Source organism: Boleophthalmus pectinirostris, unplaced genomic scaffold (assembly GCF_026225935.1).
Source record: "Boleophthalmus pectinirostris isolate CB_2022bp ecotype Guang Dong unplaced genomic scaffold, ASM2622593v1 HiC_scaffold_20, whole genome shotgun sequence".
Classification (NCBI taxonomy): Eukaryota; Metazoa; Chordata; class Actinopteri; order Gobiiformes; family Gobiidae; genus Boleophthalmus; species Boleophthalmus pectinirostris.
Genome location: NW_026571153.1, coordinates 19,633,971 through 19,778,149, shown reverse-complemented (window position 1 = coordinate 19,778,149; position 144,179 = coordinate 19,633,971). Strand labels below are relative to the sequence as shown.

Below are 144,179 nucleotides of genomic sequence, written 5' to 3'. Positions count from 1 at the left end.
GTAGCTCTATAGTGTTTATGGTTTATATGTTGTAAAGTTGAGTTTATTTATGCAGAAGATTTTAATGAAGAATCTGCGCAGTGTATTGTGGGATATCTCGTAGCTCCTTAGCTTCTTATGCTAAAGGAGCTCACGGTTTGTATTTTTCCTGGTTTATGAAATTGATTTAAGTTAATTTTTGCGCCTGCGCATTTGTAAGATTATGTCAAGAAACCGGGATACATTTGATCATGTATACGCGGATATGAGTATCCCGGTTTCTCAGTGCGCATGTATACGCAGTAACCCGAATACTGACATAACCGGGATATGGCTAATAACCGGGTTATTGATGTGCATGTATACGCACTCAGTAACCCGGTTTCTAATAACCGGGATACTGCCATAACCGGGTTACTGAAACCGGGTTACTGCGTATACATGCACCATCAAGAAACCGGGATACTCAAAAAACCCGATCATAACCGGGTTACTGATGTGCATGTATACGCACTCATTTAATTTCATTTAAAGGTGCACTGTGTAACTTTTCTGGTGGAGGGTCTGTCACCTGCTTTTCTTCATGGAGATGTTGATGCTTTGTCTGGAATGTTCCACAGTATGATATTAAACAGCTCTAATTTTTCAAAATTAGAACCAAATTCATTTAACAAACGCATTCTTGAGCTAAAAGTGCACTTGAGAATGTGAAGTTTGTTGTGAAAACAAGATTTGAAGCTGAGATGAATCTGTACGGCTGAGCGCTTAACACTGTTCAGTGTATTTTCATGTTGTTGTTCATGTCAAACTACCAACACAAATAAAGATAAAGTGAGAAAGAATGTAAGTTCTCAAGGGAATATGATGGAAAAAGGCCATGGATTACAACAGAAATGAAAAAAAAACAAACAAACAAACAAAAAAAAAAACCCAGCTTGAGTTTGTGCATGTTTATATAAACATGTTTTCTGTAATGTTCCATTTACGAGCAAAATAACATTAAAAAATCAATGTCTTACCACACACACACACAAAAGAAGCTAGCTAGCCATCTTCTAGACACTTCCGAGGATGGCTCGCAGCCAAAACATGTCAACAAGATAAATACATCTCCTCAGTTAATGTACATAAAAAGACAAAATTAATGTTTTTGGATTAAAAAGGTGAAAGGTAGCTGGTAACTTGAAAACTAGCACTACATGACGTGTTTTTAATGAGGAAACAACATTTTAGCATTTCTTAAAGCCCACAAGTATTAGTTTTGCGTAATATTGGACCTTTAGGGGGTTCAAGAATTTAATGTTACATGAACATAACCTACTGAGAGTTTAGATTTTAAAAAATCAAGTGGAGTCTGCAATATTCTAATCACAACCATTCAAATAGCTATTCCTGCCTTAGAAAGTAGGAGGGGCTAATGATATATTCCACAAACTTTAAAGATGCACTATGTAACTTTACTGAGGTGGGTATGTAATTTACTAGTGTCCATGGAGATGTTAATACTTTGTTTAGAATAATCCACAGTTTGGCAGTTCACTTCTTGCATTTATTCTACATGTACCATTCAACAGAGACAAAGCGGCAATGGCATCACTGTGGAGAGAAGTAGGTGGCAAACCCTTCACCAGGAAAGTTACAAAGTACACCTTTAAATAAATGTAACGAGGAAGCATCCCACCACAGACTATGTGACTGTTTGTTTTTCACAGGTTTCACGGGTCTCTCCACCATGACTTCATCTAACATTGCCTCTAATCCGCTTTTGACGGGTCTGTTCGTGGTGGGCCCCCTGGTGGTTGGTGTGCTTCTTTACATCTATGCCTTCTGTTCTCAGTGCCAAAAACTGGGCGTCTTCGGACAGTCCCTGCTTTTGTCCATCAAGCAAAAAGAAAGAGATTTACGTGGAGTCCAAAACACACCTCTCCTTGTTTGCCCTCCTTCTTTTGGATGCCTTTACAGCGATATTTGGGATCACGGCAATGATTTTACTCCTGACCCAGAATTCTGACCAGGAACTAACTTTGCTCATTATAGAAAACATTTGGTTAGCTTTTCGATGGCTTAGCTTGTCACAACATTTGATAACATCTCTCGTTTCAATTCTCTTCCTTAGTCATCCAAACTGGGGCTTTTCCTTACGCACAATTGGGAAATCCCTCGATGCAGTACCTTTCATTTTAGTCATGGTTGCTTTCCGAATTAGTCGTAGTGTTTTGATTGGGGTGGACATTTTTAACTTTTTAATGATCGTTGCTATTGTAGTGAGCTGGATGCTAAACGTGCCAACAGAAGTGGCTAAGCAGAGGAAGCATTTTGGGTTACTGGCTGTGTCCCTGTACCTTTTAGTCTGTTTGCCCAACACAGTTTTGAATTGTTTAGTGCTTCAATCAGGCGAGTATCTTCCACTTACTCTTGATGTTTTGTATGCAACCAATTTTTATTTCATCATGAACTCTGGGCTGTTTTACCTTGGGCTTAAAATAAAGGAAGAGGAGCAAGAATACGAAGGAGCCATCAGGTGTGCTTAGGGAAGAGCTTTGAAAAATGTGCCAAGACACTAGCTCGAGCTCGTAATAGTGAAATGGTCCTTATTTTGCTATTTTTTGATCTATGTTATAACGCTGTTTCCATATTACAAACATACCCGGAGTTGTGTTTTATTTCATTCACACATGTTTAACACACAAACCTTGCATATTTAGACTGAGTTTTTCTCTCAAACTAAAAACACTGCTTCACCTTGTGAAGTCATATGGTAATACAGAAAGTGCACTACTGTTGTTTTTAAGTCCATGCACCTTCACTAGAATCATTTGGATGATTTCAGCTTTAGAACTGTCAGTCTCTAGTGAAATAAACGTAAACGGTAGCTGTTAACTTGAAAACTACCACTTGAACACTATATCAAGTAATACAGTATCATGAGTGTACCACATGCATATATCAAAAACTGAAATTATATATTTATTTGACTAATACACGTTGAGTTGCTTAACCACTGAAATCTTATGTATGTTTAAAGGTACCACTATATGAAACATGTATGCTTTTAATGTAGTCTTTGTGCAGGGTTGTGTCCTTTTAAGGAAAACCATTGTAGAGCAGCAGCAGTGGAGATGGGTGGGCCTAGTGCGAAACCAAACCAACTGGCTGTGATTTACATTTAGCTGCTGTCATGCCCCCTGACCCTGAAAGGAATGCAGAGATACTCCAAGGAAGATTCAAGTCGTTACTTGTTCAACATATAATTTGCATATTAATATGGATGGTTGATAACTCTGGGTGAGGGATGGACAGGCAGGGATGGACAGTCCTGTGTATCTGTAGGCCATTAGGGACAACGATCTGACCCAGTGCTCTGTATTAGAATTGTATTGAATAGGGAATAAATTCTTTTTGCTTTTAATTGATCGATTCCAGTTGTCATTTTTGGGAGAACACGCTTAATGGTTTTTTGAAGATGCCTAACACACTTCATGACATCACAAGGTGAAACAAAGCATTTTGCACTTTGGAGATGTAGACAGACTAATAAACCAGGGTTACTAAAATGTGTGAATGAAACAAAACACAACTCTGGGTATGTTTTTGATGAGGTAACAACATGCCTTAAAGCTCACAAGAGCCCATTTTCCATAATATAGGACCTTTAACATATAATGCTCAGACCTTAACATTAAAGGTGCACTGCTCAACTTTTCTGGTGTAGGGTCCGCTGCCTGCTTGTTTCCAGGGAGATGTTATTGCTTATGTCCAAATTCTTACTGTGAGTGGGGTTGCCTCTCCACAGATCTGACCTAAAACTTGTAGTGTCCCCTGGTCCTCTGTTAGAAAAGAAGCATAGTGCACCTTTAATTCATTTTTGATTGGATGAACACTTATTTGTGTAAGTCTGTGATGAAAAATGCCTTTTGCATCATTTTACACTGCTGTATTGTATTTTCACACTTTTATGCTTTATACCCTTGTTTTTGACTTGTAACAAATGCATTTTTCCATCTCTTGTATGTACGGTGCACTGTTATTCTTATCTGGTAAATCCTGAATATCTCTCAGTGATTTTTATCCAGAGTGATATGAGTCTGGTCACCACGGTCTCTGTCTCATCTCGAGTCAGAACCACACATGTCCGGGCAACATAGACTGTATAAAGAAGTGGACTAAGGATTGTGATGTCACCCATACCGTTCAGATCCAGTCAAATGAAGCTCATGATGCTAACGGTTATAGGAGCGAATTTGAAGCAGAGTTCCACATTAGAAGTAACGATCTATTTACAGACAAAATAGTGAAATTAAAACACCAGGATCATGTAGAGCGGGTTTATACGAACATTTTAAGACCAAAATGACGATGCTCACTGCAGAGACAATTTTTCAGTATAAAGTTAATTGGAGCGAGAGTCAAAAGAAGCCAGAAGTGAACCATGAACACTTCATGCAGTCAGATTATTTTTTCATTATGAGGAAAAAATAATTTATATATACAGTCTATATATACATATATAGTCATGCAATCAGATAATTTTTTCCTCATAAGCAGCCATATTGGCTTTTGATATGAATTGACCATGCATGTCCCTGATTGGCTAATCCACCTGTCAATCATGGCCATCGGAACTCAGAGAGATTCTCAAATGACCAAACTCACATCTTCTTAAAGCATTGGAGAGTGAATTCTAGATGCCAATATTATTCCTATATGAAATATATTTTGTACTTATGTCCTGCCAAAAAAATTTTCAGATCAAAAATATTTGATCTTACACTTACATGTTTTTCTTAAAATAAAGCTTTTTACTAACTTTTTCAATGTATTGTAAATGTAATCATTCAGGCCGAAATAAACATTTTATTTCCGGAAACTCCTTAGTTTTTCTTACAGACTATTATCTTATAAAACTGATGGGATATTAAACAGATGAAAAAGACATGTTTGGATTAATGTACTCTTGAGGAGGTCTGCTTTACTGGAAATGGGCTTGTTTACACAGAGTTCACTTCTGGGATACTTCAGCTGTGGGACATGATGGGAAATGAGTCTGTAACCCAACGCTCAACAGCAGAGGCATACTGAAAATGTGTACACAAGTAAAATGACAGGGTTAAAAATGTATTTCATAAAAGGTCCAACTACCTCTGCCAAAACTATATAGTGAAACGTACACAAAAAATATGACTCCATACCAGCTTAAGGAACTCTATGTAGGATTTATAGAAAGGAGACACAGCGAGGAGAGAGAGAAGAGGAGGAAAGGAGAAAAGTAGAAGAAGCAGAAGAGCAATGGAGATAGGAGCAGAAGAGAGAGGAGAGGAGCAGAGGAGAAGAGGAGAGAGGAAAGGAGCAGAGGAAAGAGGAGAGGAGCAGAGGAGAAGAGGAGAGAGCTGCAGAGAGAGGGGAGAGGAGCAGAGGAGAAGAGCAGAGGAGAAAAGGAGAGAGATGCAGTGAGAGCAGAGGAGAGAGGTGTAGAGGAGAGAGGAGGAGAGGAGAGAGGTGTAGAGAGAGGAGAAGAGGAGAGAGGAGGAGATGAGGCGAGGAGAGAGGAGAAGAGCAGAGGAGAGAGGAGAAGACCAGTGGAGAGAGGAGAAGAGGAGAGAGAGAGGAGCAGAGGAGAAGAGGAGAAGAGGAGAGAGGAAAGGAGCAGAAGAGAGAGGAGAGGAGCAGAGGAGAAGAGGAGAGAGCTGCAGAGAGAGGGGAGAGGAGCAGAGGAGAAGAGCAGAGGAGAAAAGGAGAGAGATGCAGTGAGAGCAGAGGAGAGAGGAGGAGAGGAGAGAGGTGTAGAGGAGAGAGGAGGAGAGGAGAGAGGTGTAGAGAGAGGAGAAGAGGAGAGAGGAGGAGATGAGGCGAGGAGAGAGGAGAAGAGCAGAGGAGAGAGGAGAAGACCAGTGGAGAGAGGAGAAGAGGAGAGAGGAAATGAGCAGAGGAAAGAGGAAGAGAGGAGAAGAGGAGAGAGCTGCAGAGAGAGGGGAGAGGAGCAGAGGAGAAGAGCAGAGGTGAAAAGGAGAGAGATGCAGTGAGAGCAGAGGAGAGGTGAGAGGTGTAGAGGAGAGAGGAGGAGAGGAGAGAGGTGTAGAGAGAGGAGGAGATGAGGCGAGGAGAGAGGAGAAGAGCAGAGGAGAGAGGAGAAGAGCAGAGGAGAGAGGAGAAGACCAGTGGAGAGAGGAGAAGAGGAGAGAGAGAGGAGAAGAAGAGAGAGGACATGAGCAGAGGAAAGAGGAAGAGAGGAGCAGAGGAGAAGAGGAGAGAGCTGCAGAGAGAGGGGAGAGGAGCAGAGGAGAAGAGCAGAGGAGAAAAGGAGAGAGATGCAGTGAGAGCAGAGGAGAGAGGAGGAGAGGAGAGAGGTGTAGAGAGAAGAGAAGAGGAGAGAGGAGGAGATGAGGCGAGGAGAGAGGAGAAGACCAGTGGAGAGAGGAGAAGAGGAGAGAGAGAGGAGGAGAGGAGAAGACCAGAGGAGAGAGGAGAGGAGGAGAGAGGTGTAGAGAGAGGAGGAGAGGAGAGAGGTGTAGAGAGAGGAGAAGAGGAGCAAAGGAACAAAAGAGAGTAGTAGAGGAGAGAGGAGGAGAGAAGCAGAGGAGAAAAGGAGAGAGGTGCAAAGAGAAAGGAGGAGATGAGAGAGGAGAGGAGCAGATGAGAGATGAGGAGAGGAGGGAGAAGCAGAGGAGAGAGGAGAGAGGAGAAGAGCAGAGGGGAGAGGAGAAGAGCAGAGGGGAGAGGAGAAGAGAGGAGGGGAGGAGAGAGGAGAAGAGCAAAGGCGACAGGAGAAGAGGAGAGAGGTGTAGAGAGAGAAGGCGACGACAGAGGAGAAGAGCAGAGGAGAGAGGAGAAGAGGGGAGAGGAGCAGAGGAACAAAAGAGAGTAGTAGAGGAGAGAGGAGGAGAGGAGAAGAGAGAAGTGCAGAGAGACAGGAGGAGAAGAGAGAGGAGCGGAGGAGAGGAGAGTGGAGAAGAGAAAAGGACCAGAGCAGAGAGGAGCAAAGGAGAGAGGCAGGAAGATACCAAAATGACCCTTTAGAGGGGACTATACTAAGGCTTATTTTATATTATCATTTCAGGTCTTTTGAGTCAAAGTCAGACCTACATCATTACATGTGTCAAAACCATAGAACATATAAAGTGCAGTCTATGGTTTGAACATATAATATTAATTAATATTCTAATTAATGTTAATATTAGTTTTGATGTCAAATTCAGGATTATGCACCATGTCAACATCTTTTACTGCTGCCCCTGTACTTGTACTTGCAACAATACAGCTTTATTTTTATATGATGTCTGGCTCCTGAATAATGAATTTTCTTTGTGGTTTTATCCCCTCTTGGAGACATGAAGAAAATAGTTGTTATTTTGTTTTCTTATTTTTGGTTTTATTTTGAAAAACAAATAAACAAATGATACAAGGACTGAGGTCGATCTGGGCGGAGATTCTGCTCGGTCCTCATTTAAATTTTAGCTTGCACACACACACATTCGTTTGCACATACAACATTTTTCGAACACATATCACATCACAGTTTTGAATGGTAGTGCACTATGTGTAAGAGAAAAGTGGTATATCGTCCTGAGACCTGGCCCATTCATTTGTGTCCTTTTAGGGGGACACTGAGTTAACCAGTCTGTCTTTTAAGTGTTTTGAAATAGACTCTTAATAGGGGGACTAGGTGCCTCTGCCTAAATGGGGCCGGGGGATTTTAGGGTACTATCATGTCCAGGATAAAAGATGAAGTCAATAGGAGCTAGTTTGTGGCTGCACTATGATTTAAAAAATAATAAGAAGAAATTAAAAGGGAATTTAAAAACTTTTTGAGGCGACTGTAGAAGCTTGTCAGAGATTCAGAGATGGTTGGTCATCAAAAAAGTAGTTTTTGTTAGGTTGTTAACGTCACAAGGATTGAACACCAAAATGTCCCCGGCATACATTACAAAGGACATGTTGCAAAATTATAAATAAAAATAAAATTTACAAAATCTGAATGCTAAGGTGTTCATTTACCTCCAAATAGAGAGAAAATAACAAAAAAAATATACATTGCAATACAATTTTTCTTTGGGTCCCAGGACAAGATGTGCGTGGTTTTTGTGCATGTGCAAGACAAAAGTGATGCATGCATTTGATGAGGACACAACATTAAATAGAAATAGTGCAATAGGCTATAGGACTCTCTTTAATATGGCACATTTGATTGACAGCTGGAAAATGGTGGAAAAATGGAGGAGAAGACAGCAGGAAAGTGGATGGTCTGTTGCTTGTATGTAAATTTTCTTTTTCAGACTTCACATATGAGCGAGTATAGGGGACAACCAAATGAACTAAGGACCAACTTTTTTTTTTTTTTTTTTTTGCATAAAACGTCACAATTTTTCCATCACCTTCAAACAAAGAGGTGCCTTGAAAAGGTAGAATATAGACAAACTATAAGCACACATTATATAGGGACACCCAGAGACATGGAGTGGGCCCGTGTTTACATCCAAATCATTGGTAAGTGTTTTTAATTTCCCATCTTGTTCAATAATTGTGAACATTGTTTCTAAGTTTTGTCTTTTTTAGGTGTGGTGGTTCTAAAGGCAAGCTCTGAGAATAGTAAGTTTCACATTAAACATTTTTACATATAGTTCTGTGCAAATAATATTAGGGTTAGAACAATAAATAAGAAATTTATGATTGCATAATTTCTTTATCTTGCCATTCTTTAAATGGACTATCTCTCACAAGACAATGTATTTAGACATAGTGGCTTGCAGTATTGTAGCAGTTCACTATATTCTATATTATTGGTAGGTTATATTAAAGGTCCTATATTACTCAAAATGAACTCTCGTGAGCTTTAAGCCATGTTATTATGTTGTTACCTCATCAAAAAAGCAGGTATTGTGTTTTGTTTCATTCACACATGTTTGAGTAACCCTGCATTATTAGTTTGTCTACATCTGCAAAAACCTAAATGCTCTCTTCCAGGTATATTTTTGATGAGGAAATGTTACACAAAAGCAACATTCAGTTTGAGTATTTTTCAAGTTACCAGCTACCTTTTACTTTTTGTTCAGTATGTCAATTCCAGAGAGCTGAAATTAAAAAACAACACACACACACACACACACACACACACACACACACACACACACACACACACACACACACACACACACACACACACACACACACACACACACACACACACACACACACACACACACACAGACACAGACACACACACACACAGACACAGTGGAGCACTTCCTGTTTTACCATACCAACTACCTACTTTTTTGCAGTATCTTTGGAGTACCATTTCATAAACCAGCCCATGTCGTGGGTGGATGGTCAAAGTTACTGTCGGCTGAAGTATTCGGACCTGGCCACAGTTCAGGATGTGAAGGAGCAGGGGCACATGCTGGACCTGCTCAAGCCCAACTCACCTCACCTCTCTGGATCGGGCTGAGGAGAGGCACCACCCGTCGCTGGAGGTGGTCTGACGGCACCGGGACATTGCAATCTGCTGTGTGTAGAGTTGCAACAGTATTGATACTTTGCAGTGACACATGCTGGGGGTGTTGTACATGTATGCCAGTGATGAAATGTTTATCAGTTACCATGGTGACACAATGTACACATTAGCAGACACTACCACAAAGTTTTAAGACTGGCTGAAAACTCAAGAAATATACAAAATGGATTTAATCAACACATTTTCAGGAGCCTGTGACCAATATGAGCGTTCATTGTCATGTTTAGGTGTTTGATTTTCAACAAAAAGGTGAAAGTGACTAACTGAAAAACTCTTGGTTAATGTCAGCTAGTTCTTTATTTGAGAGAGACTTGTTTAACAGCAAAAATGAGGTCACCTGTTGTGTTTCCAACTAAGTCAGTTTTTATGGTCAGATTGTGTGAAATAAAACCTTGATTAAAGTCTAACAAACCCTCAGACAGAGCATGCCTAGAGTTAGCATCACACCCCCAGGGAATGTTGATCAGCTGCAAAGTATCAATACACTAAAATTTCATTCAAGTAAAAGTATGAGAATGAATACATTTAGTAGGTAAAGTAGAAAAAGTTAATAGTGTAACTTTATTGGTGGAGGATTTGCCCGGTGCTTGGAATGAAACTTCACTATGAAGAATTTATTAAATTTCTGATGGTTTTTTTTTGTAAGAAGAAAACTTAAAAATCACGGATCCCACTGTAACCAGGCCAGCCTCTCCACAAGTCTGACCTGTAACAAAAGCTTGGAGGCGTTACCTTCTTGTTTCTATGGAGATATACATATGTTTGAGGTATTCTAGGCAAAGCAATAAGTGTAGCTTATATAGTTACTCGTATACACATACTGGAAAAATATTGATAGCAAACTGTATAAAAGTAGTAGTTCTAAAAATGTAACTCCTAAACAACTTCTGGATGCAGCACTGGGGAGAGGGACAGCCCAGTAATGATGAGGGGGACGAGTGGTGTGTGGAGCTGCATCCAAATGGAGAGTGGAATAATGCCAACTGCAGTGATTTCAAAGGAGTTTTGTGCTATAAGTGTGAGTGTGTTTTTGGCTATTTCCTTTTTAGTTATTAATAAATTAGTTTAAAGGTCCTAGATTATGCAAAACTGACTTGTGAGTTTTAGGCCATATTTTTATAATAATCTTTCTTGTTGTAACTTCATCTCCAAGAAATGTGTAGAGAAGATTTTTACAAAGTCAAAATACTAATACTAATTTATTTTCAAATGTTTTTGTCTCTCAAGTGAAAGAGGAAAACATGGTGACATTTGTGTACTACAGCTCAATGAAAACGTGGAGAACTGCTCAGGACCTGTGCCGACAATTTCACATAGACTTGGTCACCGTGGCTTCAACTGAAATAAACTCAGCGCTGCAGGATATGCTTTCAGGGAGAAATACTATTCTGCCGGTATGGATCGGCCTTTTCAGTGATGCCTGGGAGTGGTCTGATGGCAATGACACTTCGTACAGATCCTGGGTCAAGAATGGCCATCACGGTGGAGACTGTGCAGCGGTATCAATGCAAAATGAAGGATTCTGGATGGCGAGGGACTGTGCAGAAGAACTGCCATTTGTCTGTGAAGGAGGTGGGTGAAGACAAGCAGATAATGTAAAACCAATAGTTCTTAGTTCTGGCACAATAGTTTGTTTTGTTTTCTTTTTTTTTTTTTCAAGAAGTTATTTTCTTTCCAGTGAACATAAAAGTATGTCATATTATTATTATTATTATTATTATTATTATTATTATTATTATTATTATTATTATTCACATAATAATCACATTGGCAGTGTTTGTTAGTAATGAAGATATGATGATAGATTTTCCTAAATTTTGTAAAGTTAAAGGTAGTAATTATAATTATTTGGGCCAACAAAAAATTTCTGAGGACACTCGTCTACCATCAGAACTATATAAAAATAACAGACATTTACTTTTACATTATTTCTTTGTGTAATATTCCACAAAGTCACAAATTTAGATTTTGAATTTATTCTTGGCCACGGAATTCTTCTATTCTGTCAACACGTCTAAACATAAGGCCCTGGCGCCCCCTTTTGGATTGGTTAAATATGCTCTGAGCCCATGCAGTATCCGGGCATGTACATGTGTTATTGTTGTTGCAGGTTTGAAGACTCGAAAGACTTTGGTGAAAATAACGATGTCCGCAATGGTGAATCTCAATTTCGAGCTCAACTCCTTGATCATTACTCATGTATGTTTATTTAACAATTATTTTCTTCTTATAGTTTGGGACAGTAACATTAGGAGACACGTGGATTAATGGATAATACTAATGGAACATAGTATATTTAAAGGCTGCAAAAAATAAAAAATAAAAAATAAATAAATAAATAAATAAACAAATTGTCATTGCACTTTTTCAAATAGGGGTATAATGTGCCTGCACTTGTGTAGTTAAGTTTGGAGAACTAGATTAATTACAAAGGATTACTTAAACATGTGAATATTTGAATGTGAACACAACTCCAGGTATGTTTTGAGGAGGTAACAGCATTATTACATGACTTTAACCTCACTTGAGTACATTTTGCATTTTGAATCAAAACAAATCTCAAATAGTCCTTAATATTTTCACACATAGATTAGTTTCTTGTGTTTTACCAATGTCCTCATTAGAAGACAGAGGACTGAGCCAGGATGGAAGCTCTATCAGCTCTACATAGCGTTAGATGGCTACAGTTTGAGGACCTTCCCCCATTAAAAAGGCATAGCATTTTGATCTAAATTGCTTATGGGAATTGAGATATATATAAATGTATATTTAAACATATTACTTATGATTTTAACTGAGGTTTCTGACTTTTCCTTTTTTTCAGCTCTACAATCATTTCCAAAATAACCATGTGTCAGATGTGAAACTGAGCTGGAGAGGAGTCAAAGCAAAGCAACGGTCACCTGCCCTCAAAGGAAAAAGTGTGTGTTGTGACATAAAGTAGTAAAATTTTACTTTGAAATAGATGCATTTTCTTGCAAAACATCAGTAAAAAGAGGCCAGGTTATGATAGAAATTATATCAGGACTAATAGCTGCATGCATCAAGGAGTATGTTTATGGTTTAGTCATGTTAGTGGCTTGCATTTTGCTTGTTTTCGGTTTGCTTATTTGTTATTTTTTGGAATAGTAGAATCTTTGATGTTTTTTGTCTTTCTTTTCTCTTTTGTGGCCTTGTTGTGTTATGATATGTTATAATATAACTCCCATTAAAGTTATAATCATCTTGAACTGGAAATTAAAACAATAACATTTTTAACATTATGGAATCTACATTCATTTGATTTGATACTTTGCAGTGACATCGGGCTGATCTGAATATCCTAAGTCATATCCTAGTAAAGATTACACTGTAAATTAACATGATTTTTGTTTACAGTGTGTCTTGGTAAAAGTCCTTATACACATTGTTTCCATACTCCATGAGCAGGAAAATGACATGGAAATTGTGTCAGGGGCCATTGTGAGGGCTTCATATATTTCATTCAAATCTAAAGAAATCCATCCTCAAGATTCAGCGTTTGTGTGTTCAGTCACATATTTCACCAAAAGAAAGTGACAACATGAAAACTGCAGTGTCAGGTCCAGGTATGTGTATAATATTTTTATAGGTTTGATTTTTGTTGTCAAATGGAGGTTCACATAACAGTGGACAGGTACAGAGTCTAAGGAGGAGTGAGAAGTTCTGTTGTTTTAGTGATGTTCATATTGACTTGTAGTGAATCAGAGTTTTGTCACTGTATAGAAATGATACAAATGGAATACTAATACTAAATAAATACATACTAAGGTGTCATATGTATCATGCATGTATTTAATTATCAGAATCAAATTAAGAATATGTTTTATTGCTATTTTATTATAGGTGTTTCCCCTCCAAATACAGGCATTCTTACTGTGAACCTCTCCACAGATCTGACCTGTAACTATTATCATGGAGACCAAACCAGACAGAGATACGGGTCAGATCTGTGGAGCGGCAACTCTGCTTCTGTTTTTCTAGGTATTTTTGAGCTATAAAATTATGAAATTTGATAAATGTACGGTAGAGTTATGGTTTAATGTAATACTGTGGAACATTCTAAGCAGAGTAATCCAGAGCTATCCATAGAAATGAGCTGGTGATGGAACCCAAACAAAAAAGTTACATAGTGCACCATTAATGCCAGACTTTGGAAAATTCCAGGTAAAGAAATCCATAAAATCTCCATGGACACTGACAAGTTTTCTCTATTGATTACATTGTACTTTGCCTTGAAAAACCTAAAAGGTAAATGCTAAAAAAAAAGAAGCTAAACCTGATAATTTCTATTAGTGATTATACCCAAGAAGCCAACATATACACAATACTTAATTTGTCACATATATTTTCAAATGCTAGTACCTTTGCATTTCAGTTTATAAAAGTTCTTTCCTTTAGAGTAATGCACACACTGGTAAACTAAACATTTTCAGATGTAAACACTTCGTATCCATATTTAAAATAGACCTAGATGTAAATTGTTCATTTTGTGGTAATAATCCTGAAACTGTACCTCATTTAATTTGGAAAGATTTGATTGACTTTGTTTATTGCGACCCATTAATGCAAAAAATATAAAATGTATTATTAGCATATCATATTTGGACTTTCTACAAATGGATTAAGGAGCAAAGATAAACTGTATATCTTCAACCTTGTAACTATTATGGCAAAGTACTTTATACATAAATGTAAATCAAGAAAAATGCATTCAATGTATTTTACAAAGAAATGGAACTGTACATTAAAATTATCCAACCTTGTAACAACCCAAAGGTGACTGTAGAATGATGTCACTGTATGTATATTAAGTTAGTATGTATATGAATTTATCCCCCCTGGGTTTAACAATTTAGCAATTACTTGATGTCTTTGCACTATTTGTTGTACAAAATGCAAATGTGTGTGTGTGTGTGTGTGTGTGTGTATCTATCTATATATATATATATATATATATATATATATATATATATACATACACACACACACACACACACACACATATATATATATATATATATATGTGTGTGTCTGTGTGTCTGTGTGTGTTTCTCACCTTCCACAGTGGTAGGTCTCTCTCACCCTCATCCAGCTCAGGTCCTCTACCAGAGGCCTGGGAGCTTGAGAGTTCTGCGCAGTATCTTTGCTGTTCCCAGTACTGCACTTTTCTGGACTGAGATGTCCGTTGTTTTTCCCGGTATCTGTTGTAGCCACTCTTCCAGTTTGGGGGTTACAGCCCCGAGTGCTCCGATCACCACAGGCACCACTGATGCCTTTACTTTCCAGGCTCTCTCCAGCTCCTCCTTGAGCCCCTGGTATTTCTCTAGTTTCTCGTGTTCCTTTTTCCTGATATTACCATCTCTTGCTATTGAAATGTCCACCACCATGACTCTGCTGTTTCTTATCCACTATCACTATGTCTGGTTGGTTCGCCATCACCATCCTGTCAGTCTGTATCTGGAAGTCCCACAGGATCTTGGCTCGATCATTCTCCACAACCTTTGGAGGTGTTTCCCACTTTGATCCTGGGGTCTCCAGCCCGTATTCTGCACAGATGTTTCTGTACACTATGCCCGCCACTTGGTTATGTCGCTCCATGTATGCTTTCCCTGCCAGCCTCTTCCCTGCAGTTATGTGCTGGACTGTCTCAGGAGCCTCTTTGCACAGTCTACACCGTGGGTCTTGTCTGGTGTGGTAGATCTGGGCCTCTATTGCTCGAGTGCCCAGGGCCTGCTCCTGAGCAGCCAGGATCAGTGCCTCTGTGCTGTCCTTCAGACCAGCCCTCTCAAGCCATTGGTAGGATTTCTTGATATCAGCCACTTCAGTTATGCTCCGGTGGTACGCCCCATGTAGGGGGTTTGTCCTGCCATGATGGTCCCTCCAGCACCTCTTCCTCTGGACCCCACTGTCTGAGACATTTTCTGAGCACCTTATCTGTCGGGGCCTTGTCCTTGATGTACTCAAGGAGCTTGGATGTTTCATCCTGGACAGTGGTTCCCACACTCACTAGTCCTCGGCCTCCTTCCTTCTGGCCTGCGTACAGTCTCAGGGTGCTGGATTTAGGATGGAACCCTGCATGCATGGTCAGCTTTTGTGTCTTAACATCTGTGGTCTGTATCTCCTACTTTGGCCAGCTTATGATTCCTGCAGGGTATCTGATCACTGGCAGGGCGTAGCTGTTGATTGCCTACATCTTGTTCTTGCCATTGAGCTGGCTTCTTAGGACTTGCCTCACTCTTTGCAGGTATTTAGCCATAGCTGCTTTCCTTGTTGCCTCTTCGAGGTTGCCATTTGCTTGTGGGATACCAAGGTATTTGTAACTGTCCTCAACGTCTGCTATTGTTCCTTCTGGGAGTGCGACCCGCTCTGTGTGGACTACCTTCCCTCTCTTTGTCACCATCCTGCTACATTTCTCAAGCCCGAATGAGATCCCAATGTCTGTGCTGTAGATCCTTGTGGTGTGGATTGGTATCCATAGCCAGTGCAGTCAGTGATTTGGCTGAACTATAGACCTATGCAGAACAGTAGTGGGGACAGTGAGTCTCCTTGGTATATGCCACATTTGATGGACACTTGTGCAAGTGGCTTGCCATTGGCTTCAAGGGTGGCTTTCCACAACCGCATCGAGTTTGCAATGAACGCCCTTAGAGTCCTGTTGATATTGTACAGCTCCAAGCACTCAGTGATCCATGTGTGTGGCATTGAGTCATAGGCTTTCTTGTAATCAATCCAGGCTGTGCACAGGTTGGTCTTACGGGTTCTGCAGTCGCGGGTGACTGTTTGGTCAACCAGGAGTTGTTGCTTGGCTCCCCTGGTGTTTTTACCAATACCCCTTTGTGCTGCGGTCATGTATTGATCCATGTGCCAGCTTATCTTAGCCGCGATGAGACATCGCAATACCAAGCGATGGTAATATCAGGAAAAAGGAACACGAGAAACTAGAGAAATACCAGGAGCTCAAAGAGGAGCTGGAGAGAGCCTGGAAAGTAAAGGCATCAGTGGTGCCTGTGGTGATCGGAGCACTCGGGGCTGTAACCCCCAAACTAAAAAAGTGGCTACAACAGATACTGGGAAAAACAACGGACATCTCAGTCCAGAAAAGTGCAGTACTGGGGACAGCAAAGATTCTGCGCAGAACTCTCAGGCTCTCAGAGAGTGAGAGAGACCAACCACCGTGGAAGGTGAGAAACAAATATATTTATATTTATATATATATATATATATATATATATATATATATATATATATATATATATATATATATATATATTATATATATATAATATATATAATATATTATTATATTATATTTTTTGATTGTGCCGCAGGTATTTTTCTACTTTTCATCTTGGTCAGTGGGACAATGAGCCGGATTCTGACAGTTCCAGGTAATGACAAGCACCAGCTGTAACTAAACATACATTACATTTAAACATATTTCCACTATTATTTCTTTTATTAAAGAAAAACATGCTTGTACTGGAACATCTGGGATGGTGTAAAACTTTTTCCTGAACTACATGGAAAAAGTTAGATACAGGGTTGATAGAAACGCTAAGAAATAAATACTTTGAAATACAAACAAAAAAACAAAGGTAATATTAGGGCCCCATGTATTTAGCAGCAGTATAAAGCAGCTCTACTTGTGTACAAGTCTCTCCATGGCCGAGCACCAAAGTACATCTGTGACATGTTAGTGTCATATGAACCATCTCGCACTCTGAGGACCTCAGGGACCGGCCTCCTGCTGGTGCCCAGAGTCAGAACTAAACAAGGGGAGTCAGCGTTTCAGGTTCATGCAGCTAAAACCTGGAACAGTCTTCCTGAACATGTGAGACAGGCCTCTTCTTTGATGCTTTTTAAATCCAGGCTCAAAACATTTCTGTTAGACTGTGCATATAACTGAAAGGTTTTCATTCCGCACTCTTGTCTCCAATTTATGTCTCTCTTTTTTCATTCAGTCTTGACCAGAACTAATGCTTGTGTTTTGTTTCATTCACACATGTTTGCATAATCCTTTCTTATTAGAATATCTACATCTCCAAAGCTCAAAATGCTCTGTTCCACCTTATGATGTCATGTAGTGGTAGTCTTAAAGTTAACAGCTACCTTTTACCTTTAATGCAGTAGAGATGGGTAATTCCAGAACTGAAATTATTTTTATGATTCAAGTGAAGGAGTATGGAGGTTAAAAATACAGTGGAGCACTTCCTGTATTTTTCTTTTTGAGAGAAGCACCTAAATATGCAGGGTATGTGTGTTAAACGTGTGTGAATGAAACAAAACAAAACTCCAGGTATGTTTTTGATGAGGAAGCATTATAAAACTGATCAGAAAATAATGTAATATGGGCCCTTTAATTTATTCCACACTTCTTTTTTCTTTGCCCAGTGCACCACAAGTATCACCTAGTGCGGAAGTCTCTGAGCTGGACTGAAGCTCAGACTTACTGCAGGACTCACTATGTGGACCTGGCCACAGTGAGCAACATGGAGGAGCACCGGGAAGTCCTCCAGCTCTTTGGCCCCGAGGAAAATTGGTTTGTGGTTTGGGTGGGTCTGAGGAAGTCCCCCCTAAAGTCCCCCTGGGGCTGGTCTGACGGGGCATGGGCTGAGGACTGGGCTCTGGACCTTGTGGATCAGGTGTGTGTTTGGATGATACTTACAAAAATGAATCTAGTAACATTATATAACTACAGTATTTACAGTATGAATAAAGCAGTTCATAATGCATTGTACAGAAGTGAGTGGGATGTGAAATTAAACAGAAACGTGCACCCTAATATTTCCATTTTGCCTTTCTCCAAACAGCAGTTAATCAATTAACTGAATTTATATTACACTTTTCAAGACACCCACAGTGCTTTATTCATTCACTCCACACTCAGTGGTGGCAAACTATTATTGTACCCACAGCCGCCCTGGGACAGACTGACAGAAGCGAGGCTACCAATCTGCGCCACCACCAACACTCACACACCACATTCATACTAGGTTATGCAGGTGAGGTGTCTTGCCTGAGGACATAACAGCAGTTTTTGCCACTGGCGTCCCACTGTGACAGTGTTACAATATCAAAGCAAATGTCATGATTTGACAATTATTCATGTTTATCGTATAAATGCTGGCATTTTCACCTCACAGCCAGAGTCCTGGGCACAAGGGGCTTTTCTGTGTAGATTTGACATGTTTCTTTCATGGTCTCTGGTTTCATGAGGCTCCCCTCCAGAGTCTGAACTCTTCTGGATATGAGAGCGGAATTATCCTGGTTAAATAAAAAATACATAGTTCATGAGTATTGATCTCATGATCAAACAACATGAAATCCTTAAGTTTCTTAAGTTTCATTCATTCATTCCTCTAGTCTGTGACCAGCTTTATCAAGTCACACTTGAATGAGTACGTTTATTTTTATTTGACCAGCCATGACCCTTTAGGTTTACTTTGTCAGAATATTGATTCAAATAAAACTCTTCCACTTTGTTTCTAAAATTCTCACAGTTACTTTTGCTTAGTTCTTACAATTATATTCCATTATATCTTAGCCCTTCTCCAAAAATAAATAAATAAATAAATAAATAAATAAATAAATAAATAAATAAATAAATCAGTCCCATATTATGATTGATTTTTCATTCTCTAGGGCCAGAGTTCTGCAGGAGACTGTGTGTGGATGGGCCCTCAGGGAGAGTGGACCTCTGCAAACTGTAATGAACTGAGGGCATCCCTGTGCTACTACAGTGAGTAAACATATAGACTCAGAAGACACTGTTTAGACCTGGTTTAGACCTGGACTAACTGGTTTAGATACATTTCTAAAGTATTTCTTTCTTTTTAAAACAAATCTCACCTTATTTATCCACAGTCATCTCTATGGTGGTTTTGAATAAAGACGTTTCTCATTTGCCTAATCTGTATGTAAAGTATTTCTGCTGGCTTGATTTGTTTAGTACTGAGAAAAAACAAATGTATAATGTTTATGAAATTATTAGATTTAAATTTTAAACTCAAAATTCAGTTTAAAATGCACTTTTTTAACCTCATGGGCATTAAGATTTGAACATCTTGTGGCTATACCAGCTCGTGTGGCTATACCAGCTTGTCAAAGCCTGAAGCTCAGCAAGGCCGGGCCTGGTTAGTAGTTGGATGCGAGACTGCTGGGAAAATCAGGTGCCACAGTGGGGCGCCACTTGCAAAACTATTGTTGTGTCCTTAGGCAAGGCAATTGCACATTGCCTAGCATGAAAATGGTGCGTGCGTGAGTGATGATTATGATGGTCGGAGGGTCTGATGGCGCAGATTAGCAGCCTTGCTAAAGTGTAAACTACAGGGTTCACATTTTTGGCGCTATATTTTGTTGTTTGCAGGAGATATTGTGGCTCAATACTGTATCTCACACCACATCAAAATTAAGATTAAACTGAGACTAAACCCAGACTGGAATAGGACCAAACCAACCCGATTAAAACCAGGCTAGTTTTACTCCTACTTGAGTAATATATCTGACAGTATAACAGTTCTCACTTTTGGTTAATCTTCACTCAACTTTACAAGTGACTGTTGTTGATATTAACCATAAACCAGGTCAACAAATCAGTCAAACAGCAAACTCCACTAGAAACTTCTAGTCTGTCCAGCTCAGAGTTTACAATGTTGTGATGCCATGTGAATCCAACCCAATTACACTTTCAATGTGATGATTCACACAGCACTATCCCTATAGTGGTGTCATAATACTGAAATCTCATACTTGATTTCGATACTAAGGAATAAGCACACTACTCAGTATCGATTCCAATTACTACTACGGCAAAACGACATAGGTGCTGCTGACCACTGATGACACGGCTGAGGGAACAGGTGAGTGCACAGTCCCAGGTTGGACGTCTGGGAATCCCCCAGCTCACTTTCTGGAGTCTGGGATAACTAGGAGTTGCTTGCGTCATCCTTGGCACAATGACAGTTTTTCCTATTGCTGAAGGTGTAACACTGTGCGTAGGGGCTTGGTACGGCGAGTGCAGCCGAGCAGCTGTCACTGTGCACGGCAACGCACACTTGGCTCAAAGCAACATGATTCATCCAAGCAGAGAAACTGGTACCAAAGACGAGGGTAATACTTTTCATATGATGCACACTGCAAAAACCAAACAGCACATCTTTATAAGAAAGGGTCAAATGGGATAAGAAGTTGTGTATATGTTTTATGAATTCTTTCCAAAAACACACAGAGTCTGGGCAGGTCCAAAATAACTGAGAAGGGGTTTCATTTTTCAGTTTGCAAAATGTACAGTTTGTTTCCATTTACCGGATAACAGCGGTGTAGAAGTTTGTAGCAGACTTCCCTTTGCTTGTTGGTGATGAGATATTTGTGATCCATACATTTTTCCGTGGGATATTGTCAGTAGAGTCGCGCTGCTCACAGTGTACGAGTATGGCTCCATTAGGGGAGTGCACATGTACTGATAGTCGCTCTTTTTCTGCGACAACTCATTATAAGGCAAGTTTAATTGAAGATGAAGCCAAGTAAGTTCCTTTGAAAAGTTTTTCAAAGTTTGGTCTGCAGTGTCTTCACTCACGTCTGCTCAAGCTGCCATCTTCAGGTGCTGGCCCTATCCTGCTGCTTCCCCAGTTTAGGCTCCTGGCTCCACTAATGACATCACTCTGTTGCAACCAGTGAAAGAGCGACAGGGGTAACCCCTATCAGAGAATACATCTCAGAACATCTAATAAACAAAATGTAAACTAAAATGTGTTCAATTAATACTATACACTTTATTATACCCTCCATTTTTGCTTCTCCTTTCAGTTGAAAATGGCATTGAGAGCTACTTCCTCAACACCTTCCTTCACACGTGGAGGGAGGCCCAGTCTTTCTGTCGGCAGTACCACACAGACCTGGTTTCAGTGAAAACCCAGGGCCACATCCCAGATCTGCTCGCCACTTTGAAGGGAGGCAGTGCATGGATCGGCCTGTTCCGGGATGAGTGGACCTGGTCCGACCAAACCAAAGGACTGTTCAGGATTTGGGATGTAAATAACCCTGATAACTATGGAGGGCCCCAAGACTGCACCAGTCTACAACTCTCCAACGCACAGTGGGATACGTTAAAGTGCACTGCAATTCGCTACTTTATCTGCCACAGTAAGACCACACTGGGACCAAAACAGGACTAACCAGTGCTAAACCAGGACTAATCAGGATTAAACCAGGACTAAACCAGGACTAAACCAAGACTAAAGCAGGACTGAAGCACGACTAAACCAGGACTAAACAAGGACTAAACCAGGACTAAACAAGAACTAAACCAGGACTAAATCAGGACTGAAAAAGGGCTAAAGCAGGATTGAACCAGGACTAAACCAGGGCTAAAACAGGGCTAAACCAGGACTAAACCAGGACTAAAGTCTGAACAAGTCTGCCACTATCAATAAGAGAAACTTCAACTCTTTACACCTTCAAGTCCTACTTAAAAGAGTGGCTAAAGAAAAACCAGACTTGTGGACACTTTTAGTATAGATTTGTTACTTGTTTTTGCTTTGTTTAAATTTGTGGTGTTACCTGCCGAGGGACTACAGATGGAAATTAACAGTCTTGCTATAATCTGGCATATTTACACTGCAATGTTGTAGATGTTCATTAATATGCACTGTCCCTATTAAATAAATAAATAAATAAATAAATAAATAAATAAAAATAAAGTAGGACTAAAGCAGGACTAAACAGGACTGAACCTGGACTGAACCAAGACTAAACCAGGAATAAACCAGGACTAAACCAAGACTAAAGCAGGGCTGAACCAGGACTGAACCAGAACTAAAGTAGGACTAAACAGGACTGAACCAGAACTAAAGCAGGACTAAACAGGACTGAACCAGGACTGAACCAAGACTAAACCAGGAATAAACAAGGATTTAACCAAGACTAAAGCAGGCCTGAACCAGGACTAAACCAGAACTAAACCTAAACTTTAAACTTGCTATTTTAAATTTAAAGTGAGACTGAACCAGGACTAAGGACCAACTACGCCTAAACCAGAACTAATCCAGGATTAACTGGGACATAGGTTGTAAGGAGCATGATGCATCTGCTGTAGCTATTCTGCATCTATACAAATAAACCAGGTCTAAACTAGGATTGTATTCAAATTAAGACTAAGACTAAAATAGAAGTAAACCAGGACTAAAACGATAACTAAACCAGATGCACACTAAACCAGGATGGAAGGCCTAAACATTTTCTTGTGAATTTTAGCTTCAGCTTGGAAAACTATGTTCCTCATCACATTGGCTTCACCTGTTCCTCTTTCTGACGTGGAAACCTCCCTTCAACAAGAGGTAAAACTACTGTAGTAATGTATTGTATTTGTGAATGAAAATAAATATTTCAAAATAACACATAAATGACACTTGATTTTGATTGCTTAGATTCAGACGCTATTGAAAAACTACAACATCAAGCTCAGGTGGACTGCTACTAAATTATAAGAAGCTGGTGAAACCCAAAGAGGTGCAGTTTTACTCTTCATTGACATTATTTTGTTAATTATTTTAAAGCTCTATTTCTTTTACTTGTGCTTTACAGTTTGTTTAAGCAAAGTGGATGTATGTTTTGTTTGTTTTTTGCTAAAGTTTTGAGTTAAACTAGGAAAGCTGTCTTTGTGGCAGGCTCTTCTAGGTCAAATGGAATTCTAGCCTCATTCACTATAATGGTAGATTTTATCTTTTTATTTCATAATTTTGACTTGGTTGGTGGGATCTATTAAATCAAATTTTGATTGCTGAAGTAAATATAATAATAATAATATTGAAACCATAAAACAGATGTCAAATGTGAAATATTGTTAAAAATATGAGCTACAATAAAACAGAATTGTGTCTATAATGAGTCATAAAAGTTCATAATTCTACCCTCTACAGTAAGTAAGTAAGTCTTTATTTATATAGCGCTTTTCACAGACATGTCACAAAGACGCTTTACAGAGCATTTTTTATAGATTCATTATTCTTTTTATCCACACCCGGTGATGGTAAGCTACTACTGGAGCTACAGCTGCAATGGGGCATACTGACGCAAGCACGGCTCCCATGCTAATCAGCGCCATCGGCCCCTCTGACCACCACCATCACTCACACACACCATTTTCATACTAGGCAATGTGGGTGAATTGTCTTGCCTAAGGACACAACGACAGTTTTTTTTTACAACTGACGCTCCACTGTGGCACCTGATTTTTGGTCTTGCATCCAAATACTAACCAGGCCCGACCTTGCTGAGCTTCTGAGATCTGATGGGATCAGGCTTTGACAAGCCAGTATGGCCACTCTACAGCTCAGATCTCAGTGTAGTAAGACAAAGATATAGTATTTATTGTGACAGCCCTACTTGTGGTAAATAATTATCACAGTTTTACATCAGTTAAGTGGCAGTTTGTTTAAAAAAGTTGAGATGAAAAGTGCCTCTCTATCATCAACATGAAAATTTCCACCCAAAATGCAGTAGAATGCAAAGACAGTTTCAGTGGCGGAAGGTAACGATGTACAAAAGTGAAAGTCTGTACGTAACTTAAGTAGAGATATTGAGGCTTATATGTTTATACCAAGACTGAGGTCACATAGTGAAATTTAAACAGTAACATATGAGAGGAGAACAAAGAATTGCAAAATTATTACAAATAATACCATGTAATTTAGAACATGTTTATAAAGGTGGATGTTTTTTGTTTGAAAACATTTAATGAAATGACTTTAATGTGGTGACAGAGTAGTGAGCAGATGAATCATCTGTTATCATTTGTTGCAACAACGCCACTCCAGTCTCAGCTGGAGAAAAGACCCCATAAGGCACACAGGTAAATAATGTATATCAAAAGACAGAACAAGTGAACAAAAATGCAGAGAGACCACCATCGACACCTGGAAAATGAATTTGGGGAGTTCATATACAGTTGTTGGAGACAACAGGGCTCAGTCTCAGGCTAGATCAAAGACAGGACAGCTTCACACAGCTCACAGCTGCTTTATGGAAGATATGGGTCGAGCGTGAGGCGAGAGGTGTGCACCAGCACCAGCATGTTTGTGCAGTGACAGCCGTGTAGCAACACTACAAACAGACAGATGTTTAGGGAGGCTGGTTTAAAGAAGGAGTATTCTATTTGGTGAAATATGTAAAAAAAAAATAACGAATTTTATATTCAAAGTTCGTTCAACAGTTCACTTTGTTGTTCTCCTTTTTCTTCAGCTGGACAACCATCTCAGAGAAAACCAGCTGTCGAACGTCAGACTGAGCTGGAAAAGAGCCAAAGACAAAGCCATGTTCACAAGACAAGAAGCTCCTGGGGCCCAGAGAGACTTGTGTGATGATGATTAGATAAATACATTAAGCCTGATAATACCCCACACAACCATTCTGTTAAAAAAAAAGTAAGCCAAAATTAATCAATACAGTATATGTTTTTCTTCCTAAATAGACAACTAAATGGCATTGTGTGGCTGTTACTTTGTGTAATTGAATAGTAGATTATACACATAAGGTTTGATTTAGGCTAGACGGCTGGTTAAACATGTTTTAAACTTACACATGAAGGCCTAATTCTTCAATGAAAAACTATTTGTTGTTTTAGTTTTCCCCAATGTTATTCGAGCTAAAGTCAACATGTCACCACTAGATGTCAGCAGAGGATTATAGACAGGGGACATGTTTCAGTAGGTGAATACTATCCATCCATCCATTTTCTTCCGCTTATCCGGGGCCGGGTCGCTGGGGCAGCAGCCTAAGCAGGGACTCCCAGACTTCCTTCACCCCAGACACATCCTCCAGCTCCTCCGGGGGGACCCCGAGACGTTCCCAGGCCAGCCGAGAGACATAGTCCCTCCAGCGTGTCCTGGGTCTTCCCCGGGGCCTCCTTCTGGTGGGACATGCCCGGAACACCTCCCGAGGGAGGCGCCCAGGAGGCATCCGGAACAGATGCCCGAGCCACCTGAGCTGTCTCCTCTCGATGTGGAGGAGCAGTGACTCTACTCCAAGCTCCTCCCGTGTGACTGAGCTCCTCACCCTATCTCTAAGGGAGCGCCCAGCCACCCTGCGGAGGAAACTCATTTCGAGCACTTGTATCCGCGATCTCATCCTTTCAGGTCATTACCCAGAGCTCCTGACCATAGGTGAGAGTAGGAACGAAGACTGACCGGTAAATCGAGAGATTCGCCTTTTGGCTCAGCTCCCTCTTCACCACAATGGTCCGATACAGCAACCGCATCACTGCAGATGCTGCTAGGTAAATACTAGATTGATCATAAAATCCTCTTCTTTGTTGCTGTGATTAAAGTAATTTATAATATTGATAACTCAGAGTGAGATTTAGAGCATTTGTTTGAGATTTACTGTATATAGTTATGATTTATTCCATCCATCCATCCATTTTCGTCCGCTTATCCGGGGCCGGGTCGCGGGGGCAGCAGCCTAAGCAGGGACTCCCAGACTTCCTTCACCCCAGACACGTCCTCCAGCTCCTCCGGGGGGACCCCGAGACGTTCCCAGGCCAGCCGAGAGACATAGTCCCTCCAGCGTGTCCTGGGTCTTCCCCGGGGCCTCCTCCCGGTGGGACATGCCCGGAACACCTCCCGAGGGAGGCGCCCAGGAGGCATCCGGAACAGATGCCCGAGCCACCTCAACTGGCTCCTCTCGACGTGGAGGAGCAGCGGCTCTACTCCGAGCTCCTCCCGTATGACTGAGCTCCTCACCCTATCTCTAAGGGAGCGCCCAGCCACCCTGCGGAGGAAACCCATTTCAAGCGCTTGTATCCGCGATCTCGTCCTTTCGGTCACTACCCAGAGCTCATGACCATAGGTGAGAGTAGGAATGAAGACTAACCGGTAAATCGAGAGCTTCGCCTTTCGGCTCAGCTCCCGCTTCACCACAACGGTCCGATACAGCGACCGCATCACTGCCGAAGCTGCACCGATCCGCTTGTCAATCTCCCGTTCCGTCCAAGTATCTCGGGGTCTATGATTTATTTACATTAAAAAATATGTTTTAAATGTTCTGATTTTATTATTTTTTACAATAATTACCCAGGCTGAATCCTTTTTTTTAAAAATTATTTTTATCTTTAAAGAGCTCATATTCTGCTATTTTCTCATCTATGTTAAAATATTCTTTCCTCATCAAAAACATACCTGGAGTTGTGTTTTGTTTAACACACAAACCCTTACCTGAGAGTTCTTTTCTCAAACAGAAAACACTCTATTCTACCTTGTGATGTCACGTGGTAATACATAAAGTTCTCCACTGTGTTTTTAAACTTCATACATGGTCACTACAGTCCATTTGGAAGTTTTCAACCCTGGAATAGCCAATCTCTACTGAAGTAAAGGTAAAAGATAGCTGTAACTTGCAAAATATGACATCACATCATTGATGAGGTAACAACCATTATAACATGACTTAAAGATCACAATAATCAGTTTTACCAGAGGGAGTTCAGTTTCCATAAGCAGTCTTGAATCCCTCTTATCTTCTTCAAGTCCTCCAGCATCCTCAGGTCTGGTTAGTAGATTTTTTTCTGATATAATTGCACTGATTTTCCATGCAGTCTATGGTCTATGGTGTCCTCTATGCAGGTTTAGGCATCGGTTACAAAGCTTCAGTTATGATTGTAGATCCTTTTTCAAACCAGCAAGAGTGCAGGCCATATACAGCACATTTAACTGTAAAAAACAACAACAACTTAAAACCAGAGACTAGACCAATCACTCTCTCGCACAATGGATATTGCATTTGCCAATATTGTAAATATAATGTATAATAATTGATTTTGTGTTTATTTTTGTAGACGTATAAATGTGCACTTGTCCAAATAGCAACCATGTTGTGGAGGTGGGCTTCTCAGACCATGCCTGTATATTTTTTAATCTAACTATTGAGCAACCCCCCATATGAGAATGCATTGTCAGAAAACGCTGTATTACTGCTGAAGTTATGACAAACTTTACAGAAATATTAAACAACACTCCATACACCATACACTCCACTTATAAAGCTCTTAATGGTCTTAGTCCTATTTATTTATCTGATCTGTTTTTATCATATAAGCCCTCTCGGACTCTTAGGTCCTCAGATAGTCTTCTTTTAACTCTCCCAAGAGTCCAAACTAAAACTCACGGTGAGGCGTCTTTTAGCTTTTACGGCCCCTGTTTGTGGAACAGTCTACCTGAGGATCTGAGGTCCGCTTCATATTTTTAAAAGTAAACTCAAAACATATCTTTTTAATTTTGCTTTTAATTGAAACTTTTACCTGTTTTAACTTAAATTATCATTATTATTGTTATTATTATAGTGGTTTTAAATGTAATTATTATTACTATTTTACTTAGTCTCCATCTGATCTTAGCTCTCCATTTTCTTTTTTTTCTTTTTTTACTTTTAAGAGCTTTATGTTTATGTTTTATGTTTCTGTTTAAATTGTTGTATATATTGTATTGTAATTTTTCTGTTGCATGTGAAGCACTTTGTGCTACATTTCAAATGTATGAAATGTGCTATACAAATAAAGTTTGATTGATTGATTGATTTATGTACTCTTCTTAGAATAATACATAAACATAAAGAAAACATAAGCCGTATATCCATTTTTTACCTTTGTTTTTATTGAGAGAAGAATCACAACGTATCTTAAATACTGCATTCTCTGCCCAGTGCAGTGATACTTTTATTTCTGTGAATTATCTGAGTTTGGTTTGTGAGTTCATAAAACGTCACCAGGCTCCACATTAATTTAGGTTCAAGCCAAGTATGATGGTTTTTCATCAAGAACTTGTACCCTAAAATACAACACATACTGCCAAACATTTACAAAAGCAGCAAAACACGTAGAACAGTGCACTGTTTGACTCTCCCAACTTTTATTCAGTGATACATACATGAGTTATTGATATAATTATATCATGTATTGTATGTACTAGTGTGTGCTGATCTTAATTCTTTAAGCCGCTAAACATTATTTTTTCCATGGGAGATATGCCAGGATTTAAGACTGTCCAGTGGGGTTTGGGTTTAAGTGTTTCTTCTCTTTTTCAAGTAAAAAACATGACATTTAAACATGAATATCATTATAGGAAAATGTCGGTAGAAAGGGTGTGTATCAAACTGTTTGTTAAATTAGTGCGATTATCTGATAACTCACACCTGTTTTATAAACCCGCTCTTCAGAGGGTCAATCCTTGTCTTTAAAAAAACTTACCGGCAGGATCATTGAATCATGCCAGAGTTACCGTTCTGGTTTCACAGGAAACCACACAAAAGCAAACTAAATGGTTTGCTACACAATATTTAAAGTGATAGTTTGTGATTGTCAAATTAGTTCAGTTTTAGTAAATGCCTGTTATTCCAGTTGAAGTAGTAAGATAGTATAAGGTAGTTTCAGCTACCAGATACAGCTTTAGATTTCAAACTATCACATTAAATGATTTAATCACATTAAAAAAATAAAACTTATTCATCGTCGTCATCATCATCGTCATCATCATCATCATCGTCATCATCATCGTCATCATCATCGTCGTCATCATCATCGTCATCGTCATCATCATCGTCATCATCATCATCATCGTCATCATCGTCATCATCATCGTCATCATCGTCGTCATCATCATCGTCATCATCGTCGTCATCGTCATCGTCATCATCGTCATCATCATCATCATCATCATCATCATCATCATCATCATCATCTGGGTCAATCTTGCCTGAAAGAACATCCTCGATCCACTGCTCCAGTTCGTCAGCGGTGGGCATTTCATCATCATCATCCATTTCCATCCACACACTGTCAGCCTGGGAAAAAACAAAACAAAACTCTGAAACAAACTTATAATTTTTAAAATAACTGATTAAAATTCAATTTACCGAGCGATTTATTACAACATCTCAAATGTATAGAACATAAAAATATGTTACTATGTTGACTAACCATACGTAATCTAGTTCTAGGGCTACTTTTGTGGCTACCTGGCTCACACACTGAGCAATTTTGAACTTTGGAACTGTTGGATTGTGTGAAATTAGTTGTTTTTTCCTCTATCCATGGAGACTATGCTAGAGGCTCACTAAGGACCTAGCTATGGAGATTTGAGATGCTTAACTCCGAGACCTTCCAGAGGAAATACTTTGAAGGACTGAACACAAGGGACTGTTGGATTGTGTGAAATCTGTTTGTTTTTTCTGTATCCATGAAGACCATGCAAGGGGCTATCTAAGGAGTTAACTAAAGAGCTTGCTATGGATTTTTTGAGATGCTACAGGCTTTTTCCATCATATTTGGCAGCAAATGTGGCAGAAGACTTTCCAGAGGAAAGACTCTGAGGGAATGAACCATTTCATCACCAGCCAAAATATCAGACTAGTGTTTACCTGGCTCCCAGGTATAAAGAGTCTTGCTAGTAAAATGAAAGTCATCAGAGTGTCCTAGAATGAAATACTAATACTCAGGGGTTGACCTTATTGGTAGTCCTTCTAAACTAAGAAGGCACTTAAGTGACTTCCAGAATAGAACCATTTTCCTTCAGTATCACACTGACACTATGAATCCTGCAGGAAGTTTTGTTAAATAATTTTCTTACATCTTCAACATCAACAACGCCAATCTGAGGAGAGGCAAGGTCAATGCCAAAGGTCTTCTCCCAGTAAGGAACCAGCTGTAAAATAAGACAACAGTGAGTCAGTTTATGTATTTTTTCATGTAATTATTAAATCTAATACCATCTTATTCATCATCATGTGAGTCATGTATTATGTAGTTTGGCATGAATCATTGTTCATACCAGAGGGAACAAGTCTGGGTCAATCCAGATGATGCTGAGGTTAGGGTTGTCTGTGTTCTCACGAGCGACCTCCTTCAAGATTTCCAGGAATTCAAAACCATCTTTGAAAACAAGGAGTAACTGCATTATTATTGATAATATTTTATTTTTGAGAAGAGCGTTTTTTGTAGGATATTTGAGATACTACATTACCTGGGTCATCTTCCTCTGCAAAAGCCACAATGTGCTCTCCATCGATATCATCCTCCTATTAATGCAATGGTAATTATAATAACTTTATTTTCCACCATTGAACAGAAATTGTGAGCTTCTTACCCAGATCTCGTACATGCTGTGAGGTTCAAGCTTCCTCAACGTAGGCCTGCACATTTGGAAGTAAAATTAATTTGAAATACATCTGAAAAACGTATTGTGGTGTTTTGCAGCCACCTTAGACTAAGACAAACTTTATTGATTCACATGGGAAATTACTTGGAAACAGTAGCTCACACATCGCAATATATTATAATAACAAAGAACAAAAATGTAAATGGTGACCTGTCATGCTGCTCAATGTATTCCACCAGCTCGTCTTCGATGTATGGTTTTCCAGGGATTGTCACAGGCTCCTCCATGAACGGCTCATAAAAATCCACTTCATTTATTTTCAGCTTCAATTTTTTGGCAATCTGAAATTTTTAAAGAAGTTTCTGGGGTGAGTTTGGCTATAATATTGTCTGATGAGGTGAGAAGTCATATAGTGTGAGCGACAGAAAATTAGATAGAATAGATAATAAAGGTGTGTCTTTTTGATTCGGTTATTCCTAAGGATGCATCAATCTGATACTGAAAATTTTGCTGGATCAAATATTGCTGCCAAATATTTATTTCATTTGATATCCAGGTTAGACATATAAATGGAAGGAGTGACACGATGTCCAAGTCTATAAGTCGATATCGTCATGGTATGAACCTCAGGGTACGATATTTATTGCGTTATCGTGGTAAAGCTCACGATATGTTGGGGAGGCTCACGATTAGGGATGTAACAATATCCAAATCTCTCTGTATGATATTTTCATGATATACATCTCACGGTACGATATTTGTTGAGATATTTTGTGGAGGCTAACAGAACTGTTAATCTGCTACTTTTTCCTCTTAAAATGCCTTGACAAGACTTAATCCAAAGAACTAAAACTTAAAAGTGCTTAGAACTGTTATTTCTTCTTGCAGTCTACACTGAAATGGAGCAAAGGATCATGGTCTATGTAGTTCTCTCTGTCTTTTTTTTTTTTTAGCTATTGCTGCACCATAACTCTTCATTTAAGCAAAGAGACTTGTAATTCGATATATTGCAATGGTCCACGATATTATTGTGAGAACTTTGACGATACAATATCACGATATTTTGGTTATTGTTACATCTCTAAAAAATGGATGTGATATTTGAATTTGTATTTATTTTTATTTATACAAGGCAGTTCTGCAGTTATTTGAGAGACAATTAACAGCTCCATTACACATTTGAATCAGTTTTGTTTGTTAGTTTTAAGGCAATAAACACAATTTTTGTTCTCTGCACTGGTATTGGTTAATATTGTGTATCAACAGGTCTTTAAAGCTTTAGTATCAGAACTGAAAAAGCTGGCTTGGTGCATTCCTAGTTGTTTTATTTTTATTAAATTTAATGAGACAGGGACAGTGCACAATTTTTACATTAATCTTAACAGGAGAGATGCTTGTACCAGGTTGTAGCACCAGTGCTAATTTCCACCTGTATGTTCCATAACATATTGTTGCTGGGGAGAAGCCCTATGACTACTTAAGTTAATTAGTAGTGTTTTATTACTTACTAACTATTACAAACCTTGGCGTCAAATGTGGCAAAGAATTTGACAAAAGGATGAAACTCCTCTGCGGCATCGTCATACTCAATGAAGTCTAGCCAATGAAAGAAATCAAATATTATTTAATGTTTTATCCAGAGTTTGAATGACACTGTTGTGATCACTTACGGGAGGATTTTTCGCTCTTGAAGTAGCCGACCAGTTTGATGACCTCGTCCATGTTGTAGAAGCCCTTGAGCTCACGTTCATTGTCAATGATCTCAACCGGGTCCTCAATCACCTATAAGACAATGACTCCTTCAGTGTACTCAACCCCAGTCAGCTGATCAGTGTTTTACTGAAGCTTCAGAAGTTACCATGGTGACACAGTGCACATATTAGCAATAACTACCAAAAAGTTTTAAGATGGTCTGAAGACTCAAGAATAAATACAAAATGGATTTAAACAACACATTTTCAGGAGCCTGCAATCAAAATGCGTGTTCATGGTTTAGGGGTTTGATTTTCAGTTTTTTCCTGTAAAAGGTGACTACTATATTATTAGACTGTACATGAATCAAGCACAAGTCATAATTACACAAACTTACATCATACAGGAACTCCACCAGAGTGTCTGCTGCCAATTCTCCGTCGTACTCAATGATCTCATTATCAGCAAACACATAGATGCTCTCCACCTCATCCAGACCTGAAAAGATAGATGGACATTTTTATTAGGTGTCTTTACTAGTTTTTAAGATTTTCTTTGAACCCTTTAAAGGGCCAATATGATGCTATTTTCTGATCTATGTTATAATGCAGGGGTTTTCAAATGGGTGAATGTGAGCGTTCCCTTAGAGTAGGTAAAGACAGCTGAGCCCCCCCAATCTCCCTTTCACCTGCCCTTAATATTGTATTTTCATCTTTTTTTCTAAAGTGGATTCATAAATGATTTTCGCAACAGCAAATAATGTCCAACTTCATGCAGGCCTAATTGAGGCTACTTTTAACATCACTGAACATCATTAGGACACCAGGACTAAACCAGGACTAAACCAGGACTAAACCAGGACTAAAATAATGTAGTTTCCTCAACACAAACAGACCTTGAGTTGTGTTTTGTTTCATTCATATACGTTCAACACAAGTGCTGCATTTAGGCTGAGTTCTTCTCTCAAATTGAAAATACTCTGTTCCACCTTGTGATTTCATGTGATAATACAAGAAGTGCTCCACTGCATTTTTGAACTCCATACACCTTCACTAGAAACATTTGGATTATTTCAGATCAGGGATTGCCAATCTCTACTGAGCTAAAGGTAAATGGTAGCTGTTCATTTGAAAACTATGACTTTATTACAACACATGGTGCATTATAAGCTTTGGAGATGTAGAAAGACTAATAACAAAGGGTTACTCAAACATGTGTGAATGAAACAAAACACAACTCTGGGTATGTTTTTGAAAAGGTAACAACATTGTAACTTAAAATTTAGTAGATTTAAAATGTTTAATATCATGTGTATTTGTAAGTACATTACATTGTTGTATGATCTTAATATTGTCTTTGTTTTCAAGGACATGTAAAGCCTTACCTAGCTTCTTGGCAACAGCAGCACCTTTCTTTTCATCAACAAGAGCAAATCCAATATCTTCGTCCTCCAAGTCATCCAGGACCTGAGCTGCAAGCTGAGCACACAGACAAAGCAGAGGTGGGAGTAAGGGCTTAGGTAGAAAGGCGGCATTAAATAAGCTCATTTAACAAGCACACTGTAAATAACAACACAAGTAAATGTTCTTTGTTTCCACAGATTCACAGTTTTCATTTTCATTTCAATTCCTCAAATGCAGAAGCTGTGGATTGCTGCCTTGCTTTTTCTAAATCCAGCGAAACCAAAGCCAACAATTGACAACGCTCCTGATCGGTGTGACAGGAGCATGGGCTGCGCCTGCACCAGAACAAGAGGGGCACAACTTGAGCCAGCTATGTCGAGGGGAAGAGTCACTGTGACAGGTGCAATGGAAGAGAAACCACTACAAACATGCATCCACATATTTACACTGACTGTAAATATCTCTGATGTGTTCAGGTCCCTCTTTCTCTCGACACCCTTAAAGCACTTTCTATAAAAGTCTCCTTTAGCCTTGCGTTTAGATTTGAAACGCCCTTTTAGAATCCAGTGCTTATAAATGTCAACTGACTCTGCAACAAGGTTAAGAGGCAAAAGCAGTCTGTAGAGACAGCAAAGCAGCAGGTTCAGTTACAAGGTCTTGCAAACGGATTGCATTCAATTGCGTCCAAAAGCCCAGCAAAGACTTTCATGTTGTGGTTTCTATTGCTTTTACAGCCAGAAAAGCTCTCAGTTAGTACTGTCTAGTGAAGAGGTGACAAAAATCATGACTGATCATTTAAATTCTAAAATTGTAAAATAAATTTTGATATTTTTGTAGTTGATATCACTCTTGTGGGACATTACAGAGCTTATAATATTATATATGCGTCATATTTAATCTTAAGAATGAAGAATTTAGAACAATGTCTTTATAGTAGGTTAGGGCAGAAAAGCATAACGGCCAACTCTTCTCATGCTGCTTTCAGTGAATAAATGTCCATAGCATATTAGAATACATGTTAAACACATGTGTGGTGCTGTACACAGATTCAGACATAATCCATTTCAAACAGGCTAATGCAGCCAAAGCTGATGCTGCTTGACTTTGAAAGCAGTTCAGTCTCTTATGGTGGGTCTGTGGCGCCTGTGAATTTTTACCTTTTGCAATTCCCTCTTTGAAAACTAAACTGCAATCAAGGAGTAGAAGGGAACAGTCAGCGGGCGAGGAGTGGACCACAGCCCAGCCTAAAACACATGAGGCAGACCTCAACATACCTGAAAGACATGCGCGGCTTGACTCGTGATCAACTGAAACAAGAGGTAACGCTTTAGGAGCTGTGGCCTTCACAGGAACAGAGAAGGTCCACATTTCAATAATAACAACAAAAACATCAACAATATCTCTTCTGTTTACTCCAGCCCATCTCTTTTCACTGTTTGCTTGTTCCATTCACTCCACAAGAAGGATCCCTCTCATACAGACTCATCGTCTGAATGACTCAAGCCTCGGCCTTGTGGAAGCTGTATCATACATTATTGTTTTGCTTCCACTGTATGTGGTTGTTTCTTGGACACTTATGCCAATTTGAAAATACTGGACATTTTATTGAAAGTAAGTCAAAATAGAATATATTTTGTGTATATTATATTATATTATACATTCTATTTAAGTTTTTTATGAATTTGAAAAAGTGTTATTCATGGCCATTCAATAGATAGAAGAGGATGTAAGGTTAGATGTTTTTGTGATTGTGCTTACAAAACATGTTTTAATACATGTGAGCCTCTGTACTGAATTATTTTAAGGAATTTCAATTATAAAATTGGATTTGCTTTTTTGTGACATTTTTAGTTTGAAGAGCTCTGACATTCACATTTTTGGCCATTCACAAGATTGTCTAGTCCAGGGAGATGCAAGAAACTTGACAATTGAAAATAATTGATAATAAAATCATAGCACCAGAGAGCATACTTTGAACTTTATTTAACCTGCGTTTGAACTTTCACATTCCTAAAAATACAGAATCTTAAATGAGTTTTGCTGTATACATTACTCTAAAGCTTTAACGCTATTCCTTCTCTCCCATTGACCACACTACATGTCCATATGGGTCAGCGTGGTGTATTTATATGAGTAGTGGAGTGGTAGGAGACTCAGTGGGCAGTTTTTCATCTATATAAGGTCTTGAGAAGGCATGTGAAGAAGCTGCACAGACTCTTGGAGGAGGCAGGCACATGTTACATACAGAGAGGGCGTGAGGTGATGAATGGGAGGGACACCTGACATGGTCTGACACACACATCCATCTCTGTCCACCACACATGCCACAGTGTTTCTGCCTCAAACAGATCTGCCTCTCAGAACCACTGACCATTAGGTAATAACAGTCATTTCTTTAAAGTGGAACTAAACAGGAAATACAATTTTCACTGGTACTAAACTGTGTCTGTGGTGTTGTAATAACCTTGACCACTGTTCTTAGTCTTTTTTGGTAGTTTTAGTTCAGACTAGGTCAATTTTCCAGCTTTATGGCCAATAACAGTCAAAAAGTGAATGTATGCTGCCTCCAAAGGCCACTGTGATTTCAAGCACTTGGTGACATCACACTATACTGCCCTGATTAAACCTGTGTGTTCCTGATTACAGAGACGTGTGGGAGGAGTTGAGGTATTGAGTCCCACTCTAAACAGTCTGATGTAGACTTGGGATGTCACAGGATCACATTTTAGTGTTACTTTCATATTGTGTGATAGATCCCTATTCCTCCAGAGTGTAGTTAGCTGTCGATGAGACATAAATAATAATATAAAAAAAAAAAACTTATTTTTGCTTCTAAAATTGTCACAGTTTTTTTTTTTTTGTTCTTATGAATATGTTGTTGTCTGATTACAAAATAATCTTGGCATCCATGTGTGGACTGCTTATTGTTAAAGTGAAGTATTAGCATTAGTATGTTAAGAATAAAGTAGATCAGACATGTTTAAAACCATAGCATTTGGTCATACAAATATTCAGCATAATTTTAATAACAGCACATCTTTTACAGGGGTCCCTAGCATCCTCTGAGAAGGAACTGTTTTATAAGGAAAAAATATAATTTATTGGTAAATAAATATGTTATAGAACAGTAATGATTATGAAATATTTGATAGAAACATTAAACATGCAATCCCTTCACACAAATGCACACAGTCTGAACCGCTTTTCTATGAACCTCTGGGTATTTGATATGAAGAACATTAAAATCATCATAAGGCAGTGAGACATTTCCCTCATAGACCAAGTGTGATCCTGGTCTGTGATCCTGACTCTTTGTGTATGTAAATGTCCCTTGGCTCTGGTCTAAACTGTGAGCTCAGAGGAGGTGCAGCTCAGATCATGTAGCCGCTGACATGTTACAGCTAAAGCTGCATTTAGAGCTACAGGCTCAAGTTACTTCCGCTGGCTATCCCACAATAACCACACAAACCTTGTTTTCTTTTAACTAAAGAGTCCTCTAAATGACCATCCCAAAATCTAACTTGTACCACCAAACTTGAAAATCGAGCTGTATTTATTAGTTTTGAGTGGTTTCCCTAATAATCATTTCATTCAGACATCCAAAAATGAAATTGAACAGTTAATCTTTCATTAGAAATGGGTGATATTGTATACTCTGCAAGATACTGTTGAAGCTTGAAACCCTAGAAAAACTGTTGATAAAAATAAAATAAAATAAAATAAAATAGAAAACTTAGTGGACTGTAAGCTGATGGTGCAGGGTCCACCACAAGAGACAAGTAACTGACAAAACCAGGCTAAGTTACATGTCAGATCTGTGGAGAGGTAACCCACTCACACTTAGAATACATATTTTTCTCAGAATTTTTGGCAATAAAACCTGTAATCAAAACATGTATGATAGACAGTTGAACATTTCAGGTGATGTAATATTATCTCCATGGAGACAGCTGGTGAACCCTAGACCAGAAAAGTTACACGGTGCACCTTTAACCTTAACCAAGACATCTACAGTACAGTACTTTTCAAATCTAATGCAAAAATATCAACACAATCAGGAGGAGAAAAACACATCAGCAGCTCCCACTCCTACTTTACATTTACAGTCATGTGTTTGGGTACTTGGGTAAGAAAACAGAGGCTATTTTGACAAATCCCTGATCCAAAATAACCAAACACCTGTGTTGTGGTGCATTATTGTGGCACTGAAATGAGAGGCTATTTAACATGTACAAAAAAGTCTGTAGAAATCTCAGAGCCACGTAAGTGTCAGCGACCATCTGTGTATGACTCACTACAGCAAGAGGAGCAAACAAGCTGCTCTGATTCTGATGGAAAACAAGTCTCCTGATTTCACAAACCAGCGTCTGAAGGTGGTCTTAATAATTTAAAGGTGCATTGTGTAACTTTTCTGGTGGAGGGTCCATCAAATGCTTTTCTCCATGGAGATGTTATTGCTTTGTTTGGAATGTTTCACAGTTTGGTATTGAGCCTTTCTATATTCTGTTGTTTAATGTCATACTATGGAACATTAAAGGTAGAGCTATGAAATATCGATTGAAACAAGCAGGTGATGGACTCCCAGCCAGAAAGTTGCATAGTGCATCTTTAAAAATAAACAGATTATAACTGCCTTCATAATTATATGGACAATTCACAGATTTTGAAATGAGAAAATAAGAATGTAAGAAGAAAAAAGAAAAGAAAAATAGGAAGACAAATATTCTAACACAGGGCATGAGCAGACGATAAAGGGACTACTCCTTACAACTGTACAACAACTCACCCACTGCACCAGACTATAGAGGGACAGATAATACTCCCTACAACTCTACAACAACTCACTCACTGCACCAGACGATAAAGGGACAGATAATACTCCCTACAACTGTACAACAACTCACCCACTGCACCAGACTATAGAGGGACAGATAATACTCCCTACAACTCTACAACAACTCACTCACTGCACCAGACGATAAAGGGACAGATAATACTCCCTACAACTCTACAACAACTCACCCACTGCACCAGACTATAGAGGGACAGATAATACTCCCTACAACTCTACAACAACTCACTCACTGCACCAGACGATAAAGGGACAGATAATACTCCCTACAACTCTACAACAACTCAACCACTGCACCAGACTATAGAGGGACAGAGGAGCTCATTCTCCAACAGGCTCCAACAGCTCTACTCAAACAGTCAGAGACACAGGACCACATTCAATGATACTTTGCAGTCACTCTGGGGGTGTACTTCATGTATGTCTATGGCGTAATGTTCCTTAATTACAATGGTGATACAATGTACACATTATGGCAAACACAGCGCATTTTTGTGATCAATACAGGAGTTCATGGTCCTGTTTAGGTGCTTGATTTTCAACAAAAAGGTGAGAGTGATTGACTAAAAAACTGTTGGCTAATGGAGACTTGTTTAACAGCACAAATCAGCTCACCTGTTATAGTTCCAACCAACTCAGCTCTTTCTGGTCAGATTGTGGTAAAATAAAGCTCAGAATAGAGCTTCTGTAGTACCTTTAATTAGTATCACACCCACACTATCAATACCACACAGTTCACCCTTCTGTAATAGATAACCCTATGTCACATCAAATCACTACTTCATCTTTGCACAGTTTCTCCTTATCCCCATCTCACTTTGAATGTATTATTACCATTTATATTTTTGCTCTTTGTTATTAGTCCAAATTTTATTGCAATGTGTGATTTGCTACTGCGTCCAAATAATTTCCCTTTTGGATCAATAAAGTTTGAAGTCTAAGATTTGTTGAACCTCTATGTTTTTGTGAGGGATACATTGAGTTCTCAATAAATAGTGCTACCATATAAACAAATTTAACTACTGCTATTACAGTATTCTCTCTTCCTTTTAGTTCATTTGGACCTTTTAGAAACGTATAATGTCACGTGAACTGAATCTACTGCACTCTGTGGTGTGGTAAAAATATGCACTTGTAAAAAGATGTACTTTTCTGTTGTATTTAGAAGGCATGTCTGCAGTTCAATATTGATTTGATTCAGTGAAATACTTTGAAAAAACTCATAGCTAACTCCACATCTGTGCTCAGTCAGTACCATCGGTCTTTGGGTGGCACAAATGTCTGGGTTTGACGTCACGCTGTGAATTTTTTATGTCTCACCATGATTCTCCTTTTTCTCAGATGAATTAGTGATACTTACTTTTCCTCCAAAGTCCAATGTAGATTTTTCATTTATTTAAAGGTCTTATATTACACAAAATTTACTCTTGACTCATGAGCTTTAAGCCATATTAGAATATTATTACCTCATCAAAAACATACCCGAAATTGTGTTTTGTTTCATTCACACATGTTTGAGTAATCCTTATTATTAGTCTGTCTACATCTCTAAACCTCAAAATGCTCTGTTCCACACTGTGATGTCACAAAACGGAAGTTTTCAAGTTAACAGATACTTTTTATCTTATGTTCAGTAGAGATTGGCAATTCCAGGGCTGAAATTATCCAAATGATTCCAGTGAAGGTGTATGGAGTTAAAAAACACAGAGGAGCACTTCCTGTATTACCACATGACATCACAAGGTGGAATAGAGATTTTTGCTTTTAACAGAAGAACTCAGACTAAATATGCAGGTGTGAATGAAAAAAAACACAACTCCAGGTATGTTTGCGATGAGGAAACAACATTAAAACAGATCAGAAAATAGGACATTTCGTTAATATATAAAACTAAAGAATAACTTATGAAGAAGTCAAACACCTTTTCTCTTTTCTCCATGGAGATGTTGTCTTGAATGTTCTGCAGTATGGCATTACATTTATCTCTACGGCGACAAGTAAGGCCATAGGACCAAGTTACATGTCAGATCTGTGGAGAGGCAAACCCACCCACAGAAAGAAATTAAGTTTTTAAGTCTATTTACAAAAAAAAAAAAAAAAAAAAAAAAGGTAGTTGAGTAAATGCAAGATGGATACCGGAACATTTGAGACAAGCAACAACATCTCCATGGAGACAAGCAGCTGGAGGAGCCTTAGACAGTGCGTCTTTAAATTTCAACATTACATCATTTATTTGTTTACATTTTTGTAGATTGTGTTGTTATGGTGATGGTGACGTGCAGTCTACATACAGTTTATACCTCCCTTACTTCCCCATGTATATTTTGAGCTTGTAATACTAGCTTCTAAATCACTGGCTGGATTTCACACAATTTTGATGGTATTTTGAGTGCTCTTTCTTCCCAGTGGACAGAGATGGGTTTTCAAGAGCGTGAGGCTGTTGCTAAGAGACGCACCATTCAAGCTTTATTGTTCACAGCTGTTTGAAGAAGCTCTAGTACTTCAAGTGTCTCTCCCTAATACACGACGCACACAGCGGCTATCATATAACTATTCATTTACAAAGTGAGTACGGGGCTAATTTTAAAACAGGCACAATGGTTTTCCTAATGTGATGAGTGTGAGTTTCTCTTGACTCTAAAGAAATTCTCTGCCTATTGCTTGTGAAAAATATATTTTATTAATTATTTATTTTAGGTACATGGCATATTAAAGGTCCTCTGTTACCAAAACTGATTCTTCGGAGTGTTAAGGCATGTTAGAATGTTACCTCCTTAAAAATATACCTGGAGTTGTGTTTTGTTTCATTCACACATGTTTGAGTAAGCCTCAAGTAAGCTCAAAATGCTCTGTTCTACCTTGTGATGTCATTTAGTAGTAGTTTAGTGGTAGTTTTCAAGTTAACAGGTATACTTTTTACCTTTTGTTGAGTAGAGGTTAGCAACTCCAGGATTGAAATTATCCAAATGATTCTAGTGAAAGTGTATGGAGTTTATAAACACAGTGGAGCACTTCCTGTGGTACTGCTGTGGTACATTGTAGAGTGTTTTCTTACCGAGGACTAAATATGCCAAGTTTTTGTGTTAAACATGTGTGAATGAAACAAAACACACACATAGGCCCTCATGCATGTCATGTAATACAGGAAGAGCTCCATTGTGTTTTTAAACTCCATACACCTTCACTAGAATCATTTTCAGTCCTGGATTTGCCAATCTCTACTGAATAAGAGGTAAGTTTTTAAATTGAAAACTACCGCTTCATGACATCACAAGGTGAAACAGAGCATTTTGAGCTTTGAAGATATAGACAGACTAATAATAAAGGATTACTCAAAACTGTGTGAATGAAACAAAACATAACTCTAGGTATGTTTCGGATGAGGTAACAATATTCTAACATGGCCTAAAGCTCAAAAGACCCAATTTTGCATAGTTTGACCCCTTTGAGAGTCATTGTTTCTAGTGCTGTTTGATGTGTCGTGTGGTCGTCCATACATCATGGTTTTAAAGTTTTTTAATTATATGTCTTAATTGTTGTTTGTATGGTGTCCTTGAGTGCCCAGAAAGGTGCCTTAGAATAAAATATAACAGTATATCTTTCCATTTCCTGAAAAACTCCTTATCACTGTATCATATTGTACTCTCTCACATCTGTATCTGATTCATTACTTGTGCCAGGAACGCAGAGTCATGTTTTTGACAAATGGGAAATCACTCTTGTGAGCGGGTCAGGCCCGGAGCTGTCTGTTCAGGTCATTTACAGCTATCAAGTGTTTAGAGGCAATTTCACCAAAGCCATTTAGAGCCCTGACACGCAGACAGCAGAGAGCACAGAGCAGAGAGCAGACTTGTTTTTAGTCCGAATATCAGGTCAACCTCAAATTTCAACAATGTTACAGAACGGGACATTATCACACTATGCACTATGTAACTTTTTGCTTCTTTCTATGGATATGTCATTGCTCTCCTTTAATGTTCCACAGTATGACATTAAACAGCTCTACATTACATTTATTAAATTGGTGGTTTTATAGCTCAAAACTACCAAGAAAAAAAAAGGGATTCTGACTGTGAGCAGGGTCGCCTCTCCACAGATCTGACCTATACTTGGTGTGGTTTGGTTTCCATGAAGATTGAAATGTTTAATGCCGTACTGTGAAACATTCCAGACCATGGAGAAAAGCCTTTGGTTGGAGCCTCCACCAGAAAAGTTACACAATGCACCTTTAAGCCAAACTAGCCAGTTATAATGGCTGTGCTGTACTATGAGGATCTCTGAACTCAATCTGGACTAAAAGTAATTCACACGCATATTCATTAGGAGCTATATATTTCTCTTTTTTGCTATTTATTATTATATTGTAATTTGTGAGCAACAGTCATTTCCCTTGCAGACCAAAAGTCTTTAAAATCTTAATAAATCTTCTATAAGTACAAAAATGTCAATGTAAAATGTCAAGATTTTGTCATAATTTTCTTTATTTACTACCAAAGTAAAGTAGCATTTTTGCTCAAGGTTACATTATCACAATATTAATTAACAGTTGTGGTTTTCCCACATATTAAGCAGCCCATCTTAAAGGTGCATTGTGTAACTGCTCTGGTGGAGGGTCCACTCAGTCTTTGTCTCCATGGAGATGGAGATGCTTTACCTGGACTGTGCTACAGTCAAGAATGTGATGCCACCAAGCTAAGTTACAGGCCAGGTCTAAGGAGAGGTGACCACGCTCACCGTAAGAATGCATATATTTCAAGGTCTTAAACAATAAAAACATCTTTAATTAAATAAATGCAAGATGATTAAGCTTAATGACATACTGTGGAATATTCCAGACAAAGCAATAACATCATTACAGAGACAAGCAGATGGCAAAGAAATTCAGTTCTGTCACCTGGACAAAAGTCTATTTGATCGAATACATTTCACAGCTCATCCAAGCTGCTCCTTCAGATCTGGTCAGACGCTGGTGGACACTTCCTGTTATCTTCCTGCAGGGAGGAGCTAACTACACTGAAACTACTCTGAAACTAACACACCTACTTGTTTACAGCTTCTGTTTGTTGGCTACAGGCTGTCACTATATCACAACTGTTTTGTTTGTTTTGATTTAGGTCTGAGGATGCAGGTAAATGGGAGACAGATGATGTCTGAGCCCTCCATTTCTGATCAAAGATGGATTGTTTTCCTAACAAAAATATTCTCTTTAACTCCCCTCTCAAACCAGTTCTTTTCTCTGGCTAAGATCTGTACCTCACTAACCTCAAAGGAGTGGTTGGTGGCTTTGAGATGGAGAAAACATAGATGATAAACTATAAAATATTTTAAAACCAACAACAAAAAGAATAACATGAGCTGAAAAAATAAATACCAGAATGAAGCACTTTAGCACTCGCACTGCATCTGTAATGAATCATAGAAGTTATTAATTCAACCTTTCAAGTAAAAAAATAAAATAATAATAAAATAAATAAATAAAATATCCCCAGTAATGCATAGAAAATGTGCACATGATAAATACTGACCACAAAAAAGATAGTTCCATCTGTCATGTATTAAAAGTCAGAGCAGTAATTATTATCGTGATAGGCCTTGTCTCGAACACCACTGCGCTGTAAATAAAACAGTTAAGTGAATCTGTTGATAATCCCACTGACAACAGGTGGGTCTGAGGTTTGAGAATTTAGACTTTGCAGTTGATGTCAACAACATTCTCTGGGGTGTGATGCTAACTGAAGGCACTGCTCTGTTAAAAGCTCTGTTACTCAGAAACTTTAATCTGAGCTTTATTTTAACACAGTCTGACCAGAAAGAGCTGGTTTAGTTAGAACTACAACAGGTGAGCTGATGTGTGCTGTTAAAGTCTCTCACACATAAAATTACAGTCACAAGTTTGCTAGGATTAGCCAACAGTTTTTAGTTAGTCATTCTCACATTTTTTGTTGAAACAGAACCATGACCGCTCGTATTAATCAAAGCCTCCTGAAAATGTGCTGTTTAAATCTATTTTGTGCTATTGAATCTATCTTGAATTTTCAGAGTATTTAAAAAAATGTATGTTGGTGTTGACCAATGTGTGCATTGTGTCACCATGGTAACTGCTATATGTATTTCTAATGGTGAAATGTTTAGAGCATCCCCAGCACGATGTCACTGCCTGAGCCATTAGTGACCATGGACACTTACTGAACATAACTCCTGTCACTTCTCATGACCACAGCTCTGACAAATGAGCTCTTAATTTAGTGCCTCGTTCACACTGTTATAGGCTCTGTGCACACTGACACGATAGCATGCTCACTGTGTCTCAAAGCTCTTTATTGAAACCATAAACCATAAAATAAACAATCTATTAAAATTCAGGGTTAAGATCCTTGACCAAGGACACAATAACAGCATTCATCTGTGGGAGCTGGAAACACACCACCAACCTGTGGGTCAGTGGATCCGCCACTCTACCAGTGATGTTTGCATCAAGAGTGGGAGTCTAACTAACTCTAAATGCTCTAATAAATAAATAAATAAATAGATAGATAAAAGTTAAATAGCAATATTATTATTGTACAAGAGGTTAAGATTTATAGAGGATGTTAAAGACTTGTCTAGTAAGTGGTGCCTTCTCTGACATAACTCTGTGTACAGTGTACAAAATATGTTTTATAAGGACAACAAAATGGCTTTAAAGGTCCTATATTATGCAAAGTTTACTCTTGTGAGCTTTAAGCCATGTAAGACTGTTGCCACCTCCATAGAAACATACACTGCCTGTATTACGACCTGGTATCACATGGTGGAGTGTTTTCCATTTGAGAGAAAATCTCAACCTAATTACACAGGATTTGTATGTTAAACATGTGAATGTAACAAAACACAACTCCAGGAACAACTGTGATGAGGAAACAATGCAACGTAATATAGGGCCTTATATATTTTCTCTTGTCTGAAAACTCAAATTAAAAAGCCTATTACAACATCTGGCTCCTTCAGCTTCAGCACCGTCCACTGTCTTTAAAGTATGTATGGACTCAGATTTATGAAAAAAGTGACGCTGGTCGGTTACCATGACAACCCTCTGACCTTTGTACAGATTTCCCCCGAGTTTGAAGATTATTAGCCAATATAGACCTTTTACAGCAGCATTAGGGGCCATGGATATGAGCTTCCTGCACTACCTTTAAATGAATGTGATGGCAGCACTGCACTGGAGGACAATGATTTTCCTTTGCTTTTTTTCTTGCTTTTACACTGAACAACTGTTTTTCTTTGTCATCAGCTTCTCTCCATGGAAATGTTGCCTGGAATATTCCACAGTATGGCATTACGCTTATTTATCTCTATGGAGACAGCAGGTGACACCACAGTTACATGTCAGATCTGTGGAGAGATGAGCCCACTCACAGTAAGAATGCAAGTTTTTCAATGCATAAAAGACCATGTTATTGAGTAAACACATGATGATTTAATACCATACCAACAACATCTCCATGGAGACAAGCAGATGGTGGGCCCTTCACCAGAAAAGTTACACAATGCATCTTTAAGTCTTTCTTCCCATTTTATGTCATTTAGTCTTTTAGTCTAGATTCTCTTTTAGTCTTGATCTCCTCTTTAGTCTGCTCCATGTCCTGAGACTAACGTGATGGGACTTTCAACTCTTTTGTGGGATCCGAATCATTTGGATCCTTCATGTCAAAAAGCCGTTCAAAAGTCTGGCACTTTTTATATTTAATTATCTGACAAAAGCCAGTGCAAGAACTCATTTTAACCACAAACGAAACAGACAACTCACAAAAATTTGCCCAAATTAAAACTTGCACTTCTCTAACTTCTGGTTATTTCCAATTTCTTAAAAAAAAAATTAAAATAAATGGAGTATCAGTCACCTAATGCACAAACATTACATTAGGGTAACAACGCAAAAAATAAAATAATAATAATAATAAATTGCACACAGAATCATGACATTTGACACAGAAGTAGATCATGACAAGACAAGTAAAAACTGCCATCACCTCAACACTGTCCACTCTACCAGGAATCAGCCATATCAGATTTAACTTTGCTAAGCATTTTGTCTTATAAAGAAGAAAAGCAGACTTCTTCAGCCTGTGGAAGGGCAGATATAGTCTGTTCATAGGTCCACTCTGCCAAACTCTCCATCTATTCAGCAGCTTTCAATAGGAGGGCAGCATGCAGGAAAAAGGTTGGGGGCGATCTCTGAAATATGAAACCCATTTGTCAAAGTTCAGAGGTCACACAAGAGATTAAGATATTATCAGTCACTCACAAACACTTCCAAATATATACACAGAAGCATACGTTAGCTACGGATTGAATTTGGTTATTTAAAGTATTACCAAACAGCAAAAGTAGCTGCTTAAGAATAGCTCTAGAGCAGCTTTTTCGGACAGAGAAGAAAAGCAGGATGAACCATCAAAGCTCACTGAGATTCTTACAGATCTTTCTTCTGGGTTTGTAATGAGTTAAGTACTTTATTAGATGCAAATAAAGCATGATCTGTTTGTTTCTTTAAGTGTTTCTTTTACAATACACAGGAAAATGGAAACGTACTTCCTTGAAAGAATAAAGCCAGACATCCCAATTTAGCCATATAGACATGAGCATATACTTCTATTTACCACAAAACAGTATTGCTAATAAAGCTAGTAATTATGTAACAATAACTGACATATTGTGATATTGTATCATCAAAAGTCTCTCAATCATAATATGGGCAATCACACTATATTGAATTTCAAGTCTCTTTGCTTAAATTTATTGCAGCAATAGCTAAAAGAAACAGAAGGAACTACATATACAATAATAAGTTGCATTTCAGTATAATTTACACAATAAAATGACTTATAAAACACTTTTAAATCTTGACTCTTTTGTTTATGACAGAACCAAAGGCTTGTCAGGACATTTTTAATGGAAAAGTTGGATATTTATAATTTTGTTAGCCTCTATAAAATCTCACAATAAATGTGGTACCGTGAGATGCGTATCGTGAAAATATCATACCAGGAAATGTGGATATTGTTACATCCCTGCTAATAATAAAGCTAAAAGTTCCCTGAAAGCCCGTCCCTTTTTTGTATCATTTCTGTGTACCTACCTCTCATTGTACATATACAGTGCTAGCTTTATTAGCTCTATAATGTCCGTCTGGAGGTTAAAAACACTGACAGAAATTTAATTCATCTCCTCTACACATATTTTGTGAATTTAACTTTTAGGATTTTTGTTTTTTTCAGCTGTGAGGCCAAAGTCTTTTCAACAGTGATTTTCTCGGGTACACCGTGTTTCTGAATATGATGCTTTCTCAACAAAACAGGTGACAATTTAATTTATGTGAGCTGCTACATAATTAAAGTCTTCTGATTCAAATAATGAGCAGCAATTGAATATTTACACCTAGCACATGCAGTTCTCTCAATTATTAACTCAGCTTCCCATTTGTGGCAAGGTTTGTTGTACTGTTTAATAGTATAAAAGTCATAGTAATCATAGTAATTGATCTGTTTTAGTGATTAAAGCTGCATTCAAACAACATTTGGTATAGGTGTGATAGTGGCCTACGAAAAATCAGCTTGGGTGCACTAAATGTCGCATTTTGATTGACATCACAAACTAGTATTACTATTGTTTTGTTCAGAAGTAGAAGTTTAGAGTTGCATGATGCTTCTTGTTACTCTTTTATGCTTTTGTAATTATTGTGCCGTATTTTAAAGGCTTGTCTTCATAGAGACCAAACTCCTTACAAATACCACCAACCAACAAAAGTTACATGTCAGATCTGTGGGGACGCAACACTCAGAATGCCTGTTTTGTTTTAGGTATTTCTGAGCTGTAAAACTACCTGTAATTGAATAAATGTAAAGCAGAGCTGTTTAATGTCATATTGTGGCACATTCTAGGCAGAGCAGTGACATCTCCATGAAAACAAGCAGGTGACGGAGCCCCAACGGAAAAATTACTCAGTGCACTTTTAAGATGTTCAACAATGACAAAAAAATTACAAGGCAGAGCTGAATATGGCTGATAAATCCATGTTAGCGAATATAAAAGTCACATGATTATTACGAAAGGTTAATGTGAAGAAGTATGTGCTCAACATACATATTTCAATTTTACAGGTCCTGTATTATGTCAAATTTAAGCCATTTTACCTCCTCAAAACTATAACTTGAGTTGTTTTTTGTTTCACTCAGATGTTTGAGTAATCCTTTATTATTAGTCTGTCTACATCTCCAAAAGTCAAAATGCTCTGTTCCACCTTGTGATGTCATGAAGTGGTAATTTTCAAGAACAACTAACTTTTACTGTTTGTTCAGTAGCTGAAATCATCCAAATGATTCTAGTGAAGGTGTATGGAGCTTACAAACACAGTGGAGCACTTTCTGTATTACCACATGACATCACAAGGTGGAACAGAGTGTTTTATCTTTGAGAGAGAACAGTCTAAATATGCAGGGTTTGTATGTTAAACATGTGTGAATGAAGCGAAATACAACTATGTTTGTGATGAGGAAACAACATTATAACAGATCAGAAAATAGTGTGATATTGGTCTTTTAATATTTACATAATTTAGTCGTTTTGAACTTGTCTTTCTACAAATACTGTAATTCACACACAACTTTAGAATGCATTAGTTCTGTTTTTCACATTTTAACAGTTTAGTGCCTCTCTATCTTCATGGAGACCAAACCAGACCAGATCTGTGGAGAGGCAACCCCACTCACAGTCAGAATGTATGTTTTCCTAGGTCTTTTGCCTAGGTATTGAGGTTTAAAACCATGTGTAATTTAATAAATATAAGGTAGAGCTGTGTAATGTCATACTGTGGAACATTCCAGACAGAGCAGTGACATATCCACAGAAACAAGCAGGTGACAGGATGGACCCCCAACCAAAAAGTTACACTGTGCACCTTTAAAATCCCCTCGCACTTAGTCTGTCCTCACATACAGAAACAGTCCCAAGCTATTTACAGAGGTGGCTTATACTGTTAGTACATGCTGAAAGAAGACACTGCCACTTCGACCAGCAGAGGAAGGCTGAGGGGACTACACCCCTGTGCAAAAGACAAGAGACAATTGTGAGGAAGGATCTGAAAAGAAAGGTGACTCCATTTACAAAAAAAAAAAACACAACACAAAACAAAACAATCACAGCTGCTGAGAGAAGAGCTGAAACACAAAATGAACACACATTTTTGTACACACCATTTTTATAGATCTATTCAAAATTATCAAATTTAGTACACAAGTTTCAAAACAGTTTCTAATATCAGCCCTACTTCGGAAACTTCTGCTGAAAATTTCAACGTAATGTTATTGTTGATCAGCAGCACTTTTTTGTGCATCACAGGCTTCAAACTGAATGAACCAGAGCCAATAAAAATGTTACTGCCTTCCTGGGATGATCCACAGTGTCCACTGATCTACCTTACATTTATTCAAATACCAGTTGCTCAGAAATAAAATATACTAAATACACTAAACCAAACCAAGCGACTCCTACTTCCATTACTGATACAGCTGTATTGTCTCTGTCTGTTGACAACCATAATCTGCATTCACACATCCATTCACCAGACCACCTTCAGGAATGTACACCTGGAGCCAAAGTCTCCATGTGAAACCAGCCCAGCTGCCCTGTTTGCCTCTGACCCTTCCCCCACATGGACCACTCTGTTCCGGGTGCAGCCTGCTGGTGTCACCCACCTCCAGAGCCAGCTCCTCGATCTGCAACTGCTTCATGGCCGCGCGGTTGCCCTGCACGTGCTTGTGGTAGTAGATGACCATCACGTCATACTTCTTCATGATAGATTTGTAGTTCTTGGATGTGAGTTCGTGGACGCGGTCTTTGCCATCATACTCTGGGATTTCCAAACCAGTGTCAGCCCAACTGAGGGCTCCCAAAGTTAGGAGGACCCCCACGATCACCCAGCCCCACTTCATGGTGCTCTCTTCTCACAGCGCTCAGATGCAGTGACAGAGCTGCTTCTAACACTATTAGGACAAATGAGTGAGGGTTGGGGGTACAGACTTCTGTCCCCACTGGCAAGAGAAGAGCAGAGGACTGTGGAACACCTGCTTTTAAAAATGTCCTGCACGTGGATCTGGTGACGTTTCAGGGACCGTCCCAGTGAGAGAAGTGGGCTCACTCATCCAGGGGGCAAAGCCAGAGGAGCAGCCAAAATAGAAGGGATGGCGGCCAGAGGGAGGAGTTACTATACTGTAAAATACAGTTGTAATTCTGGGTTGGAACAGTCAGGCTACTCAAAACAAACACAATTAAAGACTAAGTCATCTCCCCATATTGGTATATTAATGCTCGATACCATTTTCTACCAATATAAATATAAACTACAAAAGTTTCATCTAGTCTGATTGAACCAAACGGCATAATATTATTAGACTTTAGGTATTATTGTCAATATCAGTCATTATTTCCTGGTTCTCCATCCACAAACTAAATCATATAATCATGTGTTTATATTTACACTATTTTTGGAGATTTTTATTGTTGCAGCAACCTTCTCAACCTTGGGTGTAGCCTATGTGACAGAAAAATCCAGATATTATTTTTTTAGAGGACATTGATATGCATGTGATAGGTGACAGTTTTTCTATTTTGTTTGTCAGTGTTGAAGAGAGTGAAACCTTCCCCCTGACAACCACCTGTTTAGTGCCCTGCTGCTTATGAAAAAGGATAGTGGTTGTGTAGCAGTCACAGATCCCAGCTCAGTGTCCGAAAGATTGCTCACTATAGAGACTCACTCAGAGACGGTGGAAATGGGAGCTCAGACATGCCATTCCCATATAAAGTTTTGGAGAGAAGTTGGACACTCGCTAAAAATAAGGCCTCCGCGGGACAACACTGTGGAAAAGATGGCGTCCCAGAGTCCACGCTTAGGGTGAAGACTGTGGATCTGTCACAGCACTGGTGTGAAGGATCAAACTCAAAGAGGAGGATGCTGGCAGTTTAGTATTTATGTACATTTACACTTTTAATTCTTTTCTGATGGAGGGTCCCACATCTGAACATCATGACAACTATTTGAATCTGATTGGTCGAAACGTTACAACAGTAGAATAAGCCGAAACACTTTTGTTACATCCAGTTGAGAGAAAAGCATAGACATCTTCTACGTCCACAAATGCACAAAACACTTCCCTCTGCATGTTAGTCACAAGTTAAAGGGACAATTCGGAATTTTGGACATAGGACCTCATTTCCTAGTGAGCCAGAGTGTTGGAGATGTGCGGAGACACTTTTTAAAATATTCCATCCAGTCCTTGTATTTGCAGAGGTCGCTGGTGCTAGGCTAGTGCATGTCAACGACCATAGTTAACCTGTCACTAAAAATTGATATATGAGAAACTAGTCCCTCACATGTGATGGTTCATGCGGTGCGAGATTAGTTTTATTTCAAACATTATTCTATCAACACAGACATTTACATCAACAGTCTGGCGTAACAATAGATTTGCTTCAGGTGTTTTGTGGAGTGGGTAAGGCTGTTTTTAGTGGCAGGATAACTATGGCCATTGACATGCACTAGCCTAGCACCAGTGACCTCTGCAAATACATGGACTGGATGGAATATTTTAAAAAGTGTCTCCACACATCTCCAACACTCGGGCTCACTAGGAAATGAGGTCCTATGTCCAAAATTCTGGACTGTCCCTTTAAATAGCCATATTGACCCTAAAATAGGCTGAAGGAAGTTATTTTATTTGTTTTGGTTTGATTGGGTGCTTCACCTTTAGCTTCCACACAAACCTCAACACTGCTCTGTGAGTGGTCGCCCAACACCTGCCGGGCCTATTGACCTTCAGGCCCTTTGACCTGTCAGGCCCAGCAGGCACCAAGAGTGATTCTTGTGAGTTTGTGAACATGCAAATATTGCAGTAATCCATCCTGCTGTATAAGGTGAACTTAGATCCCTGTTGTTTGAAACATTATACCAGTGTTGTTGGAATAACAATAGATTTTTACAAATAATGAAAAAGCTTGTGATTAGCTGTCAGCAAGACACAGGTGATGAGAAGAATGAGGAGCAGATTGACTCTTGAGAGAATTGGATTCAACAGCAGGACTGTAACCATCAACCTTCTGAATAATAGGCCACTACTGCTGCATCAGCTGATGATAATATGACATTTTATTATGTGTTACTTGAAATCATACAGGCTACATTTGTGGTGAAAATACATTCTCCATTGTGTTTGTGATTGAGCTTCATGAGCACTGGCTCTTTGCTTGCTTTAGATTAGGCTCTCAACGCTTTCTATTAGCACTATTTATCACTGATATTCATTCACATTCACTACTGACTTTTATACTGACTTTGAGGGGTTCCACAAAACAGTATTTCTCTTTTATGTACAAGTAAAAATGACAATAAATTCAATCTTGAACTTGTGTTTGTGTTAAATAAAATGAAAACTCCTATCTGCTGTGAATGAATGAGGTCTTATTAGTTTACAATGAGAAAGATGAGACAGAGGCTATTAATAAAGAATGTAATGTGATCCACCCCGGGGCAGACTGTGCAGGCTGCAGGGGGTGAGCTGGTTCAGACTCATGGTGGAGTCAAATGAGACATGTAAACATATCAGTCAGATCAGTTTAACACAGCATGTGAAACAAGCTTTATTAATGGCCACACAAACAATTTGGTGGAATTTACTTTTGATACATTTGAAAAGAAATACCACATCAGCTGTGACGAGGATCATTTGGTCCTCAGATAATGTATTTTATTCTATTCTTTTTTCAGACCAAGGCTTAGTTTGTTTTGGTACCTGAATTTCAACTGCTCACTACCGTCTTCCTCAGAGTGGTCACAAAATGTTGCTGTGATTTAAATTAGATTTGATGCTGTCTTCCTACCAGCAGACGGCGCTGTCGTCCTGCCTCCACCTGTAGGAAAACAGAGCCAAAACATATTTAAAGGGCCCATATTACATTGTTATAATGTTAGGTTTTGTTATAATGCTTTTTCCTCATTAAAAATACCTGGAGTTTTGTTTTGTTTCATTCAACCATGTTTAACACAGAGATCCTGCATATTTATGCTGTGTTGCTTTCAAACTGAAAACATTCTGTTCCACCTTGTGATGTCATGTGGTAATACGGGAAGTGCTCCACTGTATTTTTAAACTCCACACACCTTCACTAGAATCATTTGCATGATTTCAGCCTTGGAATTGCCAGTCTCTACTAAACTGAAGGTAGAAGGTAGCTTAACTTCTAAACTACTACTTCATGACATTACAGGATTACTTAAACATCACAACTCCAAGTATGTTTTTAATGAGGTAACAGCATTATAACATGGATTAAAGCTCACAGGAGTCAGCTTTGCAAAATAGGACTTTTAAATAACAAATAACAAAACTGAGTACTACTTCCACCATTGCTTTTCTTCCCTTTGTTATTTCCATGTAACAGGATGAGCTGTAGTGACAGTGGGCGTTACCTATTTATTAAATGTTTTTAACAATGCCATAATTATTAGTACATTTGGTCAATTTAACCCCTGCCTCAGTCCAGTTCACTCTGACACCTGCATATATTGAATGCTATATCTATTACAGTAAATAGCAAATGTTAAGTTTATTGTGTTCCATTAACACTGATGCCTGTGTTGTTTTTGCCATAAGTAACTCCAATAACTGCACCAACACAAACAGCCCCCTCTTTGGCTGTAGTATATTTAAAATGTGCAATGTGTAAGTTTTCTGGTGGAGAGACCGTAAAATGCTTTGATCCATGGAGATGTTATTGCTTTATCTATAATGTTTCACAGTATGGTATTAAACCTTCAGATCTGTGGAGAGGCAAGCTAGCTTTGAGCTATAAAAGTACCTGTAATTAAAAAGTGGCGCTGTTTAATATCATCCTGTAGAACATTCCAGGCAGAGCAATGGCATATCTATACTGTAGAAACAAGCAGGTGGCAGACCCCCAACCAAAATGTTGGATAGTGCACCTTTAAATTACATTACTCACCAATTTCTTTAGTTTCATATAGTCTGTCCTTTTAGGGTTGTGTGCAAATTATGCTGGGGTCTTTGTCTTGTGTGAGCGGTTGCTATGGGAGACCACTTCAGTGAGAGCATGGCTTTCTTCCTCCAACCAGCAACACATTTGAACTACTGTACATGTTGGATTACAGATACTTCAGTAAGATTTCAATCAAGTCTTTTATCTTTTCTTAATGGTGCAAATAGAGAAGGCTGCATGATTTGAGAGTGATTCTGCTTCATGAAAGATCTCCAGATTGAGCATGGCACAGGTGGGTGGGTGACAACTCCAGCGATAATGAGATCTTAAAGTGCACATCTGAGGAAATACAGGGTGTAAGATCAGAGATGACTGGAGAGGAAGAAACAAATAAGAAGCACCATGTCATTTTTGGACTATTATATGAAAATGATCTGTTTCCTGACCAGTTCCTGCTCCAAAATAGACGTGACATTTACAACAATATATGTGAAACTCAATGACTTTCTTATTATTAAAACTTAGAGAAAAGGTCATGTAGATATTACTGTGTTATAGTGTATTAGGTGTTAACAAATATTCTGTCCTTTCAGTTATTCCAAAAAATACTGAATAATTGTTTGTCAGTCACATGTTTGTGTGCATGAATGTTTCAGTGATGTGGTACAGACATTTCCATTTGAGGTTCTGTGATGCACAATCCAACCTTCTCCATCAAACTACAAACCTCTGCCTCATTTTAACCCAGGCCCACCTACTGTTTTAATCCTTATTTAAACTGATTTTACTGAGGATTTTATTTATTTATTTTAACTTTTGTAATAAATGTATTTATAATTTATACTTTTTATCCTGGGTTTTTCGTTATTGGTCCGTCAGTGTCTCTCTCCTCTTGATTTTAACAGTTATTCTTCTCCAATTCTGCCATCTATTTTCCATTTTTAGCAATAACCCCCAACCCGTGTTACAAACAGATTACCCTATGACCTGTCAGTCATTATTTCATCTTTGCATTGTTTTCCCCTTATGACCTATTGAATACAGGTGAGAGATATTTGTATTACTACATTATTTTCCTTTTTAGTTTTACATTATTGCATTATTATAGACATTTATATAATTATGCCACTTGACACTATTCTCTTGTTATGTTTGCTACTTATTTTGAATTTATGATTAATATTAATATGCTTACTCTTTATTATTCTAGTATAATGTAATGTGTGAGCTTCTGTGCCCAAACAATTCCCCTTGTGGCTCAGCCCACAAAAGAAACAATGGTTTTGATTGCAGAAAAATAATGAAACCTAAACATGCATTCAAAGCTCTAAATACAATTTTGAGACAGTTTTTGTGAGTGGATGAATGGCTGTGTATGGGCACATTGTGTGCATGCCTGTGCAATGGGATCTCAGAACTGCCTCCAGGACAAAGCCATAATGTCACATGAAAAGAGTCTGACTGTCATGAGATACACAATATTTGAGGAAATCTATTCAAAACCAAACTGTATTTCATTTTTATTATTAACAGGGAGCAAAACACACACACAAATAAATCATTTTTTTCAATAATTTTATCACCATTTTTTAAACCTGTATGTAAATGGAGCCACAGGCAGTCACATCCTTTGGAACATTTCTCATCAGTCCATGCAGCTCTCAGGCTCTTTCTCAGAACACTTAACACAGTGCTCATTCATTAACACACATGATCAGTGAATTCAACTTGTTTTTCAGCACTAGAGGCCTGTTCTCACGTGGTAGATCACTTTGGTCCAAACTTTCAATATAGAGACTCCAACAGAACGGCAAATCAAAATTTGTCAGCACAAAAAAATCACACCTGACACAAACAGAGACGAGGGTCTCAGCAATGAATCCAGACACTGAGCACATGTACAGACTACATACAGATTTTCAGATACATACAGTTCCTGTCAGGGCCGGAGGGTCGTGGCTAAGCTCCCATCTATGCTGGAGCATGAGCACGCCCCCTGCTGGACGACCTGTTTGCTCTGGTGCAGCCTCAGTGACAGACGGCTCCACCCGTGCTGTGTGAAAAAGAGATTCTGCAGGTCTTTCCTTCGTGCTGCTGTTCGACTGTGCAGTGAACAGTACTAGGCCTGTACCAAAGACTGTATTTATAATCTTTATACAGTTTATGGCCTGTACATGTGCCTCCACCTGCAGTGTCATGTGTTGTAACAGAATCTGAGTATTACTGGTACAATTCACTCAAGTCACCTCATACCTGCTCTTTATTTATTCAGTCTGTAAATATGATGTAATAGGTTATCCACAAAGTATTTTATTCGTATTTTAAAAACTTACTCCCCACCTAAAATTAGGTCGAATTTCTACTCAATTAATTGTCTTTAGAGAGAGAGGGGGACAAAGGGAGGGGATGGAGGGAGAAAGGGGGGGAGGAAGACAGAGAGATAAAGAGAGAAAGAAAGACAGGGCAGCGAGAAAGGGGGAGGAATTGAGAGATTAGTCCAGATCAACGCAATGACATCAGCCAGGAAAAATGTGCATGTGTGCGTGTGCGCGTGTGCGTCTGAACGATCCGTCTGACGCACAGATTTGCACATAGAGGTTTCACTTCGTCGGGAATCCAGAAACGGAAATGCCTCGTATTTTAACACGATGTTCAGGAACAGCTTATTAATTACCACCTTGTAGATTGTTCTTTTGCATAGTACGGAATTTTCATAAATGTGAATTATTCTGAAGTAACTATGCACAACAAATATGCACAACAAAATATATGGATTAGAAATTACAATTAAAGGTGCACTGTGTTACTTTTGTGTTGGAGAGTACTGTTGTTTTACCTGCAATGTTCCACTGTGTTTCATTAAACACATCTCTAGAGACAAACATGTGGCAAACCGGACCTCTTCCAAACCATAAAATGTACACAGTGAACCTTTAATATAATCTACAACCTTGTCCTCTTAGTCTACATTTGATTTTACCTTGTTTGTTGGTTAATCTGTCAAATTATTATGGGTTGTGTACTTTCTCTCTTGGATTTCTCCCTGTACACCAACTACTGCACCTCCACCCCCACCCGGTAAAGGAAGTTTGCGTAGAACACCATTCTCATCGCTCATCACAGCAGTAATGAGTGTGTCAACAGGAAGGACCAGCTGCTGATCTGTTAATGTGGTGACAACCTGGAGCTCTATGGTCCAGAAGACAGTGGAGATGACCAGAAGACAGCGAAAATGGTCAGAAGACAGTGGAGATGGTCAGAAGACAGGGGAGATGACCAGAAGACAGTGGAGATGGTCAGAAGACAGTGGAGATGGTCAGAAGACAGTGGAGATGACCAGAAGACAGTGGAGATGGTCAGAAGACAGGGAGATGATGACCAGAAGACAGTGGAGATGGTCAGAAGACAGCGGAGATGATCAGAAGACAGTGGAGATAGTCAGAAGTCAAGTCACAGCCACCCTCGCCCTGACTGACCCACCTTCACCACCACGGACTCTTTCCACTAGCTTGGCTCCACCGTCATCCAGGACTATAAGTGGGAGCTCACCATCAGTTGCCACTGTTGGGCAAGTTACTTTGAAACTGTAATGCGGTATTTATTACCTATTACTGTCATTTCAAAGTAATTCGTTACATTACAATATTATTGCATTTAAAATGTAAGGCATTACATTACTATTGCATTACTTTAAGTTACTCTCACCAAAATAACTTTTGCACTGTATATGGACTGAACCAGGACTAAACCAGAGCTGAACCAGGATTAAACCAGAAGTGAACTAGGACTAAAACAGGACTCACTGTAGGGACGGGCTCGAAGGTGACCGCAGGAGAAAGGAGCGGCTCTGCTCCGCACCTCACGGAGGTAAGAGCGGCTGTTGCCCGATCGCTCTTTATGGACCCTGCTGCTCGGGCTCGCGGTCCTGATTTCAGCAACTATTTGCAGGTATCCGAACCGGTGCAAGAGTCTGTTACAGCGCGTAACTTCTACCTTCCTTCAGCGTGTCCAGAAGTCCAACTTTTTGTGTGATGGTTTGCATCTTCCTCTGCCTTTTGGGTGCGAGCGCAGGAGCCTTTGTCGGTGCAGAACGTTTCGTCGACGTTGTGGGTTTCGTCGGGGAGAAAACTTGCAACCGTACAGCACTTCAGAATCACACTGCTAGAGATTGAACATGTATTTAAATTTGGCAGCTGAACACATTCTGTACTGTACAGGAGACAGGAGTCCCTTGGCCAGTCAGGACGCAGCGGGAGGAACGCAATACGTGTTCATACAATGTAAAAAAAAAAGGGCATGCATGATTGCACAAAAAAATAAATAAATAAAAATAATCTGCGAAACAGCGAGACCGCGAAAAGTGAACTGCGATAGAGGGAGGGACGAGTGTAAACCAGGTCTAAACCAGAACTGACCCAGGTCTAAACCAGGTCTAAACCAGAACTGACCCAGGTCTAAACCAGGTCTAAACAGCGTGGAGTTCTTTGTCAGTCCTTTCGCCCGCGGTTACCTGAAGGTCTACGAGGGCGCATCTCCGGCGTTTCACCGCTGCTGATATCGAGGTGATTTTAGCGAATTTGCATGAAGAAAAACCCACCACTTCAATCCAGGTAAAAAAAAAAAAAAAAACATTGTAACGCGCGTTACTCACATTTGTACCGAGTAAAATATTACTATTTTTTCCCCTGTAATGCCTTACATTACTGCGTTACAGCAAAAAGTAATGCATTACTGTAATTCGTTACTTTTATAACGCGTTAATCCCAACACTGTCAGTTGCATCCTTAAGAAGACCCAAAAGAAGCCAGCTCAGATGATGCAGCAGTTCACAGCCATCCTTAGGTCCATCCACACCTCCTCCATCACGGTGTGGGGCACCATGGACAAAGCCAGGGCCAGAAACAGACTGCAGCGCATTGACCGCTCTGCTGAGAAGTGACCAGCTGCATTCTCCCTCTCCAGGACCTGTATGTCTCCAGGAATTGGGGGGAGCTTCTCACCCTGGACACGGACAAGTCTAACTGAGTCAAATACTTTTCTCCATGGAAATGTTATTGCTTTGTCTGGAATGTTTCATAGTATGGTATTAAACCTCTCAATCAATCAATCAATCAAACTATTTATAAGACACTTTTCATACAAAAAAATTCAAAACAAAAATAAAATAAAAATGTACTAACTATACTACCATGCTAAAATATATAAAACTACACATGCAAAATGTGAGGCTGAATACAGGCGATGAATGCATGTTGCACTACATCGCCAAAGCGTGTTTCTAGCTAGTTATTTTAATAGATCAAGATTCCGAGTTGGCGAATTTTGTTATTCTGATTTATTTGTGGTTTTCATGTTTCTTCTATTGAGGATTACAGTGTATTTTGCAGTAAAATATCCAAAAGGTAAATGCAGTGTTGAATATGATCGTTTCTATATTGACTAGCCCAAAGAATTGAAAGACTGTTTTTAAGAATAGCGTATTGTCTTGTAGCAGATCGTCTTGTCTCCACAGACGATCTGTGCTGGACCCAGACAACGTGTTTCACCGTGACCGAGAGAAGAGAGAGAGAGAAGGAGGGAGGGAGAGAGAGACAGAGAGAGGGAGGGAGAGAGAGAGAGAGAGGGAGAGAGAGAGAGGGAGGGACGGAGAGAAGGAGAGAGAGAGAATGAGAGAGAGAGAGCGAGCGGAAAGGCGGATCCACGGCACCGCGCGCCGGCCTCAGAGCACTCACGGCACTGCGAGCGCGCACGGAGCATCACGACTCATCACCGCGGCTTTTCGTCTCCTCTTTAGCCTCTCTCCTGGTCTCTCAAACCCCGTGACATCGCACCACATCCGGCATACCATCCACACGGACAGTCGCCCAGTCGCTCTCATCCACCGACACTCGCCCACGGTTCATGACAGTGTCCTGAAGCGGTTTGGGGTACGAATCACGACTCACGCACGCACGGACTGTTGCTTGACCTCTCCCAGGCCCCTCGCTTCTTCGCCCGTAGGAGGATATCCACAGTTGCCCTTCTTCGACACATCCAGCTGCGGCTAAGGTTAGTAGGCTAAGTGCCCACATCCGCTCAGTGATTCAAGCCCGTGGTTCTTCCAAAACCGAACCTCGGGCTGTAGTCCACTTCATGAATTAGTCCCAGAGTCCCAGCGTTCATTCACAGGGTTACGTACGCGCATACCTCCACAGCACCGACAGCGTTATCTTTAAGTACCGGGTTCAGCCACGACATCACAAAAACCCGTCTGGCTTGTGTTGAAAACCATGTTTAAGATACTGTTTGTTCACAATAGAGTTGGACGGTAAGATCTAAAAATGTGTAGCGTGCATGCATTGTATTTAAGAGTTCAGAATATGGTCCAGTGTAACACGATTTACTGCAAATGTACGCTTATTTTTTATATTTAAGGATAAACTATGATTTATTTTTAATTTTGTAGTTTATCAGTCTGTGAATTTAAAAGCTCTGCAAAGTAGGCCATGCAACTCAAATATTGATCAGCTCATTGTACTAACTGTTGACATAATGCAAAGAAGCTTGGCCATATATTTTAAATCTATATATAAAACCAAATAATATGTTTGTTATAACTATTTAATATTTTATAAATGACATGTATGTTTTGTTTGAGTTGTTGTGATCAGCTGTGAATCCAGTTTAGGTCGATATTTCCTACTAAAACCATAACAGCTTCTTCAGTAAGTGTTTGTGTCAGTATTGATGCGTTTTTTCCTGTTCTGTGGAGGAGACATTGTGACAACCGCGTGGCTCTGGCTCTAGCGGATATGGAAAAGGGTGGGTCTTTTATGAATGAATGCTTTGGATCAGAGACTATGTGAGAGCTACCAAAGGGCGGAGGAAACAGCTCTGTTGTTTTCTTAAGACCTGGAAGTTTTCAGTTTGAACTTAAGTGTTTTATTATGTCAGCAAAAGTACTGGTGAATTTGTTAAATATTTGCTATAATATATGATTAAAGATGCAATGCGTAACTTTTCTGGTAGAGGGTCTGCTACCTACTTGTCTGCATGGAGATGTTATTGCTTGGCCTCAAGTTTTTCCATTTCTAACTTAGTGCATATCAGGGGTGATCAAAAATATCAAAATATCAATTTATTGTATCGTTTGATGTGACGATACATCGATATCGTGGGCTGCTGTATCGATATATCTCCAAGAGAGCACTTTTGTTGCTTGTTCAGAGGAAGGAAAAACTTGTTTGTGTGACACATTTGACATTTTCACTGTTTTGATGATTAAAATGTTTTTGTTTCATATGAACTTTGCATAAGAAGTTGTTTAAGAAAGACTTTTAGTATCACAGCCATGATTTAGCCTTTATTTGTATTGAACTATATCGATGAACTACATATCGCATCAATTTGAAACATATCGTATCGAATCGAAAGTTCACTGTATCGAGATATGTATTGTATCGTGGCCTATGTATCGAGATATGTATCGTATCAGCAACTTCTTAATGATACCCAGCCCTAGTGCACATTAAAGGTGCACTACGTTTTTGGTTGAGGGTCTGTCACCTGTTTGTTTTGATGAATATGTCATTATTGTGCTTGAAATGTTCCACAGTGTGACATTAAACAGCTCCACATTTCTTAAATTACAGCTTAAGAATACCTGGAAAAACAGGCATTTTGAATGTCTGCAGGGTTGCCTCTCCGCAGATCTGACCAGTAACTTGGTCTGTTTGTTGTTGTTTTCCATGAAGATAAAAAGGTTTAATGACATATTGACAAACATTCCAGACAAAGCAATAACATCTCAAAAGCCTTTGGCGAACCCTCCTCCAGAAAAGTTACACAGTGCACCTTTAAACATATCCACCTAGTGTTTCTATTGCTTAAAAATACATTAATTCTTTCTGTGACTAGGGGCGACTCTCCACAGATCTGATATGTAATGTAGCATAGCGCTGTGACCTGCTTGTCTCCCTCGTGATAGATAAATTTAATCTATGCTGTGGAAAGTTCTAGGCAAAGCAATAATACTTCCATGGAGACATGCAGGTGGCAAACCCTCCTCTAGAAATGTTACACAGTGCATCTTTAATGAAATGGGGTGATATTCTGTTGGTCTATAAAAATGTGCAAACAATTAACATTTCTTTTAGCTGGAAATGACTCAGTTTGATCGCAGAAAGCTCTGTCCTTGACCATAATCACTTAAAGCTGGCACAAAATCCAAGGACATATTCATATTTGGACAAATTAAAAATACTAGAAACCACACACATATATACAGTATATATATAGAGGTAGTGTTATCAGGTTACAGTGACATTGAAGGATGGGTCAATGTAAATAAATAAATAAACAATACATTTACCTGTTAATACTTTGCTGCTGATGTCATCAACATTTTTTGGGGGTGTGAAGCTAACTGAAAGCACTAGTCTGTAAAAAAGCTCTGTTACAAGTTAGACTTAATCTGAACTTTATTTTAACACATTCTGACCTGTCTTCCTACCGGTGGAGGCAGGACATCAGCGCCCTCTGCACTCTGACTTTCTCAGGACTGTATCTCGAGTGTGTGAGAGTAAAAAAGCTCCCTCGTCCCGGTTTATACTTCTGTATTTTGACTGCTTCTTTAATCCAACAACGTTTGTTTTCCTCTGTCCCAGTAATGTTTGCTCTGTCCCAGTCCATAATATGGTTCTCTCTTTTACAGTGGTCAGAGGTGGCTGATTTGAGTTGTTCCTGTTCTGCTTTGTGTTTTGTTGCTTGTGTGCACGCCTTCGCTGTTTATTTCTCGCATTTTGCTCTGTATGTTCCTTTTTCCGTGGACTGAACGCCCTCCCTGTTTCCCCCCATGTACAAGATGAGAGCTACTAACTGAAAAAACAGTTTTCGCTAATGCATCATATCATCAATCATCCCACCTGTTGTAGTTCCAGCTTTGTCAGTTCTTTATGGTCAAATTGTGTTAAAATAAAGCTCAGATTAAAGTGTAACAAAGCCTCAGACGGAGCACGCCTACAGTTAGCATCACACCCCCAGAGATTGTTGACGACATATTGGCCTGATATTGACAGTCGAGCTGATATTTGGCTGCAATGTTTATAGTTGGCAGTGCATCGGATTTATCATAAATGAAAATTGTAATAGAAGATGAGGCTAAAATATGTCTGTATGTTTACCAAATTAATATAAATATGTATATCCCAGTTATCCATTTTGTATTCCCGTTTAAAGTTTACATTTTAAAAGTGTCCAGAAGAATTGACTGAAATATGACTGAAATATGAACTGACAAACTAATCCAAGAATCACATTTCAGAACATCCGCTCCAAACCACATCAAAAGTACAGGATTAGCACTTTTGATGCAGAATATGAATATTTTTTTGTTTATGGAGGAAATTATGATGCTTCAAAAAGCGCAGTATTTACGATTTGCAAACTGCGTCCATTCAAACTGTGATTTCGATTTGACTGAGAGCACTAGTTAAGAAGCAGCTAATCTGCTCCATTCCTAGTTTACCCTCTGTATTTTCAGTTTTTAGTTTCAGTTACAGATAAACACTGTCCCCACTAAAGGTAATTGTACACCAGATCACTGCTCCAGATCTAACTGGCTCCCTGCATGTGAGCGGCCGTGGTCTGTTTTGTCATTCAGTTCAGACAAAGGTTCTGGCAGCAACTGGACGCTTGGCTTGACTCAGCTTTTCAGGGGCCAGTCTCCGCTGTGAGATCGATCACATATTGTTTCAGGGTGACGGGAGAAAGAGGGGGGCAGTTAGGACAGAGGGAGGGAGAGAGTAGGCCTGTCACCATAACAAATTTTTAAGTAGGGCTGGGAATCGCTAGCCTAATTCCTCAGCCGGTTTTACTTCTTGCAAACCATCTGACCTCGCAGCATTAGAATTCGTTTGCTCGACAGTAGGCGGGTACTTTTTTCATTTAATTAATCACTGCTATTTGGTCGTGACGTATGTAATGCGCCACTAACAGGGCTAACTAGTATATTAAGCTTTTCCCTAATCCCATAGGACGAAGGGCAATAACGTCTTTCCTCTTGATAAAATTCAACAAACATTCTCTTTGTCCCAACTTTAAATCCTCGATCTTGGGAATTGTTGCCAACACAGAATGTATGGCTCTTCGCTGATTGGCTGGTGCCTGGACTCACACTTCCAAGGTTCTTGCAAACCGTCTAGTGTATTCTGATTCCTGACCTAGTCGCTGGAGAGAAATGAAATTGAGCGGAGGCACTAGGTGGTGCCAGTCTGGCTAAGGAATCTCAGGGTTCCTCACGATTTGATACGATACTCTATACATGGCTCATGATACGATATTATCACTATTTTGAAGAACAAATACTTTTTAACAACAATATTTCTTTGTTAAACCACCGCCTGTTCAAAGTTAATATGAAATTCGTTTATGTTAATGATCATAACAGTAAGTATGTCAAGTCTATTGCATAAACTTCCACTAAATAAGCAACAAAACTGCCACGCGGTCAGAACCCAAAAGTTACCAAAAATACTTTTGGCGATATATCAATACAGCAGCCCATGATATCAATACTGTACAATCACATTATTATCATGATATCAATATTTCAAAATTTTTGCCCACCCCTAGTATTTAATGGTGGTAGTTGGTCCAGAAAGTCTGGGTTCTTTTGTTACCTGAGAGATACATAACAGTGACAGAACACATTTGGTTCAATGTTTTCTTATTTTATTTTGTTAAAGAACTGCTTTTTTTCAGTCTGCACTGGTATTGGTAAATATTGGGTACAGGCAGATACTTAAATCTGTAGTATTGAAGTTGGTATCGAAACTGAAAAAGCTGAATCTGTGCATCCCTAGGAGAGAGAGAAAAAGATAGAGAGGGGGAAAGAGAGAGTCTAGGGTCGCCTAGATCTCACCTGTAAATTGGCCTGGTGGCGTCTCCTGCTTGATTCTACGCAGATTGAAACGTTTAATTTCACTTTGGAATATTGGAGGTCAGCCAAATATATGCAGGATTTGTGTGTTGAATCTGTGTGAATTAAACAAAACAACTCCTGGTATGTTTTTGATGAGGAAACAACATTATAACATATATAATAAAGAATTCACAGCTTGAGGCAGAGAAGCAGCGCCTCTCGCTCTCTCTGCCTCTCTGCCAGTCTCTTTTGCTGTGTGCCTTTGGCTGGAGTTGGTGCGCAGTGTTGTCTTTCTCTCGTCGCCAGGGGAACGCTTGTGGTCTATCTTTCGCTGGAAGGACATTCAAACAGAGATCTTAAACGAAGCAGTGATCAAAACACAACCTCTCTTGGTAGAAGCCTTTCACGCCTGCTTTAGTCCCAAGCTGTTCACTGTGGTGGCTCCAGACACAAATCACATAATAAATACATAATAAAAATAAATAAAATAGTTCCACGTTACATTGTGTTGCATAACGGTTGCATTAACCCACACTGTTTGCATAACCAGAGTTTAAAATAGTTTGAAGTGGTTAAGTAAAGTTATGCTGTTTTCTGGCCTATGTTATAATGTTGTTTCCTCATCAAAAACACAAATGGAGTTAAGTTTTGTTTCATTCACACATAAATCCTGCGTATTTAGTTGAGTTATATCAAACTGAAAACACTGTTTCACCTTGTTCCATGGTAATGCAAAAAAGTGCTCCACTTTTTTAACTCCATACACCTTCAATAAGAATTTAGATCATTTCAGCCCTGGAATTCTCTTGAAAACTACCACTACATGACATCACGAGGTGGAACAGAGCACATCTCACAATTCACTCCAACACAACTCCAAGTATGTTTTTGATGAGGCAACACAGTTTAATATAGGACCTTTGACCTATAACCAGCCATAAATTACGATGAGATTAATCCCTCATTCACCCAGGAGTGGATCAATGTAAAGAGGGTATCAACGGCATCATCTGGACATTGTTTTTTTCATTTGCATTTGGTTTGTTGTCATGACAGCATCTTCTGGATAGGAGCTGAAACGTCTTGCTCACAAAAGCAATGCCCAGATGACCACAGCTGAAGCCGTCTTTACATAACATTACAACCACATGACTAACTGTGATAGCAGTATCATTACAAATCTGTCTTAGTTGGAGGTTCGTCACCTGCTTGTTTCTAAGTATATGTCATTGCTTTGCTTGAAATGTTTCATAGTATGACATTAAACAGTTATAACTTACATTTATTCAGTTACAAGTGGCTTTATAGCTCAAATCTTAAAAAGCAGGCATTCTAGCTGTGAGTGGGGTTGCCTGTCCGCAGACAACGGACCTATAACTTTATCTGCTTTGGTCTCCATGAATAGAAAGGTTTAATGCCATACTGTGAAACATTCTAGACAAAGTGAGAACATCTTCATGGAGAAAAATATTTGATGGACCCTCTACCAGAAAAGTTACACAATGCATCTTTAAGCAAGATCAAAATTCAGTCATGTTTACTGGTCTCTTTAAAGGAGAAGTCTACAGCCAATCCTTTGTCAGTGTAAAAGCTCGTGGTTTGGGGCAGATGTGAAACTGCGGAGGAAGGAATTGTACTATTTTAGTGAACAATGTTTGGTTCACAGAAAAAGAAAACACCAAAATCAGTAACTTCTTCTAAACTTTTCTCTTTACCGTAAATCCTAAAATAATTGCACACTGTGTAGACTAGTCACTTCTAAAAATACAGAAAAGGGAAGTGAAAATGCCCAAATCACTTAATGTCCAGATAATAAGCTCCGCGTCTCCAACTGAAAACTTGTGGTTGAAAACAGTGGTTTGTTTAATCGTTGTGTTTAACTCGGAATATACGCTGTAAAACTGAGTGTACGACCTGAAACTATTGGGTTTTTGCTGCACTTTCAGCGGAGTTAGCTGTTTTGCACATGACAAAACGTTCGATAAATAATGTTATTTTTGTTTTGATTAAAAATAAATAAATAAATAAAACATCCACATAGTTTGGATTCCAGATGATTAACTGTTGTTTGAATTTAAGTTTGGCATTTTGACATTTGACAATAGGAAGCACCTCTTCCTTAGTGTTATCACGATACAGCATTTTCAAACTCCACTTGGCCTTTTTTTAGATAATAGAATGTAATTTTCAGTACAAAATCATAGTTTCATTAATTTAGACTATGTGGTCTTAGTTCTAATACAGAACATTCTAAAATAATTTTCTGTACATGTGTTTTTTCAAGATCAATTAGTGTTGACAAACGTGCATTAGTATTGATTATCATGAGTATCATGACCTGCCCCTGGTTTTAACTTCATTTGTTGGTTTATTACATCACAAATATTCTACCATAATTAGATGTCCGTGCCATTTTTTTTGGTTTGTTTTAATAACAGTTTAGATAACAGAGATTTCTTACATACAATTTTGAAAAGAACTTGAATATTCCCTTTTCTGTGCACTAAAAGTTGAAGCTCTACATTTTTCTTGTGGTTGGTATGTGTCTCAGTATGTGTGAGACATGACAACAATGAAATGCATGCTGGGTAATTCAGATCACTGGAAACCCATTTCAGCACAGCAGCAGATTTTAAACATCGACATGAGATAAAGATGCTAGAATTTAGAAGAATAATCAACATATTGTGCTTTAAATGCCATGTTTGAAATAACTAAGAAAATGTTTTGCTCATGAAAAAGAAGCACAAATATCAGAAAAATATACTGTGATTCAAAGGATTACATCAGAACTATTCTAATTGTTATTGTATTGTGAATATAACAAACCTACTACTGTCTTCAGCTCGAGAAAAAAACTATTAAAAACAACAACAACAACAACAACAAAACATCTAATGACAATTGTGATAAGGTTTGCTATTTATGTTTTAAATTTTGGATTTTGTTCTCTGTGGAGTTGAAGGATTTCTGAAAAATTTCCAAAAGTGTTTTTTTCTGACAAATGTTGTTCTGTTCAAAGTTCACATTTTAAACTTTTTCAGAAGAATGGACAAAAATACTGAACTCTGAGCTGACAAACTAGCTGACAAACATGTTCGATCTAAATCAGTTTTTATGTATTTACTAATTACGTTCATTCAAACTGAGTTTTAAATTTGATTGTAGTTCAATTGCAGCGTCAGCTCACAGTGCATATTTGAAGCCCATTAACATTTGAGAAAAGACTGAAACTGATCCAAGAATCCAGTGCATTTCAGAGCTTTTGTTTGTTTGTAGATTTCTAAAATATAAGAATATATAGGTATAGGCATGGCATTTAATTTAACTATCTCCATGGAGACAAGCAGCCCACATCACTAGGCCAAGTTACAGGTCAGATCTGTGGAGAAGTGGGCCCACGCACAGTAAGAATGCATGTCTCTGGGGTCATTTTGAGAAATAAAAACACATTTTAACTAATAAATCAAGAACATATTCCAAGAAAAGCAATAACATCACCATGACACAAGCAAAAGTTACACAGTGCACCTTTAAGTAATATATATAAATATAGACAATAAATGATGGCATAAAAGTAATTGGTTGCCCTGTCATAATAATCATGAAATAAATAAACATAACGCTTCTAAATATACAAAGAAAAGAGACAATAAATATTGACCCCCACAAATTATTATTGCATCTTTCATTTATTATTAAGTTATGGGAGTATGATGCTAACTGTAGGCACTGCTCTGTCTGAGGCTTTAATCTGAGCTTTATCGCTTTAACACGGTCTGACCATAAAGAACTGACATAAAATTACAGTCACAAGATAGTTTTTCAGTTAGTCACTCTCATATTTTTGCTGAAAATCAAACATTTAAACAGCACCATGAACGCTCAGATTGATCACAGTCTTCTGAAAATGCATTGTTTAAATCCATTTTGCATTTTACGGACTAATTTAAAACTATTTTTGGGCTTTGTTTGCTAATGTGTGCATTGTATCACCATGGTAACTACAGAAACATTCCACCGTAGAAATACACACCACCCCCAATGCGATGTCACTGCAAAGTATCAATACTAGTGTTAAAAAACTTCAAGCTCTTATTTCAATATTAAGGAATTCAATGCTCAATACTGATAACTTAACTTGACCTGTGTGCATGTTAGTTTTAGTATCTGATTTCTGATACTTTTGACAACTCTAACATGCACATAAAAAGACAGCATATTTAGTGTTATGCGTAGGAAATGATTGCATCCTTTTTAGTGGTGCCTGTCTTGCTTTCTTACCCTTCCTGTGTGTGCATTGTTCTGAGTGCGTCTCTATTTCTCATGAGTTTGTTTACATCCCTGCAGGTCGGGTTGTGTGTCCGTTAAACCAGGGTCAGTATCTCTACACCGCGTTACATCATTCGCGCTAAGCTCTCCTGTTGCTCACATTGTTTTCACCATGACGCCCACTTTTCGTTCTCAGTGTCTATTTTCAGATTAAGAGGTTGAAGCAGATGTCATGTTTGCACTCATCTGGATGTGCTGTTTTTTTCTTTCAGTAAACAAACTGTGCACTAGTTAAAGGTGTTATCTCTGTATGTTTATCCATGTGTGTGGGTGTTTCATGTGCAGAGGTATTAAAGGTGCGCAGTGCTAGTAACTTTTCAGGTTGGGGGTCTGCTGAATCCGTGTATCATTCGTTCATTCGTTTTTCAAGATAAAACCAAAAATAGTAAAATGAAAAAAAAAAAAACAACATATTTTCTTCTTTATTTGTGTCTGTGTACACTGGTGTGTGAATATGTGTGTGAATGGGTGAGTGGTTCCTTGTTGTAAAGCGCTTTGAGTGCCTTGAAGGTGGAAAAGCGCTATAGAAAATTGTGACCATTTACCATTTGTTTTCAAAACCAAAATGAAAAAAAGGATAACAATTTGTTTTTTCAGTTTTCGATTTTATGTTTAAATGAATAATGGAAAAAAAACAGATAATGATTTTTCCCATTTACGTGACTTAAACTGCGATGCCGGACTGAAACCAGGACCAGACCAGGACTGACACCAGGACCAGACCAGGACCAGAGCGGGACTCAGACAGGGACTGAGACCAGGACTGAGACCGGGAACAGGATCAGGACTGAGACGGGGACTGAGAACGGGACCAGACCAGAACTGAGACGGGGACTGAGACCAGGAACAGGATCAGAACTGAGACCGGGACTGAGACCCGGGACCAGACCAGGACTGAGACTGGGACTGAGACCGGGACCAGACCAGTTTAGTCCTGGTTCGGTCTTGGTTCAGTCCTGGTTCAGTCCGGCATTTCAGTTTAAGCCACGGAAATGGGAAACGACCGTTATTTGTTTTTTCCATTATTCATTTAAACACAAAATCGAAAACTGAAAAAAATAATCGTTATCCGTTTTTTCATTTTGGTTTTGGAGACAAATAATGAAAATAATAGTTGTTTTTTTGTTTTCTTATTTTTGGTTTTATATTGAAAAACAAATGAACGAATGATACACAGATTCCGCTGCCATGAAGATGTTCTTGCTTTGCCTGTAATGTCCCACAAAATGGTCTCAAACTCGTATAAGATGCACCTGGTCGATTATGGGTGCTTTTATTGCCCAGAAATAAAGTTAAAAGCATGCATTCTTACTGTGAGTGGGGCCTCCTCTTCACAGATCTTACCTGTAGAAACACCCGTAATGAATAAATGCTAGATGGAAATGTTTAAAGTCATATCATGGAACATTCCCGGCAATGCAATGACATCTCCTGTGTTGTTTTTCATGTGCATGCGCTCTGTAGTGTTGGCTGCCTCTGTTGTCGCCCACTCCTCTGAACAGAATACTCTACATATGATACTGGCACTTTCTCCTTATGTTGATGCTGAAAAAATGGCACGAGAAAGAAAACTGAAAAATCAAAACAACCAAGATTTTAACTGTGTGTACATAACTCAAAACTGCACTCACAAAAAGTACTAGGAAACAATGTATAGACCTTTTTCACAATGGCTGGAAGTGCCTTGCTGTAGGTTTGTGGGACTTCTGGTTAATGGTTTTCTATGTCTGTCGAAATGTCTCATGGATTTTCCAGCAGCTTCATAAATCTGCCTACACCGTCCCCAAATCTTCATCCAACAAGGTCGACAAAAGACATATTCTGTGCATGAAGTATTTATCCACAACTATCAAGGTAAGAAAGACGAAAACGTAAAGGCGAACAACGATGACACATTAGTGAAGTACTCCTGAGCAAAACTAACCTCATGGTCATGAATAAAACAGATGTAATACGTAATTTGTTAATAAGTAACTTGTAAACTCAGACTGATGTATTGTCATGATGTAAATATCAGCATAGAGAGAGACATTTGTGCAGTTTGAATGCTACAGATGTTGACAGATTGCATGACTCGCATTATAAACTGCACAACTCTCTGTCTATGCAAATATCTACATCATGAAATTCATTTTTAATTTTCATTTTAGAATCAGTCTGAGTTAACAAGTTGCTTATGTTTTATTCATGATCATGAGGTTAGTTTTGCTTAGGAGTTGTTCACTAATGCGTCGTTGTTCGCCTTTACGTTTTCGTCTTTCTTATCTTGATAGTTGTGGATAAATTCTTCATGGACAGAATATGTCTTTTGTCGACCTTGTTGAATGAAGATTTGGTGATGGGGCAGATTTAAGAAGCTGGTGGAAAATACGCGAGACATTTCCACAGATATTTTGCCATAGAGAAGCATTAACATAAGTGATGTTTACTCTACATCGCAGCACTTATGGCCGCTGTAAAAAAAAACATCTCTTTGTTTTGATATAGAAAGACCAGCCTTGTCTCTGATTGGCTAAACAACCTGTCAGTCACGCCCATCTGAACTCTGGGAGATATGATTAGTGTCCAGAGTACACACCTCTGTAAAGTACTGGAGAAGCATACTCTAGATATAAAAACTAGGTCAAACCAAGTGAATATCCAAATTAGAAGTGGACAATATTGTAAGTTAAATCAATTGTTTTGAAGATGCTATATTAGAATAATAAGTACACAGCATATAATGAGAAGACTATCAAAAAGCTGCAAAAAGTTGAATAAAAAAAGGAATAAAGAGAAACTTGTATTGCATTCTTCCACTGTCCACTTGTAGGATAATTGAACCTTAACCTCAACTTTTATAATGGACTGAACAAAGTATGATCAGATTTTCGTTGTTGGAAAAATCCTCCAAAAATCGATGAATCCATTTTTGGTCAAAATCACCCAGGCCTCATATGTTAATGCTTTTGTTTTGTAGTCCACGTGAGGCTGGCATTTATGTTTTGCTGTTACTAAAAGGGTCAAACGAATTATTTTTCAGAGCAGCCCTGATTTAAAAAGTTCGATGAATATGCAGAAATATCAGATGTCGAAATGAATAAATTGCAGTAGGCCACCACGAATGATCAAATAGTCAACTTTAAACCATTATCCAAAATGTGCTTTATTCAACTGCGTAATAGATCAACTTTTTGAAAAGTTTTCATCTTGCAAAAACAGTTGATGTGATGAAAAGCTTAGACCTTGATTTAAAAAAATGCAGGTGTGGTCATTTATTTTTATTGTTAACTAATTATTGCGGTTTTTAGTTTGACCCAGTATGGTTGCTAGGTAACAGTGAGGGAACATGCATTTGACCTCTGCTGATATTTTTGGGATGATTTAGGTAATTTTTCTCGAATTATCGAAATGAAAATCTAGTACAAACTCATCTGCAAACTTCTTTTACTGCTAACAGTGTAGAGTTCAGTAGGGATGGAACAATAAATAATGATATCGTTTCTCATGATTAAAAGGGTTGACAATAGTAATTTTTCACGGGACATTTAATTTAATTTTGATAATCGCTATAAATCACTAGAATGTGTAGGAAAAATGATACTTCTCCATAATGTTTTCTTCCAGATCATTGTTGTTTTCTCTTTCACTAGCAGAGTACAACACTATAACAGTTCTTTCAATATGGAACCTATTGATAATATTCAAATGATCATTATTCATATCTATAACATTTTTAAACAGTCCGAAACTTTCATAATTATTGTGAAATATTTGTTAATTGCAGTTATCTTGGTCATGATAATCGCAAAACCAAATTTCTATACCGTCCCATGTCTAGAGTCCAGCATAGTCATATTTCGCAGTAAACTTAAGTGTTCAAAAAAAACTTTATGCGTATATTTTTCATGCATATTTAGGCTGCTGGTTGGGCCAAACAAAATATCGACCTCTGCTGGAGATTTATGGATGATATTTGATATGCTTAAAAGGGCAAATACTGGCCCTCTATCTCTAGGATTTACCTGTATGTACATCATTTCTGCCTGTATCTGACTTGAAAGTGAAATTATAAGCTTCAATTCAAACTTCAAAACTTAAAAAAAAAAAAAAACATGTGTTAATGAAATGTGCATTATTCCTACGTAACATTTCTGGGGGAGATTTTTCTGCATTTGACCCATTTTGAAATTCCCAACATGACAAAATCTGAACATGCAAATGGAAATGGAACAAAAGACACCAAAACTGTATTCCTTTCAAAACAAATATGTATTCCACAAATTTGACTTAGATACTTAGTAAGAAAATGCTCAGTTTTTTTCCTCTTGGACCAGGATTATATTCAAATTCTGAGTGTAACTTTGGCTGTAGCTGTTGGGTTTGTTGGTTTTGCTCTTAAAGGCGGTGTGGGAGGAGTGTGACCACAGCTGTTAAGTTTGAGAAGCTGAACCCATCCGATGCTGCTGCTTGCTACAGGGAGATTTCAACAGCTCAGCCAACGCACAAATAACAAGGCTAGGGCCAGACCTGTCATTATAACAAATTCTCAAGTGTGATATACAGGTATATTTAAAGAAAAATAGAAAATCATGAAAAATTCATATTTTTTGTCATGCATTTCAGAACCCAAATAAACCCATATATTATATAGACTCATGCCATACAGAGTGAAGCTTTCTTGCCTTCATTTCTTGATATTTTGAAGATTGTAGCTTACAGATAATGAAAACCCAAGATTCAGTGTGAAAATCTGAATATTATATAAGATGAAAAAGGATATTTTAAACAGAAATATCAAGCTTCTGAAAAGTTCATTTCTATGCACTCAATACTTGGCAAATAGCAGAATGAAACACTCAAGTACTTGGTGTGCATTTGTAAAGAGTCATAGAAGTTATTAATTCAAAATTTTACAACTCAAATCTCATCTTATAATAAAAAAACACAAAGGTCCCAGTAGTGCAAAGAAAAAGTCCAAAATGTATAAATATTGACCCCCAAAAAATATTGTTTCAGGTTCCATATATTGAACAATACATCAATATCGTAATTAGAGTGACAGGTCCGGCTATTGCGGCACAATATATCACAATCAAATCCAAATCACAGTTTAGGTGGGTGCAGTTGTCAAATAGGAAAGACTATAATTAATTAAATTGAATTCCTTTGCAAAGAACACAATCCTGTCTTGATATAAAATCTTCTAGACTGTAGTTTAGATAAAGATGTTCTGAAATGCATGGGGCTATTGTATTAGTATTGTATCAGTTCATATTACAGTCTGTTTAAGCTTCTGGAGTTGTTTACAACAAAATCCACATTTTTAATCCTATATCACAAATCTAATCATAACTGCAATACTCAACATAAAAATCAAAGGAAGTTTTTTTTCCAAAGTTGTAGAGCGCTAGTCCAGACAACAATCTATAAGGCTGTGGGATGAGAACCGTAAGCAACCAACTGCAGGGATGGTCAGTTTTATCAAGCATTAACATTGATAGATGAAAACCATGTAAAAACAACTTCCTGTTACTTGCACAGTTTCTTAATTTCTCTATCATGGTTCAACATCCGAGTGAGAAGGGACTTGTGAGTGGGTTTAACAGTCTTGACAGTCAACAGTCAATTGACCTTCACTTATATTCAAGATCAAGTAATGGAGCAGGGGTCATCAAACTAAGGCCCCTGGGCCGACTGTGGCCCACCACGCATTCATACATCATACATGACATTGATATGACATATGATATTTACATTTGCCACCAAATTTGCCGCCGAATTTTCATCACCTGACAAGCTCGAGATGAAACAGTGACAGTGAGCGCACGTGCAGAGTACTGTAGTGCAGTTAGTGCAAGAAATGGAATATCTGTGGCATTTCAAATTAAAGTGTGAAGTGCTTACTACTTCTGCAAACCACTAGTAACAATAAACAAATATGTGCCAGGAATTATAGTATTGTGGATGGCTGTGCCAATCTAGTCATTTCTACTACACAATGAGGCCTGCTGGTGTCATTTTGGTCTGGGTCATACAATTCTGTTATACGGCGTACCCGACCCCGGCCCCCATCACAGTCAGAAGCGATAATGTGGCCCCCAGAGAAAAAAAATTTGGTGACCCCTGTTTAAAAGCAACACAATATCACAATAAGAAACATTTGTTGTTTTTGATTGTGACTCATGTGCCAGACGAGCAGACCAGACTGTGCACTCACCGGGGGGCAGCGGGGGGCGCTGTACAAAGGGATGGGGGGCTGGACCTCTTCATCTGCTCTTTGATGATCTGGACTTGGGGTTCTGTTGATGAAGAGTTTGAGGCGTGGGAGGACGGAGTGAGGTTCTGATGAGACATTGGGGCTGGTGATGTGATTCAGTCGTGTTTTTCATGGTTTTCTAAATTAGACTTGAGGCTGACCAACTGTTGGGCAATCTGTTACAAGCTTCTCTGTTATACTGAGCCCAGATTAAAAAAAAAGAAAAAAAAAAAAAGGTTTAGTTTCAGATGGCAAAATAAGGTTGAATTCTTTGAGATGGACAAGGATTTTGGAATTATTCAGGCAGCTTCAAAAAGCTTGTCAAAAGTACTGAAAATACTAAAACTAGTATTAAAACTAGATACTCTTTTAGCAGGTATCAGTATTAAAAAAAAATGCTTTCGTCAAAGGACAGAACTGAATCTTTTTGTATAGCTTTAGAATGAGCTGTATTAGAACAAGAATAAGACCACATAGACACATACTGTGGTACACCACCTGGTAATGTAAAAGAAAGTACTATTATTTAATGTTGACGATGACATTCTGCAGCCTCAAGAAAGAGTTTTTTGTTTTTAGTGGTATTGGAATCGGTGTTAAGTATTGAGTTTTTAGTTTTAAAGACTCGTGACAACACTAGTTCTCATGCAACTCTGGTAAGCGACTTAGTTTAACATAAACATATGAACAAGGACAAAGGCTGAACAATTTCGGGACTAATATTAGTCGGCTTCAAGGCTACTTTAGAAAAATATGAAAAGCATGACTGAATCACATCGCCAGCCTTCAAACTCTCCATCCAACAGAACCCCAAGCATTTTTATACTCCATACACTTCCACTAGAATCATTTGGATAATTTCAGCCCTGGAATCGCCAATCTCTGTTAGACAAAAGGTAAACGGAGCTGTTAAGATGGAAACTACCACTTTATGACATCACAAGTTGGAACAAAGCATTTTGAGCTTCAGGGATGTAGACAGGCTAAAAATAAAGGGTTACTCAAACATGTGAATGAAACAAAACACAAGATGATGAGATATGTTTTTGAGGAGGTAACCACATTATAACATCACATAAAGCTCACAAGAGTCAATTCTGCGTAAGAAGGGACATTTCAAGTGGTATTATATCAAGGACACAAACCTCTTCAGAGCTTCATCTCATGTTTCAAGGACTCTCACAATAACAAGAAAGTTGATCCACAATGGCTGGATTTCATAAGCAGTAATTTCATTCTGCTCAGAGATTTGAAACTTGCATTAAACTAGTCTGATAATTAGAATAAGACAGATCTATGGTAGTGATTGGTTGCTAAGATAAGTCAGTTGGTTTCCAAGGAGCTAACCTGCAATCTCATCTCTATAATTTCCCATCATTAGACCCTTGGCTGTAATTTGTGGTTAGATGAGACGTGTTGGTAATGATACAACAATAAGCAGTGTTTCTTTGAGTCGTAATTGTAACTTGTAATAATTATAGAGGCATTTTCATTTCATATTCTGCCACATTTAGGGATGTAATGATATCAAATCCCTCGATACGATATTTTCACAATATGCATCTCATTTTATAAAAGACTTGAAAAGCCTTTGGCACTGTTATAATGCAAAGAATTAAGATTTAAACATGCTTAATAATAATAATAATAATAGTTATTTCTTCATGTAGTCTTCACTGACAACACCAAAGGATCATGGGTTATGTATTTTCCTCAGTTTTTTTAGCTACTGCTGCACCACGGCATAGCAGGGCAAGTTTATTTGTATACCACAGTTCATACACAAAGTAATTCAAAGTGTGTTACAGAATAGGAAATACATTAAAATCACAAAGAAAAAAGAAAGAATTAAAATCGTTATAAGTACTAATTTAAGTGAAGAGACTTGATTCGATATATTGTGATGGCTCCGATCTTATTGTGAGACGTTTTGAAAATATAATATCACGATATTTTGAGAAATTTATGATATCAATTCATCTTTGTATTTATGTAAATTATTTTACGCATATTGGATTATTTTAATACTTTTATTGAATAGTTTACTGAAGTGATTTATTAAACTTAAAGGTGCACTGTGTAACTTTTCTCATGGAGGTTCGCCACCTGCTTGTCTCCATGGAGATATTACAGTTTTTCCTTGATTATTCCACATTATTTAAACTAATTTTGTGATCACAATGAAGACAGCTTATGGGTCAGATCTATGGAGAAGCAAGCCTGCACATAGTAATAATACATGTTTTCAAGGTATTTTTGAGCTATAAAACACCTGTAATCGAACAAATGCAAGGGGTATATGTTTAATGTCCCACTGTGGAATATTCTAGGCAAAGAAATAACATCTTCGTGGAGACAAACAAGTAGCAAAAACTCCAGGCTGGCACCACGTAGTGCCTCCATTCACTTTCATTTCTCTCCAGCGACTAGGTCAGGAATCAGAATACACTAGACAGTTTACAAGAACCCTGGAAGTGCGAGTTTGGGCACCAGCCAATCAGCAAAGAGCCATACATTCTGTGTTGGCAACAATTCCCGAGATCGAGGATTTAAAGCCGGGAACAAAGAGAATGTTTGTTGAATTTTATGAAGGGGAAAGACGTTATTGCCCTTTTTCCTACAGGATTTGGAAAAAAGCTTAATATACCAGTTAACCCCGTTAGCGGCACATTACATACTTCACAACCAAATAGCAGCGATTGGTTAAATGATAAAAAGTACTCGCCTACCGTCGAGCGAATGAATCCTAATGCTGCGAGGTCAGACGGTTTCACTTCGTAGAAACAGGCTGAATCAGGCTAACATAGTGTACGTTTAAGTTCCATAAAGATGTTAGTGCTTCACCAAGAATGTTCCATATTACTACTTTAAATCCATGTCGCAGGTTACACCATAAAGTCATGTTACAAGTCAGATCTGTGGAGAGGCGACCCCCACTCAAAGTAAGAATATTTTTTTTGAAGGTATTTTTGAGCATTAAAACACCTGTAATTGAATAAATGTACGATAATAAGTTTGTAATCATTCTGTGGAATAATACAGGCAAGGAAATAACATCTCCATAGATACAAGCAAGTGTATTCTCTCTAACCAGAAAAGATACACCTTAAAGGGCACATTAAAGCCATTATTATATTTGAAAATCATATTATGTTGCAAGCAAAGCATTAAGTATTGTTAATTTTTCATGTTTTGTTTTTCCCTCTTGCAATATAATTTGAGACATTTAATTCAGGTAGCAGTTCACTGAAAGTTTGTTTTACCAAAATAAAAATAAAACATTATAACTGCACTTACGCCTACAATCTAATATTCTTGTATTAGATATCAGAAACACAGTGTTATTATACAAGGCAATTAAAGTCTGGTCTCTAGCTTTCTCTCTCACACTTCTCCTCTGGCAATGGAAGATTTATGAATTTAATTTTGTGTGAATTGGTGCAACTGTCTCCGTTTCATGTCCCACTAACACTGAGCTTAAAGGTCCTACATTACGCAAAATGGGCTCTTGTGAGCTTTAAGCCATGTTAAATGTCGTTACCTCCTCAAAAACATACCTGGTGTTGTGTTTTGTTCCATTCACACATGTTTAGTAATCCTTTTTATTAGTCTGTCTACATCTTCAAGGCTAAATATGCTCTACTTCACCTTGTGATGTCGTGTAGTGGTAGTTTTCAAGTTAACAGCTCTTTTGTTCAGTAGAAAATGGTACTTTCAGAACAGAAAGTATCCAAATGATTCTAGTGAAGTGATAGTGAATAGAGTATAAAGACACAAGTATCCATTAGTATTGATTGGTAACGGGATATAATTTTTTTAATTTGCTTTTGGACAACCCTATTAGAGTAAAAAAAAAAAAAATCCATGACATTTGCAGCAAGTTTCTTGTTTGATTGGTTTGTTAGTTGCTCAGTCGATGGTTACTCAAAAGCGCATTGGCCTTTCATTTGAATCATCATTAAGCAGTTTAATGTGACCCATGGCAATGGAGCATTTACTGAAGGTTAATTGGTGCTTCCGGGGACGTGCACAGACATTCTGAGGGGCAGGTGCTCAACCAAGAAAAAAGGACACCCATACTTTTTTTCAGTTTGCTTTTTTTTTCTTTTTTTTTTTTTTGGTACGGATTACAGACTTTTGGGTGTGTGGCTGTTGAAATTTCAGTTCCAAAAGCTTTGTTTATGAGCTGAGGGACCAAAAGATAATTACAATATTACAATGACAGAGACAGAGAAAAAGCAGAGGTTTTTTGTCATTGTAGCTGTTGGAATCACAGCTTCTCATGAAATGTAACTAGCCAGCACTTAACCTCTTTTTTGTTAAATACAAATGTAACACATGGAATTTCTTTAATCTCATGCGTGCATAATGTTATGGCAGTTTTGTTTTGTCTTGTCCTCTTCCTAATCAGGATCTATTGGTATTTGTGCATTTTAGCACAGTCCAAGTCCATAGAGTATCATCATTACAGAGGCAGTGTGTTCCCACAGTAGGACAAGTCCCAGCCCCATTAGACTCAGTGTGAGAGACAGACCAGGGTCAACAGCTCTGCTCTTCACTGGACCTCTGCGTTTGACTCCTGTCCTCATTACTGCAGACAGGAGAGTGCACGTGGGGAGAGTGCACGTGAGGAGTGTGCACTTGATGACTCACTGTGCACGCCTCATTTGCTCCACTTGTCTGTGCTTTTCCTTTGACTTCTCACTCTGCTTAAACTTAGAGCTGTGGAGGAAGTATCATTGTTTATAGGGACTTTGTTTTTTTTAAGTAGGGGTGTCTAAATGATGGCCCAGGGGCCAAGTGTGGCCCTCAGACCTCCTGCCCAATGGCAGTACTATTTTACGCTTATTTATCCAGGATAAAAACTCACTGAGATTCTCACTGACAGTGATACTGGTTTTGAGCCCCTGATCCCCATGTGGCTGGGTCTGGTACTGGTTCTGTTGCTATCTTGGTTTGGCCTATGATTTATTGTATTAAGACTTTTTATTCTCTGTTGTGGTCGAGAATATTTCTTAGTGTTTGCAGTGATTAAGTAACAGTTCCATAAGAGTTTTGTCTTATGTTAAATATGTTTTAAGGAAATATGAGCTTTTTTGTATTTGGACTGTAAAAGTTGGCTTGGTGCATACAGTGAATGAAATGTGACTGAATTGAAATGCGTCTCCAGTCTACAGGAAGCATGAGTCCATACAGAAGTGGTGCTGTGGGCTGGGACTGTGGGGGCGATCTCTTCCTCCATGTTTGGTGTTGTTTGTGTGTGATTTTTGTGTGTTTCTGTGTGTGGAGCTGCAGCTGTGCCTCTGTCCGCCCAGGGCTGAGCGATGTGGGAAATATATCTAACTGTGATTTATCTGAAAAGCACTGCAATGGGCGATTTATGTTTTAATAATAAGTTTCTGTTCAGAGTTCACATTTTAAACTTGTCCAGAAGAATTGGACAAACTAAAACAAGAATCACATTTCACAACATTGTTACCGATCTAAAGTACAGTGTTAGCAGTTTTTATGCAGAATAAGAAAGGTTATTTTGATGTTTGTCATGGAAATATGATCTTTTGCTGTTTCAATTTGTTATAAAAGGGTGGGTACACTTCTATGAGTTATTGACTGTTAACACATAACATAGTTCGGCATGCTAAAAAAATTGTGAAAACAATGAAATGAACATGCTAAATAAGCGTCACTTTCACTTTTGACACTGAGTCCCAAAATCCTTTGCTCTCTACTCTGAGTCACTGCCCCTTCAGAATGCTGTGACAACACAGACCATTCATCAATGAAACTACTGCTCCTTGCATCAGGTTTGTGAAGTTGTAGTGTATTGTTTTGTATATTTATGGGGTATTGCTGTGTGGGAGCATGGGTAATGTAAGGAGGGTTTGAATAGGGCTCTGGAGAGATCGCTAAATTACTAAAACATGCAGGATCATATATAAAACCACTTCAGACGTGTTTTTATTTTATTTTTTAAGAGGGAAGAATGTTATAATACCGTAGAAAGCTCAAAAAACTTGATTTAGTATAACACCCTCTCTTTACTCTTGCAGTCAGTCCACTGTGTCCACTCTGTCTGTGGAGCCTGTGTGTTGTATTTTCCGTGTTTTTGTGTTGTTTGTGTGTTTGTTGTGAGTGTGTAGCTGCAGCTGTGCCCGTCTCCTCTTCCTCTTCCCTTTGGAGAGGAGCCAGGAGCACAGTTTTACAGCTCACAACATCCGGCAGCACAGGCCCAAAGTGGGGAGACAACCAGGGTAGCTTTTTAACATGGTTTGTGTTCACTTAAAGGTGCAACTTTTCTGGCAAGAGTCCACTATGATGGAGATGTTATTGCTTTGCCTGGATTGTTCCATGGTATGACTTTAAACATGTCCATTTAGCATTTATGCATTATTCATATTCATATTTACTCATATGTTTTTATTGCTCAAAAACACAATAACTCCTTCTGTGAATAGGGGCGACTTTCCACGGATCTGAATTGTAATGTAGCGTAGTGCTGTAAACTGCTTGTCTCTGTTGTGATAGATATGTTTAATCTATACTATGGAACATTCTAGACAAAGCAATAACCATGGAGTCAAGCACGCGATGGACCCTCCACTGGAAAAGTAGCGCAGTGCATCTTTAAAAGTGAGGTATTTTTAATTTTTTTAATGACATCATGATTTTCTCTCATCATTAACATACTCAGAGTGATTGATTCATGCATGTTTGAGTCATCCTGTATTGGTAGGGTTGTCAGAAGTATAAAAAATCAGATACTAATACTAACATTAAATTGTGAAGAATTGTGTTTTGTTTCATTCATATGTCCTTAACACACAAATCCTGCATATTTAGGCTAAGTTCTTATCTCAATCATGACCTTGTGATGTCACGTAGTAATACAGAAAGTGCTCTACTGTGTTTTTAAACTCCATACACTTAATTAAAATCATTTCGGATATTTTTTGAGCCTTGAAATTTCCAATCTTTACTGAACAAATGTAAAAGGTAACTGCTAACTTGAAAACTACCACTTAATTTTTATCTTACTATTACTAAAACATGTGAGAATGAAACAAAAACTGTGGGTATGTTTTTTGATGAGGAAACAACATTATAACATATCAGAAAATAGCTTAACATGGAGCTTTTACATGGAGTTTTAACACAGCTGATAGATGCGTGATCATACTCTGCGCATGTGCTTCAGGTTCACAAGTTCAGCGCGCTCTGCTGCTCTCGACGTGACAGCGAGCAGCAGCTGCTACCAACCCGGAAAAAAGGAAACACAGATCACAGAGAACAGTGGCACGTAGTTTGGTGTAGTAATAAATACATGCATGCGATGACAATAGGCAGGCGCAGTGTTCACACAGAGATAACAGGCTGAATAACGCTGTGGGTGAGGTCGCACACCCTTAAGTGATACTTTGCTGTGAGATTACGGTGGGGGCGTTCTGCATGTATCTCTACGGTGGAATGTTCAGCAGTTACCATGGTGGCACAATGCACACATTAGCAAACACTGCCAAAAAAGAGTTTAAGATGGTCTGAAAACTCAAGACAAAACACTGAATAGATTCAAAGAGCACATTTTCAGGAGCCTGTGATCAATATGAGCGTTTATGGTCCTGTTTAGTAGCCAGGCTGGCGCCACCTAGTGCCTTTGCTCAATTTAATTTCTCTCCAGCGACTAGGTCAGGAATCAGAATACAGTGGACAGGTTGCAAGAACCCCGGAATTTGTAGACCGCGCACTGGCCAATCAGGGAAGAGCTGTGTATCCATGTAGTCTGGTCCTTTTGTGGTACAGCACAATAGTAAACAAAATGGTCGAGATGGATGTAGACAAAGCCATACATTCTGTGTTGGCAATAATTCCCGTGATTGAGAATTTAAACCCAGAACAAACAGAATGTTTGGTGAATTTTATCAAGGGGGAAGACGTTATTGCCCTTCTTCTTACAGGATTTGGGAAAAGCTTAATGTACCAGTTAGCCCCGCTAGCGCCGCATTACATACTTCACAACCAAATATAGAAGTACCTGTCTACTGTCAAGCGAACGAATCCTAATGCTGCAAGGTCAGACGGTTTACACAAAGTGAAACCAGCTGATGAATTAGGCTACCTGTTTAGGTGTTTGATTTTCAACAAAAATGTGAGAGTGACTAACTGAAAAACTATTGCCCACACTGTTTAACTTTTTTAGTAAAAATAAATAAATAAATAAAAGCCCCTCCAGCCCTGTTGAGAATGAGTGATCAGACCAAAGCTTTCATGTAGATTGTTTTTAGCGCGTGCCAAGTGCTTTTGACCTCAGTGTGTCATCTGACCCGACACTTTTGTATTGCATATTTACTGCCAGATTAAATCATTTAGAGGGAGGAATGGAGAGAAAGAGAGAGAGAGAGAGGGGTTAATGAGGGATGAAGAAGGGAAGCAGAGAGAGAGAGAAAGAAAGAGACACACCTTGTTTTGTATATTTACTGCCAGATTGAATCGTTGAGGAAGAGAGAGAAAGAGAGATGGGGGAGAGGGAAAGATGGATCGAGAGAGATGAGAGAGGTAGAGAGAGAGAGAGAGAGACCTCTGTTTTGCATATTTACTTCCAGGGTAAAACGTTATGAGAGTGGGATGAAGAGAGAGAGAGAGAGAGAAAGAGGGAGACACCTTGTTTTGTATACAGTATTTACTGCCAGATTAAAATCGTTTAGAGAGAGAGAGGTGGAGAGAGAGTGAGGAACAGAGACTGAAGGACAGACAAGAAAAGGGAGAGAGAAAGAGGAGGAGGAGAGTCAGAGAGAGAAAGAAAGGGGAAAAGAGAGGTAAAATAGTGTGTGACAGGGAAAGAATAAAAGAGAATGAATAAAGAAGGGTGTGAGAGTGGATCATAGAGGGAAAAAAAAGAGGGATAGAATGAGCAGCAGCAGAGGTGAAGATGGCACAGATCTTGGCAGTTGCGTTGGGTTTTGTGATGCTTTGGCAGAGGTTGTGAAATGAATCTTCCTGTAGGTGGAATATTGTTTGAAAAAATCAGATGATGAGCTAAGAAATTGTTGAAAATTATGAACAAATAAATGTTAAACAGCCTACACCGTATTTGTTATTTTGCATTCACTGTTTGCTTCAGTGAAATTTATTGTACATCAGAAAATGAACTGTCTTTTTGTTTTTTTGGTTTGTGGCTTAGCTTGAACTGTGAATAAAATTGTAATTACTTAAATCAAAATATATAATTAATATCAACATTTTATAACTGATCACCTTGGTCTTGGTATTCAAATCTTAATGAAATGGCACCTCTGTAAAACTCTGAATGTTACTTAGGGGTTTGAGACAAGAATCTTGACTCTTGGAATAAAATTTTGGTGTGAAAAAAAATGTACATATATAGACCTATTTCTAGTTGGAACATGAAGTATCCTTGAATGTGCAAATGCTGTTGCAGATCTGTGAGCGCAGTGAGAGCCGAGCCTGGAGGTGTTCATTACTGAGAGAAGCAGAGGATCAGAGGAAATATAAAGTTATGAAGGAGTGAAGGAAGAGAAGTATTAGGGTAGAAGTAACTGAAATATGTTCTTAAAGTGCGACACAAAATCAGCTTTTCGTTTGGAACTAAACTGTATACATGGTGTTGTAGTAGCATTCTTTACTGTTTTGAGTTCATTTTAGTACAAAAGGGGTTCATTTGCAACTTTGTGGTTTGAAATGGACAAAACCTATAAATTCTCCCCTGTAGACCTCCAGGCTCCACATTTTCTCCCCCTCATTATCCCCTTTAGTCCTCCAGACCTCACTGCTCCTCCACCTCAATCTTCCCATTAGTTTTCCAGACCCGTCCCTCTTCCCCCTTTGCTCTCCCCTTTAGTCCTCCAGACCTCACCCCTCACTCTCCCCTTTAGTACTGCAGACCCCACCGCTCTTCCCCTCTCCCTTTCCCCTTTAAACCTCCTGACCCCACCCCTTCTCTCCCCTCTGATTCTTCTCTTTAGTCCTCTAGACCCTGCCCATCCTCTCCCCTCCTTCCTCCCCTTTAAAATTGCAGACCCCACCCCTCACTCTCTTTTTAATCCTGCATACCCCACCCCTCACTCTACCTTTTAGGCCACCAGACCTCACCCTTCACTCTCTCTTTAATCCTCCAGACCCGGCCCTTCTCTCTCCCCTTTAGTCCTCCAGACCCTGCCCCTGACTCTCCCTTTAGTCCTCCAGACCCCACCCCTTACTCTCCCTTTAGACCTCCAGACCCCACCCCTCACTATTCCTTTAGTCCTCCAGACCCCACCCCTCACTATTCCTTTAGTCCTCCAGACCCCACCCCTCACTATTCCTTTAGTCCTCCAGACCCCACCCTCTCTCTCCATTTAGTCCTCTAGACCCCACCCCTCACTCTCCTTTAGTCCTCTAGACCCACCCCTCACTCTCCCTTTAGTCCTCCAGACCCCACCCCTCTCTCTCCATTTAGTCCTCTAGACCCCACCCTCACTCTCCCTTTAGTCCTCTAGACCCCACCCCTCACTCTCCCTTTAGTCCCACCCCTCCTCTCTGTTGCACCAGTTCATAAGAACGCGGCCTCAGAGTTTAGGCGCCAAATCCACAGGAGAGGGCCAGGGTTGCGTTTGTTTTGAACAGTTCAAAGTGAGTTTGAAACAGAAGATGAGATGCAGATGGGCCAGTACTTCCTCTCAGGGTCAGAGGTCACAGGTGACATTTTAACAATATAGGTTAAAAACATTCGGAAGTCCTCATCCTAGTACATCCAAAGTATGATCTTAACTAAAAGTGTGTCATCATAGGAAAGCAGAATTACCTCCTTACCTTAGAATTATTGATTTGACTGAAAATAAGTCGGTAAAATGTAGCAGTGTAGTAGTAGTGTTACTTCAGAATGTTATTACTCAAGTAGAAGTACAAACTAGTGGTCCAAGAAATTACTCAAGTATTTGGGAAAAGTACTACTCAAGCAAGAGCAACTTAAAGAGTAAAGTTTCTCTAGTAAATGTAACAGAGTTCTACCCACCTCTGTAAAGAAGAGGGTTACATTTTCTTTTTATCTTTTACATGCCCAGGAGCTTGATAGTTCCATTTTATCAGATGGAGGACAAAAAGGAATACATTAATTTAAATTAAACCCAAAAGAGCTCGTTGTGATCTGATGTCTCCTCAGTATAACACAGATCATGGACTCAGGGTCAAGTGGGATTGTGTTGACATTTTTAAAGCAGTGAGTCTGTGGTATCTGTAACCAAATCACTGTTTTGTTTATGTGCATGTGAACGCACCGGGCCGCAGCACATTAAGACATAATTATAGGCTCTGAGCTGGTAAAAGGGAAATTACGATGGGTCTTTGAACACATCACCAGACTGCTGTCGACTGTTTGGCCACATTGACGCACTGAATCCTCAAACAGTAATTTAACTCTTTAATCATACAAATACCCATTATATAGCTGTTTTAAAACACTTTCAGTAAAGATAGAAGCAGTTATTTTTCCCCAGTATTTTAATGATGTGTTAATAATCATGATGGGTTTTTTGTTAGTTGTTTTAACTCTAAAATTTGATATTTATGTGGCCTATCACAAACCCTTCGGTACATCACTAGTGTTCACTAGGAGTGTAACGATATCCAAGTCTCACGATAAGATATTGTCACGGTATAAACCTCACGGTACGATATTTATTGTGATATTGTGGGAAAGCTCACGATATGGTGGGGAGGCTCACGATTAGGGATGTAACAATATCCAAATCTCTCTGTATGATATTTTAACAATATACATCTCACGGTACAATATTTATTGCAATATTTTGTGGAGACTAACAAAACTGTTAATATGTGACTTTTTCCTCTTAAAATGCCTTGACAAGACTTAATCCAAAGAACTAAGACTTAAAAGTGTTAGAACTGTTATTTCTTCTTGGAGTCTACACTGAAATGGAGCGAAGGATCATGATCTATGTAGTTCCCTCTGTCTTTTTTTTTTTTAGCTATTGCTGCATCATAACTTCTAATTTAAGCAAAGAGACTTGTAATTCGATATATTGTGATGGTCCACGATATTATTGTGAGAACTTTGATGATACGATATCACGATATTTCGGTTATTGTTACATCCCTAGTGTTCACATGTATGAATATTTAGATGCGTGCTTTAAAGTAGAGATAGACTGATATATGTAGTTTCCTCATCAGAGTTGTGTTTTGTTTCATTCACACACATGTTTAACACACAAACCCTGCATACTTAGGCTGAGATCTACTCTCAAACAGAAAACAGTGTGTCCCACCTTGTGATGTCATGTGGTATTACAGGAAATGCTCCACTGTGTTTTTAAACTCCACACACCTTCACTAGAATCATTTGGATAATTTCTTCCCTGAAATTGCCAATCTCTAACAAAAGCTAAAAGGCAGATGTTAACTAAAAAAAATACAGAAAACTTGAAAAATTATTGTTGTTTTGAGCTGGGTTGGTGTGTGTATAGTTTGAGTTTCTTCTGTCTGGTGTGGCTGATTTTGCATGTGAGGATCAGACTGCACATTAACAGGAGCAGAGAGTGAGAAATTATGGTTATTTTTGACTACAGCTGAGAGAGGCTGACATCATCTGTGTCACGTGACCCACAATCACTCGCTCATAACAGCTTTGTTCACTGTCTCCAAGTCACACAGAGACATATGTTTATGTAGAATATGTTTGCAGAGAAAAGTTTAAAAAGATTACAGGATTTTAATTGCTATTGTCACTTAATAAATTCACAAACTAGGAACTTGTTTTACTGTTATGGTGCAACATAAAACAATGCTTAGGTCCAGAGAAACAAGATTTATAGCAGTGAAACTTTAATGGAATTGTACATTTACACTGAACTGTAGCAACTTACAAATGACTATGACAAAGGCTGTATTTATTGAATATGATGTAATCTACAAAAGCACTTATCTAGCACGGTATCTAGCCAATATCTCGTACCAGATTTTTTTCTGTACTCCACCAATCTCGTTGCCTGGGATCCAGAATACACACTTCTTCAATGCTTTACGAAGATGTGAGTCTTGTCACTGGTGAATCTCACAGTTTTCAAATGGGCGTGACTGACAGTTGGATTAACCGATCAGGAAAAAACAAAGGAAAAAATTATCTGATTGCATCATCAGGTTCAACAAGCGGGCCTGATACACAACAGAGGGTATGGAGACCAGACTGAGATCCCTCTGTATAAAAAATGTGCCCATGCGAGATGTTTTTAATCAGTTATAGTAATTTGTAACTTAACATGTATTTCTGGGCCTTACATGGATACTGCTATTAGAAAATATTGGATTTTAGTATTATCTCAGAAAATCCATATCAGAGCATGGCTATGTCTGTGAACCCTTTAAAAACAGATTCTTATCATGTTCTTACATTTCTAAAGCTCGGGACTGAGACAAAGCAACATAAACAACATGTGGATTTATACAGGTCAACACACACATCACTCTCTCCCCTCCTGCTCTCCTCTTTCCAGCTTTCCTCCTCCTTTCTCTCTCCATTTCTCCCTCTCTTCCTTTCACTACCTTCCTTTCTTTGCTCTATCCCCCTCTCCCTCCTCCCTGTCCCACCGTCATAGATATTTTTATCCATATAAAGCCCAAACGCTAATGAACCATCAGCACAAATACATTTTCCTCTTCACTGATGTTTCTCCTCTCGGAGCTCTGCCTCTGTCACTGTTGTGAACATGTCACAAGGCATCAGGGCTCCTTTTATAACTTGATCCAGAATACACACTTTCTCACTTTCTCAGAATAAAAATATCACAGGGGACTGAAAAACATTGAAGATTTTGCACAGACGCAATGGGTGAAGCACGAAACTGAAGTGAGAGCAATTTGATTTAATTCAAAATGATGTTTGACCAATGAGCTCTTTTGTTTAACATGAGTCACTGAAATAAACAAACAAATCTGATTGGACGACCATGTCTGAGCTAGGCCTGTCACATTTTGAAGCATGATATATCGCTACAGAGAAATAGAACAATAAACGATAATATTGAAACTACTTAATACCACTGACACAATAACAGTAAAGCAGGATAATCCCAGTGAACCATATTAAAATAGACAGTATCATTCAAAAGGCCTGGGCCACAACAAATAAATGTCAGAATGAACCAATAATTAGCCATAGAAGTTAGTTATTCAACCTTCTGTACCTCAAATTGTATTATAACTAAAATAACTACGATGTCCTCATTATTGCAAAGAAAGTGTACATGATAAATACTGACCCCCAAAACATATTGTTCAAACTTTCATATATTGAATTATAAGTTGATGTAGTAGTTATCATGACAGGCCTGGGATGAGCCTGGTTTGAAGTGCAACAGAGGAAATAGTGATCAGTTTGATGTGCCTCAGCATCACAGCAGTGTCCAGGGAGAACCAGGTGAATGGGACAGGAAAGGCCTCACTCTTACTCCGCTTTGGTGTTTCATTCCCTCAAACTATTTCCTCTGGAACAGGGGTATCAAACTCAAATTCACAGAGGGCCAAAATTAAAAACTGGAACTAAGTCTTGGCCAAACTAAATATTTATTGAAAAATTTCAACATAAGTAATGTTAAACCTTTTCTTATTAAAATAAATGTTTAGTAATAGTTTTGCTTAAACACTAAATGCAGAACAAGCATAATATAAAATAATAACACAATTTTAAATAAATAATGTCTCTATAGTCTATCTGTAGCTTTTGAACTCCTTTGAAATGTTTATTTATTTATTTTCCACAGGCCAACAACCAGTCAAAAATAACAACTTGCTTCAATGAAAATCCAATCTTTCAACTATGAACAGTCAAAAATCATAAAGAAAACATTCATCCAAGCTCAGTTTGCTAGACTGTGATTTACTCTGATGCGCATGGGTCCAAAGCAGATATAAATACTTGGCATCTCTTCTTAGATACAAGTTCATCAAAGTAGTAGTATTAGTAGTATTAGCAGTAGTAGTAGTATTAGCGGTGCATGAGCCATACTGGTGTGGCAGCTGGTGGGCCAGCCCTAACATGTATTTAATATGAGCTCGCAGGCCAAATATAATTATACTGCAGGCCAAATTTGACCTCCGGGCCTGAACCTGACATGCTCTGGTCGTGCAGTTTTTCCTCTGGAAGGTCTTCTGTCACATTTGCTGCCACATATGGTGTTAAAAGCCTGTAGCATCTCCTTTGTTAGCCTCTTGCTCACGCTTCATAGATGCAGGAAAAACAAACAGCTCATTTCACCCAATCCAACAGTCCCTTACTTGTTTCCTTTGAGCTGCACACGCTGCACTTCTTCCCAGGGTATGATGGTAAAAACTGAGCTCAAAATCTAAAAGTTTCAAAAACTGCTCAGTGTGTGAGCCAGGTAGTCACAAAAGCAGCCAACCACTCTGTTGCCATGGGAATGTAGTTGTAGATTTTTATAGATAGTTTTAGAGCAATTATATAAAAAAATAAATAAATACTAAACTTGTTTATTAATCTTCACCTTAAACTTGAACACATAACTTTATAGATAGTTCCCTTCACTCTGAAATGTGTTTTCCCATAACACTTTGATCAATGGCGGATGCGTTCAGGGCCCTTCCATTAAAAAGTGAAAGTGGGTTTAAAATGGAGCCTGCTCACTCTGCTGCAAACATGGATCAATAAAGTGTACTCTTATGAAGGCTCATTATTTAAAGTTGTATAGAGGATTTTCCAAGGAACGAGAAATCCAGCGACTGTTTGTCCTTTTTCAAATGTTGCGCATGCGTGAAACCACCCCCTCCCCTACAGCTCCCTACGTAGAAACGCCTTCTCCCGCCTCCTCACTACGCCAGAAACAGGTTTGTTTACAGCCGGTGAGCTGCACATGACTTGTAAACAACTAACTACAGTGTTGGTTAGGCAAGGCGGAGAAGTGAGGAGCGGGGAGGGGGTGTGCGGACATTTCGTTCGCGGACGAGAAGTGAGGAGCAGGGAGAAGAGCGGAGCAGGGAGAGAGGAGAGAGGAGAGAGGAGAGGGGAGCGGTGCGCGGAGATTCCGTGCCCGTAGAAGTGAGGAGAAGGGGGAAGAGCGGAACGGGCAGCGGGGACAGGAGTAGGAAAGGGGAGCAGAGAAGGTTGCGCGGAGATTCAGTGCGAATGAACTAGCTACAACACGCAGCAGCAAGCGGACTCTTTCTTTGCCTTGAAAATTACGTTTTCAGACATAGGATATCGCTTTCGTGTCCTGAAAAACGTTTGACTAGCTCTTGGAAATAAAGTACGTTTTCATAATAAGCAGAAGTTACCTGTCCAGAGTAATTTGGCGACCAATGCGTCAGTCTTTAGACCCTGCGTCTGCTTCAGTCGCGCCATCGCTGGAATGAATCTACAAGAATCACCTTAGTTTGGCTTCGCTGCTTTTCCCTTGTCTTCTTCTTTCAGCGACCTCAAAACGGACTTTCTTTTGCGGCTAACTGCTCCTGGATTCTTGTCTGCCATTGCAACAAACTTTGTGCTAACTGCGAGGAAGATATAGGTCAAAAAAAGCCGCTAAGAACTGTTGCATTGGTGGAGTAAACAGTCTGTGCGTCTTGCGTCTGTGGACTGCGTGACAGGCGTACGTAAACCACGTACCGGCGGCGCGCAGGCAGGTCAGTTACGCTAGAAACGTAGGGAGTTTGATTGATAGCCTGTCAGCTCACAGATAACGAGGCCGTGTCGTTATCTATTGGCAAATGTTTAGCTGGCCCACCACGTTTGATGAATTTTTATTCTTGGACCTCTATTGCCAAACTTGAAACAAAAAAACAAAAAAATCCTCCATATTTAAGTACAGTCTGACTCAGTGATAACAGGTGAGGTACAGGTTTTAAGTGTTGTACAAGTAGGAGTAGGTACAGACAGTTTGCACATTAACCCAGTGGTGGCTGGGTTGAGTCTTGCTCTGGTTTGAGAAATTGATTCGATTGATTAGTTAATTATAAAAAATACTGCTCCAATAGTATTCAGATTTATATTTTATCTATAGAGTTCATTCACCTTCTATCCTGGCATTTTCCTTGTATTCTTGGACCTTGCCAATTATTTCTTTTTGGTCTGTATTTAAGGAGACATGTTCACAGTAAATTAAGCAATGTACATTATATTATAAAATGTTAGACATGTAACTTTTTCCACAGCAGATGAAGCTACGAGGCCAAATTACAGGTCAGATCTGCAAAGAGGCTACCCACTCATAGTGTTTTAACAATAAAAACATCTGCAACTAAATAAAGAGAGAGAAATGTTAAGTTACATAGAGCACCTTTGTTTACCTTTCATTATCTGAATTATTCATGTTTTCATATTATTATCATTTATCTCTATTATATACATATTTTTTTGGTTTTGCTGCATGTTGAAGAGCAAATGGAAGTAGTAAAAGCATCACAGATTGTAACAATAGTCTTTGTAGTATTACTGCAGTTTTTGTATTGTTTTTTTAACTTATTTTTGAGTCGACTTTTCCTCGTCGCCATGGAGATATTTGTAAGATTCTGTCGCTGTGGAAACGGGCTCAGAGCCAAATCTGGGTCAGGAGTGAGGAGAATCATGTTGTAGATCTCTCTTTTGGACTTTGTCTTATAAAACTCTGCTGTCGTAGAGATTTTAGAAACAAATCTGTGCACATTATAACATTTGAGAGAAGATTGAAATGTGAACTGATAAACTAATACAAGAATCCCATGCATTTCAGAACATGTTTGTAGAGTTTTTTTTTTTAAATATATAAGACATGATATCTTGCTCTTAACTCTGACACAGTTTTCTATTTCAGTTTGAATATGATATTGTGGATTTCAGGTTGTGTGTCAAGTATTTGTTATATTCTTATATATCTTAAGTCTTATATTACGCAAAATTGACTATTGCGAGCTTTTAGCCATGGTAGAACTCGTTACTTGTTACCTCATCAAAAACATACATAGAGTTGTGTTTTGTTTCATTCACTAAATTATTACTGTCTACATCTCCAAAGCTCAAAATGCTCTGTTCCACCTTGTGATGTCATGGAGGGATAGTGTTCAGGTTTACCTACCTTTACTTTTACCTTTATTTCAGTAGAGATTGGCGATTCCTTGCTGAAATCGTCAAAATTAGTCTAGCAAAGGTGTAAGGACTTTAAAAACTCAGTGGTGCACTTCCTGTATTACATCACAAGGTGGAACAAAGTGTTTTCAGTTTGAGAGAAAAACTCCGTCTAAATATGCAGGATTTGTGTGTTAAATGTGTGAATGAAACAAAATACAGCTCCTGGCATGTTTGCGACGAGGAAACAACATCATATCAGAACATAGCATATGGGCCCTTTAATGTAATTTCATCAAATAGTTGTCTGTGTTCTACATGTTGACAGAGTTAATCTCACACAGAAACTGTGTTGTGTAAAGTGACTCTGGTCCACATCTGGCCCATGTTTGAGCTCAGACCATCTGCTCCTCCCTCAGACCAATGAAGCGCTGGCCTTTTAGATTAACACAGTCCACCTCACTAACGCTCTCTCTCCCTCATTCTGCTATTCTCCTTCTCTCTCTCTCTCTCTCTCTCTCCTCGAGCTCTGCCTCCACATTCCCTTCTCTCTCTCTACCTCCCTCTGTCACATTCAATTTTTCTCTACCCCTCTGAGTCATCCAACTTTCTTCCTCTTCATCTCTTTTCCAATTTCTCTTCCTTCCTTTCTCTCTCTCACCTACCTGGTCTTACGCCCTTTCTCTCTTTCTCACCTCTCTCCCTTCTTCTCTCTCTCCTCCCTCTCTCCCTCTCTCCCATCCTTCCCCTCTCCCTCTCTCCCTCTCTGGCTCCAGCTGCTCAAATCACTGACCCATTCATGCAGAACCATCTGTGTGGATGTAACAGAACACACAGTGAAATGTGTGGCATGCGGCGTGTAGCTTTAGCGTGTCAACTACAGTTCGACTCATGGGGGGTTTTCCGTTACTGCTGCTGATTCTGATTATAATCGAGAGAAACTGATGGCTGCTCCGACTGCCGATATGTAGGCCCAAATGTGATTATTTTCCCCAAATTATGTAATTTATATTTACTTCAACTTTACTCAACTTCATACATTTTTGTCCACAAACCTATAAGAGAGATGTGTAGTCATGGTTTGTGTGCAAATTAGGGGTGTGCAAAAATATTGAAATATCAATATATCTTTCGTTTAATGTGATGATACAGTATCGATATCACAAGCTGCTGTATCGATATATCTCCAAGAGTATTTTTTGGGGTATTTTACTAAATTATTTTGTTACAGCGCTACAATTTTGTTGTTCATTTAATGGAAAGAAACTCATTTATGTGACACATTTGACATTTTCACTGTTTTGATTATTAAAATGTTTGTGTTTCATATTCACTTTGGACAAGAAGTGGTTTAACAAAGACTTTTAGTATCAAAGCCATGATTTAGCCATTTTTTGTTACTGAACCTTATCGAATTGAATTGAAAAATATTGCATTGAAGTGAATCGTAAGCCCACTGTATTGGGATATGTATCGTATCATGGTCTGTGTATTGAGGTATGTATCGAATCGGCAACTTCTGAGTGATACTCAGCCCTAGTGCAAATAAAGCGTTTGTGTGTTACTCTTTAGGTAGCAGATTGGCCAAAACAAAATATCGTCTATAAGTCTGATTTAAGCCAATATGCTATAAACTGTTAGTCAGGCTGGCACCACCTAGTGTCTCCACTCAATTTCATTTCTCTCCAGCGACTAGGTCAGGAATCAGAATACGCTAGACCGTTCGCAAAAACCCCAGAAATGGGAGTTCGGGCACCAGCCAATCAGCGAAGATCCAAACATTCTGTGTTGGCAACGATTCCTGAGATCGAGGATTTAAAGCCGGAACAAAGAGAATGTTTGGTGAATTTGATCAAGGTGAAAAACGTTATTGCCCTTCTACCTACGGGATTTAGGAAAAGCTTAATATACCAGTTAGCCCCGTTAGCGGCGCATTACATACGTCATGACCAAATAGCAGTGATTGGTTCAATAAAAAAGTACCTGCCTACCATTGAGCGAACAAATTCTAATGCTGCGAGGTCAGACGGTTTCCACAAAGTGAAACCGGCTGATGAATCAGGCTAATAAACTGTGGATATCAGCCAATATATATGAGCCAATTGACATATTGGCCTATCTCTAATATGAAGTTACAACTGTTGATTTATAGGCTGTGTTCATAGGGAGAATATGATGTCATAATTTCAGACAGGGATTTATTGGGTCTAGTCAGTAATTGAAATGATCTAGTTTAACTTTTATGAATTTCATGACAAAGTGCAATTAAATCAATAAGAAAATCTGCCTCTTGCCCCATCTGGGAGTAGGATATCAACATCTAGTATCCGAATCTGAAAACCACCAATACACTTGTTTCTTACTCTGTACTTTTTGTAGTTTGTTGCTTTTGGCCTTCCAGTCTCTTTCTCTGTCTCACTGTCACACTCACTCTCTCTCTTTCTCTCACTGTCTCTCTCTGTTCGTTTGACCTTTGACCTCCTGCCTTCACGCCGATTTGTGGCTGAGAAACGCGCTTGGATCAGTATTCAGTCCACAGAGCTCCGTGCCCACAAAACTATAGTGTCACAGGGGACCAGCAAATGCTCCTGCCCACACACACACACACACACACACACACACACCCACACACACACACACACACACACACACATATACACACTCACACACAGACACACACACGACTCCCTCTGCTTCTACAAACAAACACAACAAAGATATAATACTATCTTTTCATTTCTGCTCAGAACTGAATCAATGTTGGATCTGTAGATGAAGAAATAACAGACTAATAATATCGGCTATGTATTTGGGGTTTTGAGATTCCTTAATGCGATCATGTCGTACTCTCAGTCAGATGGGGCAAGAGTCAAATTTTCCTATATTGTACTTTGACATGAAAAATCCAAAAGGCAGACGAACAAACGTTGAACCTGATAAATTACATTTTTAGTGGTTTTTAGTACTTTATGATAATGTTTTATGTTTTCTAGGTGTCTAACTAACTAACCCGTCTAAATATACTCAATTTCTTGTGACCGCTAAAATAGTAGCATCTGTGGCATTTTCGTTTTGCAGTAGCTCACTGGAAGAAAAAGGATGGAGACCCTTCGTGTACAGCAATCTGCATTTTACCTGCCTATCTATTTATCTGTGTAAAATATTGTGGGTGGTTTTCAGATTGTAGAATGTGGTGATGCCATACTCTCACATGGGGGTCAAGATTTTCTCATTGATTACATTGTACTTTGTCATGAAATATCAAAAAAGGTATTTACATTACTGACTAGAACCAAAACCATGCTACACTACCGGTCAAAAGTCGTGCAAGTCCAATGAAGAGCTTGAAATGGTGCAAAGGTAAGAACTGAACAGCAAGAGGTTAAAAAACAACAAAAAACCATAATGACCCACAATACAAGTCCAAGCTCTGCCAAAACTACCTCAGAAAAAAAGAACAAGATGGTGAGCTTGAAAACATGGAGTGGCCAGCACAGTCTCCAGAGTTAAACCCCATCGAGCTGGTTTTGGGATGAACTGGACAGAAGAGTGAAAGCCAAGCAACCTACAAGTGCCACACATTTATGCAACAGACTTGGGAAACACTTTCTGAAGAATATTTGATTTCTATTGTAAACAGAACGAGCCACAAGTGCGTTCAGCTGTTATATCTGCTAAAGGTGGCGACGCTTTGCTCTATAAATTGACTCCATGATTTCTTTTTCAACTCAAATTGCTTATTTGTTCTATGCTTTAATTTCAGAGTGCAATGCCACAATAAACTGAATCATTTTCGGTATGTTCTAAAACTTTTGACCGGCAGTGTATATTACAATAAAAATCTGTAATTGAACAATATTCATTTTACCTGCCCCCTCCCCCATCTGTATTACATATTAGTGGCCTATAGAAGGTTGTGATGCCATCTGAAACACAGTATTCGTACAATAGTATAATAGTACGAATGAAATAATTATCCAGTCTAACTTTATTTGTAGAGCACTTACAACAACAACGTCCACCAAAAAGTTAAACACAGAAATTAGATCAAAGACAATATAACAGTTAGGGCAATATTGATTGAGTTATTTATCTCCTTGTTTCCATAGAGATATTATGAGCCTACCAATGACTTGAGTGCCCATATCTCGTGTCAAAGTGCCTGTGCTTTAAAAACGCTGATCTACAATCTTTAACTAACCTTTTTCATCAAACACTGGCCTCCTGTCAAGAGCTTTTATCACTTAATAACGTGTGATTTCCTTTTGTGTTGTATTAAAGGCGCTGTACATTATCAGTTTCATTGTGAAAAACAGAACTTCTTCATTTTAAACAGTTTGCAGTGGTCCAAAGGTATTAACTATTTAGAACATCCTAATTATTCACCAAGATGAGTTTAGAAGTACCAGAATGGAGTTTGGACATCACACTAATGCTAGCAACTAGAATGCAAACCGCAAACTTCCTGGTTCTCGGGCAGTAAAATGCTTTATGATGAGATGAAGACAGGGGACAGCATTTTGATCTCAAGAGCTGCTTATTCAGTATATCTGTACTGGGGCAAGACCTATTTAGCTCAAATAATGGACAAAACTAGCCTAGATTCACTTTGTAGAAACCGTCTGACCTTGCATTGTTAGGATTTGTTCGCTCGACAGTAGGCGGGTACTTTTTTTTATTTAACCAATTGCTACTATTTGGTCGTGAAGTATGTAATGTGCCACTAACGGGACTAACTGGTATATTAAGCTTTTCCCAAATCCGTAGGAAGAAGGGCAATAACGTCTTTCCCCTTCATAAAATTCACCAAACATTCTCTTTGTTCCAGCTTTAAATCCTCCATCTTGGGAATCATTGCCAACACAGAATGTATGACTCTTCGCTGATTGGCTGGTGCCTAAACTCACACTTCCGGGGTTTTTGTGAACCGTCTAGTGTATTCCGATTCCTGACCCAGTTGCTGGAGAGAAATGAAATTGAGCAGAGGCACTAGGTGGCACCAGTCTGGCTAGGACAAAACTGGTACAGGGCCTTTAATGGAAAACAGTCTCTATAATTTAAGAATTCATACAAAATTCTCTTTACAAAATGTCTTGATGTGCAACAGAAGAGGTGAAGAAGAGGTGGAAGGAACAATACATTTATCACCAGGCCTGTCAACAGAAATTTGGGAGCCTGGTGCAAAAACACCACTGTCTACTGCCCTGTGTTTAACTATGATATTTTCAACATATGCAAAATTAGAATTCTGAGTAAATAATCTATTAAAAAAATGACTAAAAATCAGATTATATTAGATTAAGTAACTTGGAGTGAAGTATTCTGCTTTTTTTTTTTTTTGTGAAGTTGTGATCTTGGAGACAGATTTTATTAGCAGACAATGACAACAAACAATTTCAGTTAAGCTGAAGTAAACTGTTGACTTTAGCGAGAAAGCAGCACGTCAGGATTAGCCAAACAACAAGATAGCAACAGCCACAGTGAGCCAATGGCAGATTTATTTTGAGTTTTTCATGGGGCAATCACAACAATCACATTTTAATCATCAATGACTAGCTTGTTATTTCTTATTTGTTTTTTGTTCTTTATTTGACTCTTGTGAGCTTCAAGACATGTGATTATGATGTAACCTCCTCAAAAACAAACCCGGAGTTATGTTTTGTTTCATTCACACATGTTTGAGTAATCCTTTGTTATTAGTCTGCACACAGCAAAAGGTGGAGTGTTAAAATTGACTCTCACAGAATCAACTTTAACATTTTCTCAGAGTTTATATGAGTCCAATCTGTTCTAGAGTTAATTTAACATTTTTGGATATGTTAATTCAGTAACACTGGACCAAAGTTCCTGTTTAACCCCGAAATACAGAGTTATTTTAATGTTTTGAGAGTAAACAGATAACACTTTGTACAGTTCCTGATTTAGCTAAACAATGCACAGAGGTGTTTTATTTTATTTATACTTTATTTTAGTTAATTTAAGATGAAATCGTGTACAAAACTGGTTCAAACTGGTGTTTTCTCGCTAGAGGAAGTTGAATTAACCTCAACTATATCAACTCTGGCAAATAACCCCAACTCGAACCCACATTTAACTTTCATATAGTTAAAATAACACTTTTGGTGTTAAAAACAACTCTGAAATATTTTACCCTAAAATTTTAACCCTCCAGTTTTTACTGTGTACATCTCCAAAGCTCAAAATGCTTTGTTCCACCTTGTGATGTCATGAAGCAGCAGTTTTCAAGTTAACACCTTTTACCTTTACTTCAGTAGATATGAACTATTCCAGGACTGTAATGATCCAAATGATTGTACTGAAGGTGTATGGAGTTTAAAAACACTCTTAAAAGCACTTCCTGTATTACCACATGACATCACAAGGTGGAACAGAGTGTTTTTTGTTTAAGAAAATGTGTACTGTTTATGTGTGAATGAAACAAAACACAACTCCAGGTCTGTTTTTGATGAGGAAATATTAAAACATAGATCAGAAAGTAGCACAATATGAGCCCTTTAATTAATTTCTGTTTTGTTTTTATCAATACAGTTAATAATAAAGCCATATTTTATTGTTTTTATGAAGAAAACGTGTGATTGAGCAATATATTTTTAGCCAAGTGTGTCTATCTAAAATAATAATCTTAAAGAATGGAGTTAGCTCTATTCCCCTGTGTCCGGTGTAATGTTAAAGGACTCTCCAGAGAAGATCCGGTTCAGCGAGTCTTTGTCGAACACCGTTTTAAAAAGATACAGATTTCTGAATTAGCGTCTCTATTTTTACACGCTTAAATCGTCTTTTCTCTTGAACAAAAATGGGGCAGTGGCCTATATTCTGAGGCGCTTCACTGCTCAGATTAACGCTCCCTCTCTCCTCCTCTCTTCTGTCCTTCTTTTCTGGAATCCTTTCTTCTTCCCTTTCCTTGTCTCGTCTCCTTCCCTCCTTCCTTGTCTCCTCTACCCTTCTCTCGCCTCCTTTCCATTCTTACATTCATCTGTTTTAAGAGACACAATAATTACTATCATGACTTATTGTTCAATATATGAAAGATGGAATCATATATTTTGGAGCTCAGTATTTATTGTGACTGCTGTTTCTTGCCATCGAAATGTGTCGTGACAGACCTACAAAAAGTGTATTTATTGTCAAAAGAAAGTCCATTCATTCTTCTAACCGTTCCAAGCTGAATGCTCTTGGTGCCGTCACACTCCCTTGTTTATATAAAGTCCATGATCCTTACCCTTGTGTCCTTTCTTTCCTTCTTTCCTTTCGTCCTTCTCCTTTATTCTCTCCATCTTATCTCTCTTCCTCATAATCCCGTCTGTCCTTCTTTCCCTCCTCTCCGCCTTCACTCCATTCTCCCTACTCCTTTCCTTCCCTTCTTTCTTCCCTCCCCTCTCCTCCTCTCACCCTCTCATTCTCTCCTTCTCTATCCTCTCCTCCTCTTCTCCACCTCTCATTGTCTCCTTCTCTCTCCTCCTCTCCTCCTCTCCTCTCTTCCTCTCCTCCTTTCCTCCTCTCTTATCGCCTCCTCCCCTCCTCTCCTTCTCTCCTCTCCTCCTCTCTCCTCCTCTTCTCTCCTCCCCTCCTCCCTCTCTCTCTTCTCTCTCCTCCTCTCTCCTCCTCTCTTATCACCTCCTCCCCTCCTCTCCTTCTCTCCTCTCTTCTCCTCTCCTCCTCTCTCCTCCTCTCTTATCGCCTCCTCCTCTCCTTCTCTCCTCTCTTCTCCTCTCCTCCTCTCTCCTCCTCTCTTATCACCTCCTCCCCCTCCTCTCCTCTCTCCTCTCTCCTCTCCTCCTCTCTCTCCTCTCTTTCCCTCCTCCCTCCTCTCCTTCTCTCCTCTCTTCTCCTCTCCTCCTCTCTTTATCGCCTCCTCCCCTCCTCTCCTTCTCCTCCTCTCTTCTCCTCTCCTCCTCTCTCCTCCTCTCTTCTCCTCCCCTCCTCTCCTCCTCTTCTCCTCTCCTTCTCTCCTCCTCTCTTCTCCTCTCTTCTCCTTTCCTCCTCTCCTCTTCTCCTCTCCTCCTCTCTTCTTCTCCTCCTCTCCTCCTCTCCTCCTCTCCTCTCTTCCTCCTCTCTTCTCCTCTCCTCCTCTCTTCTCCTTTCCTCCTCTCCTCTCTTCTCCTCCTCTCCTCTCCTCCTCTCTTCTCCTCTCTCCTCTCTCTCCTCTCTCTCTCTCTCTCTCTCTCTCTCTCTCTTCTCCTCTCTCTCCTCCTCTCTCTCTCTCTCTCTCTCTCTTCCTTCTCTCTTCTCCTCTCCTCCTCTCTTCTACTCTCCTCTCTTCTTCTCCTCCTCTCCTCCTCTCTCCTCCTCTCCTCGGTGCTGCTCTGGCTTTGGGCTTTTGAACAGATAAATTCTGGCACAAACTCACACTTGTTCGGCTCAAGGCCAAAAAGAGGAAAAAAAGACAGTTTGATTTCAGTTTTGCTTTGTCATGTTTGTCTGGTCCCACTTTATTACATTTACCCTTTTTATATTTAAATAAAAACATTTATATCCTCTAATGGAGTATTTTTAAAAGCAGGCAGCACACAGCTCACTACTCATGACCTCAAGTGCTGTTATATAACTGTACAAGACAGATTTTGCTCAAATACAGGGGAAGAAACTACAGGAGTACAGGACCTTTAACCGCCCTCTGGTGGTGAAGAAGAGAACATGGACAGGCTGAAGAGGCTTAGTTCTGCTGCTGTGGTGGAGGTGAACTGGGCGATTGCTTCATGTATGACTAATATTCCAGGAAATTGAGGAGAGAGAGTGCATTTGATGAACGACTTAAGACAGGGTTAGTTGACAGACAGAAGAAATGTTAGGTCTGAACAAGCTGGACAAAAAGTAATATTTCAGTGTTATTATTTTTGTAGATAGTGTGCAGAAACACATTTTTGAAAAACATGTAGACTACCGTCTGCTTTGTGCTTTAGTAGACTTTTTCTCTCAACTGGATGGAACAAAAGTTAGATTTTTCTGTTGTGAGGATGTGACAACAGAGAGCAATTTTTGATTAATATTTCAGATTCAAATATGTGTCAGTGCATTTCACAGTGCTACAGATATGAATCTGGTGAGAGCCACGTTGCCTGATCCAGAGTTATAGCTGTGCTGAAGGTCGTGTGAATATTGTGAGAGTAAACTCATTTATTCAGGGCTTAATCCTGATGAAAAGCTGCAGAGAATCACTTTGAGGAGGAACCCAAAACCAGGAGAACAGAGCGGCCACACGGGAGACGGTTACACAAGATGCTTCATTTGGAAAATGTACTCAGTGTTCTGGCCCAGGCTGATGCAGCGATCAGTGTCAGGCTCAGAGGCACACACTGAGACTCAGGGCTGGGACACTGTAGCATCACAGCTCAAATTCAACGTTGTGAATAATCAGGATGAATGCATAAGATGAGGAATAACTTTGGACCACTGCAAACAGTTCAACTAATTCTGTTTCAAGTTTTTAAGGCAGTAAAAATAAGGTAGAGCCCCTTTAACTTCAGTTATAAATGATACATTCAAAATATATTTATTTATTTATAGGTTAAGTGATTATTAGGGCAAATAATTGTAATTATGATTTTTGTCATAATCAAGCAGCTCTAGTTTCAAATCAATATTGCAGTTTACAATAAAAAATAAATACATTTGTACTATTACTAAATACAGGGAGGAAAATATTTCAGTTTGATTTATTGGATTGCAAGAAGAAGAAATGAAATAAGCAAACATCTCTTTTACAGAATCCATCCCAGCTCCAGTGAAAATGCTCACATGTGTAGTGTAGAAGATGAAAAACGCCTGATTCACGGATAATAGAGATGTACCCCAGTGTGACCCAGACTAGGTTTCATTTTCTGGTGTGAGAGGAGGAGATCAGGGTGGGTGAAGTGCCAAAGGCAGATCTACAAATCTGTTTACACACTTCATGCTTTCATGGTTTAAAATCCACTAACCCAGATTTAGGGGCTTTCTCGATTTCTTTTTCATGTAATAAAATAAAATGTGTCTTTCCCCAGTTCAGATATATTGTAAAAGCAGCTCTTTGGGTAGAAATGAGACAGCTGTGTCACATCTGGCTCTAATAATAAAGTGCCTGTATTGTCTGTGAACCAGGAAGTGCGCTGGTTGCTTGCTAGTTGTTGGTAGCATTATCATCATTATGTTGAGTGCGTTAAGAAAGTGAGGAATAACTTTGGACCACCGCAAACTGTTGTAGTAGTTCTGTTTCAGGTACAGCAAAAGTATGGGAATGTTCCAATATAATGTAACACTACAATAGAAACTTTACTGTGGAACATTCGTAATAACAAGCTGAAAAGTTACATAATGCAGCTTTAATTCTATTTTTAGACTGAAGAATCTATCAGCCAACATTGCAGTTATCCCTGAGTTGCACACCGATCATCTCCATAGGGTCATGCATTGTTTCAGTGGACGGAGGGGGGTCTGTGGTCCGTCTCCCTGGTAACTGCCTCCAAAGGCCGGTGTCCATGGAAACGCCTTGGGCTGCAGGATAAATACGTTTTGGCTCTTGATGGTCTGGACATTTGCAGCAATAGTGTGTGTAAAGGGTTGTGTTGTGAGATTGTGGTTTTCAGTTTGAGTTAAGTAAAAAGTGATGAGAGAATAAAAGTTTGTATTTTATGTAGTATGTTTCATGAAAAAACAAAAAAATTATATATTATATATTATGCAAAATGTACTTTAGACATGTTAGAATGATTTTACCTTCTCAAAAATACACCCAGAATTGTGTTTTGTTTCATTCACATATGTCTGAGTAACCCTTTATCTTTGTCTGTCTATATCACGAAAGCTCAGAATACTCTGTTCCACCTTGTGATGTCATGAAGCAGTAGTATTCAAATTAACAGCTACATTTTAACTTTTGTTCAGCAGAGATTGGCAACTCCAGGAGCAAAATCATCCAGATTAGTCTAGTAAAATTATATGGAGTTTAAAATACCGTTCAGCACTTCCTTTATTCATTTTAAATGACATCACAAGGTGGAACTGAGTAAAAGGGAGGAAACAACATTATAATATAGATCAGAGATAATAGCGTAATATAGGCCTTTTAAGTAGCGTGAATAAAGCAAAAAATATTTCTGGTATGTTTTGAACATGGTAAATTGGTCAGATTAGTTTGGCCCAACCAGCTGCCTAAATACGCATGAAAAATATTTGGATAAAGCTTTATATGAACACTTTAGTTCAAAGAGGGTACGGCAAAAATGTGTCTCTACACAGTTCATAGTGAAAAAAGATGAGTATGTAATGAATTCTAATTTGGTCATTTGAGGGAAATTACTCAAATCAGCCCAAATCAGCTCTTCTCTCTCTCTCTCTCTCTCTCTCTCTCTCTCTCTCTCTTTCTCTTTGTCGTTCTCTCTCTCCCTCTGTCTCTCTCTCTCTCTCTGTGTCTCTGTCTCACTTTCTCTGTCTCTCTCTCTCTCTCTGTCTTCCCTGTCTCTCTCCCTCACTCTCTTCCCTGTCTCTGTCTCTCTCTCTCTGTCTCTCTCTCTGTCTCTCTCCTTGTCTCTGTCTCTCTGTCTCTCTCTCTGTCTTCCCCGTCTCTCTCTCTCTCTCACTCTTTTCCCTGTCTCTCTCTCTATCTCTCTTCTTGTCTCTGACTCTCTGTCTCTCTCGTGTCCGTCTCTCTCCGTCTCTCTCCTTGTTTCTGTCTCTCTGTCTCTCTCTCTCTCTCTCTCTCTGTCCTCCCCGTCTCTCTCTCTCTCTGTCCTCCCCGTCTCTCTCTCTCTCTCTTTTCCCTATCTTTGTCTCTCTCTTTCTCTCTCTTTCTCTGTGTGTGTGTGTGTGTCTCTCTCTGTCTTCCCCGTCTCTCTTTCTCACTTTTTTCCCTATTTTTGTCTATCTCTTTCTCTGTGTGTGTCTCTCTCTCTCTTCCCGTCTCTCTCTCTCTCTGTGTCTCTCTGTCTCGCTGTGTCTCTTCCTCTGACAAAGGCCATATTCTCTGTGTGAGAATGAGCCCTCTATGTAAAACTCGCACTGTCACCCATAGACCCCATGGAGACAGAGACAGGAGGAAGGAAGAGAGGGAGGAAGAGGAGGAGGAGGGATGAGAACAAACCCCAGACCTATAGGGGGGATGAACCAGGAGCCAGAGTTAGTGTCTGTAATGTCTAAAACAGCCAGGAAAAGCACCAGATTTGAACAGAATAAATGAATAAACAAAAATGACAAAGTAGCTATTTATATTTTGAGGCTTTTTAAAAACTTCTATAATAACATCAACTTTCTTCCATAAATAATACTACTATGGGCTGGCATCAAAATGTATCAGTATTTTTACAATTACACAAATCTGACCAAATTTGTCCTAATAAGAATATAATAATAATTTCACATTTAATCTGCTTGTGTCCGTGAAGATGTTGCTCTGCATGTAATATTCAAAGTATGGCATTAAACTCGTCTATCTCCATGGAGACGAGCAAATGACACCACCAGCCACCCACTGACAGCAAGAATGCACATTTGTCAAGATGTTTTTGATCAACAAAACCATCTGTAATTGAATAGCTGCAAGATATTTAAGATTAAAGTCGTATTGTGCCCGTGGAGATAAGAAAAGGGAGGACACTACACAAGAAAAGTTACACAGTACCTCTTTAAATAAATGGCTTCTACTATATTGATGAAAATGTAGAAAGTGGAAAGTAGTATCAGAAGGACACTTTTGAGTGAAGTGTTTTGAGCACGCACACTTAAAGTAGTACTTGTGTTTTGGTTTTCACTTTTGTCTGAAATGAAACAAAAGCTGCGGAGGGTCTATTGTGGTGCAAAGCAGAGCGCAGGGAGGCACATTCTTTCTCTATAGAAGCAAAATACAGACACACACACACACCACACACAACACAAATCACACACACGTACACACACACACAGAGCAATAGAGTGTTATTTGCATATTCAAATCAAGACCACATTGACGTCTGTATCATAGTGCTGTGTTCAAAGTATTTCTAAGGTAATATGTTGTGATGACGTTCTTGGATGTGTATTGATACAGGGATGCATATCATGATACTTTAAAATAATTTTAAGTTGTTATAAATATTCCAACTTGTGTGTTGCGCGGACATGCTTGGCGAACAAAACTATCATGTTAGCAGCAGAGCCTAGTATTGAGTGGTCCATGGGTGTACACTAGTCTATGTATATATATATATATATATATATATATATATATATATATATATATATATATATATATATATATATATATATATATATATATATACGAATTTTAAACTAAATTGTACTTAAAAAGTCATGGTATATTTATATATGAGCATTTATTTAAGTTGAAGTTGAAGAAATGTTAATCTTTTCTTTTTAAATGTCTTGAGAAAATCTTAGTGTGAATCATTACAGTCAGAACAGAAATAATTCAGATTTAAAAGTGCTTAATAACAGTTATTTTGTCTTGTCGTCTGCACTGAAATGGAAGGATCATGTTTCTTTTTCTTTGTAGTTCCCTCTGTTTTACTGTATTGTACTGTATTACTGTAGTACATTTGAGAATACCACATCACAGTACTTCAGTTCAAAGGAACAGATAAGTGAGAGGGACACGTTCCAGTTTGTTCCTGTAAAATTCAGTACAGCATTTATCAACTGCAAAGAGAGAAATATTTTCTAAAAACATATATATCTTTAGGATAAGCATCAAGTCTTCTCAAGTCACAGGCCTCAAATCTTAGTCCATTTTCTCAAGTCCTAAAAATAGTGACTCAAGTCTGACTCGAGTCCAAGTCACGACTTGCAAGAACCACCGCTGACTATTACTATTTATTACTGGATACTAGTTTTAGTGGTTAGTATGTGATTTTTGATGCTTTTGACAGCCCTAGAAACAAACACAACATCGTTCAAAAACATCACAGTGAAATTGCATTGTGGGAAATGTGCTTGTTGATGTGTGCATTGATCCAGACTGCATGGGTGCACCGACCAAACAGCAGGTGAAGAAGGGACACTTTCTCTGTGTTTACTATAAATCACTGAAGTATTGAGCTGGTAGAGAAGTCATAGAGCTTTGAGATTCAACTTCAACTACTGGCAATGCACAGTGTTCACCATCACCACCAAATCTGTCCAAAGATCAAATTGTAAAGGGCCCAGATTATGCTATGTTCTCTACTCTTATGTTATAATGTTGTTTCCTCATCAAAAACAGACCTGACGTTGTGTTTTATTTCATTCACACATTTATGTTAAACACACAAACCCTGCAGCCCTGAAATTTCCTATTTGTACTGAACTATAAGTAAAAGGTAGGAACGGGGGGGGAGGGATCTACTCCTGATTTTTAAAACATGAAAAACAGAACTACTTTACTTTAAGTTGTTTGCAGTTATTCTTCACTTATCTTATGCATTCTGATCATCCTATTTATTCACCACGATGACTTTATAAGCACTTTTCACAACTTTAAGAGACCAGTTTTGAGTTTTACAGTATTTTGACCTCAAGAGCAGCTTATAAAACATATCTATACTGGACCAAGACAAATTTTGCTCAAATACATAGACAAAAAATTTAAGTACAGCCTATTTGCAACCAGAGTGAAAACCTAAACTCATCTTTGGGGAGTTTTGAGGACACATATTGAGCTGTTTTGAGTCTTGCTGTAGTGATTTGTGCCACGCTGAGAGAGAGCACAGAGGCTTTAGGAGCTGAAGATGTGGAGACATTTACTCACAAAACAAACTCAGCGTGAGTCCAGGATCAGAGCGGAAAGAATAAGACTGACCCAGGATCAGCCACAAGGAGGGGCCACTGTCATTACACATAAACACTGCTAAGAATCTACAGGGTTTGGAAAAAATAGCTTTGTGGCTGTCTATTCAGTCATTTTAAAACATTTGCTGTGGCCCTAAGTTGTTCCTCGCTTAAAGGTGTACTGGATAACTTTTCTGGTGTATGCTTGTCTCCATGGTGACAATGATGTTCCACGTTATGGCATTAAACAAACATATCTTGCATTTATTCAATTACAAGTATGTGTTTTTATTTCTTAAAACTACAAAAACATGCATTATTATTGTAAGCAGCTCCACTTCTCCACAGATCTGACTGATTTAAGGTTGTTCATTTACAAGCAGATGATGTAACCTCTGTTAGAAAAGTTACATATTGCACCAGTGTTTTTCATCTGGGAGAAGAACTCAGCCTAAATATGCAGGGTTTGAGTGTTAAACGTGTGTGAATGAAACAAAACACATAACTCTGGGTGTGTTTGTGATGAAGAAACATTAGAACACAGATCAGAAAATAGCGTAATATGGGCTCTTTAAATCTGGGGCACATTGTGATAAAATTAGACTAGTGTATACTATCTGTAGGCATATCTAACTCTAGAGCAATGTATTGGATCACAAAACCGAAGAAAGAGCCATGTTGCTGTTATAATGGGATGAGAGCATGGCTGTGCGTTGGCGGTCCACTCTGCTTCACTTCTCCATCTGAAAAAGCTGCTCTAAAACGGCACAAAATTCATGCACATAAAGGGCCCATTTCACACTATTTTCTGATCTACATTATAATGTTGTTTCCTCATCAAAGACATACTGTACCTACTATTTTTTGTTTCATTCCTACAAGTTTAACACACAACTCCTGCATATGTAGGCTGAGGGTTTGATTGTTTTACTTCCTCCTTTCACTGTTTGAGAACCAGGCAGGGTTAAAGGCGCACTTGGCAACTTGTCTGGTATTTGTTTCCGTGGAGATATTATTTATTTGCCTGGAATGTTCCACAGTATAGCATTAACCATATCTATTTTGCACTTACTCACGTAGTTGTTTAAATACCTAATAATACCTAATACCTAATAATCTGACCTGTAACTTGGCCTGGTGTTATTACCTGCTTGTCTCCATGGAAATTCAAGGTTGTGCATTTACAAGCAGATGGCGTGATTTTCAAAAGAAAAGTTGCATAGTGCACCTTTATTTACCATTTTGCATACCACACTCAACTATTTCTGCACTGGGGAGAAGTTATAAATTCCCACCCACTCAATTCTCCAAAAATAGGCCAAATACATAACAAAAGCTTCACTTCAACACGACGCCTCACAGACGGTGCGCTCCCCCCAGCGGCCACCGCTTGTAACTGCACCCTGTCATATTTAGGTCACACGGAGCTCAATCGCGGTTCTCATTTCTGTGTTTAGCTGCCACGAGACCAAAGGGGATCAGAGGCAGACGAGACGCGTGCCAGTTTCCCAGCATGCTTTGCTCTGCTGCCTCTCCTCCCGTTGCCAGATGCAGCGGGCTGTGGGAGGGCGATACAACAGATTAAAAGAACAGTTTGTGCACAGAGAGGAGGCTTGGTTGGTTGTTCTGCTGGTTGTTCTGATTAATGGGAAAATTAAATATATTAAAGGTGCACGCTGTCTCTATGCAGACAGCCCCCAAACAACACCTTGCTTTGCCTGGAATGTTCCATGGTATAACATTAAACATATCCATACAGCATTCATTCATTACAAGTGTTTCTATTGCTCATAATTCCTTCTATGATTAGGAGCGACTCTCCACAGATCTGATAGTTTAGATGGTTTAATCTATATTGCCGAACATTCTATACAAAGCAAAAACATTTCCATGGAGATATCATATTGTCTCAAAAATAAATAAATAAATAAATATGACTAGACGTGAATAGCAGTTTGGTGCAAGCAGAACATCAGTTTGCAAGAATATACTGTACCATGTTTTCTTGGGTTGTGTCCCTCAAACCATTTGTACTTCGCTATGGCAATGACTAAGTTACATATTGTAGCTTTGAGTGGTGGGGTTTGTGGTCTCTTTTTACAACTAGTTTTTCTAAAAAAGAATCAAGTAGCTTATTTATTGTGTAGTACAATTTATTATTTTTATTTTTCCCTTTGTGAACATGATGAAAAAACAAAATGAAAGCTGGACAACATGAAGAACTGAAACCTGTTTTGTTGACTTGCATTTTGACTAACTGAAAAACTAAAAGCAAAAGCAAAAATTTTTAACTTCTCCTCTTCTAATAAAGTACATTTTGGATTTTGTATGCAAAGGTGACTTGCGTGTGTTATCAGTGGTCTTGACTGTACTTCCTGTTGTGTCCAGACGATGGCGGAGTACAGCTCTCTGCTCAGTGACCTGTCTGAGAACATCACAAACGAGGACCTGGAGCAGCTCAAGTCTGCGTGTAAAGAGGACATCCCCGAAGAGCAAAGCAACAACATCACCTCCTCCAAAGAGTGGTTCAGTTACCTGGAGAAGAATGACAAGCTCGCACAAGGTCAGTCCACACACTATGTTCTAACGTTATAGTGCACCGTGTAACTTTTCTGGTGGAGGGTCTGTCAAATGCTTTTCTTCATGGAGATGTTATTGTTTTTGTCTCCAAATTTTCACAGTATGCTATTAAACTTTTCTGTCATCATGGAGACCAAACCTGACCAAGTTACAGGTCAGATCTGTGTAGAGGCACCCCCGCTCACAGTCAGAACAGTCAGAATTTCTAGGTATTTTTGAGCTATAAAACCACCTGTAATTTAATAAATATAAAGTAGAGCTGTTTAATGTCATAGTGCGGAATATTCCAGGCAGAACAGTGAGATATCTATAGACACAAGCAGGTGAGGGACCAGATAAAAAGTTACATAGTGCACCTTTATATTTTCCAATTCACTTTATTTCTGTAGCACATTTCATAAACAAAGACTGTTTCCAAATTGCTTCACATAGAAAAAAAAAATAAAATATATATATATATATATATATATATACAGTTCAATACAATAAAACAGACCAAAAGCAAATAAATTAAAGTAAATAAATAAAATCAACAAAACAAACAATTAAAACAATGTAGGTCCACACAACTCACGCGGTGTTAAAAGCCAGAAAGTAAAAAGGTCTTAGGATGAGACAAAACACATATTCATACATATTTTGTTTATTTATTTATTGGATATAATTATTTTCCAAGTGTATAGATCTTGATTGCAAACTATGGAAACTAGATACAATCAATACAGTCAATTAAATACAACAACAAATAACAACATCAGATACTCCTTTGAGCATTGATACAAAAATAAATAAATAGAAAATCAAGTTGAGAATGTTAGTATTATGACAGCACAACATAAAGATAACATAAAGATAACATAAACATAACGTAAATTTTGTCGCTCAAACTTTTATTCTAGGAAGAATTTTTATATTACCAAAAAGAACAATTTCTTCACAGTTACTCAAATGACAAATGCAATCAAATGTAACTCTAGTATTAGTGCAGTATAGCTGTAACTGACCTCACGTGTGTTGTTATTATTGTAAAGATCAATGTTGCTTCCACAGACAATCTTTCGTACATCGAGCACATCTTCGAGATCTCGCGGCGGCCCGACCTCCTCACGAGGGTCATCGAATATCGCACCACTGTCCTGAAGATCTCTGAGGACGAAGAAATCGACACCAAACTCACACGCATCCCCTCCGCCAAGAAATACAAAGGTAACGCCATTTTAGCTTAACATCTCTGAACTGGTATGGGTTGGTTATGATTTCAGAGGATGTTACCATAGAGATTTACTCTGATAGAAAGTGAGCCAGCTCCATAGCAATCCTAAACCAGCGTTAATCCACTTGCCTGGCCAAAACCACACGCTTTGAAAAAAACAAAAACAAAGGCATGTGGGTCTGGTATGTATCCTGTCTCCCTGATCTCAGATAGACATGACTGACAGGTGGATTAATCTATCAGGGAAATACATGGTCCGTTAGTTTCAAAACAATCATGGCGACTTAAAAGTAACACGAAGGACTGCAAAATCAATAATCAAACCACTAAGTTATATATTTTGTTCTGAAGGATACGTGGATTTTTTAGAGATGTCTTCAGCATTTGAGAGACACATGACACAAATTAGCAGCTGTAGTTTGAAAGTCCCAAGTTAGGATGGAGGTTTTCATGCCGTATCCAAATAATGTCCCTTGTGGATCAAAAAAGTCTAAGTCTAAGTCCGGTTCCAGACCATTCTGCACTAAAACTGATAACTGAAAGTAGGAGTGACTGGCTGTTCGGGCAACTAATCCATTAGCATAGGGCTTTAGTCTAGTTCTGGACATTGCTACTGGTTTATTCGCTGTATTTTCCCATGTTCCATTTTAGACAACATCCACCATATGAAATGCTCATTTTAAATTAATGTCACTGTTAAGTTAATAGAAAGTAAGATTTTAAGTAGATTATCATAAAATCAGATCATCTGCTTTGTATGCACTTAAAATAATTTGATAAAAAAACACAACAAAATACAAATATTTAGAGTCAATTACTCACTGAAGTAAAGTTGCCCAAACTAAACAAAATAAGATACATTTTTGATCTTTTTTTTTTTTTTTCCTCTTTCAGGTGAAGAAATTCAGACACAGCAAACATGACTTATTTAGACATTTAGTTTTTGCAGTATGCAGAGTAGGAAGTTGTTGATTGCCATAATAAAAAAAAAAAGGCATCATCTTAAACCAAATCATCAGCCTATATAAAAGACCACATTTCATTCACGTACACTATAGCTCACAAGACTGATACTAATCACTTATATCTGTTTCCATTTTCAGACATCATCCGCCAGCCCTCTGAAGATGAGATCATCAAACTGGCTCCGCCTCCTAAAAAAGTCTGAACCCTCTGCCCCGCCTCTTTCCCCCAAATCTTTGCACCTTGATATTTCTACACTTCTTACACTCCTCCAACCAATCAGCGACCAATCAGCGCCCAAAACAACCACCCATTTCCTGCTCGTCCTGTCAACTTTGACCCTGCACTAACCCTCACAGCCAATCGGATCGTAGCAATGCGATGTCATCTTTATTTCTATTAGACTGTGGCGGGACAGGACTTTATGAATGGACCAGTGATGTTTGAGTACAGGAGTAGTTTGAAAAATAGTTTGGAGGCTCAGATGTACCACATAATTACAGATTTAACTCGTAAAGTTTCCCTTATTTTTTTTTACCCATCTTAGTAAGTTTTACTTTCGTGTTATGGTCAAATTACCTTCCCCCTTAATCTTTCCAATGGTCTTCAAAACATTCCTGGATACAGACAGTGATCCAAAAATAAATTTACAATTTAAGAAAAAAAATCTCAAAATCGTTAAATAATTGGCAAAATTTGGATCAAGCCTTAAAGCGAATATTATTTGCAGAAGACTGTTATATATATATACATATATTAATATTTTTTTCATTTTCCAACTTTTTTTTTTTTTATGAATTCACAATATCCATTATATTGTGAATTCAATATGGATGACATGAAGGACATGCCAATCAAGCCTCTTTAAAAACCCTGTGCAAAACTTAAAATTTAAATTATGTTAAAAGATTTGCATAGTATATGAAGTAAATATTTATCTGAGAAAGCAAATTTACTGTGAAAATGAAACCACTAACGAGTCACTTTATTGCAAAGAGATTTTAAGATTTCTAAAAGCATTCTCTTAAAATAGAATATGTTTAAGAAAGAGATATTGAAACTATAATTTTGTTTAAACATTCACCTAGTGACAAAAATCTATTTAGGAAAGTATTTATAAAAGAACTTTATATTTCTTTGCACTTATGGGACCAGTTTTTGTTGAAGCAGGCTACAGATCCCAATCAGTATATGACAAAAGTCATATCTTGATTTGTGTCCCCCTTGGAAGCGTTCAGCAGTCACTGTCAAGTGATCAAAATCAAATTTATTTGTAATAAACTTAACATAAACACACAGTACACCATATACTGTACTGAGAATAGCAATAGGACATAGGACGAAAGCATAGGACACTGCAAAAACAAATGTCTACATGGAGTTGAAATGCTGTGTAATTACTGTTTTTGCGAACTTTTTTGAATGATACCAGTCAGAAATGTAGTCACATACATAAAATGAAATCCTGAATTAAAACAAATGCCTATTTTTCAATTAATATTTTAAGTTAATTGAATGTAAAATTTTAAGTATACTGCAAATCTAAAAATCTAGCCAAGTTAAGATTACTTTAATTGAGAAAGTTTTATTGTGATCTGATTCAATTTCACTCGACAAGTCAAATGATCTACCAAGGAACAAGACTTTTGTACTTAATATGAGAAACAAAATCTAATGTTGCATGAACTAAGAAAAACACACTTGTCTCATTAGTAGATCATTTGACTTGCCAAGCTGAATCTACACAAATAAGTAAAAGTAAAGTGTTCTTAATTTAAGTAATTTTACCTAGATATTCTTAATAATAATAATTAAAATACTTAGAGTCAACTACTTGCTAAATATAATGTAAAGCTGTTCAAGCTACTCAAAATAAGATACATTTTCAGAATTTAACTCATTTAGAAATTCAGTTTTTGCAGTAAACGGATCAGAAAGTTGTTGAACCACATAATAAAAATGACGTCATCTTAACCAAACATTAGCCTATCCAAAAGGCCACTCTCATTCACGAACACTATAGCTCACAAGACTGTTGCTAACTCGCTAATACGACTGCTCTTTTTAACACTGTGTATCCTTATATATTTCTGCAATGAAGCCTTAGCGCATTCAACCCCAAAAATATTTCAACATAAAACTGTGATTTTGTTTTTGCTGATTACACGACCCGGTCCAGACGTTGCTAAGGACGTCAGTGTTGCTGTGTACAAAAGTTTATTTATTATTATTCTCTTTCTTTAGTTGCAGAATTGAAACAAAATATACTGTAAATTCTAGACATGTTCTATTATGTCAAAACCCTCTAGTGCCAACAACGGAGACTTAAAACTATTTGCAACCTTTTCTTTGGTTTTCTATTGCTCGACGTGTCTTGTAGTGTTGAGATGATTTGTATTCTATGCATTTATGTCAAACGTGAAAGATTGTCCTCCTTACGTGATCATATTTTCAAATTATTTTTAGGTTGCAGCCAAATAACAGTAATTTATTTGACCACTTACACTTACAGTATTAGTTATAAAATATCTTAACACCTGAAATATCCAACATTTTAACATCCATTTGTATTGGCTTATACTAAGCTTAACTACGAAGTATTAACTAGCCTAATTTTTACTGTTTTAAAACATGAAAAACAGAATTTGTTCATTTTTAAATGGTTTGCAGAGGTCCGCAGAGGTTATACTCACTTACATTATTCAGCTCAATTCATGGAAAAAAATATCAGACATTAATTTTACAATATTTTTCTGCATCCAACATTAAATAATCTCACAGAGGAGTAAAGCCGTATAAGATAAATATACCAGTATCAAAGTTGAGATGCATTTTAGTGTAGGCCTACCTCAAAAATGCTGTTATTATTAATTGAACAAGAGTCTATTTAAAAGTGTTGCATAATTTTCGTCCTAAAAATACATTGGTGGAGGACCCAGTGAAGCGGTTTGAATGCACTGCTATGACCTGTGGCTGTATGACTAACACTGTTGCGTGATACATTGACTCTTCAGTTCTATTCAACAACATGAAGTCACTATCTGCGAATCAGCTATTGCCTGCTATGGTCAGACTTTAAGTAAAATGATTTCTATAGAGTTTAAGATAGTACATGGTTTGTTTCTTTTGGCTAATTTAACTGACGCGGCTTCTCAGAAATGACTACATAACATTTGACTTATGAATCCTGCTTAGATCTGCTTAAAGGCTCAACTTAATGGTGGCTAGTCATTAAAGTGCAGTTTTGTTTCTTTATGGAGCTCAACAAAGACGGCCCGCTCCAGTTCCAGTAGTAAATTTTCCATTTATTTTTCACACAGACTTTCCAAAAAATAAATAAATAAATATTAAAAGTTTAAAAGGTTGCATAGGCATATTCAGCTATGTGGTAACTAATGAAACCAAATCTGTTTCTGAAACAAATTTTCACCGAATCATGTGTTTTAAATGTGCTTTTTGGACTTAAAACAACCGAATTATGCATATTAGTTAGCATGTAGCTAGTTAGCCTCCGCCCTGTTATTTAATATTTGTATTTTTTGAAAATTCTATGGGGAAAAATTCATGGAAAATTTCCTTGTGGAGCCGGATCAGGCAGTCACTATTGAGCTCTGTTACCGGGCGGATTTGTAAAAATATGGCGCTTTTTTTTTTTTTTTAAAGATAATGCTACATATCAGTCATACACGATGTCAAATTTGGATTTTCAATTACAAAGTACATATCAACTTAGTAAATGCTGCAAAACATATCCTGACATGAACAATTATCAATAACTATCAATAGTTTGTGGTTAGCTTAGGTTGTGTGCAAATTAGCATGTGTTGCTAATGGGAAGTCCAAATCAAACTAGTTAATTTCTCACGTAAAGTTTTGATTTTCCTGGCCTGTAAATATGTATTTGAATATTTACCATTGTATTTGTTTTTGAATTAATTTATTTAATGCCTATATATTGTTTTTCTTGTTCTGTTTTATTATTTGGAGACTAACTAAAGAGGAGAGGTTTGCTTTCGTCATGTTGTGTTAGTATGCGTTTTTATGGTTACATTTCGCTGTTAACGCTTTGGATGAACAACAACAAAAAAAGATCATTTCATTGTATTTACTTATTTACCTGTTTCTCTGTGTTTTTGGCTCAGATGTGGTGTAGTCATCGTTTGTACAAAAAAAGAGGAAAAAAATAGTTTCAAAATCATGACAAAAGTGAACAAAATATAAACATATTCCTAACATTAAGTCTATTGTCATTTGCATATTGGACGAAAAGCCAGAAATCCAGACTTTCTAAACAAATTGTCCTTCGTTGATGTTGTATATTTTATTTTTATTCAACATTGGTTATCTTTAAGTCACAAAAATGCAAGGTTATGATAAAATATGTGAATAACAACTTAAAAAAAAAAACCAATTTGTATAAATAAAATAACTTGCCCTTTAATTTAGCCTATGCAAACAACACAAGCTAATGACAAAACTAGCATATTTAGCTAAAAGCAGCTAGTTTGAGTTTGTATCCTCTTTCAGTTGTATCATAAAATGTAAACAACATCTCGATTATTCACATATTTTATTAAATGTGACTTTTTATTTTATTATGTGTAGTTTTTTCAAGCAGAAGGTGAATGAAAAGTGCTGGTTAGTGTAGCGTAAGTAGGGAGTAGGTTTTAGCTGTTGGAGGTTTCAAATGGAGATGATTGTAGTGGTTTTAAGAGGTGGGACTTGAACAGAGGGAATGCTGGAAAATGATACAACAAACTGTATTTATTTTGGGGAAAAATGGTCAATGACTAGTTCTTTATTGTGTTTAATATGATTCGTTTCCATTCCAATAGGTAACGGTATGGTTACAATATGGGGAGAAGAATGAGAGCAGAGCAGTAATTTGTTGTTTAGGCTTATTTAAAGGTGCACTGTGTAACCTTTCTGGTGGAGAGCGAGCCACTTGCTTGTCTCCATAAAGATGTTATTGCTTAGTTTGGAATATTCCATAATATGGCTCTAAAGACTTTCATCTAACATTTACCCATTTATGCATTTATTGCTAAAAAATACCTTAAAAGCATTCTTATCAAGAGTAGGCTCGGCTCTGCACAGATCTGACCTGTAACTTGGCTTGTTGGCACCATTTGCTTGTTTCCATGGAGATATACAAGGATAATGCCATACTATGGAACAGCCAAGTGGTACACACTCATCCTATAGACTAATAGTTTATCTCCCAAATTAAAGCTGCCCCGTGTAGCTTTTATGCTTAAGATGGAAGTAAACCATCGTAGTGTTATGACAACTGTGTATTTTATCAGAAGTGATCAGTGAAGGAGATGTGAGACTAAATGCAGGTAAAGTTCATCAAACTAACTTTATTTTATTTTTGTGTGTTTTTAATGTGTTGTTTTTGAGGACCCAGAAGCTTGAGTACAACATGCCACCAATCACACATGTAAATCTTTATGTTGTGTTCTTATCTAACTTTAAATGTTTGAGTTTAATCCTGTTTCTTTCTGTGGTGTTTTGAAGGACGTGACACTGTGCATTATATCAGTTATACCATTGCTCCAGATGCCCTGACTCTATGCTGTTGTCTAAAGGTTTAAATGGGCCAAGAATAAACCCAGGCTGTGTGCATCTAACGCTGTTCAAACTGGTGTGGCCTTTTGTCATGATTTAAATGAGACTGAATTATGCCATTTTGTCATTGTGCTAAAATGAATATAAATATTATATATTAAAATATATTTGCTAACCAAAACTGTGTCATTATTTCCATTTTAAAAAGGATACAGTGCATGTTTGGATTATGTATTGTCCCGCAAATGTCAATGTCAACAAGAAATTACATTTGGTAATATAGTAGAAATGTTGCAGATATGGCCTAAAACTTATTATCCCATCATATTCTATTCTATTTTGATTACATTGGCATTTTCTTAATATCTAAAAAAGTACATTTTAAAACCTGATCATTTGTTCCATATGTAAATGTTTTCTGATCAGTCATCAAAATACAGATCAGTTTAACGCCTAGCAGGGCCTCAAACTGAGCAGAGCCTCTAGTTAGCATCACACCCTCATTACAGCCCCAGGGAATGCAAAGTTTCAATTTCTAGAAATAATATCTGACAGATGTGATCTTGTCTCCTCTGTCGGTATCACAGCCTGACAGCGCAAATAAAAATGGAGCAGGTGTTTCAATTTTCCTGGAATAATGAGGTTTATTTTCTCGAGTTCAGATTGCAGAGACACAAATATAAAAATCTTTATGTACAGAGTTAAAGATCAGACAGTTTTGGATCAGTGCCCCATCTGCGCCATCAGCCCCTCCAACTCAGGACGGGCCTTGAACCGAGCCTGGAAGTCGGCCTCTGTGTGCTGAAAGGAAATACACCAAAAATCACTAATAAGTACTATTGTAATGTACTGTATAAATTACACAGTTTTACAGAACCCATGTGTCAGTATTTTCTGATCTATGCTATAATGTTGTTTCCTCAAGTTCTTCTCTCAATCAGAAAACACTCTGTTCCACCTTGTGATGTCATGAGGTAATACAGGAAGTGCTCCACTGTGTTTTTAAACTCCATGCACCTTCACTATAATCATTTGGACAATTTCAGCACTAGAACTGTTAATCTCTACTGAGCTAAAAGATAAAAAGTAGCTGTTAACTTGAAAACTACCACTTCATGACATCACAAGGTGGATCAGAGCATTTTGAGCTTTGGAGACATAAACAGATTAATAACAAAGGATTACTCAAGCATGTGTGAAAAAAAAAAAAAAACCTCCAGGTATGTTTTTGATGTGGAAACACTAAAACAGTAACTTGACAGACTTAGTTCTCAACGAGAGTCTTACCTCTTTGACAGAAAGCTGAACTCCCTCAGGCTGATTTTTAAGAAGAACGTCAAGAAAGACCGGACACAAAGAAGTGTTTAAACTGCTCACCTGAAAAATAAAATGTGTTGTTTTATATTTGAGAGATAGCAAAGAGAGAGAGGGAGTGATAGAAGAGAAAGAGAGAGTGCAAAGAGAACGCAAAGAGAACAGAGAGAGAGAAATAGATGGAGAGACAGCAGAGAGAAAGAGCAGAGAGAGAGAGAAAGAGCAGAGAGAGAGAAAGAGCAGAGAGAGAGAAAGAGCAGAGAGAGACAGAGACAGCAGAGAAAAAGAGAGAGAGCAGAGAGCAATAGCAGAGACAGAGGATAGAGAGAAATAGCAGAGAGAGAGAGAAAATAAGAGAGAGAGAAATAGAGAGAGAGAGAGAGAGAGAATAGATGGAGAGACAGCAGAGAGAAAGAGAGCAGAGAGAGAGAGAAAGAGCAGAGACAGAGGATAGAAAGAAATAGCAGAGATAGAGAAATAACAGAGAGAGAGAGAAATAGAGGGAGAGATAGAGAGAAATAGATGGAGAGACAGCAGAGAGAAAGAGAGCAGAGAGAGAGAAAGAGAGCAGAGAGAGAGAAAGAGAGCAGAAGAGAGAGAGAGACAGTAAGAGACAGAGACAGTAGAGAAAGAGAGAGAGAGATTACTTAGTTACTTTACTTAGTTCACAGTTCAGTTTAAAATTATGCCATCAACAACCATGACTCAACAACAGATTTACAAATTATGGAGGAAAAAAGTAGAGAGTGAAAGATGGAGAAAGAAAATAGACAGAGACAATGAAAGAAAGAGAGGAAAGTGAGAGAGTGGGAGAAGAGATAGCAAGAGAAAGAGACAGAGAGGGGGTAGAGAGAGAGAGAAATTACTTTAATCCTACATTTAATGGCAATTCATTTTAAAACGAGTTACAAGGCCATCCTCAACAACTATGACTCAGCGACAAATTTACAAATTAAGAAGACAGAAAATAAGAGAAAAAAGAAAAGGTGAGAGAGAGAAAGGGATAGCAAGAGAGAGAGGGAGAGAAAGAAAGATGACTTTAATCTTACAATTATTGGCAAGTCATTTTAAAACACAGTTAGAAGGCCATCCTCTAACTATAACTCAATGACAAAATTACTAAATTAAGACAGAAAAAAAAGAAAAGAAGACAGAGAGATGGTGAGACGGAGAAAGAGTTGACTAATCTTATATTTATTAGAAATTCATTTTAAAACAAGAGTTACAAGGCCATTCTCAACAAACATGACTCAACAACAAGTTTACAAATTAAGGAGACAGAAAAAAGGAGACACAGAGACAAAGAAAGAGAGACACAAAGAAAGAGAGAGAGAGAGAAAGAGAGAGAGAGAGAAAGAGAGAGAGAGAGAAAGAGAGAGAGAAAAGAAACAATACAAGACAAAGAGAAAAGAGGATAGAGAGAGTTACAGAAAGAGACAGGGGAGAGTTTTACCTGTACGATTCGCTCATGGGTCTTTAAAACTGCATCCACATGCATCTTTGTGCCCTGGTCCTGCATCAGCAGAACCTCTGTAGTTTTGGTCGGCAGCGCGTAACTGAACATAACAAGAGACGGGACATTTAATAATAATAATGTTGTTTTGCTTTTTTTAATTGCTCATGCTATTATTTTGTTGGCATTTAAAGAGAACAACAACAACAAATCAGAAAATTTACATAAATTATGAACAAAAAGAACAGGAAGAAGATAATCTTATAAACCCTGCTCCTTTCACAGATAAAAAAATTAAACATTTCTTTAATAATCCTTCCCCACCCCATAAACCAAACAAAGTCACCAATCTATAAGCCATATGCATGTTACAGTATCTCTCTTGTGCTTTCATTAACTTTAAACACTTTCCTTAGTCACATAGTCCATCATTATTTTATCCTTGTACATTTTCTTGACTTTAGAAACAGTGGTGCAACTTTTTAAATCATGATTTAAAAGGTTCCATATCTTGACTCCATACAGAAAAACATTTCAGTTTTAATGTTGTCCTTGAGAATACAGTTCGGGAAAAAAAGATTGTTTTCTGTGGTCCTCCGAGAGAAAGGTAAAAAGATTTTGTAGAGCTTCAGGTAAATGTCTTTGTTTGGTTCTCCACAGAACTAATAAAATCTTAAGATCAACTAAGTCTTTAAACTTTAGTTGATTAGACTTGACAAACAGATGGGTGGTGTGCTCTCTGAATCCCCTTTTTATTGATTATTCAAATCTCTCTTTTTTACAGCAGGAACAAAGGTTTTATGGCAACTGGGTTTATATAGCGACTTTCAAGACACCCAAAGTGCTTTACAGTGCATTATTCATTCATTTCTAACCTCCACATGAGATAACCACTGTTAAAAGTTTTGCATCAAAGTCAAATAAGAAAACAGTTCAAAAAAACAATCAAATCTCCAGAGGTCTAAAACAGGACTATATACTCAGGCGAAAAGGGATGACACTACACCATTTCTACAGTAGTTCTTCTAAACAAGGGAAGGGGGGAAAAATGGGGCTAAAAAAAATAAATGGCACAAGAATCTGTACCACCAGATGGAGCTAGAGTACCACCAACAGTATCGAAAACCCTGACCATGAAAAAATGGCAGTGATGGGAAGAATACTTTGAAAATGTAAAATCACACATGCACACACTGAAAAAGCTGTGTTTTCCATTTTTCTCAAAAACACTGTGTAGTTCAAAGCCAAAATTGCATGATGAAGTACTGTCATGTATTCTTTTTAATTCAGGAAAATAACTGCATTCCGAATGTCACCAAATGAAAGAGTAACTGTACCGGAATACAGGCACTTAAAGTTAGCATTCAGAATACATATTTTCAGTACATGTATTTAGTTAAGGTTTGATAGCCACTTTATTAATGCCAAGTAAAAGATTGCGTGGAAATACAACTTGTCTTCCACACCACTTTGCTCAAAAATGTGTATTTATTTTCAAAAACAAATAATGAAAGGATTGTCAAGAGTGCTTTGCAATAAAATATATACACTGGGTAGGTGAACAAAGTTTGAGAGCCCAGATGTATAGTGATAAATGTAGAGTGATAAATATTAATCATCATATTTATATTATATTTATATTTATATTAAAAGACAAGCAGGAAACAAACCCTCACCTCTCTGCGACGCTGATGCCAAGTCTGTTGCAGAGGTTATGGATGTACTGAGAGTAATGCTCCACTAGAGTCATGTCGTATCCAGACACTTTAACGTTCAGAGTCCCGTATGCTGTTTGTGTTGCCGCTATAATCTGCTTCATCTGCTGTTTGTCTTTCTTCTTCTTAACCTAAAAAATAAAAATTAGACAAGCATTATGCTTTGTTTTTAGGCCTGTTGTGACACACATTTTTGAAGCATGATATATATTTGTTCATCTTGATATTTTATGAAACAAGATTGTGCTTTGTACAATGTGCAAAAGCAGTGGTGGTAGTTAAACATTATTTGACCCCATACAGCCACATTTTTATCAAATACACATTTCATTTTATTAAAATATAGCCCACAGAGTTACAGGCCTATTTGTTAATATTATTTGCATACTTTCTGGGTACTGCCAGTAGTTTAGATTTGCATCTGCATGGACTTACAGCTTCTTTGGGTAAAAGATATTTCCATTTTCCGATACCGTGAGTGGGCATTCCCCTGAACTTCCTGTTGTTCATGGCAACAGTTCCTCCTGTAGAAAACAAAATATAAACAGTTTTCATTGCTGAACCAGGATAAACTTTAGACATTTGAATTTTTAAATATGGTACATAAACAGTACCACTACTTCTTGTCCAACAATATTTCTATGTTGTTGTTTTTTTTGCTGAGTTGTGCTGAAATTAATAAATATTTAAAGATAAGGCTTTGGACAGTGCTGGATACTGACAAAATGCTTAAAACTAGACAAGTCAAATTAATACTGCACTGTAGGACACTGCTTTAGAAAGTTAGAGGTTTGTGTCTTAAGGCTAATGCTAAAATTAGCATTTATTATGCTAAATTGGAGCCATAATAAACATTAAAACAGCACAAACGGAAATATTTTATTTAAAAAAATAACTGGGTAGTCTTTACTTTAATTAATTTGAATTTTAATAGTTTATCAACTGGACAAAAGTTTATTTTGGTTGAACACGTTTCGCAGCTCATCCAAACTGGTGGACACTGCCATATATGTGCCTGCAGAGCCTATTGAACTGCACTGAGTGTGGGGTCATATTAGCAGAATAATTCAAGACCCTGATGGAGCTTTCACACCTCTGGGTTTGACCTTGCTATACCTATTGTTTTCTTTGGTTAGGTTTAGGTCTGAGGATGGAGTTGTAAATAGGAGACAGATGATGTCTGAGCCATCCATTTCTGATCAAGGATGGATTGTTTTCCTAACAAAAATAGCCTCTTTAACTCCCCTCTCAAACCAGTTCTGGCTAAGCACAGCCGTGGATTTGCATGTAGAAGTTTCCCATGAACTGGAAATAGGTGGGTTATTTTATGTTTTACAGTTTTAGTAAAAGTGATGTTAGCTTTGAGACAACAATGAGGTAGCTAGCGTGCTGGTGTGCAGAGCCTTTTGTTATTTTATTTTTGGTGGGCCAGTAAAATTGTCCGACACTTATAATATGCAAGATATAATAATTAAGATATAATATTAAGAAGAGGAAGGTAAACAAGTACTTACCCCAAACAGTGTCTTGAATTAGTGGCAACACCCTGCAGTCGAATAAAATTACAATTATTGTATATAAAACAACATTTAATCTCAGTTCAAGTAAAATAAAACAAAATGGGGACAACTTACCGGCATGTTGAAGCAGCTCGGTCCAAGACAAGCGCTTGTGTTACAACAGTTTGTACCTTAAGGAAAACATACGAAGTCTATAAATACAAGGTTTAATGCTATACTGTGGAGTATTTTCTAAAGAAAGCAATATGATCCCCATGAAGAAACGCAGCTAGCAAACCCTGTAACAGAATACCTTTAAAATGTAAAATGTAGAAAATCTTACGGCAGGTTTATAGTGATAAAAAACGTAAAGACGAACTGGAATATACAATAGTTTTTTTTTTTATTATTTTAATTTTTTTTAACCACTGACAGTACATGTTTTCAGTCACGTTCAACATATTATCATGGCTGTAATGACAATAATTTACTCAAATGTATAAAAATAAATGAACTCTTAATCTGCTGAATGACCTCTGCTAACAAAAGTAGGGCGATATAAGGCCAAATTACACTTACCTTTCTAAATACTGGATTCATGTTGTGGATCTGCTCGTGTCTACATCTGAAAGCCCAAATATAAATTACACGTCGCTGGATTTTGGGAGAAAAATCAAAAAATGTGTAAAAACAAGCGCAGAAAAATGACACAGGAAATCACGACAGGAAGCAAGTCCGTCACTAATAGTCGCTGTCCCCCGTTGGCATGCGAAACAACGGTTCCGCTTTGTGTTTACGAAGAAAAACATTTATTAATTGATATATTGGTATTAAAAATTATTAAAGCATATATAAAAGAAAATGTACATTACTTAAAAAACATTACTTGCTCGTTTTCTTGTGTATATTTCTAATTAACTAAATTGCCAATGTACAGAGTTTATTTTCTACATTTTACAGGACAATTTGACTTGAAATAAGGAAAAATAAACATGGAATCCAGTCAGAAATAAACTAAAACAAGTAAAATAATGCAGAATGTAAGCAGTTAAAACCTGTTAAAATGTGTGTAATCAAGAAAAATATATCAAAATCCATATGTATTTTTATGTATCTATTTGTAGCCACCACTTTCCCCACTGATCATATCACAAGCTTGGTGTTTATTTCCGTTCTGCATCCTTCACAAAATCACTCACATCAGAATTATTTTCATTACATTCAAGCTGTTTTGGCTGTACATTTTCTAGTAATAAAGTGCAAGATAGCATCACCATATCCACCTGGAATATACAAAGTTATAATAATCAGTGAACAGTGCATAGGCTCAATACCAATACATAAATTACATTTTAAACAATGCAACATGTTAAAGCACAAATCAATACAACATGCTAAGAAAATGAGTCTGGGGAACAAATTCTTTGGCTTGCATTTCAGATGTTTAAAGTTACACTATGTAATTTTTCTGGACACCTGCTTGTTTCCATGGTGATGCTATTGCTTGGAATGTTCCACAGTATGATATTAATTCACTTACAGGTGTTATTATTAAAAAAGTGAGAAGATAAGAAGCTTGGCCTGGTAGTGCCACCTGTTTGTTTCCATGGAGACAGATAGATGTAAAGCTGTACTGTGGAAGATTCCAAGCATAGCAATAGCATAGCTCCATGAAGAAGGTCGCGGAAGCAGGTGATAGACCCTGCTGTAGAGAAAAGTTACATAATGCGCCTTTAAAATGAGTCACAATCTTTCTCAATTTTAGATTCAAGTCATGCATTAAGCTTGTATCTATGTCAAGTGGAGAAACACGTGCTTAAAATGATACAGAAGATCATTTAAAACAAGAAGCAGAGCAATATTTCAAAATACATTCCAAAACTTAAATTGTTTTCCTTTAAAAATGCTACAATTTCCAAACTTGCACAAAACGTTCTTCCATCGTAAAATCACATGTTCTTGTGTTTACGGTAAAGCACCTTGTATTAATAAGTTTGCAGCAGTTCACATTGGCAGGAGTCCAGTGAGGCAGAGGGTGTGTAAATGCCAAAGTACATTCGAAAAGATGCTGCCTTCAAATACCATAGGAAAAAAAAATAGATTCCTAAAAAGTGGTTTAATTTTGCAGACATGTGTTTGCATTTCCAGATGATTGGATTTTTATTAATAACTGAGCTTAAACACAATGATCATATTCACATTTTAGAGTTTTATGATGTTTTAACTTCAGATGGAGGGCTGGGGCCTGTATAACTCTAAGGGTGATTCACTGTTTTTGAAAGAAATATAATATTTGAAATCCGCAAATGTTGAACCTTTGTAGAATTGGTTCTACAAATTTTCCATATTAATCTTACGGAATAAAGTAAGTGAGAGAAAAACTGAAAAGTACCACATCTTGTTGAATAATAGAGCTGTTGTGAAGAAAATAATTTCACTGTTGTTGAACTTTGTGCCAGTTTTTGTTTCGTGTGGATAGGCCCAGTAACCACAGATATATAAGTCATAAATCAGGTCATCAAATCTGCTTTCTGACAGTTAAAGAGCAAATTCTACCGTAGAAATAGGACCTGTCCTCCAGTTCAGTGTTAAACTGTAAGAACGCACTGACGTCATCTGACCTCAGCCCCCTAAGTCTGTGTTTTGTATAAACATTGGAAGTGCAAAACAAGTGTGCAGTTTGAGTCATTTGTCACACTCCTCTCACGATCTCTCCATTCTCCTCTTCTTCTTCATCTTCCTCTTCCTCCTCCTCCTCTCTCTTCCTCGGGGCTCGGGCTGTAGGTGTCATCTCCCAGTTCACTGTGGTCCTGCCCTTCCTCCTCCTATGAGCCAGGAGCAGGAAATATGGACAAAATTAAAGGCGCATTATGGAACTTTTCCAGTTGAGAGTTAACCAGCTGCTTGGCTCCCTCCTTTTACTCTCTCCTTCACTCTCTCTTATTCTCTCTCTCACTCTCTCCTTCTCTCCTCACCGCCTCCTCTCTCTCTCTCTCACTCTCTTCTCCTCTCTCTCTTCTCTCCTCTCCTCTCTCCCTCCTCTCCTCTCCTCCTTCTTCCTCTTCCTCCTCTCTTTCCTCTCTCCTCTCTCCTCCTCTCTCTCTCCCTCTCTTCCTCTCTCTCTCCTCTCTCTCTCTCCTCTCTCTCTCCTCTCATCCTCCTCACTCTCTCTCTCTCTGCTGTCATCCAAAAAATCATCTTCATCATCGTCGTCCTCCTCTGCTGCATCGTCCTCATTTTCTTCTGTCTCCTCCTCTTCCTCCTCCAGGTCCGAGAACAGACCTACAAATATGGACAGAGACAGATTGCATTAATGATATACATATGTTATTATGCAATTTTTTGTCCTTTTCCAAGTCCTTTTTTGTGCATTTTAGTAAGAAACGCAGTCTTATGTATTTCTAGTGGTTTGTGTGCATCTTAAAAATAAACCAGTGGTCAGATTGTGTTAAAGCAAAACTCAGATTAAAGTGTTCAGTCAGAGCCGTGCCTCCAGTTAACATCGCACCCTCAGGAGACGTTAATGACATCAGGTGTTAAGTAACAATAGCAGCATTTCAGCAGCAGTTTCAAAAGTGCTAAACTGTACTGTCCAGTTAAAAGAGCTACACAAATTGTTGATTGAAAATAAAAAGGAAACATGACTTAAAACCTTATTACATATTCCCTATTCCTGATTTAAATGGGTTTATTTCATATCAAGTTTGTGCAAATAGAAAGTAAAGACAGCTCTACAGTCTCACAGAGGGAGTTGATGGCTGCTGTGATGTGGCAGGGCAGTTCTTCGTCCAGAAACTTCCTCATCTCATCCTCCATCATGACGCCCAGCACCTCTGTTTCCATGTCTACGTACTCCGGGTAGAACAGGTCCTTACGCAGCTGGCGACGGCACCTTTATGAAAAATCTATATTTTTACATATTCTTATAGATTTTTACATTTAGAAATACCACAGAGATGCTTACTGTTTTCCTGTTGTCTTGTAAGCCTGAAATAGTAAACACAAAATAGCAGTCACTCATGGGGGTGACATTTTGTAATATGGAAATAACAAAAAACTAAAGAAATTTTTTAGCTGAAAATTCTGGGTTTATGGGTTTTGTGAGTTGCAATCTCACTAACATTCTGAATATTTTCCAAGGAATCAATCACAATTTTTTTTTTTTTTAACAAATTCTCAATATAAAAAATTCAGATATTTATATGTTCAAAATAAACTACAAATAACTAAACTTATTAAAATCAATTTCTAGTATTTCTAACTTTCTAACGTCCTACAAAATAACTACACGCCTGTGAAATCAGTACCGCGTTGGTTGTCTTATTTTTTGCATGAACTCCAGTGCACTTGTAGTCTTGTCAACGCAGTTTTGGGTCAGATACAATAAATGCATAATAGTTTTTGAGAGCTTTTGTCATGTCCCCTTTTTAGTCAACCAAACATGTCTTTAGTAAACACAGCAGTACCTGGATGAACCTGAAGGGGTCACTCTCCTGCAGCAGGCTCTCCAGGCCACAGCGGACTTCCTGTAGCCGGGCCTGGTCCTGTCCGATCCTGGAGATGTTCTTCTGGATGGCGGGGCCGTTGGTGTCCCAGTGCGTCCGACTGCACTGCCTCAAACGCCCAATGAAGCGCAGCACCTTTGCCTTCAGGTCCTCCCCCAGTCGGGTCAGGCTCTGGTCCGAGTCCTCCATGAACTTCTGTGTGAAAGAGACAGAGGAAAGGGCATATGATTCAGAGAACATCATAGTAAGTTATATGCATGTTTTTCTTATATTCCATACAGAGGAACTGGTCTGGAAACTCTTTCATCTAACCCTGTCAGAATAACAAATGTTCAAAGTTGATATATTGCTACAGACAATATCATGTTAAAATGTACACTACTTTACATAAACGGCATTGTAACCCAAAAACAAGATAATTCCATCATCAAATGAACAATATGTTAAAATAGATAAATTAATGAAACATAAATAGCAGAATGAAACACTTGGCAGTTATTTGAAATCATTAAACAGTTGTAAATGCTATATTCAACCCTTTACATCTCAAATTTATTAATCTGAAATACCGTATTTTCCGGGCTATAGAGCGCGCTCTTAAGCCTCCAACCCCATCAAAAACGACTGCGCGCCCCGCAATCCAGAGCGCCCCATACACGAATCCACTCGAGTGTCCCAGCACGACTTCAGTAAACTACAAAGCTGCACCACCCACAGTGCACACAAACACGCACGGAGCAGACAGCGACCTCACAGTGAAAAACACCCGCAGCCACACTCATCACTCCACGCCGACGAGGAATGGAATGGAGGAACAAACCAAAAAAGCGAGTGCAATGTGCCACTTCTAGACACAACTGAACAACTGAGTCACTGCGAACACGCCGACAATCCAGTGGTCCCAGACAGCACCCTCCCTACACGCCACAACTGAACAAAGCCCAGAGTCACCGTGAACGCGACAAACAAAGTTCGACTGAGCCATCTATCTGTTGTGTGTTTCGTTTAAAGTCTTGGTGTGGTTTATTTGTGAAAAAAGTTCGAAAATAGACCATTCAATGACAGTGAATCTTATAATCCAGAGCGCCACATAGTGCGGACAATATGGTACTTGCATTCTCACTGTGAGCTGGGGTCGCCTCTCCACAGATCTGACCTGTAATTCAGCCTGGTGGCACCTCCTGCTTGTCTCAAAGAAGATAGGGGTAATCTACAAGCAGGCGATATACCCTCCATTGTGCACCTTTTTTTTTTTCCTAATGTATAAAAATATTGCTTGATTTATCAACTAATAATATTGAAATAATATAGTTGCTGATAAGGGGACTGATCCTCGTACTGCAGTTTGGGGTGATTTACAGTGTTACACTTTCGTCCTCTGTTCCTCTGTTCCCGCTGTACCTTGTTCTGTCGTTCTTTCTCCTTCTGCTCCTGGAGCTTCTTCTCTGCCAGGCTGAACTTGCGCTCCACTCGGTACATCTGTTTATCCAGACTCACCTTAGAACAGAGAGGGGCAGATTAGCAACAACACAGCTAATCCAACCTAATACCACATGACAACAGGCTGCATGCTTCTCTATAGGAACTACAGGAAAAATAGGGCCTAAATTATAGTCCAGTATTTGTAGGTATATTTGTATTTATCTGAATAAATAAAAACTAATTGACAATTTAGTATTTTGCTGTCTGATTTTGTCTTTATTTATTTTATTTATCTGGTTTGGTCTTGGTTTAGTCTATGTGTCTCTATATATATATATATATATATATATATATATATTATATATATATATATATGTATGTATATATAGTATATATATATGTATGTATATATGTATGTATATATATATATGTGTGTGTATGTATATTATATATGTATATATATGTATATATATATATATGTATATATATATATGTATATGTATATATATGTTATATATATATACTATATATATATATATATGTATATATATGTGTATATATATATATTACTATATATATATTATATATATATATATATGTATATATATATATACATATATATATGTATATATATATGTATATATATATGTATATATATATATATATATATATTCTCTCTCTCTCTCTCTCTCTCTCTCTCTCTCTCTCTCTCTCTCTCTCTCTCTCTCTCTCTCTCTCTCTCTCTCTCTCTCTCTCTCTCTCTCTATATATATATATATATTATATATATATATATATATATATATATATACAACTACTGACCCCTGCTCCAAGCCAAATAACTCCATTAAACTGCAATAAAAAGAAATCTGGACCTGAGCAATAATTTATGATACCTAGTGTTGTATACATATTCATGCATTATTCCCAATTTGTGGCATCAGTCCATCCTACCACCTCCAGTTGCAAGGTGGTTTTAGATCAGATTCAGTCCAACAGTACCACTGGTCTAATCTTGGTTTAGTCCTGGTCTATTCCTACATTTCTAATTTAGTCCTACTGTATCTCTGGTTTAGTCCTGCTTTAAAACCTGATGTGGTCCTGCTTAGTCTACTCTAAAAACTAGAAACTTTTCAACTTTCTAAAGTGAGAGGAATTGTTTGAACACACAAAAGAGTCCACTTTCATTCTGTCATTGTTGATATTTCCAGACTTCACACAGAACAATACCATAGCTGAACAACAAGCTGTCAAACCCACACAGAAACAAAGGGAGAAGTGAAAACAAAACTAAAATGAAGTTTGAAAGAGCAGATTTGTACCTTAAGATCTTTCATGGTGTTTTTCAGTGTTTTGATGGTGTGACCCGAGTGTCCTCCTTCTATGGTGCAGGCGTTACACACACACACTTTGTCGTCCATGCAGTAATATCTAAAACACAACAAACAGTGGGATAGTCAGGAACTCAAATGGATATGAATATGTGTATCAGTTTTCTATTACAGTTGTCAAATTAACTAATACAAAAACTGCATTAATGTATAATGGACAAAAATCAAATTAACACAAACCTGTACCTGTATTTTATAGAATAATACTATAATGGTAGAAAAAAAGTTTCTCAGTGGGTGGCCCTGACTGGCTAAAAGTCCCTCCTCTTCCTGAACAATGTTATTAGCGCTGTAATATCAGTTGGGCTCTGCCGGGTTATCAGGAATGGTTTCGCTTATCAAGCACTTCACTTAAAATCAACATTGACTTTGAAATGTTGGTTTTGTGACTTATGACTAAATCTGCTATGTTCAACCAGCGCATACTGTCATTGTGTCCTTGGGCAAGACACTACACCCAAATAACCCATGTATGGCCTCCATGAATCTGTCTGGATTGAAGTGAAGTGTAAGAGCAGTGTTGTGTTGTACCTGTAGACCTCATCATGGTCGGGGCACTTCCTCCTCCAGAAGTCGCTCATGGGCTCAGTGAGGGGGTGCTCTCTGAAGGCGGGCAGCTCCAGGTGCGGCCGAACGTGCTCCTGACACATGGACACTTCACACTTCAAACACGTCTTCACTGCAAAACCTTTACCTGGATCGCCAACCTCCTGAGAAGAGCCTGCACCCAGAGGTCATCACATCAAAATGCACTCTTACAACTGTTTTGTTGTATATTGTGTAAACATTACTAATTAACCAAATATTTGAACACCCTTACCTGCTCCCTCCGCCCCCTCTGCCACTGCACACTCTGCGCTGCTGGCCTCTGCTGCCACCGGGGGGCAGTAGTCGCAGGGCACAGCGGCGCACACGGCCCGAGCCTGCTGTGCGGCCTGACACGAGACCCCCTCTTGTGATTTCAAACCCGCCGTGGCAGACGCACTTTGTCGCCGTCTGTGCCTGTAGTCGTCAGCGATATTAGCTAGTTTGAAGTTTTTCTGGAAGTTGGAGCTACACCGGTGACTGTCGCGACATTCCGGGCATCTGAAACGGCCTCTATCTGCTTGGCGTTTGAGTCGGTCCAGGCAGGTTCTGCAGAAGTTGTGTCCACAGGGGAGTAAATGTGGGTCACGGTACAAGTCCAGACAAACAGGACAGGTGAGCTCCTCCTGTAACACACTGGACTGACCCGAAGCCATGGTCCAGCCTCAAAAACAACAAAGAAACAAGCGAAACAAGTAACAATAGTATTCAGATGAAATTATTCCAGTGAAAAATAATCGGGTCCACTTGCAACTGTAAAGCAGCGGTCACCTGTAAACACAAAAAAGAAAAGTGTTTTTTTTTTTTTTTTATTATTTAGATACTTAAAGGTAGGGCTGAACTCTTTGCAATTACATATTTTTCCCAATTTTTCTAACTAATACAAACAGCATTTCAGAACTTGTTTGTACAGGTCTAATCTACAGGGTTAGCAGGTTTCATGCAGAATAACACAGGAAAGTTTGTTGTTTGTTGTTACTTCTAAGATTCTAGCCTCACCGATTTGTTCAAATTGTTTAATCTTGCAGCCTTAATTAAAGGTGCACTATGTAACTTTTCTAGAGCATGGTCTGGTGTGTCATTTGCCTGTCTCCATGGAGTTGTCACTATTGCTTTGCCTGAAATGTTCCACAGTATGGCATTGAACTATCTTCAACTACAAATCAACTACATACGTTTGTATGACTGAACTTGCCTCTGCACAGATCTGACCAGCAACTTGGTGGTGATACTGAAGAAGTGGAATGCAGTACTGTGGGAGATTCCTGGCAAATCCGTGTATCATTGTTTTTTCGTTTTCTTATTTATGGTTTTATATTGAAAAACGAATGAATGAATGATACACGCATTCTGGCAAAGCAACATATCCATGGAAACAAGCAGGAAGCAGACCCTACACCAGAAAAGTTACATAGTGCAGCTTAGGACTGAACAGTATATAGAAACATGGATAATATTGCAATAGTTGATCTGAATATATGCAAAATTAGAATATATTCTGTATTTATTAGAATAATCTTAAATTAAAGTTACATTTTCTGATCTATGTTATAATGTTGTTTTCTCATCACAGACATACATGTAGTTGCATTTTGTTTCATTTACACATGTTTAACAAACAAATCCTCCATATGTAGGCTGTATTCTTTTCTAAAAACGAAAAAGCTCTGTTCCACCTTGTGACATCATGTGGTAATACAGGATATGCTCCACTGTCTTTTTAAACTCCATAAACTTTCGCTAGAATCATTTGGATAATTTCAACCCTGGAATTGCCAATTTCTAAAAGTAAAAGTAGCTGTTGACTTGAAAACTACCACTTTATGATATCACAAGGTAGAGCAGACCATTTTGAGCTTTGCCAATGTAGACAGAATAATAATAAATGGTTACTCAAACATGGGTGACTGAAACAAAAAACAACTTCAGATGTGTTTTTCATGAGTTAACATTTACATGGCCTAAAGCTCACAAGAGTCAGTTTTGTATGATAACCTATAAATATATTAAACAATGGTAAACAGTACATGGGGAAAACTTGATAAACTGCTCCTGGACTTCGAAATAAAATGCAAATTGTATATGTACCCTGTGGCTGTGGTTATAAAACAAGAGAGTGAAGTAGAGCTTTGAACCTCTTCTTCCAGGAAAATAGATAAGTGGGTTCAAACAGGGTAAACTATGAATAGGCAAATATAAAAAATAATATTTTAATATTATTCAAGTCTCTGCAGTAACTATGAAAACTAAAGATTCTAAAGATTTATAAAATATTGAGACATAAACTATATTTGATTGAATTTTACTTTAAAGGCCCTGTATTGTGCAAAATTGACCCTTGTGAATTTTTAGCCATGTCAAAATGTTGGTACCTCGTCAAAAACACTTGGAGTTGTGTTTTGTTTCATTCACACCTTAGTCTGTGTACATCTCTAAAGATCAAAATGCTCTGTTCCACCTTGTGATGCCATGTGGTGGTTTTCAAGTTAACAGTTTTACCTTTTGTTTAGTTGAGATTGGAAATCCTAGGGTTGAAATTATCCAGGTGATTCGAGTGAAAGTGAATGTAGTTTAAAAACACAGTGGAGCACTTCGTGTATCACATGACATCAAAAGGTTATAACATAGATCAGAAAATAGCACAATATGGGCCCTTTAACAATTTTAAGTGACAATATAGTTTCGGCTTAGACAGCAACATTTTTATTTGTATTTATTTATTAAAGGGACAATGCAAATTAAAAACAAAAGCAATAATGAACCAATTACTGAACTAAATCTTCAACCATACAATTTAAATCAGGAAGTTGAGATAGACAAGTCTGACAATTAACAACAAAAATCAAAATATACTAGGTTTTAAAGAACATTTTACACCACAGGCTATTTTAACTGTAATGTACCAGCATTTAAAATATAGTAAGACCTTTAACAAAATTTTAAAATCTTGATTAAAAAAACGAAAGTGAAACTAACTTACATAGCCATTTATTTTGCTTGCATCTTTAATTTACCTTAACAACTGCTCGTGTGTTATGATAAAAAGACACGGTATCAGGTCAGGTTTTTACACGTAACATGTAAGGGGTAAATTTAAGACATTTTAATAGCAAAAAAACGAGACATTATTTAGTACAGTTCACGTTACTTCCTGTGCGCATCATAAGCTTCCCATATACAAAGCAGTTGTAATCTGCTAGACATATGCTTACCTTAATTTAATGATCATTGACATTAATCCATGGTTATAAGGTTCAAAAAACGCCAATTCATGAATATTTTGGTTGTGAAATATCCGTGAAAAAGTCAAGCGGACACACGGCTAAATCAAAGCCGCCTTACACCTGCCTTTTGCTGCTAACGATAACCCCAGCTGTCCCTATCCGCCTTGTGTTCAGTTTCTAGGCGTTTTTCGCGTCCGCTGTGCCTGCTAACCACCAGGACAGGTTCAGGATAGTGCTAAAATATTCCAGTGACGGTGCATTTTGTTGTATTTTTCTCGTTTTTTCCACATTTAGCCACACAAACGCGGTCACACACCTGAGTAAACAGAAGCGGCAGCGAGACGGTTGATGCGGGGAAAATGCAACGTTCAATGACCCTGCGTAATCCCCGCACCAACGTACACTGCTATTTTATTGCTACTTTATTATTTCCACACAGCGTACAAACTTAAAATATTAAAATAAAATCACACAATGGATATATAGAGTATGTATTCATAGCTTTACCATATACATGTTCTGATTAGATTTTTAAATATAGTTTAAAGATGAAAATATTATGGAATCTGCGAAATAGCTACTGATGTAAAGGTAGCAGCGATGGCACCGGTCTGACGAATGGTCTGACGCCGTTAACCCATGGATATATGATTAAAAACTTTATTATTTTATTATATTATTTTACTTTAGTTATTAGTTATTATTTTGTATGAGTTTATTTTAGTTTATTTTATCTTAGATTTTATTAGAGTTCTATGCGTTAACCCCATGCATTAACCATGTTCAATTTACAGAGGCACAACTTTTTACATCAAGGGCATTTTACACACGTGATTAAAAAGAAATATCTTTCATACAGGTACTTTAAATTGCTTTTCATTTTATTACACAATGTACATGCATAAATGGCGCTATTAAACTGCATATGTCTGATTTGGGTATGATAGTACTTGGTGTAAACATAAATTATGGTTTTACACCAATTAGGACGCAATTTGTGTACAAAAGTTGAAAAATATGTTGAAAATTACAGGAAGTAGAACGGGCTATTTAAGAGAGTTCCACTAGTAGCCCAGAGTTCTATTCAAAAGTGAGACACAATTTACACGCAAGAAACATTTTTGTCACAATATTTTAAACATTGTTTCAACACACTAAAGGTGTTTTCTCAAATTTCCATCACACACACACACACACACACACACACACACACACACACACACACACACACACACACACACACACACACACACACACATATATATATATATGAAACTGAAATGATTCTAACCTGTGAAATGATTCTAACCTGTCATATACACAATTTAAATGTAACACCACTAAACTAGTAACCATTTTATTTTTTACGCACACAAATGAAGTTGAGTTTGTCCCAGGAATTCTTCTTGACCCACAGGTTGGGTTCTTCTTTCTCCATGGCTCCAGCCACTCCACACTCACTCTTACCATGATGCTTCCAGTTCTTATCGGTGTCAGAGACGTAGTCACCGTTCACCCAGATCCAAGCCTCCAGAAAGCAGGTATAGTGCAGCCCCACCCACACGGCGTCGCTGTTGGCCATCTTGGCTCTCTCCTGGGCCATTCTCTTCAGGTGTGTGTGATCGATGAACCAGGGCAGGTCACGGTGGTGTCGTCTGCAGTAGTACAGAGCTTCCTCCCAGGTTTTGCTCTCGTTCACCAGGATGAGGAGGTCTGTGTGGACATAGGAAACATGTTAAGGGGCCCTATGTAACTTTTCAAGTGTAGAATATGCCAGCTGCTTGTCTCTGTGGAAATGTTATAATTTTGCATGGAATTGTTCACCTTATATTAATTCAATTATGGGTTTTGCTGCTCAGAGATGCATTGAAAAGCATGCATTCTCATGGTCAACAAACTTGCCTCTCCACAGATCTGAGCTCTCATTGGCTTAGTGTCATCACCTGCTTGTCTCCTTGGAGATAGATAAGTTTAATTCCTCACTGAGTGAGGCAAAATATTATCATTTTCTTGGATATAAACAGATGGCTCACCCTCCACCTAAAAAGTTCCATAGTAGAGCTTTAAAGTCTATTTTATTAGTCTACTTTTATCACCACTTGCACTCTGCTTTGCATTAAAGCAGCTGTACCCAAATGTTTTCTATGTATTTGAGCAAAATGTGCCTTGCCCCAGTACATAGATACTGTACACGCAGGTCTAGAGATTAGAATAAGCCAGCTGTGTACTCTCTGTGCTCAATTCTAAAGCATCTTACTGTCTGAAAAGCAGGAAGTGCACTGTTTACATGGTAGTTGTTGTTAGCATTAGTGTAAAGTGAATGCTCTGGCCTCTGAAAGTTGGGAATATGCTTTTGTGTTGCAACAGCAGAAAGTAGTGATGAGTTCTAAATCAGAATATCTATCTGTGGCAGTTTAAACCTTTTTTTTTTAATTTAACAAACTATTGGTGTTATATAATTTATTTTTACTAGTTCAAACATAAATACTGTACAGTGTTGGCCCTTGTTTATTATGGTTGCTAAGAAACAGCTATGAAATTCATTCAAGAATGTCATCTGTTGCCCTTGTCCAACCAAGATATAAAATGTAAAATTTCACCCCAAAAAAAAAAAAAAACCTACGCAAAATATAATGATGGTGACTTAAATGAGTAGTCGAACCCCTCCCATGGATGTAAATGCAACCAAGTACCAAATTCTAGGGTCTGGTTAATCACACCCACACGACCCACATGTTGTCTAATCAAGAATGCACATTTACAGTCTTTGTGAGGGGCCCCTCGCTGCACTGGCCCCTGTGAAAACACCCTTTACCCCCAGCCCCACACCCCTGTCTGTGCAGAGATTACATGTCTTACCACATCATAGAGCTTACCGTCATAACAGATGAAGAAATTTCTCGTTTCGCAAGATTCGAGCTCCATTGTGTTGTTTGCTCTCAGTTTTGCACATTTTTTTTTATTTTGATCTGGATTGTTTAATAAAACTTCCTTCCATTGATCCCACACTCTCACAGAAGACTCACTACCGTCTGACCAGCCCCAGGTGTCTCTGAAAAGTCCAATCCAGTAATATCCTCTCCAGTCATCATAGAAGTGTGAATCAAGTTTAACTGATCTGTTCCACTGATCAGGTCAGTGTGATTTTTTCTGCAGTATGTCTGAGCGTCTAACCAGGTCATTTTATCACTGCCTGGAAAAATTGTACCATTGGACGACACTGTGGAATGAGAAAATACTGTTTACTATAAATACACATTTATACAAATACAAGTTTAACGTAAAGACTGTCATAGGGGCAGATACCATGTACATTACAATCATTTTATATTTGCACTATAACTTCTCTGGTGTTTGATGGCTTGAAATATTTGCATGGAATGTTTCACAGTATGGCATTAAACATATCTGTCTTTCATTTATTCAAATATAGTTTTTATTTCTCAAAAATACTAGGATAAGCATGTGTTTTTACAATGACCGGGGTTGTCTCTCCACAGACCTGGCCCTTTAATTAATCTATATAGTTTTACCTGATTATTAAAACCATATTGTCGAACCTTCCCGGCACAGCAGTAACATCTCCATGGAGCCTCACAGGTACACAGAGCACCTTTTAATTATTGCTGTAACATGTACTAAAAATAAAAAGAACTGTGCGTTTAATTTAACTTTTGTCATCACCTATAGGCTCCATTGCTACTTTGACACAAAGTTAATAAAGGAAGGATCCAAACTGACCATATATTTATGAATAAATGCTTTCTGTTTTTTGTGATGATGATGATTATCTTTATTATAAGGCCAAATAAGGACATGAATTAAATAAAGGGATATTGGAAGTGCAGTGTCTTTAACATTGGGTGTTTAAAGGTGGGCCTGTGTTTAGTAGCAGGGAGTAAACTTACCACAGTAGAAACATTTATCATTCCTTGAACAGCTCGTATCATTCCAGTGACCATTGTTCTTATTGACCACAACACAGTTTTCACGAAATGTTGGTGTTTCCATTATACGTTGGCTCCGTTGTTTTCCACCGTTTGCCTCTGTTTCATTGTACTTGACTCCAGGCTGAGACCAGTGCCACTTCCTGTCTGTGAGGTTGTCGCTGGTTTTATGAAGTCCAATCCATACGCCTCCTCCTCCGTTTACAACTTTTTTCAGTCTCTCCAGGTCTGTCATATAGTTGACTGTGGCCAGGTCTGTGTAATTTTTTCTGCAGTACTCCTGAGCTTCATGCCATGTTTTTTTTCCTCAATGAAGTGGTACACAGGGTATTCAGACATTGAGAAAGAGATCTGACCTATAAAGAGAGAAAAGACCATCATAATCACACAATAAAACTATGATAGCTTCACTCCAGACATTGCTTCTCTGGTTCAGAGTGTGTGTTTGCACGATCACCACATAAAAATCTGGACTAAACTAAACCAGTTTTAGAACAGGACCAAACCAGGTCTACATCAGGACACTGACTGGTTCCAAATATAAGCATACATAAGTCAAATAAATAAATAAATAAACAAATAAATAAATAAATAAGTACAATATGTAAACTAAGTAATTTGAATGTGGTAGGATTTCAGTGCACATTTTAAACACTTTTTAACTTTGAAAACGTAATTAAAATTAGTACATGGCAGTGTATGATTTTTATTTCTGTTACCAAGAAAATGCCACAGTTTTAGATGATTATAATACATCAAATGAAAATTGCTATTTGATTGATTTGATTTCAATTTGACTGATTCATCTTGCAGTCCAAAGTCAGACTCATGATGACATATTGTTATAATAGATGTCTAAATATGAGAGGTGTTTTGAGTCATGACAGGGAATAAATAAATGTTCACACATACCAAACACAAGTAGAAATAGAAGAGGCTCCATTTTCTCCTGAAAGGCAAATAGTAAGAATTCAGTTCATGTCAAATTGATGAAGTTGATGAATTTTCTCAAAAAAAAACAAACAAAAAAAAAACCATACAAAACATATATAATAAATACAATAATAAAACAAATAAATTCATGTTACAAATGTCACATCATTTTTTTTTCTTACATTATTATTTTTTTTTTTTATTGAAAATACACCACATTAATGTATGTACAGGATACTGAATACCTACATATTCTATTACATGGCTTCTGTAATCTAGATACTTAGATTTCTCTACATTGAGTTACATTATATTATCATGATGGTACATTGTAAATTTAGTTTCATGTGAGTACATGTGAGTATATATGTAGATTTTAACAAGTCTATAGAAAGTACTCACCTGCTGTTGGTTGCTGTCTCTCTGACCTGCTTCAGTGCTCCTTGCTTTACAGTTATATAAACAGATATAATGTCAAAAGGCTCTGTATTCGAAATTTGAATATGAAAATGTGTGTTTTGACACTAAGAGGAACATAGCACTTATTTTTCCATGTTTGTTGAGCCCAGAATACTGGAAACATGCAAATGCACAATTACAGGAAACTGTTTGGGAACAGCATTATAAGAACTTTAAAAGCTTAATAGGAATAAAAACAACTCAATAATATAAAGTCTATTTTTTAAATAGTGTAAGTAAGAAGAGGGATGGAGACAGGTAGGTTAAAACAGATATTTTCTGAGCACTCAAACCTCAAACACAGAACAGTACTTTCTTAGTATTACTCAAAACATACATGAACGCACTGAAACATAGCAAATAAAGGAACACTGTTATAACATGGTTAAAAAAGACCCTTTTATATTACAAAATCAATAGGGATGATGACAAAGTAGTTGATGTCGTCATAGGGGGTGTTTCAGTTCCCACAAACAGAAATCAGAATGAACCATACATCAATAAAACTAGTTGTTCATAAAAGTACAGTGCTAGTGCAGCTTCTGCAGCTCAGTGAGTGAAGTGGAGGTTGTCAACTTTCACATGAGGCCTGTCTATAAACTAACCAAAACTGGTCTGTGTCCTTTATATGCACATTAAGGCACATAGGTGCTGCTTAACCTGAATACATATAACATACATACATGTTAAATTAATGTGGAATCGATTGTATAACGATCTGCTTATGTTATACTTTAATATAAAATTCTTGAAAAAACGTCTTAATACAGTATGCAACTTTATGGAGGTGGCACGTCACCTGCATGATTCCATGGAAAAGAAAGTTAGAACACATCCTTTCAACCCACCAAAGAACTCACCCAAAAAAATTACTACTTTTGATGCTCTAAATTTGTTACTGTGTATATTATCAATGTATTTTCAGTACTTTCTAAAAGAATAAAGGGTCATGGTGAAATGTGTGCAATATCACATGTTTACTGTGAATAGTCACATGACCAAAGAGGGTTATGTAAAAGTTACACCTTGAGGAGAAGATGATGAGCAGAATTCTCTCAAATAAAAAGTGATTTATAGTTAAGCCAGAACCATGATTTACAATTGCTCCACTTTATTTTAGTCTGAGTGTTTAATGGAAAACATGTTGGTGTTGTGGATATCACAACTGTTTGACATGGTTTACATCTATCCTCAAGGAAATTCATAACATGTTGCATGAAGATAGTCCTGCCAAGACCTGGAACTAAATAACTGTCCCTAAAAATTAGAGTTTGGGTTCCTCATTGTCCTTGATTGGCCTGATACAGACTGTGAGGGGGAAATGTCCAGCAGGTTGAATATATCACGTTGACCTGGTGGGGACAGTTGATAATGTTCACATCATTTACATTACAACTATAGAATACTTAATAATAATAATTTAAAAATATTTTTCACTGGACCTAACAGAGCATACCAAAATGTAAATGGGAACAAAATAAGCATTAGCTAGCTCTACTACTTACCAAAGTTTGTTAAACAGATGATCCTTATATCACCTACCAGAGAAAGCATAAAGATCAAATAATCAAAGTCAGAAACGAGTGGCCTTGAGCTCAACCACAAGAACCCATTTGTCAAAAACAAACAAACTTAAGCAAAAGTGTAGGTCCCCATTTGTCACTAACTAGCTCAAGGTTTAAAAGGATTTACAAAAAAATATATATTTATTAAAAATAAGATGCAAACAATCCCACTCTCTGGAAGCTGGAAAGGTCAGGGAGAGAACCAGCAGCAACACACAAATATGCATGTGCAGGGAGGCCTACAAAGCCCAGGCTGAGGTCGTCACAGCACAAACTCTGCATATTTAGGCTGAGTTCTTCCTCAAACAAATAAGACTGTGTTCCTTCTTGTGATGTCATGTGGTAATACAGGAAGTGCTCCACCGTCTTTTTAATCTCCATGCACCTTCACTAAAACCATTTGGATAATTTCAATCAGACCAGAATTTCCAATCTGCTGAACTTGAAAACTACCACTTCAGGACATCACATCATCAAACAGAGTATTTTGAGCTTTGGAGATGTATAGGCAGATTAATAATGAGACGTATGAATGAAACAAAACACAACTCCAGGTAAGTCTATACACGACCTTTAATGCACTACATAATGGCATAGACCATTGTTCTTCTTTTATAATGCAGGCTGCTTGTCTTTGCACGTCTTCTAAGGATCTTCTATGTTTTGTTATCGCTAGAGGGCGCGATTACAATATTTCTGCACCCAAACTGAAAGTAAAAGTTCATATTCCGCTGCTTTACCTGCTAGCTTATGCCGTATTTTGACTCCAACAAATTTCCTTAAAAGCCCTACTTTCTAATGTAATCACGATGTCCGAGTTAATGCCATACCCCGTTTATTTTGAATGCGAAGAAATTGACGACGAGCAAAAGAAGAAAATCCAAAATTATTTTCAGATTCGTCGCAAATCTGGAGGGGGAGAATGCACTTCAATAACAAAAGTCTCTGATAAAGTTTA

At 38.2% G+C, this 144,179-nt stretch overlaps 4 protein-coding genes, 1 long non-coding RNA gene and 1 pseudogene across 5 annotated transcripts; 2 read left to right on the top strand and 4 right to left on the bottom strand.

The window, feature by feature from the left end:
* Positions 1 to 28,145: 28,145 nt before the first annotated feature.
* casq1b (calsequestrin 1b) lies at positions 28,146 to 50,589 on the bottom strand. Its single transcript, XM_020937837.2, has 11 exons — positions 50,328 to 50,589; positions 33,725 to 33,818; positions 32,738 to 32,838; positions 32,319 to 32,430; positions 32,171 to 32,244; positions 30,859 to 30,989; positions 30,637 to 30,682; positions 30,514 to 30,568; positions 30,322 to 30,422; positions 30,121 to 30,195; positions 28,146 to 29,335 (listed from the first exon to the last, which is right to left on the bottom strand). Exons 1-11 carry the CDS (start codon positions 50,562 to 50,564, stop codon positions 28,994 to 28,996), a joined length of 1,368 nt encoding a protein of 455 aa, XP_020793496.2. The 5' UTR covers positions 50,565 to 50,589; the 3' UTR covers positions 28,146 to 28,993.
* A 9,712-nt stretch (positions 50,590 to 60,301) lies between these two features.
* LOC110172035 (proliferation and apoptosis adaptor protein 15) lies at positions 60,302 to 119,390 on the top strand. The gene is made up of 4 exons (XM_020937847.2): positions 60,302 to 60,669; positions 111,271 to 111,445; positions 112,513 to 112,668; positions 113,779 to 119,390. The coding sequence occupies exons 2-4, from the start codon at positions 111,274 to 111,276 to the stop codon at positions 113,841 to 113,843; spliced, it is 393 nt and encodes a 130-aa protein (XP_020793506.1). The 5' UTR covers positions 60,302 to 60,669; positions 111,271 to 111,273; the 3' UTR covers positions 113,844 to 119,390.
* A 443-nt stretch (positions 119,391 to 119,833) lies between these two features.
* mrpl48 (mitochondrial ribosomal protein L48) lies at positions 119,834 to 125,947 on the bottom strand. Its single transcript, XM_020937851.2, has 8 exons — positions 125,770 to 125,947; positions 125,326 to 125,381; positions 125,206 to 125,237; positions 124,127 to 124,215; positions 123,653 to 123,822; positions 121,977 to 122,079; positions 120,497 to 120,586; positions 119,834 to 120,010 (listed from the first exon to the last, which is right to left on the bottom strand). The coding sequence occupies exons 1-8, from the start codon at positions 125,788 to 125,790 to the stop codon at positions 119,933 to 119,935; spliced, it is 639 nt and encodes a 212-aa protein (XP_020793510.1). The 5' UTR covers positions 125,791 to 125,947; the 3' UTR covers positions 119,834 to 119,932.
* Positions 125,948 to 127,989: 2,042 nt separating this feature from the next.
* Positions 127,990 to 136,792, bottom strand: zgc:92594 (uncharacterized protein LOC436996 homolog). Its single transcript, XM_055156185.1, has 10 exons — positions 136,306 to 136,792; positions 133,329 to 133,757; positions 133,040 to 133,229; positions 132,440 to 132,548; positions 131,097 to 131,192; positions 129,657 to 129,890; positions 129,155 to 129,177; positions 128,934 to 129,082; positions 128,356 to 128,472; positions 127,990 to 128,015 (listed from the first exon to the last, which is right to left on the bottom strand). The coding sequence occupies exons 2-10, from the start codon at positions 133,747 to 133,749 to the stop codon at positions 127,990 to 127,992; spliced, it is 1,365 nt and encodes a 454-aa protein (XP_055012160.1). The 5' UTR covers positions 133,750 to 133,757; positions 136,306 to 136,792.
* A 3,532-nt stretch (positions 136,793 to 140,324) lies between these two features.
* Positions 140,325 to 141,714, bottom strand: LOC110171963 (uncharacterized). The gene is made up of 3 exons (XR_008632563.1): positions 141,600 to 141,714; positions 141,177 to 141,213; positions 140,325 to 140,620 (listed from the first exon to the last, which is right to left on the bottom strand). It is a non-coding gene; the product is annotated as an uncharacterized LOC110171963 (long non-coding RNA).
* Positions 141,715 to 143,932: 2,218 nt separating this feature from the next.
* The window catches only part of LOC110172008 (protein mono-ADP-ribosyltransferase PARP14-like), a 13,564-nt pseudogene continuing 13,317 nt past the window's right edge, over positions 143,933 to 144,179 (top strand).

What these genes read in the sequence shown, in the direction of transcription:
- casq1b (XM_020937837.2), bottom strand. Translation starts at nt 50,564, where the DNA reads ATGAAGTGGGGCTGGGTGATCGTGGGGGTCCTCCTAACTTTGGGAGCC. An exon ending in TGGTGGAGTTCCTGTATGAT is followed by an intron (nt 32,431 to 32,737) that starts GTAAGTTTGTGT and finishes ATTGTCTTATAG; the next exon opens with GTGATTGAGGACCCGGTTGA. An exon ending in TGCAGAGGAAGATGACCCAG is followed by an intron (nt 30,423 to 30,513) that starts GTAATGTAGTAT and finishes TTGTTTTCAAAG; the next exon opens with ATGGTTTTGAATTCCTGGAA.
- LOC110172035 (XM_020937847.2), top strand. Translation starts at nt 111,274, where the DNA reads ATGGCGGAGTACAGCTCTCTGCTCAGTGACCTGTCTGAGAACATCACA. An exon ending in GAATGACAAGCTCGCACAAG is followed by an intron (nt 111,446 to 112,512) that starts GTCAGTCCACAC and finishes TTGCTTCCACAG; the next exon opens with ACAATCTTTCGTACATCGAG. An exon ending in CTCCGCCAAGAAATACAAAG is followed by an intron (nt 112,669 to 113,778) that starts GTAACGCCATTT and finishes TTCCATTTTCAG; the next exon opens with ACATCATCCGCCAGCCCTCT.
- mrpl48 (XM_020937851.2), bottom strand. Translation starts at nt 125,790, where the DNA reads ATGAATCCAGTATTTAGAAAG. An exon ending in TGAATCCAGTATTTAGAAAG is followed by an intron (nt 125,382 to 125,769) that starts GTAAGTGTAATT and finishes GTTTTCCTTAAG; the next exon opens with GTACAAACTGTTGTAACACA. An exon ending in ATCTTTTACCCAAAGAAGCT is followed by an intron (nt 123,823 to 124,126) that starts GTAAGTCCATGC and finishes TTTATTTTTTAG; the next exon opens with GTTAAGAAGAAGAAAGACAA.
- zgc:92594 (XM_055156185.1), bottom strand. Translation starts at nt 133,749, where the DNA reads ATGGCTTCGGGTCAGTCCAGTGTGTTACAGGAGGAGCTCACCTGTCCT. An exon ending in AGAGGGGGCGGAGGGAGCAG is followed by an intron (nt 133,230 to 133,328) that starts GTAAGGGTGTTC and finishes CTCTGGGTGCAG; the next exon opens with GCTCTTCTCAGGAGGTTGGC. An exon ending in ACACCATGAAAGATCTTAAG is followed by an intron (nt 131,193 to 132,439) that starts GTACAAATCTGC and finishes CTCTGTTCTAAG; the next exon opens with GTGAGTCTGGATAAACAGAT.